We start from the raw sequence: 132,706 nt of genomic DNA, 5'->3' as shown, positions 1-132,706 counted from the left end.
GATGAATTATTAAATTCTATGTTGGCACAAAAATCGGGTGGCTATCCGTTTATGCAATCACGGCCTTATTTGAATACTGAAACTCGAACCCTTTGGTCTGAAGGATACAGTGATCCCTACAGTTGACTGGAGGCCAAAAAGTTGACAACCGGCTAAGCAGGACTCATGTGTGCACAGGGTTTTGCTACTATTCGGGGAGCATTTTTTTTGTTTGTTTGTGGAGCCAGCAAAAGGTCGGTTGTAAGAAGGAACAAAAAGGAACTACACAATCAAAGGTGTGTTTTGTTTTGTTGATACAACTCAAGTGGGTTAGCACTTCGGAAAGTCTCAAACGGGATGAAACTTGGGACATAGAACTTGGCAATCTATTTATCTACGTGCTTGGAATGTGTTTGTTAGGGCGATTGAAAACACTTCGATTTCGGGCTATTCCATGCTGTAACAATACTGAGCTAAGTTCATCTCAAGTACAGCGAAAGTTTAAACGCTGTATTGGGAGATTGGTCCGGTGCCAAACCTTGCTAGCAAACCAATGGATGTTTCAACAATCTGCGCACACACCCACACACAGAGAACATGTGCTTAGAAGTCTGAACAGGAATAGTTTCCTGAGAGCATATGTTCAAACTATCTGCTGAGATGATGAAAGGAACTCGAAGACGCCTCACTTGAATTGAATCATCTCTAAGTGATTGCAAACTCTAAACATAGGGCATCGAAATTTCTATATTCATCAAGACGAACAACTTCATTCAGTAAAAACCATTCAAGCGAAGAGGTTGTGTTTCGATTGTACTGGCTCGTGAGTTAACGGCTGCTACCGAGACAATTCTAAGCTTCAGGTAGTTAAACTGCCCATAGCAAACGCAATATTCGGGGCGTTTCCCGACTGGAAAGCTAGCAACGAAGGCCATCCCGTTCATACGCACAGAGGTGTAGAGACACAGAGGTGCGAGAGCATAGAAGTGACGAGTCACAGAGGTGCCATCGCATAAAGGTGCGAAGACGAAGGGGTGCAAAGGCACAGAGGTGCTAAAGCAACCCAGTGCTGATCTACCAGGTACCAGAATTTGTACGCTGCGTAGGATCAAAAGAGACGGCATATATCGCGAGGTGCTACACTGCAAGCATCGCATTTGATCGCCACCAAGAGCAAAAGCACTGTACCTGGGGTCAGGTACAGCAAGTGCAGTGGTGTTCACAACGACGGCAGAGCAACTGAGATAGCAGTAAACGACAGAAGACTGCCAATTGGAAACAGCAAAAGACTGCCAATTGGAAATCGTTGGAAGAGCTTCACGTCGTTCTTCACGATAAAGGAACAGAGACATCAGCTACAAGGTAGATTTAATTTAATTTATTTTTTATTTCTTATATCTGAAATTTTACTAAACATAAGTTTTTATTTTGGTATTATTAATTTACAAAAAAAATTTAATGTAATGGATGATCTCATGGAAGATCATCCGAATCCGATTCCGGATACTAGTAAAAGTTTAAATACTCCGAGGGCTAAACATTATCCACAGGGTACCACTGGGCCATGGATAGTCTATCTTCGAAAAAAAGAAAAGATTTTAAACTTGATGCAAATTACAAAGGATTTGACATCACATTTCTCTGAAGTTAAAGAAATCTGTAAGGTTAATAGAGATAAAATTCGAGTTGTAGTTAACGACTTGAAACAGGCAAACGATATTGTAACCTGTAAATTATTTGCTATTGAATATCGAGTTTACATTCCATCGAAGGAGGTAGAAATTGACGGTGTTGTGACTGAAGCAAGTCTGACAGCAGATGATTTACTTAAAAATGGAGTTGGCCGTTTTAAAAACTCCATGCTTGAGGGAGTTAAGATACTCGAGTGCAAACAATTGTACTCAGCATCTATTGTCGATGGAAAAAAGTCTTATCGTCCCTCAGATTCGTTTCGCGTAACATTTGCCGGATCTGCATTGCCTAGCCATGTCTATATCGATAAAATTCGTCTTCCTGTTCGGCTTTTCGTACCGCATGTTATGAATTGCACGAACTGTAAAAAATTCGGACATACAGCTACTTACTGTAGTAATAAGTCCAAATGTATCAAATGTCAAGGGCCTCATAAGGATAATCTTTGCGATAAAGATGTTGAAAAATGTGTTTATTGTGGGGAAAGCCCTCATGATGATCTTTCAGTGTGCGCTGCATTTAAGCTGCGTAAAGACAAAATGAAGCTTTCTTTAAAAGCACGGTCTAAGCGCACATATGCAGAAATGCTCAAAACGGTCATACATGTCTCCCCTTTGGAAACCGAAAACGGTTTTTCAAATCTTGCGGAGCCAGAGGAATCTGACTCTGACGGAAATAGTGAAGATACCTCGTTTGTCACTCCTCAAGGGTCTGTTAAGAGGAGATTAACAAACCACAAAATACCAAAAAAGACACCTAAAATTATACCTTCAAAAAAAGATCCCCGTGTTAAAGCTAAAAAGCCAAATTTAAAACCAAAAACTGTGCCTCCTGGTTTGTCAAATTCACAAACCAATCCAGGAACTAGCTCAAGAAAAGACAATAATCCAGTGGGCTCCATTTCACATTCACCAACAGGATTACTGAAATTTTCGGAAATTGTAGAATGGATTTTCGCTGCATTCAATATTTCTGAACCTCTAAAGACCATCATAACAGCATTCCTTCCAATAGCTAGAACTTTTTTGAAACAGTTATCAGCTCAATGGCCAGCTCTTTCAGGTTTTGTATCATTTGATGGATAATTTATCATCCGCCGCAAATGATTCAATCACTGTCCTGCAGTGGAATTGTCGAAGCATCATGCCAAAACTTGATTCATTTAAAGTTTTGTTGCATAGTCAAAAATGTGATGTATTTGCTTTGTGCGAAACATGGCTTACATCAAACATAGCCTTAAATTTTAATGACTTTAACATTATACGTCTCGACAGAGACTCCCCGTATGGTGGAGTGCTTTTAGGAATTAAGAAATGTTATTCCTTTTATAGATTAAACATTCCTTCGACTTCTAGTATAGAAGTTGTTGCTTGTCAAATAAACATTAAAGGAAAGGACATTTGCATTGCTTCGGTATATATTCCTCCAAGAGCTCAAGTTGGACAACGACAGCTTAATGAAATTGTCGAAGCCCTTCCTGCTCCACGTTTGATTTTAGGAGATTTCAATTCGCACGGAATGATGTGGGGTTCCGTTTACAATGATAGCAGATCATCTCTAATATATAATAATTGCGACAATTTTAGCATGACGGTACTAAATATGGGTAGCATGACACGGATCCCAAGACCTCCTGCACGTCCAAGTGCATTAGATTTATCTCTTTGTTCGACTTCAATTCGACTAGATTGCACCTGGAAAGTATTTCCTGATTTACATGGTAGCGATCATTTACCAATCATCATCTCAATTAGCAGTAACAAAGGCATTGCTAATTCAGTTAATATTCCATATGATTTGACAAAAAATATTGACTGGATTAAATACCAAAGTAATATTTCAAGTGTCTTAACTTCAATGGAAGAGCTTCCCCCACTTGAAGAATATGACTTCCTCGTTTGTTCGATTCTGGAGGCCGCAGAACAAGCCCAAACCAAACGATTTCTTGGTCCATCGTCTAACAGAAGACCTCCAAATCCTTGGTGGGACAAAGAGTGCTCAGATGCTAAACACGCGAAACAAAATGCTTTCAAGACGTTTTTAAAACGAGGAGGAGGAACTCCTCAGAATTTTGAAAAATTCTTGGTTTTAGAAACCAAGTACAAGAACATACTTCGGGTTAAGAAATGCAGCTATTGGAGACATTTTGTGGAAGGTTTGTCAAGAGAAACCTCAATGAGCACTCTTTGGAATACGGCCAGACGAATGAGGAATCGTAACGTAGGAAATGAGAGTGAGAAGTACTCGAATCGATGGATATTTGATTTTGCGAGGAAAGTTTGTCCAGATTCCGTTCCTACGCATAGCATTGTTAGGGAGTCTTCTTCAAATGATGATTCCATTGATAGCCCCTTTTCAATGATGGAATTTTCCATAGCACTCATGTCTTGTAACAATAACGCTCCTGGATTGGACAGAATTAAATTCAACTTGGTGAAGAATCTGCCCGACCTCGCAAAAAGACGTTTGTTGGAATTGTTCAACAAGTTTCTTGAGCAAAATATTGTTCCACCTGACTGGAGACAAGTGAAAGTTATCGCCATTCAAAAGCCGGGGAAACCAGCTTCCAATCACAACTCATATAGACCCATTGCGATGTTGTCCTGCATCAGAAAATTGTTCGAAAAAATTATTCTACGACGTCTCGACACTTGGGTCGAGACGAACGGTTTGTTGTCAGATACTCAGTTTGGCTTCCGTAGAAATAAAGGGACGAATGATTGCCTTGCATTACTTTCGTCTGACATCCAAATTGCCTTCGCTCAAAAGCAACAAATGGCATCTGTATTTTTAGACATTAAAGGAGCATTTGATTCAGTTTCCATTGATGTTCTTTCAGACAAGCTCCACCAACATGGACTCCCAGCGGTTATAAATAATTATTTGCACAACCTTTTGTCAGAGAAACGCATGCATTTTTCACATGGCGATTTGGCAACAATCAGAATTAGCTACATGGGTCTCCCGCAAGGCTCATGCCTCAGTCCGCTCCTCTATAATTTTTACGTGAATGACATTGACAGCTGTCTAGTAACCCCATGTACACTAAGACAATTGGCAGATGATGGCGTGGTTTCAGTTACTGGATCCAAAGCTATTGATCTGCAAAAACCATTGCAAGATACCTTAGATAAATTGTCCGTTTGGGCTGTTCATCTTGGTATCGAATTCTCTGCGGAGAAAACAGAGCTGGTCGTCTTTTCAAAAAAGCATGATCCCGCGCAACTTCAGCTTCATATGATGGGAAGAATAATCGAACAGGTTTTGACTTTCAAATACCTCGGGGTGTGGTTTGATTCCAAATGCACGTGGGGAGAACACATTAGGTATCTGATAACGAAATGCCAACAAAGAGTAAATTTTCTTCGAACAATAACAGGGTCTTGGTGGGGTGCTCATCCGCAAGATCTAATAAAATTGTATCAGACAACGATACTTTCAGTGATGGAATATGGATGCGTTTGTTTTCGTTCCGCTGCAAATTCTCATATTATCAAACTTGAGCGAATTCAGTACCGTTGTTTGCGAATTGCTTTAGGCTGCATGCATTCGACACATACAATGAGTCTTGAAGTTCTGGCGGGAGTTCTTCCATTAAAAGATCGATTTTGGGAGCTTTCATCACGCCTGCTAATAAGATGTGATGTGCTGAATCCCATGGTAATTAATAATTTCGAACGACTAGTCGAGCTTCGATCTCAAACAAAATTCATGACAGTATATTTTAACCATATGTCACAGGAAATCAACCCTTCAAGATATATTCCTATCCGTGTCAGCCTCCTAAATGTACCTGACTCAACTTTATTTTTCGACACATCCATGCAGCGCGAAGTGCGTGGAATCCCGGACCACCTACGCTCTATGGAAATCCCAAAAATATTTTCAAGTAAGTTCAGGCATATTAACTCTGAGAAAATGTTTTACACGGACGGATCGCGAATGGAAGAAGCGACAGGGTTTGGTATGTTCAACAATAATGTTTCGGCCTCATTCAAGCTTCAAGAACCTGCATCTGTTTATATAGCAGAGTTAGCAGCAGTTCATTATAGCTTGAATGTAATCGTCACATTATCTCCAAACCATTATTTCCTCTTCACAGATAGTCTGAGTGCAATTGAAGCCATTCGCTCAAACGCTGCTGGCAAAAATGAACCGTTTTTCTTGGGTAAAATAAAACAGTGTCTGAACGACATATTGAATAATAATTATCTAATCACAATAGTTTGGGTTCCGGCTCATTGCTCCATTCCAGGCAATGAAAGAGCCGATATTTTAGCCAAACGTGGTGCTATTGAGGGTGAAATTTATGAGAGACCGATTGCTTTCAACGAATTCTATAGCGCGTCTCGCCAAAGAACACTTGCCAGCTGGCAAGCTTCTTGGGATAAAGATGATCTGGGTCGGTGGATGCACTCAATTATTCCTAAAATATCGACAAAGGCATGGTTCAGGGGACTGGATGTGAGTAGAGATTTCATTCGTGTGATGTCCAGACTCATGTCCAATCACTACACGTTAGATGCACATCTCCTTCGAATTGGACTTTCCGAGACTAATCATTGTGCTTGCGGCGAAGGTTACCGCGATATTGACCATGTTGTTTGGACATGCGTGGAGTTTCGTGATGTCAGATCTCAACTAATAAATTCCTTGCGTACCCAAGGTAGACTATCCAATGTCCCAGTTCGCGACATTCTTGCTTGTCGTGACCTTCCATACATGAAACTTCTTTATCATTTCATTAAATCCATTGGAGTTCCAATTTAAATTTTATTTTATGTTAAACTGTTTTCTCTTCCATGAGTTCAACCAATAGCCAACTATAGGATATTGAATATAAGTGGTGAACTGATACAAACAATCCTGAAATAGTTATAAGATCATGTACAAAATAAATGTATTTTATTTAATGTAATTAAAATAGCAACTCGCTTGATAAAAACAGTGTTTAGATTAACTAATGAGTACCAACATACTAATATGATATTCGAAATGTATTAGGTTTAAACTACTATGTATTGTGGATGCCACGGCGAAGAAAAACTTATGTATATTGCCTATGAAATAAACGTATTTATGAAAAAAAAAAGACGAACAACTTTTCAATCGTCAAAAAAAAATTATACTACCATGTAGGTCATTTATTGCTAGTAGAAAAAATATAACGTTCACATACATATAGTAAAACTCAATGTTCAAGGTGACGAAAAATTATACCGAGAAAGCACGGTTCGGTAATCGTATCAACGAGAATCTTAGTAATCCTAAATTCAGTCACTGCCTATTATTGCCGAAAGTGGCAACAAAAATATTACTGTTAGCTCAGCGAAAGTGCCCTATACCTTTGAATAAGCAGATATCTTGAAGTATATATAAAAAGTAGATAGGGTACTTATTTTTAAAATTTTAAAGAGATCGATGAATCTTCCTCGCCGTTATACAAATGTTCGTTACATATCTGGGGTACTGTTAAAAAAATGAAAATATTGTCTTTCATTATACACGAATATTATGTAAGTAAACGTGAAGATTAAGAAGTTATTATCGTGGTCATTTCAAAAGTCTGTAGATTTGGACGAAAGTCTACGAAAAGCTCAATTTTCAAAAGCCAGCAGCTTTGCAGACAAATCTGCAAACCTGGCATCTCTGTTCGTGATGAAAACAAAGATATTTCAAAATGGCGAATTAGCATTTGTGATCGTGAATCAGAAAAGCTAATTTCAGTTCATTTAGGGGTTAGTCGAATTTTGTGCTAGGGCACAGAACCGTTTTTATTATTTTTATGTTTCGTCTTTGGCTCATCAGTGCAGAGCAGTTCAAATTGAACTGCTTAGTGCTAAACTCGACAGTCTAATTTGAACCGCTAAACTAAATTGAATTGTAAACGTAAAAATAATAATTTCAGTTGTTTTTAAAAGAAGGGCGAAACTAGCATTGAAAGCAAATGTAGAAAAAAAATTGATAAATGAGATTCACCCTTCCTTTCTAGCAATTGAATTATCGCTCGGATTGTTGACATGGAGCACGGAGGGCAAAACTTACGAAAACACGCCCTTTTATAGTTCTTTGTATTACTAAGATTACCATTCTTGTAGAATCAGAATTTCAAGGCAAAATTGTGCGATTTTGAAGCATTCAGTCGTAGGAAAGCCAAGCACGATTTGTTTACTTTTGTGAAAGTTATTTGAAAAACAACTGATTTATTCTCTGACAAGCTCAGCAAATATTTATGTCACACTTCGGCAAAGAGCAGGGCTTGTAAATTGAAGTAACGAATATTATTGTCGGATGAAATTCACAGCGCAACCCAAGCAAGCAGAGATGCTTCGTTCGTTCATTAATTCATGAATATGTGCGCTAGCTGATAACTACGAGGTTAGCATTTGAAGAGTGGTTCTAATATTGAAGATGAGAAAACTAGATTCATAACTTTTAGTTTGGATGAATATTAATTTAAAGAACATTGCTTTTAATGTTTCTAGGGTATACACACCGCGCAAAGTGCCAAGAAACAAATTGATCGTTTTGAAAATGGGCTCAAATGCAAAATCTATGCTATACAATATTTAAAATATTTTTGAAATGTGATCAAATTTGGTCTTGGAATGCAAATATTATGTGCAAAAATGATTTCTGTGAACCTATACTGAAAAAAAACGTTAACATTGCCTGTATGACCTTGTTTCGCATCTTGTAGCACGCAGTGAAACAAAGTTCTTCATTATCGTGTACTACTAACGAGCGTGAATATATTGCTTAGTTCATCTGGTAACTGCGACTAAGAGCACAGGCAATTTTAAAAACAAGGGAGCTGTCAATACAAGAAACAAAAAAAATGAGATTACAAACAATTTATCTTAAGATGTGCAATTAACTAGTGTGGAATCCCAGTGGAACTAAATTACCTTTTAAAATAAATCCGTTGAATAACTTAATGAAGCTTTAGTTTCAATACGTTAAATACTTATTTGTAATAATTTCTCAACGGACTGTTTCTTTAAACTTGACTTCACTAAGATTCATCAATTGTTAACAAAAGTAATTCCAAATTGAAATTTATTTAGAAGAACAATGAGAAGTAATGAGCCAAATTGACTACTCGAAATTAAAAACATCAATCGAAAACCTATTTCGGAAAATTAATTTAAAAGATTGCCAATCATAATCCCAAAAATGTTCAAACGAATAAACATTCAGGCACCTTATTAAATTTGCTTGTATGCCCATTTGTCGTGCGTAACGAAGGACGACATTCTCAAGTTGTGCGAAACGAACATGACATTTGCCTAGGCCAAACAAAGATTCGTCCGCTCTGTCCGACTTCCATATTGATGCTTCCCATTCTGGCACCGCATGCACACGACATCCAGTATCGCCGTGTTTCTAATCACAAATGTAATCGAAATCGTGTTTCCCACTTGAACCTGTCAATAAAATAGATGATCACGCAAGCGTAAATATGTACAAACAACGGTTCAGAAATTTGGCATCATCAGAGTTCCGGCGCAGAATTTGTGCCATCACCAGCGAAGGCCAGCCCAGCAGACGCGGCACGGCACAGCTCAGCACAGTGTCAGTGTATCCGAAATTTCACCGATCCGAAAAATTACCACCGGTCACCGGTGTCGGACCGAAGGATACCATGTTTCTGTCCGTTTGGTTGTTTAGTCCAATGATGCCACGGCAGGATATTCGACGTACGGCGGGCAAGGATCCGTGCGAGTGAGCAAGGCGAGTTTTATGCAACATTGTATGTAGTTACTTTACCACAGATAAAATTATGTTCCTCACGAGGTACTCGAGAAGTTGCAGTAGCAACAACAAGCGGTTTTCCAACGTCAACGATGGCGATGATGATAATGATGATGGGAAGAAGCAGGGAACAAAATTGGCAAGAATACTGCGCGTTTCTTGCGATCCGTTGAACAACCCCTCCCCGCAAGCGTATGAGCACATTTCACTTATATTGAGAAGCAGGAGCAAATTTCCATTATTATTAGTTAAATCATGTGTATAAATGTCATGTCCCTATAAATGCATTGCTTAAGTTCTGTTGCAGGTGTCCTTTCTATCGCTTGGCGAAAGAAGGATGCTTATAGCGACCTACCACTACCCCGTGTTGCAGCCTTCCGTTACGAATAAGGGGGAAGGTGGCATTCGCTATTCGCCTATATCTCGTTTGAAACACATGTAGCTATTTTGTACCGGATATCTGAAGGGAAAGCGGACCGTGTGTGTGTGCATTGGTGAGGTTCGTTATTGTTTCCTAGTAGAGTGGTGGTGTTCAGCTGGGTGAGTTTGTAAGTTTGATGCAATAAAAAATTGTTCCTGGGAAATGATATTCCGGGGACGCATTCTATAGTGTGTGGCCTTGATGAGAGATACGGGGAAATACTAGGGTTTTCAAGGGAAATTGTTCTTTGTACACCGTCGTTCACATCACAGAGGGGTAGGTTGGGTTGAAATGTATTCTTACTGGGGATTATCTCACACACTGCTGCAAACATTCAAACTGATAGACACATAAATCGCAAACAATTCCAATGGCATCAAATGTATTGTTATACGTTTTTCATAACTCATTCTGTCACCAATCCACGAAAAAGAAAAGGGTGATTTTATTTCGATTACCTTATTTTCGTATGTTTTTGGAAATAATATAAAAATCATTGAAAAAATCCATCGAAAATTCCCTTGTTATTTTAAAAGTCCCCTTTTGATTGAACTTCCTATAGACTTGAAACTTATCCTCGAACTCGACATTGTACATGCATGTACAAGCACATGCTCTTTTTCGAAATACGTTAAAGTAATATTCCGATTTTTGCCGAAGTTTGGCATAATATATTGCCGAATTTGTCAATAAACAACTAATAACAAATCCAATTGCCGATATTTCGAACAGTTTGTTAACTTTTACCGAAATTCGGCGATACACTTGTGATCTAATGTTAACTGTCAATTGTGCATTGCACCACGTCGATGTTACTCGAGGTGCTGGAAAATATGTAAGTTGAATGAAGGTAAATGATTTCGATATCTCCCAAACATTAGATTCAGTGATTATTTCATACAATAACAAATAAAAATTCTTTCTACAAACTAAGATTTAATTCCTTTGTTCGGTAATATTTTTGACGAGAAATTTCGGTAATCTATTGAAATGACCGATATTTCGGTACATGAGTTTTCTTTTACAATAATTATGCAAATTCATACGGTAGATCTGAATAGTCGCCGAGTGCGGTAATAACCATACTGTCCTTATGGTAAAATTATCTTCCAATAACCGAACTTCTGTGAAAACTGATTGTTATGAAACTAACTTTCAAACAGTTCTTAGTAAGTGTCTTTTTATTAACCAAACGAAAAAAATCTTGAAAAGTTCATCGAATGGATTGAGGTACAGGTGCAAAAGTTTTTAAAACATTGGAACCACTAAAAGTTTTTTGTTTACTTATAGGCAGAAAATAATTTTGTATCACTTGTCCATTTGCTGCCTACACAAATCGTTCGAGGGTAATTTCTGGTGGAGTCGACGGATTGTGCAGTGTTTTGGAAGGCGTTTATAATTCCGATCAGCCGGAACATTTGATTTGATTTTTTTGTGGAATAAAAGCCACAACAGGTTGGAATTTCCTTCATTCGTTTTTGTGAATTTGTGTTGTTTTTTTGAAATCCGAAAATCCAGAATTTTAACCAAAGGAAAACAAACAAACAAAAAATTACCGAACAATCAGTTAGATCCAATTGATTTACAGTTTACGGTAGTTGTTTGACAGTTCAGCAATTACCGAACGATCGGTAATCAATTTAATTACCGAACTGATTACCGAAGGTTCAGCTGTTGAAAATTCGGTGAAAAATTACCGAATTCTGCGAAATTTTCTAAGTGTGTACGCTTGATTACTGATGACTCGGCTATTCATAATTCAATCCTTGATGCTTCCACAGAGCTAACAGTAAATTTTTTTGCAAACAAGTTCGGCAATAACTGGCAATTACCAAATTTAGAATTGCAGAGATTCTCAGTAATTATAGGGGAAGGTGTTCAGTTGCCGGCACCCCACCGTAACTTTTGACAGGAAGCAGATAGCGTCAATCCGACAAATGTCATGTGTGTGTGTGTGTGTAATAGCAGCACGTTATTTTTGTGCCGAATTGCGAAGCAAACAGTCAATTGTACTTTTTGCTGCGTTCAAAATAACTTTTAATTACGTGAATATCAACACAAAAGTTTTTTCTAACTTTTTTTAGAGTATCATGAATTGAAGAGCATCAATCGGAAAGGTGAGTGGATTGAATATTTATGAGGTGAAATAGATCTTTTTCGTGATTTAATACCCGATGCTATCAAAATTTTCGCAACCAAAGATTTTTTTTTTTAATTTTCAAAATGTCTACCAATTTCGGTTACCGGGACCCCAGGTTACCGCCACCCCATTTTTTTCGACAAATCGTGAAAAATTGTCAGTGATATGCAGGCTGCTGTCGAGACAAACATCTAGCATAATGTGCACTAAGTTAGAAGTTATGAGCTAAAAAGAAAAGGGTGCCGGTAACCGAACACTCCCCCTTACATTTTGCCGAGACGATTACCAAACACTCGACTGGGACAATTTTTCGTCGAGATTCAGCAAAGTATGCAGTTTGATTTTCAAACTTCATGGAATTTCAAAAAAAACTGGTTAACTTTATTTAATTCAAAAGCGTCAAAGAATTTGCTTTGGTGTAGCAACCAAAAACTTTTTTTGCGGTACTTCACATCAAGAATACACTAATAAAACACTGACTAACGCTTTTATTTGTGTGTTATCCGACCTCGCTGCAACTCGTTTGGACCTAACTAAGGCAAATAAGCCAGAGACTCGTATGAAAGTGGGTGAAGTGTACATAAATTTCAAGTTTGATTCATTCTATAAAATCCTCCTAAAACCGCTGGTCCGAAACTCGAAACCAAACATTCCATTACCAGCAAAATGATGGGACTCCGTCGTAAAAGAACTCAAATACATTCAATATTTGGTCTTGGTACCACCACAAATACAGTTTAATTTTTCATCGGTATGTCACTAACAGTTTAGAAAGAGATTGGTGAGCAAAATAGCAGAAATGGAAATTTTCGATATATTGAAAGACATTATTCATTTGGGGAAAATTGTTTGCCAATTCGACTACTTTGAATGTGATGAAACACAAATCAGAAAGCAACCTCCCAATCGTGCTGAGCTTTGCACATGTTGAGCTTTGCACGGCCGGATAGCAAAGTCTTGGTATTACAATCCGTTTATGAAATTTGATCATCAAAATCATTTGAATAACAATCCTTCGGTGAAAATTGACCATTCTGTACAAAAGACGTGGTGCAATAATCATACCGAAAAAATGTCACAGACATAACTAGAGGACATGAATAGGAATTTTTCACGCTTCCGAATATAGATAAAAAATTACAACAATGTTATTGTAGTTTAACATACAGTGAAGAGGGAAACTACGCATAATCATTTGGGATTATTTTGATGGTTCTTAAAAACCGATTTGCGGAGTTTATCCGATGTTTACAACTTTTTGCCACCAGTCATCTGCACCAGAATCAAAATTCTGGCCAAAGATTCAGTAACTGAAACTGAATTCAAAAACTAAAATCGAAGTATGGAACAGGCTCAAAATTCAGTTGCAAAACTCTGTTTCGGAATCCAGATCAAGAACTCAGTTTTAGAATTATTAAACTGATATCATTTTCAGAATCCACACGGAGAACCCGCAGATCACAAAATTACAATATTGCAATTGTTGTTTCACGCCCTGGTTGTTTCAACTAAAATGTTGTTGATTTAACTAACATATCTGTTGATTTTGACATAACCATTCAGGTAACCGAAATTGTTGTATTCAAATGCTGTCACTTGGCGGAGAACGAAGACAGCAAAAGGCAAAACAAAAAACCTCTTCACTTCACCAGAAGCGTTTCATATTGAAAATTTTCAATGGTAAATGAACGTCATTTATGTTAGTTACGTAGTGGTAGTTTTATGAAAGTGAAAGTATGCAGAAGAATATAATAGTTAATTGTAAAACAAGTTTTCCATGTGTTAAATAGATATTTCTACAGTATAAATGTTTTAATTTCATCTGAGATCTATTCTAGGACAGTTCATGTCAATGTTATTAAAACCACTTAACGCTTAAAAATTTGCTGCTAAAGTGAAGTGGTACTATTTGTATTTTCTTGAAAGTGTATCTGTAGCAATAGGTTTACCAGCGAGCCATTCTGCAAGTGAAGGAAAAATTTCCTAATTTCCTGTTACCATTGTTCTGGTGAGTTCCCTTTTGAGAATTGTAATCTTTTGGTTCATTTCCATATCCTTTGTGAGTTCAGTGATAAAGATATAAGCAGTTAATTAGGTGAATTTGCGTTGTTCTAGCAGTGAACGATAAGCTGCCCCCGAAGAGGCCAACAGTAAAAAATATTTATTGCAATTGGCGTTTTAAGTTCAAACAACTGAATAATTGGTTGAAACAACTGAGACATTTTTTTGCTTTCATGCATACAAGTAACTTTGCTGGGATTGTGTCTTTGCTCAATTGCACGAGTGACATCTCATTGAAACGTTTCATTGTTCGCTCAGGGTGTTTGGCATTGCTCAACTGAAACGTTTCATCACTTGTTGGGTGTCGTTGCTAAGCTGCCAGCACGATAAATCAAAAATGACAGATTAGTTAAAACAACAGTCGATTAGTTGTACCAAATTTTAACCAATAAAAATCAGAAAAACAACCAATTTTTTAGTTGTTTTGCGATCGCTGGCTTTTCCGTGCAGAAACTCTACCACGCAGAAGGTTTATTTTTGCTGCACTTGGTGGAAGATTCTGAACACGAGTCCAGCCCCGTCTTTCGCATCAGAAGAAATGATCGATTTTTGACTATGATTTACTGAACATTGAACATCGGGACTGATACGGGTCTGACAGTTCTTTGGAATCGATATATGGTCCATAATACATATCTGCGTCATCAACGTCCAACGTCTGAGTAAGAGGGAGGAATGAGATTTTCTCTTTGGTGGTATCAATACCAGAGCTAATAAAAGTCTTTTTCATTAACTTAAAATAAACGTAAATGACGAGCAATAAATGTCACTCTCAGCTCCGATACTAAAATGTTATATAAATTCACATCTTTTCCCATGAACAAATTTCAAGTGCGACATAAAATATAAAAAAGCTTCTTATGCGTTTCATCACATTCAGTGTAGCGATTTTATTCAAATTCGATAGTAACACAATCCTAGCTCATAAATATTAGTTCCGGTACATTACTCAATCTCGGTGTAAACACCATTACACAATGGTACAAAGGTGTTTGGCAGAGCTGACCGGACTGAATGACTATTTCTTCATGATATTTACCTTCTATATAGAATGTATCGGCAGCGCTTGGATCTGTTCTCTGATAGATCCTTCGTTGTTCTTTCATTGTGTTCAAAATTAAAAACCTACACGGAAAGACCGAAATTAGCATTTTGGCGAAAAAATTAGTTGATTTTCTGATTTTAGTTAGTTATTTTTTGAGACAACTAAAAAAATCTTACTTTTGCTAATTTAGATTTTTTAATTCTAATTCTCTTAATAATAATAAAATATTTGTTGAAATGGCTATTTTTTTTAGTTGAATTCACCAACTAAACGTGCTGTCATTTCTTAGCTAAGGCACGCTTCATATCCATTCAACTAATTTTTTAGTTGAATTAGAGAAATAAAACGTTGTTTTCAACCAACATAAATGGTTGAATTGGTTTCTGCAATTAGCAGCTATATGGCGCTATATGGCACCGTAATGACTACTAGCCACTAGATGGCACACTACTACCGAAAAAAATTTCAGTCGCGGTTATCTTTTCTATATTTGCAGGTATAAATACGATGTTGTATTGGAGAAAAAGACATAAGCAAAACATAAACTTATTTTTGAAAATTTTACTTCTAAATCGCTGTTTTCTTCATTCGACTTCGCGAAATCGACTCTCTCACTGAAAACTTTGAGCACTCGGAAAACAAAAACCGAATACAAGTAGTACACCGGAAGGCGTAGCCCGGAATGAGAAGATACAAAAAAACATCATTTGACGTGTACAATTAGAGTGCAACATTCGAAACTCACTTCACTGTTTCGCGTAAAAACATTATTACCCACAATCGCTTCAACTGCGCACAAATTCTGAATAAATACACTTTCCACTAACAGTTTACGTCATTTTTACATATCGGTTTAGAAATTTATATAGGGATATATCGTAACACATGCGAAAAACATCTAAACAATTTGCGAGCAGTTTCAACAAGACTGTCCCTTTTAGCTTTTTAATGGATTGTTTTGCTTTGACACTGCTGTCCTTCAGTAATGACGGTGATAGATAAATAGAATCAAAGTTTCTGATTATAATAACGAAATTAGTATGCAATGAGAATTTCGTGTTGGATTGAAATATTGCTGGTTTGTGTCCAGAATATTCGCCAACTAAACACATTCTCTAAAAATAAGAGTTTTTTTCAGCACAGTAAATTCTAAATTTTAACTAATTTTATAGTTATTTTGGAAATTTTGTTGTTGAAATCAACTAATTCAAAAGCAGTAATACGAATTAGGCGCAGAGCTAATTTCGGTCGTTCCGTGTATGAATTTAGAATTAAACAGCGAACAAAAACACCCATTTCTGCCGAGTGAGTAAGTGCCCATAAAGTAGCATCATTTTGGCTCCATCGTTTTTTTTAAGAGGAGGTAATCATCATAATTTCGATTGAACCTAAATGCCAGCGGCCAATTCGAAAATCATAAAAGTTAGCTGTTTTAGACCTTTTTCCCTTCCACCGTAAGCACAATAGCCGCGCGCGCTCCATTCAACCTGAATGACAAAAACCGCTCGTTGTATCAACCACTCGCTCCGTACTTGAAAAGGACGGATGCACAGCCAAAGTAAGGAGGTTTATCCTTTGCAGCGATTCGAAAGCTATGAGAGTCGTTGGCTCTATCTAGATCTTCGCCCGGGCTGGGTAATGTTTCGCGTAACATCGAATGAGAAATTAAGGATCATATGAGATTACGCTTCCCAGATATTCAAAACTAGTCCGAGAACACACCAGAAACCCTACATGTTCAACATGTTTCAGGCGGTTTTATCACACTGTGTAAGAGGGAAACGACGGAAGATGACAGTTTTACACGGCTAAGTGACAATAAAGAACCGGGGATAAAATTCTTACTCCTCCGTCATTTTACCCTCGGAGCAGAAACACCTTTTGGTATGCAACCGGAATAACGGGATTATGACACAGAAGAGGCACGCCACGTAATCAGGGTGGGTGGGTTTGGTTCGGGTTTGCGTCGTGTTTACCGAGGCGTGATATAACACGGGTGGACGCCATCGAATGGACGTTTATTATGCGAAAATACGATTATTATTAATCGGGGATGAAGATCTCCTGCCAGGAGCCTGTATATCCGGCAAGCAATCGCTCCCTTTCTGTACCGTATTGTGCATTGCAATCATTACGTTCAGCAACTATGATGTCGATATTGATACTAACCGTTCGAGTATGCCTATATGTGTGGCCACAGGATGGAACAATGAGATTCCGAAGCAAGTCGCATTCTTTGATCATTTACATAAACAGCCTGCGGAGAGACTGTGATAGAGATTGCAATTTTCCTCGAATAAAGCAGCACCGACAATTTGGCTACAGGCAGTGAATAATTGAAATCCTGATTGGTTGGTTATATTTAGAGTTTCTTCAACCACCGAGGAAAACAAACGACTCATGACTGCTAGATTTGGGCTTCAATTTTCGAAAGTTGCACGTCACTTTACTTAACTATGAATCATCGTCGTCTTCCTTTACACAAAACTGTACGTACCTAACTTTGGGCTACAATCCCCTCACAAAAGTTTCTGATGAAAAATTAAACAAGTTAGTTACTGTCAAAGCCGAACCATGAAAACATTCACTTAAAGATCCCAGCTAACTACCTCCAGCGCACGTTTTCGTCCTAAATTCTAAATCCGATGGGGAGTAGACGAAGGCGAAGCTTTCCACCCTATCCCGAAAAAAGACAATTCGATTACGTTGATCCGCATCAAGCTTCCGCAGTGAGCGAAAAAAGGAGCAAACCGCTCGTTAAAACGGCGTCCCTCGGAAAATCCGAACCTGAGCAAGGTTAGCCCAAACGTAATTCAGACAAAATTGCCCCAACAGCTCCCCACGGATGATGGCTGAGTAGAACCCATTCCTCTCCGGCAAAGCACGTCGTCTACCTCTGATTACAGCCACACCTCGCACAGTACGGACCAAGTGAAGAAGAAAAAAAGTGGAATCTAAGTGAAATGGAAAACGGTGAGTTATGTGACAATACGCAACCTGAAAACATTTCTAGCAATTCTAGATTTTCTTCGGGCACAACAGCAAAATTTTCCCGTCAGTAACACGCACATCAGCTCGGTATGAGCTTGGTCTTCCAATTGGAGGTCCATTCCCTGTGGGAGGTTCAACCACGGCTATGCTACTAGCATAAAAAATCAATCGTTCGGAAAAATTTAATTTTCCTATCGGACGAATGTTTGCAATATCTTTCTCTTGGTTGCCGTTGTAACAAGGGCACAATGAAATCGACAGCAAACCAGCTGGGAATGAAAGAATAATGCCCTTTTTCTGGTAGGCACGGTCAAAAGATGTGGTCCGTTACCGTCAATGTCTCATTTGCCATTGTCGGAGTTGAAGCTTGGCATGTCAAAGCAATTTCTGTTATTGCGGGGGTCACCGTTTATTGTGGTGGTCAGAGAGATGATACGGTGGATACGAGTCTATATGGTTTGTATATTGACATGCGGTGCGGCAGCGGCGAAAAAAAACGCATGTATGGCAGGAAGATGCAAAGGTTTTTTTTTCTTTCTTACGATGTTAGTGGGGAAAAGTAATTTCTCATCATTATATATTTTCGGCTCTTCAGCAGTGGCCATTGTTAAGAGTTGCTCGTACAGTAGGATTCGAGAGGCTCAGTCAGTATTTTCACCATGACAAAGCAGTTAGATTTCCGCAGCTTTTGTTGGCAGCTATTGAAAGCGGCTGATTGAAATAAAGTGCTTGCGCCTAGCCGGGCTTTAGCTGCCTCATTCGATGGTTTCCAAGCGATTTGTTGAGCCTTAAGCGAACGAAGCACTGACTCATATAATTGATTGTTGAAGCAAGTGGCGGATGTGGAGCGGATCAAATTTTCGACATTAAATCCTCGATATTAAATCTGGCCCATAGAAAACCGCACTACAGTCGACGACATCAATAAAAACCGGCTTATGAAGCGACAAAAAAAATCTGTTTTCCAACATGGTGGCAAAAACATGTTGAGTTGATAATCATTCGGATTATCCGTGCAAATTACGATTTCCGTGTTTTGCAACTTCGAGAGCTGCATTTCCGAGGTGTTTTGAGTGTAGCATTCTTAACGGGATGTAAAAGAAAAATTCCAGCTCGGGAATGAAATTGGGTGTACGGAATCAAATGGCTGCAACTTTTTACTCACGAATGACTTTTACTCATTATGAATGACGAGACGTAGGTAGAAGCCGACTTCCGACAGCTTCCGTGACTCCTGTTTTTCGCTGCTCATTATAAGATTGATGTCCCGCAAGACGAGCAAAAGATATCGAGGTTTGCCAAAAATAAATACATGATTTGGATAGTACTTTGCGCATATGAAAAGCGGAGCACTCCATATGTGACAACCGAGATGATCGACGGGTAGGCATGCACAAAGGAATGTCTCCAGAAGCGTTTATATTCACTTCTAAAGTCACACAATTTTCTGGCTGGATTTAGCTTTGAGCCATTGCTCGAAAGATGTTTTGGAGTGGCCAGTAAGGTGCCGAAGGACTTCAATCCACTCTCGAACGTACCGAAACTACGGCCAATGTAGAAGTACTGGTCTATCATGAGCTTCGGAAACATCTTAAGGAAGTAGAATCGAAAGAAGATATGAAGAAAAATTAATTTCCACGCAAAAAAAATGTTGATCCAAACATTGTACAAGATCTTATGAATAGTGTTAAAAGACAGGTTCGTGCATGATGATATGGTATTGAAATTAAATGAAACGAACATGGAGAAAGTTAAATCATATCTTTGATTTGATTTAATTAAGGTTTGGAAACGATCGGTTGAATAGGAGAATTTTACCGTATATTTTCTTGTGATGCAATTTAATTCCGTACATCCTTAATCCTTCATTACCAGTAACAACAAAAGCTAGTTAAGTATCAGATGCACAAATATCGTGAATGAAAGGAATCCATTTCCGCCAAAATGCACTTATGCAAACGTTTTTTCCAGTCCTCAAAGTTTGTCGAATAGTACTCCTTCGGTATGACAATCTGCATCTTCTTCGATTAGGCTCTTATCATTTCAATCGCCTCGAAACGGGTTCCTCGAGTGGCCTTTTTAGTTTGGAGAATTGCCAGAAGTTATACGGAGCCAAATCAGGCGAGGGTTGTGGTTTGGAAACGATATTTGCTTAATTTATGGAGAAAAACTCACGTAAAATCATTGCAGTGTGAGACAGCGCAATAAAGCGAGAACCAGTCGTTGTTGGCACTTAATCCTGATCTCTTGAGGCGTATAACTCCACTCAAAGGAAGTAAAACGCCTAAATAATAATCCTTATTGATAGTTTCGCCGGGCGGAAGGAATTTATAGTGCACCAAACCGCAATAATCAAAGAGTATAGTCAACATGACCTTGATCTTGGATTGTCTTTGGCGAAAGTTTTTCGGTCTTGCATCAACTTTAGCCTAGTATTCACTCATTGATCGATTGTTTCCGGATCGTTGACACAAATACAAGCTTTAACACCCGCAATACACTCAAGTTTTTTAAGCGGAGGATACGTAACGCATAAACAAGTCGCATAACTTCAAAAATCCGTTTTAAAAACCGCATAAGTTTGAAAATGCGCATAAAAAACACGTATCTTCAAAAATTCGCATAAAAACGGTATAACATTGAAAAGTTCCAGTACTTTAAAAAATCGCATAAAACACCGTAAAAAAACGCATTAAAAGAAACTTGAGTGTAGTGCATTTCAACAAAAATAAAACCGCATAACTGTAGAAATATGGTTAAAAACGCATACATTTGCCAATTCACATGAAAAATCCACTTAATTCACACAAAAAACCGCATTACTTTGAAAGTGTGCATAAAAAAACTGTTTTAATCCACCTAGTGTTGTGATGATGCCTTTCTCATGTTACACATACTCTTATAAATATTACTATATTATTTTTCGAAAATCTATTCGTTGAATCTTGCATAAAAACAAAAAAGATTGTTAGTGCACAAAGCAAATTTAGAAGAATTTCTCCTGATTTCTTCATCGTCGGTCAAAATTATGGTTGGAAATTTTGAACACACATTTCGCCCTGTAAATCCGAAACCGGTTGAAATTCAATAGCAGTATATAAAGCCAGAACTTTGAACTTTCGGTCCATTCCATTCGGTCATAATTGTAAAAACGAAATGAGCTCCGTTTAAAAGTTTTGAACTGGTGCTGCCGAAACCCGCACATATTGCACATATCACCCCGTAACTCTGGAACCGGAAGTCAGATCCGAATAAAATATAAAAGCGTTCTATAGGAAAGTATGACCTTTCATATGAATCTTAGATTGTGAAAATCGGTTTAACCATCTCCGAAAATATGAGTGCATATTTTGTTACCATCTTTCGCAGATATCACTCTGTACTTCCGCAACCGGAAGCCCGACAAGATAAAATTCAATAGCGCTTTATGGGACCATATGACCTTTCAAATGAATCAAATCGGTTAAATCAACTTTGAATGAAAATCGGTTCAACCCACTTTGACTAATCGCATAAAACCGTATAAAAAGAAACATTAAAATAGAGTTTAGTGTGATGCGTTCCGGCACAAATAAAACCGCATAACTCTAAAATTCTCATAAAAAACATAACTTTGCAAAATCACAAATGCATAAAAACCGCATAATTTTGAAAATTCGCATAAGAAGTGTCTCTTATTTTGTAACTGTGATGTCCGTCAGTTGATGTGAATGGTCTACCGAGACACTGTTGGTTTTCAATCCTCTTGTCTGCCTTCTTTGAACATACCCCTGTATCAATCAAATATTATTGGTTTTGACAGGACTTGGTTCCCTTAAGGCTTCTAACATACAGCACTGGCAATGTTTCCGCAGATGTTATTTCTGATTAAATAAAAAAACAAAACTCAATCGCACTTCTTTGTAGAACAGCTTCAGACGGCGTAAAAATCGAAAAAATCACTTCTAAAGTCTCACAAGAACAAACATATTTTAAACAGTAATAACCTTTTTGACCAAAAAAATTGACCCATCCTGAGTATTTTTCGAACACAAATTATTAGTATTATTATCATTTATTTCACATCAGTTTTCTTTACACAGTAGCAAAATGTGTTCCCTTCTGAAATTCAAATCAACGTCCTACATATGAGCGTTTGCTTGCTAGCTTGTGACAGCAAGCTTGAAGGTGTCCAAACGTTCCCATGTAACCGTATCTTGTGTGGCCGATATGGTTTGATTAACGCAATTCCAACGATCCGTCAAATGAACATTCGATTCGTATTCGCTTGCCATTTCTAGACTGGCATAAATCTTACATTCTGAAAACCCGAACTCAAATCACAACCCAGTAACATCAATCATTCTGTCAATTTCCATCCACCAGCAGAACAAATCACATTTTCACATAATTCACATGCGATTACCAGTAAGAAATACGAGCGGGAAAAAAACTGAAAATACAGTAACGATATGGAAATATTGCAGGGTACACGAACACGTGTTAAGAAAGATTCCAGCAAGAAAAGGAAAAAAAATAACCATCAACTTATACCCTCATCTCTCATCAACGGTGGCCCAACAGCACGTCACCGGAAACACATGTCTTCCTATACTAAGTATTCTTTACGTTCCAATAGGAATTGTATCGTACACAATAACAACGTGAGTTACCACACTCTTTTTCTTCTTTTGCTTCTGTTGAGCTTTTCAAACAGCTATCAATCGAAGGATAAATCATTCCTTCGTCTGTACAAGTTTGTGTTTTTTTTTTCAACGAAAAATTCTATATAGCCTAAGCACATCCCCTAAACATCCTCTGACTCATGCTCGCTACAGATTCCTCTTACCGCTACTTCCGATGCTTACGCCACTGATACTGCCCCTACCGCCTGCACCACCAATTCCGACGCCGACGCCGCCGCCGCCGCTGCCGCTAACACCACCATCAGCCAGGTGGTGATGCTGATGCTGGTGCAGATGATGGTGCAGGTGATGGTGATGGTGATGATGCAGCAGCGGTATGCTGCTCGCACTGATGGCCGCACTGGACGAGGTGGACGTTGCGGTCCCCGTTTCGGTTAGACTGTACACGGCCATCTCGGCACCACCGCTGCTGCCACTGCTGCTACCACCTATACTGGCACCGCCACCACCACCGATTCCGTGCCCAACGCCACTACCGGTGGTGGTCGCGATTATAGATGTTGATGATGTGGTTTGTAAGGTAGTAACAGTAGCTTGCTGCGGCTGCTGATTTGCTGAACGTAATAAATTGATTTGATTATTATTATTAGCGCGATATGTCAAAGCGTGATTATTAGTGGCATTTACATTGTTATTGAGCCGCTCCTGTACGGCCAACCGATGGTGGGTGGCAGTTTCGTAGCCCACTCCGAGAGTTCCACCGGGGCCCCCGGCTGGGGCCAGATTGTTGAACGTAGTTGTAACCAAATTGTTATTGTTGTGATGATTGTGGTGACCGGGACGCATCAGGTGACCACTATCGGCAGTCATCAATCCGGCCGAGCTGTTGTACTGCTGCTGCTGCTGATGCTGGTGGATGTTGACGTCCAGATGGTCGGTAGCGCCACCAGCACCCAAATGGTGATGCTGGTTCGAACCGATAAGACCGTGGTGCTGCAGATGATTTGGCAAATGCAAATCGGCCGCAGTATTATTGGCCGGCTGGTGATGACGCCGACCGTTGCGGACTTTGGAGAACACTCCGTTGAACAATTTCAGTACAAACAGTGCTATCACGACTATAACGACGCAGATTGCTATGCTGATGTAGATTAATATTTTGATATCGTCGTCGATTATGGATAGCAGCGAAAGTTGCGTTTCGTCAATAGCGTCTATCAGTAGCGCAAAGTTAGTCAAATGGTTGCACATACACACCGTGTGGGTGGTGTTGGTGTACTCTACGTAGCAGCCATCTTCGGACCATGCGTGGTCAATGTAGTTCCAAAACACACACGCCGGGTTGGACACATTTTTTGTCCGTAAATGTTTCAAAATCATGCGTATAGGTTGTGACAGTTGAATATGGCGTCCTTTGCCGAGACTGGCGGAAATCACTTTACTGTTTAGCAGTCGCTGCCGGGGCGTAGACGAAACATCACTCTTGCCGGCACCAGCCGTAGCGTCATCCTGTTCCAGCTTGTTCTGATCTACCCGTGGCTGCTGAATGTTGCTAAACTGTGGTCTCAGTATCTGCTCCAGCCGATCGAAGGCAACAAACACTATCCGCACCAGTCCACCTTCACTGTTCTCGATCAGTGCAGCCTTGGGCAGCTCAATCAAATCATCGCTGACATGCCATCGTTCCTGGCTAGAGTCGGGAAAAACTTCGTTCTTAACGAAGTTGCGCGTCTCGAGAACCCGTATCGATAGGAGGATGTTTTTCACTTTCTGAACCACGTGCCGCTCCCGTAGAATGGTGTCGGCTAGCAGGAAGGCATTGTCTTCCAAGCCCGTTAGCAGTGACGTTGCCACACGCATTTGATCTTCCACACTTAAATCCAGCCAGCTGGCGTGTTGAGATTGATCCAACAGATTGCTTCCTGTTTTTACCACACTATTCAACAACTCGTACACTAGTGATTCCCGCTGTCGCTGGTCGGGAATTGTTTCGATATCGAAATGCATCTTCTGAGACATCGTCTGAATGATCTTGGTGGCGACTAGCATATCTCCGCCGTACAACGTTTTACTACTCGTCACCTGCGACAGATCGTTCGCTATCGAGATCAGCGACGAATCCTGCTGGTTGACTCGAATCTCTAGGTTATTGAGCCACAGCGATCGACACTGTGTCAGATCCGGCTGATATGAGTACCACGTCGCCACAGCACCATCCGCACCATTCCTACCGCTAAGATTGCTATTAAAACTAATATCACTTTTGTTATTATCATCTAGAAATGATTGTTGCTGTTGCTGCTCATGCTGCAAATGCAAACGCTGCTCGGGCGTCAGTGATCCTATTGCTACGCATCGCCACTTGGCAATACCAGTGGCCCCACCAGGGCAGGGCTGAACGTTGGCCTCCCCAACACGTGTAACATTCCAAAACAAGTTGCGTGCCGTCGTCGGACCGCACGCATGACTCACATCAAGCACATTGTTCACAGCATTGTTGCTATCGCTGGTACCACTTATGCTATTACTATTACTATTGCTACCACTATTACTATTACCACTACTGCTGCTGCTGCTGCTGGATGAGTCGTGATTATCATTCTTCTTACTGCTAGTGCTTCCACCTACTGAAACATTGCTTTCACCGTAGCTCTTGCTACCGTCACCACTATCTCTATCTCTATTAGCATTGGATAATACTGCCGTTTGCGTCGGAAAATAGTCCTCGTCATCACCAAAGTCTTCATCGTCTTCCGGAGCACCATCACTTTTATCAACGGCATTCTTCGACTGCTTCTTGATGCCACTGCCACCGGCTGCATCACTAATCTGCTTGATGATCGCCAGATCGTCGTTCACACTTTTGTTGTCAAATCCTTTGTTGCGAAATGATGGCGGCGATTGCTGGTTCACTATCAGTGTCTGCTGCTTGTACGGTGTCGTTGGTTTCACCTTGGCCGTCGTCGCTGAGCTGGTCGTTGCCACCGAGGTCATCCCGAAGCCTGCCAGCGGATCGGAGAAATTCAGTTTACTGAGCACCGGGTTTCGAACGGTGGACGTACTCCAGACGATCGGCTGCGACGTCTTCAACCACGGTGGACTTGGTCGATTGGTGGTCGTAGACGATTGAGCCGCCGAAACGCACTGATAGTGCGCTTCTAGATACTTGTGCGTACCCGGGCAGGGATCTCCGAACATGTTGGTTGAAGCGAGCACCGAACAGTTCTGCTTCTGGGCACATTTCGAATGCAGAACCCGCAGACTTTTCGGGGACATACAGTTCACACTCCAATCCACGTTGCCATGGTCGTTACAGATCGTGATTGAAAACCGCCCGTAGTTAGCCCGAATCAGATTGATCAAGTCCCCATTTTCGCACTCGATCATGAGCGTTTTACCCTCGCATGCGTACGCCGTTTCGTATTTGGGGGCAATGGCGAAATTGAGCGACGGGAGCGTCATTAACAGTAACGCCACACTGCTCCAAACGCTCCAGTGGAAACAGCTGGCTGCCGGTGCCCGAAACCTTCGTCTTCTTCTGCTACGATTGCTATTGCTATTACTTCTATTTGTAGTGCTGCTTGCCATCCTATCAAATACTGACTTTAGTTGCAGTGGCCGAATCATTGCTATCTGGCTGTTCGCGAAGATTCTTTCCACTTGTGCTGGTCTAGTTCTACCACCGTTTGTGGATGCATATCATGCCCACTCGGTGCTAATCCGATTCGGGATAGTTAAGTGCTGCCGTTTGGTTGACTGGTGCTTCTGCTGCTGGGTTTGCTTTTGACTGTGGAAATGCTGCTGCTGCTGCTGCTGTTCTTGATGCATACTTTTCCGGTGATTGCAAATTATCTGTTGAGGAAGGGAGAGAGAAAACAAGAAAAAGAACTTGTTAATCACGACAAACGTGAGGACAGGAGCTTAGTCTAAATTGAATTTATCGGAGAGAGGAGACAGACCGACAGACATTCGCTGCATTTCTCATTTCATTCGGACAGGAAGTCGACTGCGGTTACTAATTGACGGAACGTCTACCGAAACCAATTGGTCAACGAAATTGCGGTTGGACTTTGTTTTTGCTGACTTGTTTATGACTGTAATTGGTGTGATGACAAATCGTTTCATTATTTGTTTAAATCGAGAAGAGTGCTCTTCATATATAATCATTTGGTTCACGTTACATATAATCAGTAAACAGTCTGTCATTTGCGTTCATACAATGTAAACAAATGGTTTTAAATTGACACAAAGTTGTTGCTCAAGTCGAGTTCAGAATTTGAACGAGTGCTTAGGATGAACCGTAAAGTTGTGCTAGCACTTCAATTTGAAATGTTGTGGTTGAAAAAAAGAAATTGAAGACAGGACACCTGTAAAATTCTCATATAAATTAACTATATGGTAATATTAGTATGATAAAAAAATGGAAATGCGTTTGAAATCGTGCGCATGTTGATTGTCAATCGAAATTGAAATCCAAAAAAAAAAAAGAAATATCAACAAGCGGAATTCAACAAACACGCGATTCTTTGAGTTCCATATATAAAGATCCTTTACTTCTGGGAGAGAGATCACTATAAGCAAATGTATTGCTAATTTGAATAAATTACTTCAGTTGCATGATTTTAAATTAAAGTCGTATTAAAGTGAAGCGATGGTTTTTATTCAAAATTTAAAGAAAATATACTAAACAGAGGAAACGGAGTAGTATTAAATCACAGTGAAACTGACTAATGAATCGAGTATAAAAGTGTCGTGTGTTCGAATCAGTTCGTCGAGATCGCAAAATGTCTTTGCGTTTGTATACTTTATTAAGAGACATTAAAAAAATAAGAATTTCTCAAAACTGGCTAGTAAAATCTTCAAATTTTGCAGATCTTGTTAGTTGATGGCCAAACAATCTAATTTTGAACAAACATCTAAAATGGAATTTACTTCGATATCTCAGAGACAGTAAGTCTGCCTTTCACAAAAAAAAAAGATCTTATGATCTCGTATCAATGCCTCCCAACCTTTTTATAACGTGGATCTCTTTGGAACCATAAAAATATTTTTCGCGGACCCTCCTGTTTTAAATAACTTTGCTGCACAGGAACTATAGAAAATTACATAGTATCAGTGGAAAATGACGCACAATTTTGAAAAAAAACTGTTTTAATTCACCTAGTGGTGTTATGCTTTCTTTCTTATATTATTCATTTTCTCCTATATATTACAGCAGAAATTCCTCGAAACACAATTAAAAAAAAAACGCTTCTTAATCTACCTGGTGGTGTGCCTTTCTCTTCTTCAAAACAGTCTCATGAAAATATTTTGTATCCTTTTATTAAATTATTTCTGACACTCATTTTTGACACCAATTGATTCAGATTAAATCGAGTAGTTCACATAAAGCATGCTTCAGTGTTTATGTCACACAGTCGGCATCACTTTTCCATCCAAGCGCTTCCAATTTGTGTTGCCTAATTGTATGAGAAGAGTGATGCTAATCTAAGGAACTTCTTCTAGTCCACTTAGTCGAATTTTCATAGATCTTGAAAAATCATCATAGGGGTGGGTACATGAAATTTTTGATTTATTGTCGTCTTGAAAAAATCGGCTTTCTGGGACTTTCCTTCCCAGAAAGTCGACTCAAACAAAATTTTTATTTGAAATGACACTAAATCTCGACGTTCCATGCAATTCTAAGAGGTTTGGCATCCAAAATCAATTTCGGAAATCTCATGTACTCCCCCTATGGTGATTTTTCAAGATCGAACATTTTCAAACCTTAACCACCGGGTAGCACCTCTTATCCGATTTAGTTCAAATTGGAATCGGTTTAGCCAGCTCCGAGAAACTTGTGCGGTAAAAAAAACAACGCATTTTGTCGGTTACGTCACTTATACCATCATATCTCCCGAACCAGAAGTCGCAATAATTTAATCTTCGAACTTGATCAACGGTTCACTACTAGCTTTCAAACGAGCCTAAGCTTGTTGTAATCGGGTAAGCCATCTCTGAAAAAATTGCGCGTTAAAAAAATCGTTAAAAGGGGCACATGCGTACGCACACACACAGACATTTTCCGATTTCGTCGAGCTGAGTCGATTGGTACATAACACTATGGGTCTGCATAATACTACAACATTGATCTACAAAATATTACGCAATTCATAGTCATAGAGACGATTTGATTTTGAAAAAAAATGCACACACACACACACACACACACACACACACACACACACACACACACACACACACACACACACACACACACACACACACACACACACACACACACACACACACACACACACACACACACACACACATCAAAGCATAGCAGTTCAAATTGACGGTTATGTACCCAAAACACAAAATCAGGCAAATACATTCGCCCCTTTCGATTGTTCGCTACATCCGCGCAAAACAAATAGTTTACCATACCGAAGGCGTGTGCAAAGTCTCGCACAAATCGGAGCATGTCGATCCTGATTTTGCCATATTGCCTTAAGACCATTGCACAGCGGTCAGAAACGGAACTCTAGCGAATTGATTTTTTGACAATAAAATTATTCGAATTACTCAACAAACAATCTGCTTTCGGCTGTGCTTTTCTGTGCATCATTTTTAGAAAAAGTAATGCATAAGACACTTGTAGGGCTCATTTGAAATAATCATTTTCAAAAGGTGACATGTAAAACGGGCTCATCTCGTAATAAATTTCGTATATTCGTAAAGCGGTAGTGCTTAAAAGTTTAAGCACCTCAATAAATAAATTAGCAATAATTAGTTTGACAACTTTCTAGTAGAATTGTTCTCAAAAAAGTGATTTTTCAAGAGCCACCCTACTGTTTAAACGAAAAAAATTATATAACGCGATAAAATGAAGAATGTCTTCTCCAGCAAAGCTGTTTAACATACAATTTTCTACAACTTTACATTAAAGTGCAATCATTTTAAAATTAAATTCAGAAATTGCAATGATTGAGTGAAAACATATATTGAAGATGCCAAATGAATGAGAAACTCGCAGGAAATATGATTTCATGGAAAAAAGATATACCCAGAGTCAGGACTCGAACCTGCGTTCTTAGGCAAACCTTGCATACGCGTTTAAAATTTCCGCCACCCTAAAATATGATACACATATTTCTATAATAGCATCTGAGCTGGTAAAGCGTACATCGAACAAACGATCTAAATCCTAGCCGCCTCACGACCGGTACCCTTATATCCAAACATCTAGTGTTTGTAGTCTGATGAACAGAGAAGATGTTTGGATATAAGGGTACCGGTCGTGAAGCGGCTGGGATTTAGATCATTTGTTCGATGTACGCTCTACCAAGTCAGATGCTATTTTAGAAATGTGTCTATCATAGCTCAGGGTGGCGGAAATGGTAAACGCGAATACACGTTTGCATAAGAACGCAGGTTCGAGTCCTGCCTCTAAGCGATTTTTTTCCAAAAAATCGTCTTTTCTGTGAGTTTCTCATTCATTTGGCATCTTCAATATATGTTTCCACTCAATCATTGCAAAACTGATCTTAGTTACGACGACTACGTCAAACCAACTAAAAATCAATAAATCTTTAAATTCAGAAAGCGCCATTTGATCACAAAAAAAATTTTGTCTCACTCCACCTACAAAAAAATTATATTCAATATAAACAATGCTTTCGTCTCCCTAATTTCCAGTTTCGGTCTACTATGCATTGTGAAGTGCGTCATCGTGAGTGGTATATTTGTTAAACGGCAATCACATAGCTTATTTTTTTAAGGTTGCTTCAAACATTTCAGGCTGGAATATGCTACGCCTTTATATGCTCTATCACACGATTATGACGAAAATATCGTATTCTGTGCAATGTATCCACTTACATTTTCTTTTTTTTACAATTTTGTGTAGAAATTTATGCTACGTGCAGTAGTGAATGATTTCTCTTAGTTCAATTACGTAAATTAACAATCAGTTGATTCGTAAATAGCAACATCTAGAGCAACCTAATGTTCTTCGCGAATGCGGTAATTAATTTCTATTTCGTGAGCCGCATTCATCATAGTTGACTGATATAATGAATAAAACATTCAACCTATTGTACAACAGGCCACGCTCTAACGATTGTAGAAAGTAGGAAATGTTGTTTGAAAATACAAAGAAAGGCAGAGAACCGTCGCTTTTTTTTTGACAACATTTTTCGACTTCGTTTTTCTCATTGCTATATTGATAAATACCAACAGAAACAGCAATTGTATGCAAAAAATAATTCAAGTGCAGTATATGTTAAAGTTGTAGAACGAGCTCTTCAACCAATTCAACGTCTTCAGAACAGGACTTAGTGACAGCCGAGCTGAAGGTAGAACTTCTAATTCTCTTGATTACGTTGCTGTGCGGTAAAATTATATTTTCGATAGAATATTCGATGGGAACCAAATTGCACTGTCAGCACACTTCTTCCCATTCAAGTGACTTTCGCTGCCAATATCCATTCAAGACTCGTTGAATTCACTGGTAATTGAATAACAGCTCCTAGTCATTTGGGTTTTGGTTCGCTACACTTGAATCGCTAACAACTCTGCCATTGTCATTGCCTCAGCGGTCCAAATGAATAAGCATGAGCATCAACGAGAATAGATAATCATTCCCGCCGGAATGTTAAACAAATGGCGGTGGTGGCACTTATTTGTGTTTTGGATTATCAACAACAATTCTCGTCTTTTCAAACTGCATTGAACCGAGAGCAGAAGAGTTAAAAAGCTTTGGTTGTGAGATGACGCAATAAATTTCGATTTATTCTATGATTAACCTGACAAATACAGAGACTTGTTTATCACTAATCTATTATCTTGAACAAATTATTCATAAGAAACTAAATTACCAGTGATGGGAACAAGTTACAGTTTCAGATGGACAATACTTTGAATTTATAATAAATCCTCGAATATTGGAAAATATAGCTGTTAACCTACTGTAGAAGTAATTGTATATACCTTATGATAAAAAAAGAACCGGAATTTTCATTTTAAAATTCCCGCGCTTGTCCAATCGGTAAACTTTTATTCTCTCAACGTTGGCAACACTATACACATTCTGTCAAATTTTGACGCATATCGTACGATTAGTTTTTGTTTGGCGTCTATACAAAGAAGTTGAAAAATTTTCGTGTGGCGATTTTTATAATGGATGAAAATTTAGAACAACGTGCGTGCATCAAATTTTGTGTTGCAAATGGATTTAAGTGTTCTGAAACGTTGAAAATGTTAGAAAAGGCCTTTGGTGAATCGTGTCTAGGAAAAACACAGGCATACGAGTGGTATAAACGCTTCAAAGGTGGCGCTTCGAAGGAGAGCCGAAACCGAAAAAAGAACGCCAAAGTCGGTAAAAAATCAAAGTTATGCTGACTGTTTTTTTTTCGATATTCGTGGTGTGGTGCACTATGAATTCCTTTCGGACGGTCAAACGGTTAATAAGAAATATTGTTTGGCCGTTATGCGTCGTTTGCGTGAGGCCATTCGCAAAAAAAGGCCAGACTTATGAAAGGAAAACTTATGGATTTTACACCACGATAATGCGCCGGCTCACACAGCGTTGGTTGTGTCGCAGTTTTTGGCCAAAAACTCAACCAATATCATCAACCAAGCACCGTACTCTCCAGATATGGCCCCGTGTGACTTTTTCCTCTTCCCCAGACTCAAATTGCTATTGCGGGGAACGCGTTTTGAGACCATAGAGACCATAAAAGAGAATTCGCTGCGTGAACTAAAGGCCATACCTTCGGCGGCCTATAAAACTTGTATGGAAAATTGGATCAAGCGTTGGCATGCATGTATTGCTACTTTAAAGGCGATAATAAAGAAATTTATTAGAAATTGAAATTTTGCGTTTTTAATAAAATTCTGGTTCTTTTTTTATCATAAGGTAGAGATGGTTAGAGATGGTCGGGTTTTGGGTATTTGTCGGGTTCGGGCTAAAAAATTTGGTTGAATTTCTGGTATTCGAACCCGAATACCTGAGTTTTTTTTCTGGTTCGGGTCGGGTACGGGTAGATTTTTATTTTTTATTGGGTACGGATCGGGTTAGGGTTTGGAGTAAAATATTCTCGGGTACGGGTAGGGTATGATTAAAAGTTTTTAAATTTCGATCGGGTACGGCTCGAGTTCGGGTTAAGAAAATGCTTACCCGACCATCACTAATGCATGTATATATCAATGTATGAGCACGTGAATGAAACAAAAATACGCAAGTCAAAAAATTATAGATAACCTGTAAGTAACGGCAAACGGGTCTGAAATAAAGCTTAGGTTACAAGGTTGTCTACTTAATCTTCAGATACAATACATAAAGAAGTAGGTACCCAGCGATTGACATACTGGAAAATGACTTATGGATTAAAAAGCCAAAATGAGAACTGGACTCGAACCCGCAATTTTCTCCAATATTATGAAATCGTTTTACCATTCGAACTACCCTAGACGTGATTAAACACAATTTTGAAGGCAATTAGATTAAACAGGAGTGTAAAATAAAGATTTTGCTGATATCTTTTTGACAACACTGTTTTTGACAGATCACGTGTGAATCGTGTCATTGTCAAACTTGTTCAGTTTGGTCTATAATTTTATCATGAATGGGCGCTGGCAAAGTTGGAGGAAGATCCAGATTTTTATCGAAAAATTGTGTTCAGTGACGAAGCTAATTTCTGGTTGAATGGTTAGGTCAACAAGCAAAATTGCGCATCTGGAGTGAAGATCAACCAGAAGCATTGCGAGAGCTACCAATGCATCCCAACAAAATGTCACTGTTTGGCGTGGATTATGGGCTGGTGGCATTATTGAGGGGCAGTTTGTTCGCGGTTCGTCTCGTCATTCATTGCGCATCGGTGGTATTGTTGTTGATTTCGTTGCTAGTTGCTGTAGATGCGTCTTGTTGTACAATGTTTGCAGTTGCTGGGTGGTTGGATGGTAAGTTGTTAACTGCAGCTGGTGTACTTTGTTCTATAAGGGGTACGTTGGATGGTTTCGTTGAAGAGGATGCTTCACTGTTGTTGGTGACTGTCACAGGTATGCTTGGGGTTGGTGTGAAGGAAGCACCGTTGTCCTTTGGTGTAGTTGTTTCCTTGTCCAGTTTATCACATGGCTTACCGTAGTGAACAGCTTTTTGGCAATATTGACATGTGGCCATCTGATTGTCATAGGTAACAAGTGATTTGCACGGGATCTTGACCGAATGTCACATAAGAAGGTATAGGCCTCCTCAAGCGCATGCGTAACAAACGAACGCCATTTAGAATACCGGGGAAAAAAGGCGGGTGGGTAATGTCAGAGACATAACTGGATGTCGTGAATACGAAAACAACTGACAATCAATTAGTTGATCAATTGTATGAATTATGCAAGCATTCCCCTTTTCCACATATAGGCTTCACTTGATCTCGATTACTGTGAATTTCACACAGCGAAAAGTGCAAAAATCTAACCAAACTGTTCTAGATTTACACTAAACTGAGGATATTTCCTTTCGATTTGCGAACAACAAATCCTAATAGTTCTTCAGAAAACTTTTGGAGCCATTAGCCATTGCTCTCCACCGTTGCTTTTTCATCCATGCAAATGACTGGCAGCTGTGACGTAATCGCTTTTGTCGGAAGCGAAACTAGCTTTGCGAACGGCACAAAATACATCTCCTCGCAGTGGCGATAGAATCCAAACTGATTCAATTTTTGTTAGGAGCTTTCTTTTACGTGATTTCGTTTGTAGCTTTTTCATTAATGGGCGGTCCTAACGGCTATAAAAATAGTCGCATACAGAATTTTAATGTCGATTATTTTATTTTAGATTTGCATAATTTATTGAAAGAAACTATCAATATGCTGTAGGGATTCGTTTCTAGCATTCAGAAGGACCAAATTGAGGAACTCACTACGATATTCATTACTTTTCGGAACATTTTTCTCGAAAGATTTGTTGTACAGCAGCAGATATTTTGTTCTCTTCCTCAGAACGCGTTCTGATTGGCTGGTGTTGACATGGGTCAAATGAGACAGGTTTTTCAATAGTGTACTATTGAAATACTTCAATGCTTTTGCTATACACGTTTAAGTTGAAAAATTTCGATTCTATTGGTCGTTAGATTATATAAATCTATTCACAGATCACTGAGCTATGAGCTTTAAAAATACGAGAAAAGCAAACGCGCCTTATGAATTATCCTCTTTGATACTCGTTTATACCAAACATTTCAGAAAAGTTTAATTTTGAACTATTTGAGAGAGATTATGTCACACAACTGAAAATTTTATCATAAAATTGTGATCATATTTCCGATGGCAAGTAGAAAAAATTATGTTGATTCGTTAGATACAACAAGAGATATTCACGATCAAAAACTTATCACTCTCTCAGAGGGTAAATTTTGAAAAGGCACCCCATAGTAAAGTAAGTCGTATTCACGACAAAGTTCTTCTACTATTCTTTTTCGATAGAGAGAATCTCTCCGTATTGGGACATAGTTTTGCGAATATAAGGATCGATGAAGCTTGAGGGAAGATCATGCACACGCACTTCTATAGCACTATCTTCCATATATACTAGAATGTTGTACTTGATATTTTCATGCTCCACATAGTGCACATTATTATTGTCTTTAGCGAATTGAATTGCATCCAACTCTTCATGGAACTGGATATAAACCACATTATTTGTCTTATTGCATTGAAGTAAATGCACACGTTTAATATCAAGATGCATTTGCTCCTTAAGCAAACCTTCAAGTTCTCGTATTGAAGGTCGAATTTTGCACTGTCTGAAGTCAACAACAATTGTATTCTTTCGTGTCGACGGTAGCTTTTGTTCGTTTGATTCACTCATTTCGGGGTCGTTCTATTGTTCACTACACAATACTGTACTTGGTTTCTTCTGTCCCGAACGTAAGCGGTTTTGTTTTATCGACTGACTTGGATGAGATGTGAATGCGAACTGAATAAATTATATTGATCGATTCCAATAAAGATTTAATCAAATCAATCTTAAATTTCCAAATTATGTTTCAGAATTTATTTCTAGAATTCAGAACCTGCTTGGTGAAATTACATCCGGAACTTGAATTCTAAAAAACACTAAATTTTGGAACTTAATTTAGTTCCTTTATTCAGGTTCGGAATTCAAGTTCAAAAATCAATTTCATAATTCTAGAACTAAACTCATGAACTGAATTTTCTATCTGGATTCTCAACCAGAATTTTGCAACTGGATTCGTAGCCGATTCCATAGTTCTTGAAATCAGTTGCCTGTTTTTAGTTCTTGAATTTAGTTTTAGTCGTGGTCCAGAATATTGAAATGGTTTAAATAAATAAATGATGGCAAAATGTACTCAACAGTTTTAATTATCGGATAAATTCCGCAAATCGGTTCTTTCCAGAACTTACAAAAACATTCCTAAAGGATTATGCGAACTTTTCCTGTACTGAATATTTAAATAAACACAAAAATACAAATATTACATTGTTTGTTGAAATTATTTGCGTTTCGCATTCAACTCATCAGTGAATTAGCAGATTATGTTAAACTGCTAATGCCACCTGGCCGCCAACAGTTAGTAGTCATTTGGGGGTTTGGTACCTCTTGGGTACTGGTTCGTGCACTTTACATGACTAATTTGATTTATTTACGTTTCGCATTTGATTCCGATTCTCTGCGATTTCGATTCTCTGCGTGGGACTGATATGCAGGTATGGGCAATAATTGTCAATAAAACGCTCTTAATTTGCACATATGAAAAAATGTTTTAATCTACCGTTCTCATATCAATCATACAATCACATATAAAATTGTGGTTTTCTTTTAAACAATTTCCTTCAATTCTGGAAAGAATAACCGGAATCGCTTTGTTTACCCATCTACAGATAATGACTACCAATTGGAGTAATTTTGATGTCGATTAAATTTTTTTTACGTTTTTTGTTTCGCCCCTTTATGTGATGGTAATATATTTCAAAACACTTTACACTTTATCGGAAGTCGGATGCGTATGAAATTCAGGAATCCCATATGGGATCACAAGACCTTTCATTTGAATCTAAGTTCGTGAAAATCGGTCAAACCTTCGTTGAGAAAAGTGAGTGAGATCCATTTGGGAAAATTTGACCACTATTTCCAGTGCCGCAAGAATCGGAAACCGGGAACCAGGATAACCGAAATCAGTTTGTTTGACCGTCTACTGATAATGACTATCGAAAGGAGTAGTTTTGAGACCAGTTTAGAATTTTTGTTACGCCCTTTTAAGTGACGGTAAATTAACAAACTTTTTCTCTTTAATTCCGAAGCCGGAAGTAGGATTTAGGTGAATTTAAGAATTTGGATAACCCCTAAATGACCAAACCTGCATCGGCCAGAAATAGTCGAAAACACGTTTTCGTTCGGCACGTCAGAAAAGACATTGCACTTCGTTGCAAAACAAAAAGTGTTCTGTAAGTTGCAGAAACTTTACGTCTGCTGAGCGGTTCAAATTGAACTGCCGCGTTTAGCACTAAGCAATTCAATTTGAACTGCTCTGCACTGATGAATCAAAGACGAAACGTAAAAATAATAAAACCGGTTATGTGCCCTAGCACAAAATTTGGCTAACCCCTAAATGAAAATGAAATGAAGTTTATTAAAGGACCATAAGATCATTCATTCGAATCTAAGTTACTAGAAATCCGACACGCAATTTCTGAAAAAATTAACACGCATATTTTCATTTTTTTGTTTTTGCAACTTTTTACCTCACTCCGGAACCGGTAGCCGGATCTAAAAAATATTCAGGGATTTGGTATGGGACTACAGAACCTTTCATTTGAATTTAAGATATTTGATATATAACAATCAGCCCTACGGGTCTCGGTTCAAAAGCCGGTTTTCACAGTGATTGTATAACCTTTCTATATGGAAAAGACAAAAATATAGCTTTATCGCACCATACACAGCGTTAACATGCCATGCGCTGTTTCATTGAGGATCCCATGAGCTGTTGTCTCGCCACATCTACATGACAATTCTAAGAAGGAGCATAGTTCTGTCGATCGAAGAAGATATCATATATAATGATTTTAAGAGCATCAATTTCGAAAACTCGAGTTCTCGTTAGTCGAGTTATAAGTGAATCCACGATGTACTGCGGTTCACAAATCATAAGTAACACATGGGCTGAAAAGTCCCGAGCCTAACAAAGAGAACACGACTTTTTTGGTTCAAAATTAACTTTATTCATCAACGTAATCTTCATCAAGAGCAACGCAATCATTGCAGCGCCACTCTAACATTTCAACACCACTTTTGTAGAACGATCTTTTGCCTCAAAATAGGCATCGATAGCGATAACTTCTTCATTCGTGCGAAATTTCTTACCGGCGAGCATTTTTTCACGTCTGCGAACAGCCAGTAGTCGCTGGGAGTCAAATCTGGCGAATACGGTGGATGTGGGAACAATTCGAAGTTCAATTCATGTAGTTTTGCTATTGTTTTGATTGACTTATGACATGGTGAAGGGAAGTGATGATATGAATCCATGTTTCATCCATTGTCACATATCGATGCAAAAATTCCGATTTGTTGCGTTTAAACATGACTAAACACTTTAGAATAACTTTGCTCGTATATGTAACCAGGAAATTTATCCAAAACATAAATTTAATGGCATGTCTAAATATCTCGACAAAGCTTACTTCGAAAAGTATTCTAGTGTTTAGTTGATTAATTTGCATACGAACCTGGAAATTTTGCTTCGTTTTCGAATTGTTTTAGCAATAGCTTCATTTTTAAGAAGATTGCAAAAAAACGACTTTTTTTACCTAACAAGGCTGATGTACTGAAGAGTAGAAACCGAATTGATCATCGCTATTTATTAGAATTAGGATGCAATCCGTGCACCATTTTCGAACGAAGATTTCTAACAACTTCTTGATAGTGGAGATCTCAATACGTATAAGCTAATATCTGGAATGCATTGATTTATATTGATAAAAAAAGGAATCCTAGACTAGATGTTTTCTTTAATTAATGGTATTTATCGTATATCGATAAAACATTTGAAATGGTCCACTTTCACCTGGCACTACGACGTAGCATCGTCAGTTATACTACTACTGACCTATCACTCGCTCTGCTGAAATTGTCAAACAGGGAAAACACAATATCGAATGCCGAAACATGACGCCCGGGAGTAGGGAAAAAGACGGAAGCACATTCAAAAGCTTGTCCCAAGATTGGATCGATCCGTAACATACCACACCATACCGATGTGTCAGAGAGAAGTGATGTTGTTCTTGTACAGCTGGTGGTGTGGTAGTGATGTGAGTTGTACGAACGATAAAAGCAAATCCGAGAAAATACCAGGATACCAGATAACTTGTGCTATTCCAGAAGGTAATTGATAGTAAAAATTGCTGTTCAATATCAGCTTAAACCATTCAGATCTTAATTAATCTCCTAATTGGCCCTTGGCAGTAGCAACCAATCCAATCGGAACTACATACGTATACCTACGGAATAGCAGTGTTTGGGGAGATGTTTGCGTGCTACACGTAATACCATGCACGGAACAAACAAAATCCAATTCAGTCTGGCCTCAAAATAAGTGTCTGACTATCTTGTTTCGACATATGCTGCATGCGGTATGCTGCTTTTGTAGACCTACATTACCTATTCTGTGTCAATTTGCAAATATTTAGGAAGCATTAAGTATCATTACCGAACTTCACCGAGCTGTTTGTGCCGACGACCACAGAAACACGTCTTTCAGGCACCACGCCATTGTGGTGGCTGTCTCTTTTGTTCGATTCCCATTCAACTCGGCTAAATGTTATAATCCACTCCGGCAAAGAAAAGAAATCATCACATCACACACACGGTTGGGAATGGCAAAGGCCGTCGTGCACTCCACTCATGTTGACTGACTGGCTGGTGGTACAACTATAGAGAAACGAGACGAGTCCCTTGAGGATAGGAAAGCGCAACTCAAACTTTGGCAAAGCACTTACATGCATACAGCAGGTAATAGCCAGTAACGGGAAAAGTGGGGCAAGAGTGCTTTTTTTGGGAGTTTAGTTTATGTTTATCGTTCGAAATTATTAGGCTTATTAATTACGTGTAGAAGGAGCGAAGTGTTATTATTATTTGAGCATTATTTAGGATGTCCCGGTTTTACTAATCAAAAGAAAAAGGGGAGCTGTTTGTTGATTAGCTTACTTCCAGGGGAACGAAATTGCAACATAGTTTGGAAAGATTGGAAATCGACGTTTTAACCGAAGCTCGTAAGGCAGAACTTTCGCATTGAAAGGGTTTTTCTAATTGACAGGGTGACAAGTTAATTGCCGGTTTTTTCCCTGATTTTTCCCGGTTTGCGTTAGAAAAATTCCCGGTTTTTAGAATAAGCCCAAATTGTTTCTGATTAGATTTTTTTCTAATATTCCTTTAATTCAAGCTACAAACAGATATCCCATGTCAAAAAAGAACATTATAATAGGTCCACTAGTTGAGGATTGAGATATTTTTCGGGTATCTCGATGTATAAATTGTTTGGATTGGATTTTGGAACTAAATTTTTGAAACGAATTCTGAATTTGAATCGGAGTTATGAAACTAAAATTCAGTTCTAAAATGGATTCCAGATTTGGTTCAGGATTTAGTTCCGCAGGTCAACAGTCTGGATCCAAAAGTTGAATTCAGGAACTAGATTCTGAAAATTTTTTAACTAAATTCCGAATCTGGATTTTAGAACTTTAGAAAAAAAAAACCGAATCTGGAATTTAGAACTTTTAGAAAATGTAATCCTGGACCGAAATTCTGTAACTAAAATTCAGCTGCATATCAGAAGGTTCAGAAAATCCAGAGGTCAGTGCTAGGGTTTTAGTTCAAAATTAAATATGAGCATGAACTTAGCGAGGCACCTCTCGCCGATGATAACGCAAATAGGTGAATAATTTGTTGTTTATTTGTTGCTAATTAGTTACGATAATTTTGAATTTGTTGCTCAGTTTTTTTTGAGTACTTCGTCAAGTTCATATGAAGTTAGCGAAGCCCCTCTTTCAAATATGCTTTAAAACAAATCGTAGCCCAGTGAATAGTTTGTTGCTAATTAGTTACGATAATTTTGAATTTGTTGCTCAATTTTTTTTTAGTACTTCGCTAAGTTCATATGAAGTTCGCTCTTTCAAATATGCTTCAAAACAAATCGTAGCCCAGAGAATAATTTTTTATTGATTTGTTGCTACTTAGTTACAGTAATTTTGAATTTGTTGCTCAATTATTTTTTTAGTTTTTTGTGTACTTCGCTAAGTTCATATGAAGTTAGCGAAGTCTTTCTTTCAAATATGCTTCAAAACAGATCGAAGCCCAGTTAATAATTTGTTGCTTATTAGTTACGGTAATTTTGAATTTGTTGCTCAATTTTTGTTTTTATTTTCTTGAGTACGTCGCTAACTTCATATGAACTTAGCGAAGTTATCAAACAAATGAAAACTAAATTGAGCAACAAATTCGAAATTATCGTAACTAATTAGCAACAAATCGGCAATAAACTATTCACTGAGCTTATTTGAATTTAGCGAAGTACTCAAAACAAAAACAAAAATTGAGCAACAAATTCAGAATTATCGTAACTAATTAGCAACAAAAAGCAACAAATTATTAACTGGGCTTCGATCTGTTTTGAAGCATATTTGAAAGGGGGCCTTCGCTAACTTCATATGAACTTAGTGAAATATTCAAAAAATAAAAAAAAATTGAGCAACAAATTCGAATTTATCGTCACTAATTAGCAACAAATTATTCACTGGGCTTCGTTCTGTTTTGAAACATATTTGAAAAGGGGCCTTCGCTAACTTCATATGAACTTAGTGAAGTATTAAAAAAAAATTAAAATTTGAGCAACAAATTCAAAATTACTGTAACAAATAAGCAACAAATTGTTCACCTATTTACGTTATCATCGGCGAAAGGTGTTTCGCTAAGCTCATGTTCATAAATTAAGTGCCGAATTCCAATCATTACCTTAAAGTTGGGTATAAATAAATGATATGAAAAAATAATAAAAAGAATTCTGGCCTCCAATTCAGTTTCAAAATTCACAGGTTCAGTGATCAGTTCAGTTCAGGTTCAGAACTCAGTCCCAGAATCTAGCATCAAAATTGAGTTTCAGAATTCAGTTCTAGCTTTAAGCTCCAAAATTCGGTTCAATAATTCCAGATTCCGAACTCACATTCATTAATCTCAAAATAACTGAACCATCCGATTTATTCGTATTCACGCTATCCGGTTATGTCTCTTCCATTACACACCCGCCTTTTTCTGAATAGGATTCTAAAAGCTAAGCATCTCTCGTACAATAACTAGAATAATGTCCAGAAGGAATTAGTTCTTCATAATGGCTTCTGGCCAGTTTCATTTCCAAATAGCCCAACTAGTTTATCTTTTATGAGAAATCCTTCTACAATTGAATTTCAATTTAACATTTGTAGTGCACTAATTACTCGAACTAACTTTGATTCAGATAATCTACCAATACATTCAATACAAGGATTTCAAAAAGAGCAATGATTTATTCAACTAGTTCTATATGCTACCACCAATGGGCTAGGATACAGATCTCATACCGAAAGAAATATAACACCTGTAATTGTTTTGGGCAATATCGATACAGAAACATATTATTTTAATCATTACATGATTGAAGTCAGGAATCTATCAGTTCCAAAAGTTCAAACTTAATTTAATTCTCCTATCATCGCCAATCTTCAACTTTGGCTTCGTAGACGTCAATACCAACATTCTAGTGATCCTATCATGAAATTCATAGTCGAGGACCTTCAACCGAAAATTAAATATAGATTTACTGAACAAATCAATCCATATTCTAAACCTCTCTAAAGTTCTATACTAGTCCTCAGGAAGCATTTTCAGTTTTCGAAGAAAAAAATCGAACGCTCCCTGCCAACGGTGGATAAGGTCAAAGTCGATAACTTTTTTTTTCAATTTTGTGAGTCCTATGGAAATCTCACACAAGTATGAGCATAACACAAGTGTTTGTCTCGAGGTGACAATATTGAGACAAATTATTATGATACTAGAGCTTAAAACTTAAAAAAATCTTAAGACTCTTAAGAATTGGTAATAATATAACCAGTGTTGGTGATTGCCGAAAATTTGACAGAAGCTGCTATATTGCTATCTATATTGTATACAACATTTTCAATCCGGTAGAAGATGCTATAAGAACTCGAGTCTCTCAATACATGAACCGCGAGAGAATTTTTCTACATTTCTTCGCTCCACTTCATACTCTGAGTATTTCACGGCCCATGAAAAAATATACAGTCTGATAATGATCGTTGCTGTGTGGAATTTGCCAAGAGAGAATCGCAAGTTGACAATTATCGCAGAAAATCGAATCGATGGTTCATCTTGATGTTTCTCATACTAGGTTGCAATATTTCAAAACCCTTGTGTGGAGCATTCACATACATTTTCATAGACACAACTTATACAAAGGTTATATGCACATAGTTAGAATAAGCGGCAATAGTGAAATGATTCTATCGCAATTATCAACTGCCTGTATAGAATCGGATCGCGAAACGAGAATAAGCGACCGTTTGTTGCTTCAGAGAGGATCTCCACAGCGGCGTGCTAACCTTTGATTCTCAGAAATGTCATCGAGAGAAATTCACTCTCGCACTGGTGTCTATTCTATGTTAAATGAGCCATGTCGGGTGTTTGTTGTTGCGATGTTTTCCATTTCTCTTTGATGGCACTGATTGAATCGTGTGAAGAGTGAAGATTGAACGTTCTTTGATACGATAAAAGCCATCCTTGAATATAACTATAAATTTACCCGATGTTACTATGAAACTATCCTAACAAATTTTTTTATTATGAGCTTTCATTGTGCTGCTTGATTTAAAACTGCTGTTAAACCCTTAAAAATCGTTGGACGAGACATGGAGTGTTGGCCGAATTTCCAATAGAACTCGTAACACATTTACTGCTACTACTAGCTCAAACACAGAGTGTTGCCTACTACTTTTCACCTGTTGAATAAAAAAATCAGGATACTGAAAATTGTTACATATATTTGAACTATATATATCAGTTCGTTTGATTCAAATTTAAACACCCCCGGGTTATAATGGGTTAAGTTCTGCAAACGTTGGTAAATTGTTTTAACTGTAATTTCATCATTTTTCATATCACACTAATCAAAGGGTGTAGCCGGGTTTGCATATAAAAACTGCCCCCAAACAGAAATAAAATTTATGTAAACAGTATTTCATGTGAAAACAAATGTTCAAAATTTTCGATTTTTTTTTTATTTGCATTTATAATTTTGGTACCACTCTAGATTTTACATCAAAAATAAATCATTTATGAGTACATTACGCTGTATTTTATTCAGATTATTTGAAAATGTGGATGGGTGTAATATCCGATTTTAAAAAAAATCTTTCGAAAAACCATGCGTCTCCATCAAATTTTCATCCGATGAAGACGCATGATATTTAGTTCCAAAATCATATATCACATGCTCTTGGAACTTATACCATGTGTTTCCATCTGCAACTTCCTAAAATTATTTACACACGCCCATACGTCTGTCTCGATTTAGCTAGTCATGATGTAGGGAAACAGTTAGTTTGAACGAATTAGTGAGCATGTTGCCAGCGGACGATTGTATTTCATAAGGAACGACCAGTGAGGGAGACATGCATCAGAACTAATGAATTGGCAAATATTTAGTTTTTAATATACTGAACTGATAAGTAATTTTTCTAACAATTGTTGTATTCAAATCAAAGTACACAGTAGTACACAGTGTCCCGGGTTAACGGTTCAAAACATAGGGCACTCGCCTTCCAAGCCAGTTGTTGTATGTTCGAGCCCCAACCTGGATGGATTCTTAGTGTCAGTACTACAATCCTAGTACTAGCCAGAATCGGCTGCGAAGTCTGTTGTAACAAAAAGGTCAAATTCCACAAAAGGAATGTAATGTCAAGACTTTGATTTACACGGTAGTTAACTTTAGAAATATATTTTCGCTATACACTGAAGTCTCGTTTTATGCGAGTTTACGTACCGCATAAAAAATCGCATAACTCTGAAAATTCGCATAAAAACCGCAGAAGGGAGACCGCATAACTTTGAAAAATCGCATAAAAAACCGCATAACTCTGAAACTTCGCATAAAAAAAGTCGCATAAAAAACCGCATAAAAAAAGACCGCATAAGAAAAGACCTCAGTGTATTTAGTGAAAGCTCTGAAGAATATTGAAAATATAATTCTTTTGCAGGCATAGCAAAAATGTGAGATTAAAATTGACTGCAGTGTATTTGTAGTCGATTCGATTTGAAAACAATAAATGTAAAATATTAAATATATTATTTAATTAATTTAAAGTTTTGATTTATGAACTGATATGAGTTTATTTGGTCCTAGACTATCATGATCTGCAAACTAGAGAAATTTATTAGCCAATTTAAATAATTCTCTACTTATCACATGGTTACTTATGAAAAAATACTCTTTAAATTGACATTTTTACTCTAAGTATGCCTATGTCAGGAACCGGAAGTTAGATCTGAATAAAAACCAGAATATTCTTATAGCATCTGAAGACCTTTCAGTTGAAAATGGTGTAAATCGTTCGAGCCAAATTTTGAGAAAGGTAAGTGACATTATTTTAGCCCTTTATTTTCAAAACTGGAAATCGGACCCGGATGAAATTCAGGAAGCTTGAATGAAACCGTAAGCTTCCATCTGATTTTAGGTTTGTGAAAATCAATCGAAATTGAGTGACGATATTTGCCACACACACACGCCGGCATTTGGCAAATATTCTTGATATAAACATTTTTACGCTCATCACCCCGTATCTCGGAAACCAGAAGTTTGATGTGAATATAAATCAGATTTGTTTATGACATCTTAAGACATTTCAATCTAATCTAAGATAGTGGAAATCGGTTCACTAATTATCAAAAAAGTGAGTGACAACCGAAAGTCGGGTCCAGATGAAACTCAGGAACATTGTTTGGGTTCTAATATTTTTTTTATTAGGGACCTTTTCACCTGCTGATGAATAGCTATTTATAATCGACTTCACTTAATGTTGTAATCCTAGATAATTTTAAAAAGACCAGTTATAAATTGACATTATGTCAATTTATAACTGGTCTTTTTAAAATTATCTAGGACTTCGAGAATGCACAAGTTACGCAGACGAAAATAATATCGTACATTGTGTAGAACACAATAACAAGCACAATTATAATTGATATGTAACTATGAAATACAACATCCGCGATATTCTATAAAACATCTAATATACTGTTATTCGTGATCGTGTAGAATGCAAAACGAGGAAGGTCTTACCATGCAAAGAAAGTCTTAGACAAGCTTCTTCTTGTCTGTGACAAAATCTAAACGCCTCTAAACACGTATATCTCTGGAAATACTTTATCAACACGTGAAATATTTCGCAAACTGCTGATTGTATTTCTGTTCATTGGGTAAAATCTTTTTGCCTTTCTCATATAGAGAGGTTATGCAATCACTGTGAAACCCGACTTTTGAACCAAGGCCCGGAGGTCCGAGTGTCATATACCGTTCGACTCAGTTCGTCGAGTACGCAATATGTCTGTGTGTATGTACGTATGTGTGTATGTAACGTTTTTTTGCACTAACTTTTCTCGGATATGGCTGAACCGATTTTCACATTTAGACTCAAATGAAAGTTCTTGTGGTCCCATACGAAATTCCTGAATTTCATCCGGATCCGGAAATATAGGGTAAAATGTGTTAAAAATTTTATACCACCACTGAAAAGAGTGAAAAACCGTAAAAAATATTCTAAATCGACCTCAAATCTTCTCCAATTGATAGTTTTTTCCAGTACACGGTCAAACAAACCGATTTCAGTTATTCTTTCAAGAAGCGAAGAAAATTATTTTGAAGAATACCACAGTACTATATATGATAGTATGATTGATATGAGAAAGGCATCATTACACCACTAGGTTGATTAAAACAGTTTTTTTTAGATACTACAAGCTTTTAGATCGAAAATAGCATCGAAAGAAAAGTAACTGCGAAAAGCAATTGTGTGCGATCACAGAGAGAATTCGTATCTGCCAGTAAGAAAACTTGCAAAAAAATGCTTGGGTTTCCTGCAAGCATTGTCCATAACGTACTTAAATCCTCCGATAAACGACAACAGCCAGGCATGATGAAAGCACAACAAAAACAGATCTCATGAATCAACAGAAGGACGCGAAGGAGAAACAAATATTGCAAAAGAGTCCAAATCTTTCGGTACGTACTGCGGTTAGAAAATTAAAAAAAAACTCCAACTTCCGGGCATGCTTTCAAGCACCGGTAAGGTGCGAAGTCATTCAAAGGGAAAACTGTACCAAACTGTAATGACTCGGACTCGCAAGTTGTATCACGAACATTTGACGAAGCTCGCCTACGTGAAAATGGACGACGAAACTTATGTGCTGGAAAATTTAAAACAGCTTACCGGAATGTCTTTTTATACTCTACCCTGCCAGGACGAAGAAAAAGGCCAACTTTTTCAAAAAATATTTGATTTGGCATACAATATGCAGCTGAGGTTGAGCAAGCTAAACCTTTATCACTACCGGATCAGTAAACAAGGAGATATACCTATGCAACAATGACGCTCCCTCGCTATTATGGCCTGATTTGGCATCTTGTCACTACGTCAAAGATGGTTTGGAATAGTAGAAGGCAAATGGAGCTTATGTTGCACCTATTAAGGCAAGTCCGCCTAATTTCTCGGACTTGAGACCTATCGAGCGGTGTTGGACTCTCGTCAAGAGATAACTCTCTCAATACAAACTTGAAATCTTGAATACAATTCAAATTTTGAACAAAAGCAGCTAAATCGGTTGCAGGGAAAACAGATCCTAATGACTGGAGTAAAATAAAATGTTCATAATTTCTTCATGCAGCCTAATTAAGTAAGTTTTAACATGACTAATAATAATACACAATTAAACGAATAAAAAATGCATCTTGGATTGAATTAACAGCAAATTTGTTTTATTCCAAACCTAATCTGTCTAGGCTTTGTCGCGAACAAGCCTTAGCATTAAAATGCTGAGATTTCGTTGGATGCAGGCCCTACTTACAAAAAACCTTGGTAACATACGAAAACCAGGAAGTAACTTGCCAAACTAGCATCTGAGCCTGTCCCCAACATTTTTGAGGAAACTTTAAACAAAAAAGTACGATATGCCAGTAACAGATCCAAACAAAGCTGTGACTATTCCGAACTCCAAAAGACTCAAGGCTAAGACAAAAATCGGACAACTCAAATAAAATGTTATATTAAATCTCCCACATTTAACAACACTCTTAGCTGAACTTTCAAGCATAAATTTTATGATTATGTCCAGTTTACCTTTGTAGAATTTGAAATTCAAAATTCGACAATAGATTGTTTTGTATCAAGTCTGAATCACATTTCAAACAATATCCCGTGTTATTCAACTATTCATAATTGTACTGATTTTTGCACATTTCTAATAGCCTTCTCTTACTTCGTCACGTCACTACTGCTGACGCGGTCCCGCATTTCTGCTAGACGTTGCGTTGCGTCTTTTCGGTGTCAAACGTTGATTGAGTTAAAGTGTAATCGGGATGAATAATATATTCGGACGCCGCCGGCAACCAACGAGGCGGGAGAGCTCCTCGGCATGGCAAGCGCAAACAGACAATTAAGCCTAGCTATTGAATAAGTGAAGGATTAACTTTTGGCGGACGTGAGAAAATGGAATCGGAATTGCAGAGTGATTCGTGTAACAGCAGATTCAATGGTCTGCCGGATCCGACAGTAAAGTGCACAGAATAATAGGTGCTGCGAAGTTTGAAGAGAAGCCAATTTTGAGGTTAGACATTGGTTCTTTTGTTTGCCGGTGTTTGTAGGAAGGAGGGGAGACAAGTTTCTGTTTTGCTTCTAAACAGTGATGTGAATTTGAATGTGAAGATTGATTAAAATGACTCGAACATAATTTCGGTTAAAATTGATCAGCACTGCTAATATTAAAAAAAAAACCTGTCAGCTCACTCACAGATACATTTCTCAATATGCAATATAGCTATCCGGTGATTCGTTTCGTATACCATAGGTAACATCATATAAAAGCAATTAAAAGCGATCTACACCCACCTCCGTTTGTTGCTGTCAGAAACTTTCCTGCCGGATGGCGTTAAATATTTAAAAAATCTCCAAACAAAGTGCTTCGCTTCGTCTCGATGCTAATTTATAACACTCTAAGTGAAAATCAATAATTCTACTTTAAAATTCATCCTGAAATGGTCGAAGCAAAGTTCCTACGTTGCTCTTCCCCGCCCCACCCTTCGTACCGTGAATGACGAAGCTGAGGTGTGAAACAGTCGAAGCATGTCCATTTTTCATAAGATTTACTCCGGAACGCCCACAGCCTGGCACCAAAACCCTATATACATAAAACCGGGAACGTCCCAGCGAAGGATGGGATGGGAGAGCAATCGGACCAGAATTTCAGCAATCAAACTTTACGGATGAACTGGAAAAGTGACAGAATACCGGTATTAGTTTGCATATATCGACTCCTGTTTCGGGCGTTTTTTTTTGCTCCTTTTCCTATACGGCCTTTTGAACTACGATGATCGAGCGGATAGCGGATTCACATTTGAAAACGATATAAATATTGATTACAGAGGAGTAGTGCATATTGAAAGGTGACACCACAACCGGAATTGGATTTTGTGTGTTTTTTTTTTCTTTCTACAATTCATGTCATTCGTCGTGCCATCCGTCGGCATTCAACTACATTGCGGATTGCACATAATCGGGGTCAATTGGTTGTGTGCTTCGTGTTCTATAGCACATCACCAATTGATGGGTTGGCAATCGTCAGCTTCGATGCAATCCGGGTATATATATTTTAATCGAGTACATGTCGTCCCGGTGACTAGTGATGCAGAAGCTCGTTATGAAGCTTTGATGTTCGAGTCAATTATAATCTGAATGCAAGAAATCATTGCTAGCTCGAGATTGATGTGACCTGAGAGAAAATATAAAGTCGCAAGCATTGAGATTATTTATAGCAGCTATACGAGGGGACGAAATCGACAGCTTTTCTAGGAATTTTTATGTTTCTTTATTTAGTAGGTCAAACTTTTTGTGCATTTATTTTTGTTACAGATTCGTTGGGATGCAACGACAATCTTGGTGAATTGCATCATCATGTTTCTGTTTCTGAGTAGTCAATTTAAGCTTCATAAAAAGCTGTGAATTCAATACTATTTCAACTAATATCGAGTATCTCTATCATCGACCTACTTAACAAAAGGACGAAGACTCATCAATCTTCTCATCAGCTGAAGACTCTCAATCTTCTCATCAGCTGAGGATTTCAATAGATATGTTAGTATAAGGTCTGGTATTCGATCTACGGAAGGGATGATGTAATGGAGTTAGATATTTATTCATTCTTCAAGTTAAGCGGTATTCACACTACACCGTGACATATCCGGAACGGGACTGGACCGGATCCCGTCCGAGTTTCGCTTCAAAGCACGGTCAAAGCATGCGTTGACTCAAATGCCCTTATTCTGCGAGTCGAGAGAGTTGAGATAAATCGAGTTACCCGTCAGTCATTTTCAAAATTTCTGCTTTAAAAAGGTGAATGATGTACGGAAAAGGATTTAATTGTTTTTTGTAGGCAGAAAAACCGAAATTGTTAATCTTTTTAGTTGCTCTCAAAATATGCGCTCGATCGGAATCGTTTGCCTAAATCGGCTAAATCAAGTCAAATAACATATTTGACTGGATATTCTGAGAGGAGGAGTATTAACTATTCCCATTTTGTTATGAATAAAAAACGGCTACCAATTCAATTTTGTTTTATTTGCAATGTCCCAACAAAATAGAATGTAATATGTATTGCCATTGAATTTTATTGATAAGCTTTGTAGTTATACCTGACTATCCTTGTTCGCCTATTTGTGATAGTCAAGTTTGGTATATTTTTGCCTTTCTCATACAGAATGGCTATGTAATCACTTTGAAAACCGACTCAGAAATCTTGAAGTTTCAAAGTCGATATCAGTAGGTCTAGTACGAAAAGATATTTTTAAGAAAAAGATTTATGGTATAACGGATTTGATTTAAAAAAAGATTTTGGGTTCTATATCGGAAATAAAAAAAATGATTAACTTTTTATATTCAAAAATAGAATAAAATTAAAAAAAATTGTTTGAACCTATCAACTAAAATGTGTGTTAAATTCACACTTCTACTTTATATCACATGCAGATGCTTGAGAAGGAAAACTGAGAACAAAATTGCAGGGAATTAACAATTTATACCATGATAATTGTTAATTTTAGTGGGAAGTAAATTCAATGAATCTTATTTTGAATTTTTAAATACACTGCATAATTATTGTCAATTGTAATTTATGTTTTTAATGATGAAACACCTAAAGTTCTAATTGGTCATTCAATAACAAGTCATGTTACTCATCGCCAACTGTTTTATGTGAACTTTATATGGCGTAATAACGTACGGAATAACTTAGTAACTGGTCAAAATGATGCGGTTACAGGTTTAAAATTTTTGCCATTCTCACATATTTAAGGGATATACAATCAATGTGAAAATGGGCCTTTCAACCGAATTCCATATACCACCATTCGATTCAGCTCGAAGATCTGAGCAAATGTCTGTGTGTGTGACAAATATTGTCACTCAATTTGCTCTAAGTCACAATAGTGAGATTTGGACACACACATCAAAACGACGCAGAGAAGCCAAACTAGGCGTACTTTGATATTGATATATTAAGATTAAAAAGTACTTTTTTACTTTGTCTTTCAAAACGGAACATAGATCCGGATGCGTTACAATAGCAGGCTATATTGAACCATGAGACTTTTCATTATATTCAATTTTTTTGTGGAAATCAATTCAAAAGTATTCATGCAAAATGAGTCCTAATGTGATTTTATTAAACATTTGACCTTGTGAATCAAAAACCATTTTGATCAATTTAACAGTACACTATGTTACAACACGATCTTATCATTTTATTCATAAATAATTTTGGAATACTTTTCTATGATTATCAATATCAAGACCATTAGTATTATTTCGTCTAACCGAATGATGTTCGACTGTGCCCTATATCATTCATAAGTTCGTTCACCTTAAATAATACCTGCATTTAACTTATCGAATTTGCTACTTTTGGCGGTTACAACTCCACAGTTTTTTTTGCGTGTTGCTAAACATCTGAAATCATGAGACGAACACAAACTATAAGCCATCTCAAAGTTCGTTATACAATTTTTGGTTGGAGTTTTCTTGACATTCAAAAAGAAATCTTGTTAACGAATCAATGAAAATATCTTAAACGAACTGCCAGCCAGCCTCTTTCGGGGAGTCACTGCTAATCGGAATGTAGTGTCATGGTTTTTAAGATACGGATGAATTTTGCCCAACCGCGATTTTAAACAGGCTTCTGACATTCGGAAATATTCCTTGATCTCGTCATTCACAAGCTAGTGGTGAATTCACCCTCAACTGCTCTTTTTCGCCAAAGTTCGTGCACTCAAATCATCTTTCTTTTATTTTTTATTTTTAAACTGCTAATTATCTTCGTCATTCAATTTGCAATTACGGCCAATTATTCGTTGAAAAATTGTGCCATTTTCGTGAGGAGCAGTAAAACATCAAACGCAACGATTGTTGTTACTAATAGCAACGGCAGTGACACGGAAAGTGCACGGTATGATGAGAATATTTTACAAATTAATCCCGGTCCCGTTCCGAATTCGTTACGGCCTAGTGTGAATAGCGCTTTACTCAAGTACTCGGTTTCAATTATAACACATGGACTGAAAAGTCCCGGACCTAGTACATAGATGGCGCTAGTTTTATTGCAGTCACCTTTTCAACCTTTAAAAGACAGCAGTTAAAATTTCATGATATTCATTAGTTTGTGAGTTATTGTGCTAAGAAGTGACGCTACTTTTGTTATTTTCAGAAAAATGGATCAAAAACAATTTCGTGTTTTAATTTTACATTGCTTCTTGATGGGAAAAAATACCGTTCAAGCGTAGCAATGACTTGAAAAGTGTTATGGAGACTCCGTTCCATCAGAAACAACTATTAAACGTTGATTTGCTGACTTCAAACGTGGTCGTAGAGACACCGATGATGCAGAACGCTTTGGTGGGCTACGTGAAAGGCAGCGACTAACTCATCCCGCTACATCCGTTCCCAATGGAACATTTTTTTTCTTCGGATTCGACGAAGCGCAAGGCTCATGCATAGATTGGTATGACGTGGACTAGCCGTCGTTGAAATTCGTTCGCGACAATCTCGCTTTGTCGTACAAGTGCACTGAAAGAAAGTGAAATGAGCGAAGATCATCAACAAAACACGCACATAAAGGACATACTCTCAGAGGATTCAATCATTTCAATTTTTCACTCTCATTGAACTCTCTCTCAGTGTGCCTGTGGAACGACGCGAGATTCAACAGTTTCACTTTTTCTGTACCATTTAATTCCACTATTTCACTGTCACGTTATTACACTTTCACAAAGTCACTCTACTTTAATGAAGCATAACAAACGTTACAATACAGATACGCGTATTTCGGAATGTTACTTACATCCTTCTTCAGTGTATCGCGAGATTGTCGAGTACGAATTTTAATGACGGCTAGCCCACGTCATACCAATACATGCGCGAGCCTTGTACTTTCGGTCCGTCCGTCCCTGGTCCCGTCGTAATAACAATAGGAATTGTTTCTATTTCTTCGCGTTTTGCCTTCGGCTCATCAGTGCTTAAAGCAGTTCAAATTGAACTGCCATCTCGCGCCTAGTAGTTCAATTTAAACCGAAAGCTTCAGGGTGGCAAGTGAAATAGTGATTTCAATTTCCCGGTTTTTTCCCGGTTTTCCCGGTGCGCGAGACTAAAAAGTACCGGTTTTTTTAACATGTCCAAAAAAACATCGAGAGTTGAGAAATAAGTATTTTTCGGGTATCTCCTTGGAACTACGATTAAAACTCTCATCCACAGTTTGTCCAAACGTTCATCTTCTGAACTTAACAGTACCATCCAGCCCAATGTATTCCATCTTTTTTTTTTCTTTTACTTCGCCAGTAACTTCGAAGTAACAATAGGATTAAAACAAGAAACATATCTATCCAAAGGTGATCAGTCTCGCATTTCACGAAGGAATGAAGCTTCCAAATTCTTGCATTTTTTTCGCAAAATCAACACAATTTATTTCAACTTCTTGCTTTTTCCAATAATGCTTTTAAGTGCAGCTTTCACATAATATTCGACGATTATTGGTGATGTTTTGTAATTTCCAGAAATATCATCAGTTATTTGAAAGCCTAATGATAAAAATTCAATTTAAAGTCTTACAATTAAAATAAAATGATTATTTTTCGCGTTTCCCGGCGAACGACCAAAATTAGGTTAAAGCCGGGTATAAATAAACGATATAAAAAAAAAAATTATTTTTCGAACTATTCAATCTTTTTCAAGATTACCACTGAATCAGTCTTTCAAAGGCTATCTGGAAAATCAGTCCTTCTTAAAACTTATACCAGTTAGGAGTGTATTCTAGAAATGGGCAACTTGATAGTTGTACCGAAAGAATTAGTTATATTAAACCGTTCTTTCGCTTTTCGGAAACTTTGTATGTTTTTTTCTAAAATAATATGAGAGCTGTAAATTATATTTTGTAGTAAACAGATTCAACAATAATAAAGTCTTTTTGCATGTGTTCTACCAATAATCATTCTCTTTTGTATACATTTTCAAAGTTCGCGAGCTTCTACCAGATTCCACAAACCAGCAAACGTTTCGAAAGACTATTCTATTGAGAGGAATATAGAGAAATCATTCTTCAATAAAGAACTCCAGTTCACTCAATCTTCGAGGAAAACTAGTTCTTTCGGACCGTACGCGGACTGACCTTCTCTAGTGTATTCCAATACTTTTTTAGCCTGGTATAGTATAAGGTTAAAAATTAAAAATCAATGAACTAAAGCACAACACTCCTCCCGCAAACCCGATTCCTTCTACCAACTAGTGGCGTCTCTTGACAAAATTTACGGGTTGTGCACTGCTTATAGGGTATGATATCAGAACCGTTTCGACGTTGCAACTGAGACAGCAATTTATTTTTAACTGCCATAAGCATAAGCCACTGAAGCCTCTCCTGAATGTGTGCATACAATTTTTCACAGAGCCTATTTGACTACTTGTGCAGTGCACGAGGTGCACATGAGGACGAGAGGCCATTTCTAACAACATATACGATATTGTCACTTTGGAAAAACAACAACAATCTATGCCTCTAGTGACTGAGATGATCTAAATTTAATTCTCCTATCATCGACACTGAACAAGCTCTTACGAACTCTGAAAAATCGATTTCAGCTGTCAAAGAAGGAAATCAAATACTCCTTGCAAACGGTGGATAAAATGAAAATCGACTGCTTTGTCGATTTTGTGAACCCTATTGAAATCAATACCAAGATTACTAAACAAGTATTGTCAAATTTTGACATTACTGACACAAATTTTGGTAAAATTAGGGAAATAATTGGTTGACAACTAAAAACACGGCCCCTAAGAATTCTTATAAAATTTATCAAACATGTTACCTGATGTTATTTTTTCCATTATGCATACTTATTCTGAAATTTGAAGAAACACTAGAAAAGGTCCTAAATGTAAATGACAGTTCCTCTTTCTTTACTCTTTTTTTCGATTATTCCGGTCCTTCAGGCAATCCTTGTATCTTACACTTTGAATAGAATAACGACTAAAACTATCAACTTTCGACTGCTGTTAAAATATGTTGAGAAATACAGGAATACGCCGTAATAATTGAAAGAGAAAATAAACAAAGAGAAACTGTCATTTGCACTTGGAATCTTTTCCAATACTTGTCGGGATTTAATGGAAATCCAGCAGAAGCATCCAAATCATTCTTATTTTGCATTATGAGCTTTGATTATGCTGTTATTGATGACAACTAAGAAAGCTCTTATTGATTTAAAATTGCTGAGGTGTTGGCCCCATTTTCAATGGATTGTACACCATTGAACCATTGAATTTTCAAAACTTGTACTGAATTTCTAGTTCAAACACAAAATGGCCTTCATCTTTTCATTTGTTGTATCAGGAAAATCATGATGCTGAAAATCGTTACTAAAATTAGGAATAGTAAATTTTTTCCCGGATTTGCACTAAAACTCCCGACTTTTTCCCGGTTATTCTCGGTTTTCCCGGACTTTTTCTCGGTTTTCCCGGTCACTTGCCACCCTGAGCTTAGCACTGATGAGCCGAAGAAATAGAAACAAAATATGTAAAAAACTCCTAAATGTTCAATAGGAATTGGCTTTAGTGTAGTGTCCGTGTATCGACATAAAGGTTATGACATGTAATTTTTCGAGAAAATAAGTGAAATGTGAAATCATCATAGCTCCAACACAAAGTGGCTTGCGGAAATTCTTTGACGTGGACCAGAAGTCACGAAAAGCGAAGTGCAATCTGTGTGGCAAGAAATATTCGTATACTAGTGGCACAACAAATTTATGGAAAAGTTCATTTTATTACGAAATGATTGCTGTGCAAGTATCAATTGATACTTACATGTATCGATACTTTATTGCCTTTTGATACCTTGTATCGATACCTAAAATTTTGGTATCCCGATACCCACTAAACCGACAGCCAGAATCTATTTACACTTTCAAATATTGAATTTTAAAAACCAACTTTTCAACCGAGCCCGAATATCTTTTATCAATCGATTCAGCTCGACAAACTGTGCAAATGTATGTATGTGTGACAAATATTGTCACTTAATTTTCTCGGAGATGGCTAATCCGATTTTCTCAAACTTAGATTCAAATGAAAGGTGTTATGGTTTCATACAAAGTTCCTGAATTTAATTTCGATCTGACTTCCGGTTCCGAAATTACTGGGTCAGTAGCTTCTTTCGAAGATGACTCAACCTGTTTTTACCACCTTAGATTCAACTGAGAGGTCTACAGATACTTTAAGAATATTCCATAGATCTGAGTATCTAACTTCCGGTTCCGGGGATGGGGTGCTTAAAGTAAAAATGTCAATATTTTAAGAGTATTTTTTCATAAGTAACAATGTGATGAGTAGCGAATTCTTTAAATTGGCTAATAAATTTCTCTAGTTTGCAGATCAAGATAGTCTAGGGACAAATAAACTCATATAAAATTTCCATAAAATAAAACTCAAATTTACAGGTCCAATAGTCCATTAAAAATATCCAAATCTGACTTCCGGACCTAACATTACAAGTTGATAAATTTTGAAAATTTAAAACCGTCATAAAAAACCGTTAAAAATCTTCTAAGTTAGGCTCAAAACTGTTCCAATTTGTAGGTCATGTTAGTTTATGGCCATACGAACTGTTTTTGGTAATACTGAAGCCTTGATTTATTTGAAACCGCCATTTAAAAATTCTTTAGCTCGGACTTAAAACTTTCAGTTTGTAGGTCTCATTTTCTGATAATTTTTAATTTGATCCGAATTTCACTATACCGGTATCCAGTTTCCGGAATTTCCGAAAATAGTTATTAAAATCTGGAGTTAGTATCTGTCAAACTTGCTCTTCTGCAGGCATAAAACCTCCTGATCTTTTGCATAGATTACAATCATCCAAATAATACTTTTCCTTAAATCTAGTGCTTCTATAGTAACGAAATCTAATGAGACAATAACATGAGGAACGATTTCTCGATAACATTACATGATAAATGAAAACCAAAAGAATTGAACCATTTGCTAAAAATGCAGCATCTGCTAGTAATGGACTTGTTTTATCCATAATTAGTTCTAGCATAGGGAATCCGAAGAAAAAATAGGAGGCAAGATTTCGACGTCGAATGTCTAATTGTAACAATTGCAATAGTACGATAGTTTCATACATTTGATCGAAAAATTTGGATCGTTGAGATACAATAAAAATATAAACGGCGCAAGGTGACTTCCTCGAGGAACTCCAGAGGTGACAGCAAATGGTGAGGTTGTACAGTCTAATATTTCCAGTATCATTTCACGACTAGTTAGATATGATCGAAGCCAATTAAAAAATTATCCGTTAAATCCCAATCTACTTAACTTGGAGATCGTTATGTGAAGATTGATTTTGTCGTACGCAGCAAAGAAATCGGTGAACACTGAGGTCTTTTTTTACGTGTTTTTTTATCTGTCTATATAATATAGAATCTACTTGTTGTCGTGCTTGTAAAGAACGTATGATGAAGGAAGTGTAGGTTACTAAATTTGTGGAAATTGAACGCTTTGGCATGAATCCATGCTGAATCTCAGATATGAAGTCAGAGCAATTATGTGTTATAAAATCCAGAACTATAATTTCAAACAACTTCGGTACAGCGCACAAAGCAGCAATTTCAGCAACTTTTGTAAACTAGAAACACGTATGATTTCTTCCATATTTTCGAAGAGCATAAAGTCGAGGTTTGGCCACTGAAGAAACTATTTGCTAGAACCGGCTCCTCGTAAATTTTGGTTTTATAAAGGTGAAAATTCATCAACTCGGCCAACTCGACCAATTGCTGAAACGTTCGCCCATCTTCAATTATTTGAGGTTTCATAGAAATGACTTTTTTAACAAATGTTCCACAAATGTAAAACAATGTTTCTTGAAATTCGCGCGAAATCCGTGCTATCATATCAAAGTTTGAACAGAAACTCGGCACAGGTGCTTTTAACATTTCAGAGGTGGTAATAAGGATATTTTTACTTTTCTTGACGATATCAGATATTTATTGTAGCAAGTGTCCCTAAAATGAGATGTTTATTGTAAAATTTATTTTATTTGTCGACAAACGAGGAGGCCGGAAAATTTAGACTAGAAGAAGAGGGTCTTGAAAATCATTTTTCATTTCATAGATACTTTCTACACTACACTACTCAGAGAGCAGAAAGCTGTAATAAACTCACTAACAAAAGGGGAGTTCAATGTAAAATTTATTCGACAAGAAACGATGCTTCTTGACTAATACAGATACTACTTTCACCTCAAAATAGATTATAAGATTATTCTGAGAGAGAACTACTTTAAAAGCAAACATTATCAGATGGAAAATAAATAATTAGTCTTGAGCTTTCACATGAAAATAATGATGTCATAAGAATTTTCATAAGAGGAGGGAGTAGCAAGTGTTTATAACCACGGAAGCCTCATGTATTATTGATCGGATGTGACGAGGAACGTTAATTCAAGTACGTTACGAGCATATACACTTTTTTGGAACTCAGATGTTACTAAAAAGGTATTTATGAAGAGAAAGGTGTTTTAAATGTTCCTAGCAAAATGAGTCGAACATAAAGCTGACCCGATTGGACGAGATCGAATTTGTAGAATTTTTTTGTGGCCTTGCCTTCCCGAAACACTTCCGAGCAACACCGGCTAATTCAGCCAGTATCCTATATAGAGCAATTCCAGGAATGAGTAGACGAAAAAATGACAAAATCAGAATCGACCTTCTCCGATTTGGATGAAACTTTGCACATGGTTTCAGTATGGCAAATCATAAGTTTTGAACCGATGGAGAGGTCAATCCAACTTGCCTTTTTTAAATCGTTGTAACTCGGAAATCGTTAATTGTACAAAAATGGCGTTCAGGAAGAAGTTGTAGGGAATTAAATTTAAAAAATCAGGGTTTTAATTTTTTTTGATCATTTTTATTTTAAAGCTGTTATTAAAACCTACAGATTGATGGCTATCCCATCCGTGCCTTTTGAAAAATGAAGAAGTTACAGCTAAAACAGTTTACGGATGCATGCAAATGATAAAGTTCTTCTCGTTTTAACAATTCGGAAACCGTTAATCGTACAAAAATGAAGTCCAGGAAAAAGTTGTAGGGAATCAATAGGGCACTCTAAAAAAATGTACACTGAAAAAAAATATGATCCGTTTGAAATTTATTATGGAGAATCAGAAGAGCTTAAACATTTAGGTTTCATTGCAATTTCAGAAGAGCCCCTACAACTTCTTCCTGGACGCCATTTTTGTACGATGAACGGTTTCCGAATTAGGGGCTATCCATAAAAGACGTCACGCCGCAAGGAAGAAGGGGTGTTTCATAAAACGTGACCTTTTGTGACAGGGGGAAGGGGGAAGGGTTGTTGGAATCTGACGTCCAATATTTTAAATGAGCGCATTTTTGAAATACCTATTTCCAGAAAAAATCTCCACAATAAACGTTTAGATTCTATAGGAAAACGTGTATTTGTTGATGTAAAAGCTTCTTCTTGTAAATTCGGAAATGAATGATGCAGGAAATTATTTCTGTTGTGATCAGCAAAAGTGCACGGAGGAGCGAGTAAATTAGCGAAATTAATAAATTTTGCCTAATATGAGTATAAAAGAAAAAGATACCTTCAACTTAAGATATGCACTGACAATTTTTTCAGTAATTTGATTTTCTAACATTGATAATAGTATATCATATAAATTGTACTCTATTTGAAAAAGGGCGGGAGATCAACGATTTCAAACGTATCATGTCATGTCTTATCTTGATCATATGTGATTTTCCTCCACCAACATCAATGCTTATCGAATCATCCAATGATTGAACTTACATAAATCAAGAATCATTTTAGCTCAAAATCACTACCCATTGTGTGACGGAAGATCAGTACCGATATTGATCGATGTGATTTAAAATTCACTGATCAACTGATCATGAAAAGATTCTCCGACAGTGATCTCGTTTTGATGAAGTTTTGGTCTTTATTTTCTCAGCCCTGTATGCTTCACTAAGGAAATATTATTCTTTACCTAAAACAATAATATATCTGTGTACCCCTATGAGGAATAAAACAGATGATTTAAATGTTTCATCAATTCGAACCAAATACTTTTGTTAATTTATATAATTGATATTAATAAAATAATTCCGATGATTTTGTAGTTTTAGGGATATTTTTTAATGTAATGACAGCATGTAATAAATCGATTTTTCCCTCATATTTGTATGGTTTGTCATACATATTGAGAATGTATTGAGATGAATTTTATTTATTTTGAATTCGTGACATGTTACATAGGGGTGGTGGGGGGTATTTGCTTCTGTGACAATTTGTGACAAAGGGGGGATGGGGAGTCAAAAATCATCAAAAAAAAGCGTGACGTCTTTTATGGACAGCCCCTTACAACGAGAAGAACTTGATCATTTGCATGCACCCGTAAACTGTTTTAGCTGTAACTTCTTCATTTTTCAAAAGGCATGGATGGGATAGGCATCAATCTGTAGGTTTTAATAACAGCTTTAAAATAAAAATTATCAAAAAAATTAAAACCCTGATTTTTTTTATTTAATTTTTTCGGATTATTTTGTAATTATTGAGTAAAAAATCAATTTTTTTTTTCATTGTATATTTTTTTAGAGTACCCAATCGATTCCCTACAACTTCTTCTTGAACGCCATTTTTGCACAATTAACGGTTTCCGAGTTACAACGATTTGAAAAAGGCAATTTTTGTGAAATGCAAAAATACATACGCCTTTTTAAAAAATCAATCGTGAGTCGGATTGACCTCTCCATCGGTTCAAAACTTATGGTTTGCCATACTGAAGCCATGTGCAAAGTTCCATCCAAATCGGAGAAGGTCAAGTCTGCTAAGCATTTCTGGAAATGCTCTATAATATTTATCATGTACTCAAAGCAACTGTTCCAACTTTTTTTGTACGTTGCACAGTGGTTCAAAAGCGTAATTTCACGCTCTTAATTGATAACTCATTAAAAACGTGGTTTTCGAGGTACAGTATCTTCAGCAAAGTTGCTCAGAATGATAGACGCCATCTTTTGGCAATTTTTTTAATGTGATTAATCCCCCTAAAAGTGAGATAAAAATTTCATTTCAGCTCAGGGCCAACATAGGGGCTAAGTTACTTCGACAAAGTAGTGCAGAAAGTTATTTCAAACAAGTTTGCTGAAGGTACTATTCCCGTAACTTGAGTGTAATTCAGGATTTAATGTGTTTTCTGAAAAGGGTGTCCTACACCAGTTTTTGTTCAAAAACACATATATTTTCAATTTATATGAGTTTTTCATGTTCTACAAAGTTTTTTATCATTAAAAACTACACAATTTTCTCAAACATACTATGCTGCTATCATTTCAGTTTAATGAAATAGAGCCATTTTTCATGTTTTTTGAATAAAATTCTAACTTGGCTATCATCAAAAGGCGCAGTAATGTGCAGATGAGACTACTTACATATTAAACTACTTCAAAAGAGCTTTCATACCGTGGTTCAGTTACTCGTCCTCGATCGTCTGCAGACGAGATAAGTTTTTTTACAAATATCCTTGTCCTTGACATTTGCAATTATTAGATTCATTGTATTTCAGATCAGATTTCAGTATATATTCATTACTATGGTACTTGCCACAAAATATGATTTTTTTTGTGCACATTGAAGTCTTTAAATTGGATGGTTTAGTAACTGTTTTGTCACGACTTTTAAAAACGCCATCATCAAATCGAATTACGTTATGTCATCTTCTGGTAGAAAAAAAGTATTATCAAAACTAATTTTTTAATTATATGTATTTATTTTATGATAGCTGATAATGTTCTTAACCAGCTAAAAGACTCTTAGCATCGTTCGACAGATTCTTCTTGGACTGTTTTGGCCATTCACGAATATTTGTGAACAAAGGATCCAATGAAACTAATTACCAATTCATGGGATCCCGATTCGTAAGTGATCTGGATTGCTCGCGTGTATAATACTCCCGACATCTGTATAAAAGAAATTCCTAATCATTATGAACAGTACGATATGGCAAGCGTTTATCGATCTCCACTTTAATTGATGAATAGAGGATCCGCAGTTTTATATCCGCAGAGCTTTTCTATAGAAAAAACGTGTTTAATCCACCTAGCAGTGAGATGATACCTATTTTTATCAATCCGCATGTGTTTTTTGCATGAATATTCTTCGGTGTTTAAGTTTTCATGACATTATTTTAATGACCCTCGTTTTAAGCGACAATTTGAGATTTTAATCACTCATTACTCTGTAATGTCGAAACTGCAAATCGGATCGAATTTGAATCTAGAAGTGTGATAATCGATTAAACATGCCATGATATGTAAGTTCCACTCTAGAGTTTACGGTAATTTAAGGTACTTCCAGAGCCGGTATTCAGGAACCAGCATAACCCAAACCGATTCGTATGGCCATATGACGAATAAATTACAACAGTTTTGAGTTCAACTTTGAAGCTTTTCGGGATTGTCATCTTCTATATCGGTTTGAATTTTAAAAATTCATCATCATGTAATTCGAGAACCGGAAGTCATAATTGGATAAAATGATTAATTTTTGTATATAAGTTTGTTTTAATTAAAATTTTTGTTTCTGAAATTTGATTAGGCTTTTTTTGAGAAAACGATTGAGCTTTGAGAAACGATTTTATACTGGAACCGGAATTCTAAAAGCGGTATGGCCGAAGTCAGCTAAATTCACCTGAGTAGCTGTACACTTTACATTTGTTTCAAAACATTTGAAAATCAGTTAAGACATCTTTGAGGGATCATAGCACGAATTAAATTTTTAGGTGCCTTCTGATCGACAACTGAATACCACTAAAACTGAAAAAAGTTAATTTTTTTATCGACTATCCAAATCTGCTAACCCGATAAACCTGATTAAATTATGTGGAATAGACATTTTTATACAATCCCCGAAACCGGAAGTTTGATCTGACTGAAAAGCAAGATGTTTTATAGAACTTTGAAACTTTTCATTTGAATCTTAGATGATTCTTAGATTTCATTTGCATCTTAGATCGGTTCAGCCATCTTCAAGAAAAATGAGTTACACAATTTTGATTTCGTTTCACATATCATCCTGTAGTTCCGAAACCAGAGGTCGGAACCAAACATAATGCAGGAACTTTGTTTGGGAGCATACGACTTTTCGTATGAATCTGAATTTGTAGAAAAGAAATTTTCCGAGAAAATTTATTGAAGTTATTTGTCACACACGCATTTGCTGATCTCGACGAACTGATTCGAATGGTATATGGATGTTATGTTGTTCCAGCATTTATTGCTGTAAGTAGTTTAAAACAAAATAATTAAAAATAATTCTGCCATCATCTGGTTTATATATATGTCATATTCGAACGATTATGTTGCCAAAAACGAGCCGTGCCAAAATCGGTCCGAGGCTAAATGTCATGAAAAAGAATGCTGTACACAATCCTTTTGGTTCTTAGAAACAATTGTATGTAACAGTATAAAAAATCGTGTTTTCCGTTGCTCCCAAGCATTTCTTTGTCATACAGCGCTCAAAACTCCTACTGCTGGAATAGGGGGAAAAGTCGCTTACAGAAAAATTTCGATATCTCCGTTAAAAATGGACGGATTTTAACAATCTATGGCTTGTTGGATAGGTATTACCGTGCGGAATCTAAGTCTGAAAACATATTCTGTTTTCAAGGTCAATTGTGACAGATACTGTCAAAAAACTGAAAATTTTGACATAAAACTTTGTATAACTCAAAAAGTAAACATCCGATCTCAAAACCATTCAATAGCGTTTTGGGTGACGGGGAGACCTTTCATTTGCGACTAGTTTGATGAAAATCGGTCCAGCCATCTCTGAGATCTCGACCTCTTAGTTGACAACACACATACGGACACACACATACACACACACACACACACACACACACACAGACATTTGCTCAGTTCGTCGAGCTGAATCGATTGGTATATGTCATTCGGCCCTCCGGGCTTCGGAAAAATTTTCGAAAGTTTGAGCGAATTCTATACCTATTTTTTATATATATAAAAATAGGTAAAAACGTAATTCGACATGATAATTGCCTTTTTTCAAAGTCGTGGCTCCTTATCTCACTTTTAAAAAACGTCGGACAGTTACTTTCCAAAAACGTCTGTAATTATTACTAAACTTTTCGATTTGTAGTCTTCGATGTCCATAAAAACCTTTGATTGTGAGAGTTTCCATGGTAACGAATATATACTGAAATCTTAATAATATATACTGAAATGTTAAGAACAAGGATATTTGAAAAGAATATATCTCTCCTGCAGACGATCGCAGACGAGTAATTCAACCACTGTATGAAAGCTCTTTTGAAGTAGTTTAATATGTAAGTAGTCTCATCTGCACCTTTCTGCGCCTTTTGATGATAGGCAAGTTGGAATTTTGTAAAAAAAACATTCTAGAACATCAAAAACTCATATAAATTGAAAATATATGTCTTTATGTACAAAAACTGGTGTAGAACACGCTTTTCAGAAAATACATTATATCCTAAATTACACTCAAGTTACGGGAATAGTACTTTCAGCAAACTTGTTTGAAATAACTTTCTGCACTACTTTGTCGAAGTAACTTAGCCCCTATGTTGGCCCTGAGCTGAAATGAAATTTTTATCTCACTTTCAGGGGGATTAATCACATAAATAAAATTTGTCAAAAGATGGCGTCTATCATTCTGAGCAACTTTGCTGAAGATACTGTACCTCAAAAACCACGATCCTATGAGTTATCAATTAAGAGCGTGAAATTGCGCTTTTGAACCACTGTGCGTTGGTCTGGTAATGATCACTAACTTTTGGGTAAGCGAGGTTAGTAGAATATATTCTCAATAGATGCTAGATAGACGCTTATAGCCGGGTACTAATAAACGACAATAATAATAATAATTAATAGAAGTTCTTAACTGATTTCAAACACTGACTAATTACTAACAAATGAAGTTGGAAACATTTATCTATATTGAAAAGTTTAATGACGTGACAATGAAAAGTCGAGCTCAATGACATTATTATGGTAGTATTGTGAAAACGATTTATTTGGTTTGAAATTATGTAACCAATTTAACAATTAGAGAAGACTGAAGCTGCTTATAAAGATGCAAAAAATAATACAGCTTGAAGTAGGTAAGCAACCAATTACTGACCAACCAAATCGGCTTTAAAACATTAATAATATTGTGCATGCCTACTTCAAACTTTTATTGTCCGCAAACTGCTCGGCAGATAATTTATCTTCAACGTTAGATTTCGAACTATTTTATTGAAGAGAAGACAGCCAAATCTGCTCTGCTGGTGCCCGGCAGGACCCACATATTATGCTAATTTTTAGTTCTAAAATTTCTAATTTGAAGCCACAATTCACACAGCAGTAAATACGACAAGCTCCAATAATCCTTTCGATTGTGGCCGGAGGATGATTACATTAGGCTCGCAACCGGGAGTTAGAATAGGAACGGGCGGATTAATTCCATAAAATTAATATTCACTACAATTAGAGAATGCGAATGCTAGGAAACAGGCACCCCACACTTGGTGCTTATCCATCGACTGCCTCAAAGCGCCTTGCTTACTTGCTCAGCTTCTGAGCAACACACAACTACGAAGGCTAGTACAAGTTTTTACGACAGGTTTTACGGTTCATTCCATCACACACAAACAACAAAACGGCTTATGAATGAGTAAGCGCAACAGAAAACGACGGGCGAAGGCATTCGGGGTGCCTTTTCTCGGACTCGGAGGCACAATCTCAAATCTCGATAGGAATGAGTGGATGGAGTGCCACACTCCACTTTGTATAGTGTGTAGTTGTAGGTATTATGGATGAAGTGGAGTACAAAAGCCGAGCCCCGATGGCCGTGGCACGCCAGGCCAGGCAAGCCGTCAGCTATTTTCAGGCAAACCAGTCAGCCATCCAATGAGTAACCAACCGAAGGAAGGTACGGAGAAAAAAAAATGCTAAAGAGATCCATTAGAGTGTCCATTAGAGTGTGCGCCTCCTTATGCTGGACAGCAAGGCGGTTTCAAGACGACAACGACTACCAAGACTTTACACACTCAAACATTCTTTCTGGAATTCCATTCCCACTGCTATACACGTCCAGCAAGCAAACGAGTACCTGTGTCATGTAGATTGGAGGCGTGCAGTCACTGGCCAGCTCGGAGGGTAAACAAATTGTCTTTTCTGGTTGTAAAATTCAAATTCAATTTGCCCGGCTCTCAATGTGATTAATCTAGTGCCATAGAGTGGCACTCGGTGCAATGCCATGGTTTTCCCGATGGACAAGAAAATAAATCAACAAACAAAAGTCCGATTTATGTATATAGCGAGTCAAAATTGAACACGCGAGGATCTTGGAAAGGATCCCACGAACTGGCAAATAGGAAGACCACTTCCACCGACCGAATTGATATTTCTGTACGTGCTTCAATTACACTCGTTCTCGGCTGCAGATGACGCTGGACAGACTGCATTGCCGAACAGCAGCAACATTGGCTTGATTTGCTAAGCAAACAAAGTATCCTCGTATGAAGCCAATCGAGTCATTATTTTAATGGAACATATATTTGAGTAGTGCAGAATTTTGTTGTTAGCAGAGAGTTATGATTCACGCCAGAAATAGTTGAATAGTTGAAAATTGCGATAAAGTTCAACTTTATCCTGTTAAGAAAACCAGCTTTCGAAGTTCAGTTATTACAAAACAATCGGAGCTTCTTGTTCAAGATGGAAAAGTCGCATTAGTAACGTGTTTAAACGAAATTCACACTAGTTCCTTAAGTAAGGCTGAACCAGTTTACGACTTATTAAACTTCACTCCAGGTTAGTTCTCATCCAGCAATGACAGAATATTGAGTACGATTACAAATGCAATTGCTATTCAAACTGGTATCACCATGTGTGTAGGTGCCTAGCTTATCCCAGACTTTATTGTTTTGCAACGATTTACAGTAAAACAAAACTGATACCATGTTCGATACAAATATCTTGATTCTGCGATTGAGATACTTGTAAGCTTAATCGGATTCCATCGACACAATTACTATAAAGAGCTAATGTTTTTCCGGCCCCCTTTCTTCATCGACCAGCCCCGCTGAAATGCAACATTTGCATCAAATAAATTTATAATGTACGCAAAGACAAACAAACTCATGTTAGGGAGCGCGAAAGCGTAGTGATATACTTAGAAGTTCATCCGGCCGTACACAGTGCACATGTACGGTTTGTATTGCGTTCGTTCACCTCAAATGACATAGATAATTTCTAGGATTGAAGAATGTTCAACAACAACTATAATACACAATTGAAAGACATTTCACTAGAACATGACGGTTTAGTTGTTTACAGTATTATTCATTTATATTCAGTCCTTCTTGTCTGAATTCCTTCACTGTGATTGAGTTTTGGAACCAGTTTTTTGAAAACCAGCCTTTCTTCCTTATAGTTGATAAACATTTTTTTTTCATTACATTGAATTTAATTTTTACCCGAACAGTCTGGATTTAGTTTCTAGAATCCAACTGCCAACCAAATTGTTAGGAGGCGAACATAAAAAATAAAAGAGTCCGTCTATCCTTCTATTAGTGTTGTTTCGATTTAAGCCTGTTTTAATACACTTAGTGGGGTAATGATGTCTCTCTCATATAACTCATGTTTTCATAAATATTACTAAGTAATTACAAGGTCTCCAAGAAAAACCTTTTTTAATCCACCTAGTGGAGTAATGATGCCTTTCTCATAATATTTATATTTTCAAAAATATCACTAGAAGAATGAAATAAAAAACTTTCTTTGGTTATGAACTAACATAACCTTTTCAATTTGTAAACAGTAATGTCAAGTTAATAAGATTTTTTCTTTATTTTCCATCGTCGCACTAAATGATCAAACACACTTTACCCTATGAGACTATAGGAACTTTTATTTGAACCTGTGTGTGGAAATCGATCAAATCGTCTCTGAGAAGATCGAGTGAGTCTCGTTGTAGACTTTTTGACCACTATATCCGGTACTTCTGGAACCGGGAACTTGGAACCAGAATAGCCGAAGTCGGTTCGTTTAGTAAGTAACTAATATAGCCTACAAATTGAATCAGTTTTTAGCCAAATCTAGAAGAGATTTTCCCTTTCTTGAAGTGTCGCTTTAAATGACAGTGTGCAAACTTAAACGCACTTTACCCTATGAAAGCATGATGAAACTCAACAGCAACCTATGGGACTCAGCTCGATGAACTGTGTCGAATAATATACAGGGTTGTTACGACAAAATTTCAAAATCAAAACGCGCGAAAGCCGCACGAAGTCAAAAACTAATACGCGCTAAATCCGCGCGAAAGTGAAAACTGAAACGCACGATGTTCGAGTGAAGCGTTAGACAACCATTTTTATGCTGGTGATAATTTCCGCAGAACTTGAAAATTCACTGAAATATAATTTAAAAACCTGCATAAGTTTATCATCTGAACGCAATAAATAAGTCCGCATACAACACGTCACTTCAAGAAATCCCATGAAAATAATTGAATTTTTATTCTATAGCTTTTTCGATGCTTAGTTAATTAATAAAAAATAAAAATGCTTACAATTGTGATATTGGAAGAAGTTAAACAGATTTCAGCGAAGACATTTTATTTTGGCTTCAACATCTTGTTCGGTCAGCATTTCCTTCTTGGTAAGAAGAATTTTAAGGTAGATCACATCAGGATGATCTGATTTACTCTTTTTACTTTCAGTTTCAATTATAATAGAGCCTTCTCCTGTTGTCAGATTTTACTCTGAATGTGTTTCTTTTCCTCATCACCTTTTGCTCTTTTATTTGGATCAGGGAGAAGCCCACTGGAATTAGTATCTGTCAAACTTATTCTTCAGCAGGCATAAAACCTCCTCATCTTTTGCATTAATAGATTAAAATCATCCAAATGATACATTTCCTTAAATCTAGTGCTTCTATAGTAACTAAATCTAATGAGACAGCTACATAAGAAACGATTTCTTGAAAACATTACGTGATAAATGAAAGTCTAAAGAATTGAAACATTTGTTAAATATACGGCACATGCTAGCAATGGGCTCGTTATATCCATAATTAGGTCTAACATAGGAAATCCGAAGAAAAAGATAGGATCGAAGATTACGACATCGAATGACAAATTGTAACAATTGCAATTACTCGGTGCAATCGATCTGCGACTGAAGTAGGTCTGCCACAAAACTTCCTTACAAACATCTCGATGGACAAATAATAAATCGAGACCAATCAGTTTGCAGCGATCATGGTAACTCGGTAAGTTTAAAGGATATCTCCTCGAATCGCTTCAATGCGTTGGGTATCGTTTTGGTAATAAGGTGACCAGATAACCGCAGCATAATCCAGTTGAGTGAACTAAAGCGCAATACGGAGCTTACAAGCAATGTACATCAGAGATTTTTTTAGTAACGCGAATAATGAATCGTTTAGAGGTTAAGAACATAGTAAACTCTATGTGCTCTTTAAAATTTAACTTTGATTCCAGAAGAGCACCCAGGTCCTTGACAAACGATGCTGGTTCGAGAACAGTTTGTGAAATATTATAGTCGGACTTGAATACAGACTTTTTGTTACTAAAAGAGATGACGGAGCATTTAAAACCATTTTGAAATATGAAATATGAAAGTCATTGGAAAACGATAGTTTCATACACTTGATCGAAAAATTTAGATCGTTAAGATACAATAAAATTAATAACTGTCCAAGGTGACTTCCTTGAGGAACTCCAGAGGTAACAGCAAATGGTGAGGTTGTACAGGCTCCTATTTTCAATATCATTCTATGACCAGTTGAATATGATCGAAGCCAATTCAAAAATAATCCGTTTAATCCCAGTCTACTTAACTTGGAGATCGTTTGTGATGATTGATTTTGTCGAACGAAACAGCAAAATCGGTGTATATAGAATATACTTGTAGTCGTGCTTGTAAAGAACGTATGATGAAGGAAGTGTAGGTTACTAAATTTGGGGAAGATGAAGGCTTTGGCATAGATCCATACTGAGTCTCAGATATGTAGTCAGAGCAACTATGTGTTATACAATACAGAACTATAATTTCAAACAGCTTCGATACAGCGCACAAAGCATCAATTCCACGGTAGTTGGATACTATGTCCTTGTTCACATAAGATTTCTTCCATATTTCAGGAAAAATTCCAGAAAGCAAAGAACAATTGACAATGTTGGATAGTGGAACCAACAAACTATTAGAACACTTTCTTATCATCACGGATGGAATCCCAAAACTTCTTCTTTTTTTTATTGTCAGACTTCGCTTCGTAAGCATGTCGTGCAAATTGTGCTTCAAAAAGGCGATTTTTATCACACTCAAAATTTGTGACCATATTATTGTAGAATAGCATTTCATTTATTACGTTCTTTGCATTATTGAATGTGTTTTCACTGAGACGATATCTTTCATCAGACATCAATATCCTTGAGTGCGAAAATCTTTCGATTTCTGCATTGGAATGGGAAAATGCTATCACATATATCGAAAAGTTTTTGTAATGCCTGATAACAGCTCTGTTGAAATAGCAATTTTTCTCACTCGAGATCGAAGAGAATAAAATCTAAATTTTGTCCACTGAACATTTTCTAGGTGAAAATTCATTAATTCGGCCACCTCGACCAAATGCTGAAACGTTCGCCTATCTTCAAAAATTTACAAAGCTTCAAAAATTTTCAAAGAACTTTTTTTATTCAAACAAATGATTCACTAATGTGGAATGATGTTTTTTGAAACTCGAGCGAAATCCGCGCCATAGCATCAAAATCTTAGCAGAAAACGCGCTAAATCCGCGAAATTCGCGCGACCGTAACAACCCTGAATATAGGACACTTAAACCTTTAGGCCAAATTCCACAGTTCAATTTTTTAAGTGATTGCATAAACTTTGTATATGAGAAAGGCAATAAGTGTACTTTTATATAAAAGCATCGTTATCATGATTTTGAAATAACACTAACAAGTAGGTACAGATTGAATAAAAGATTTAGTAATTTACATTTATTTCACCTGAAAAATATAGATTTAAATGAGGCAACCCTGCACGCTATACGAAATTGAACAAAGCACGCTGCGAACGGAGCAAAGCCGCACGTACCGACGCGTGCCAGTTTCACATCATCATTTTGAATGACAATTTGAATGTTTTGACACTCATCGTCCTATAATTTCGGAACCGCAAGTCGGATCTGGATGAAATTACACAATGTATTTTTAAGACAATGAGAGCTTTAATTCGAATAATGATTCTTGAAAATCGGCTTAACCGTTGCTGAGATATCGAAGTGAGTTCCGTTTTTGGAGATTTTCTTACTATTTTCGGTGCTTTCGCATGTGGAAACCGGGTACTAGTAGTCCCAAAGTAGTTTTATATATTCACTAACTAACAAGATCTGCAAACTAGAAGAATTTATCAGTAAGTTCTATGAAAATGTTCACCTCGTTTTGCCATCACTTCTGAAAAAATACTCATGAAATTTCAAATTTTTACTAATCGCACGCAATACCGGAACCGGATTTCGGATCAGAGTCAACTTTTCGGAGACTTTTGAAAGAATTTTAAGACCTGTAATTTGCTTCTTAGTTTGTGAAAATCGATTAAGAAATTTCCCAGAAAAGAGAGTGCGCATTTTTCTATAAATTAACACATATTTCCTTGTAATTCTGGAACAATGTATTTTTAAGACAATGAGGAATCGAACCCCGGAAATCGGGTACAAATGAAACTCAGGAACTTTGTATGGGACCATAAGACCTTTCATTTGAATCTAAGTTTGTGGAAATCAGTTCAACCGGCTCTAAGAAAATTGAGTGACATTTTGCACAATTTCTAAATGGAATTTAATTTGCAACCAGTTTGCATAAAATTATGCGTTAAAAACGGTTTCAATGGTGCGACAACATTGCAAATGTTAGAAGATCGTTACGGCAACGATACGCCGAAGAAAACTGTCGTTTATCAGTGGTGTGAACGTTTCAGAAGTGGCCGTGAATCTGTGAATGATGATGAGAGAAGCGGTAGACCATCGACATCGAAATCCTACGAAAACATAAACAAAATCAAAGAATGGATTACGGTAGACCGCAAATTGACTATTGAAGAGATGACAGAGGAGTTGGACATTGCTTTTGGATCTGTTCCAGACATTTTGGTTAATGAAAAGGACCACATTTGAGGGCCAACAACTCGTGGATCTTGCACCACGCTGTTGTTCTGGTACCGGAAGTCGCACCCGAACAAAAGTCAATAGCAGTCAATGAGACCAAAAAATCTGTTTTAATCCACCTAGTGGTGTAATGATGCCTTTCTCATATATATAATACTGTGGTATTCGATTCAAGTGTCAAGTGTCTCTTCGATTTTTGAAAGAAACCATCCTTCAGAAAACGAAGTGAGTTCACTATGATATGTACTTCCAGCACCGGAACCCGAGAACCGGTATAATCGAAGTCCAACAAAATGACGTACAAACTCTACTAGTTTTTATTCAAATTTTGAAGTTTTTACACGATTTTTCCGTCGTACTCTAAACGACGGTTAAATTTTTTGTTGAATCCGAAAATCTGCAGTAATTTTTGGTAGGACCATAAAACCTTTCATTTGACCCTAATATTGAGAATATCGGTTCTAAAATCTCTAAGAAAAGTGAGTAAGATCCATTTTTGAGCATATGGCTATTATCTCCCGTCGTCAATCGAAAACCGGGTCCCATGATAACCGGAATCAGTTTGTTTAGTTGCCTACTGATAATGACTGAGGGGTAGTTGGGTTGTTTTGGAACCACTTTATAAAATTTTTTGCGTTCTTTGTTTCGCAGGTTTATGTGACAGTGTACAATATTGAACACACTTTACCCTATAACTCCTGAATCGAAGTCCTGAACCGGAAGTCGGATCCGCATGAAACTCAGGAATTCCGTATAAAATCGTAAGACCTTTCATTTGAATCTAAGTTTGTGAAAATCGGTCGAACCATAGCTGAGAAAAATGAGTGAGATCCATTTTGTAATGTATGATAACAATTTGCGGTGCTTCTGGAACCGGAGACCGGGAGTCAGGATAGTCGGAATCGATATGTGTAGTTGCCTACTGATAATGGCTATCGATTTGGGTAGTTTTGGTACAAGTTAAGAAACAATTTTACGTTTTTTTGTTTCGCAAGGTTAAGTGACGAAACACACTTTGCCCTATAACTCCGGAACCGGAAGTCGGAAATTCAGGAATTCCGTATGGCACCACGAGACCTTTCTAAGTTTGTCAAAATTAGTTCCAGCCATCTCCGTGAAAATCTTGTGAGATTTTTTGTCACATACACACACAAACATTGCTCAGTTCGATAAGCCCTCCGAGCCAATTTTTACTAGTCGATTTTTCAAGTAATCGTACACCTTTCTATATGAGAAAGGTAAAAACATATTTTTTTTCTAGCGTTCATCCGGTAAAGACGTTCGAGAAATTTTGTATCTCTTTTCGGCTTGTGTAGCTTGGATAAATAAGAATTAGTGGCAACATTTCAAGATGAAGAGATTTTCAGACCTTGTAAAAAGATTTGCAATTTCTTTTACGGTAATAAAAATATTTTTTTTCCTTTTCATACAGAACGGTTATGTAATCACTTGAAGAATCGACTAGGAAAAATTTACCCCGAGACTAGTCAAAATTGACCATTCGACCCAGTTCGTCGAGTTAAGCAATGTATCTGTGTATGTGCATGTCAAATAATCTCACTAGGTTTTCTCAGAGATGCTTCGACCGATTTTCACAAACTTAGGTTCAAATGAAAGGTGTTGTTGTTTCATACGAAATTCCTGAATTTCATTTGGTTACGACTTACGGTTCCGGAATTACATGGTGAAGAGCATTAAAAACTTTAAACAATCACATAAAGTGGTGAAGCAAAAACCATAAAAAATCATATACTTGATGCAGAACTGTTACAATCGGAAGACGTTGTTAGTAAACGACCAATCAAACCTATTTCGGCTATCCTTGTTCCTGGTTTCCAGTTCCGGTAGCACCGAAAAAAGTTGTCATAACAGTTCGGCTGAAAAGTTCGTATCGTTTAATAGAAACACACATTTTTTGCCAAAATTCGTTTTTATTATTCAACATAATTGCCATCAGAGGCAATACAGCGATTATAGCGATCTTCCAACTTTTCGATACTATTTTTGTAGTACGATTTGTCCTTTGCCTCAAAATAAGCCTCAGTTTCAGCGATTACCTCTTCATTGCTTCTAAATTTTTTACCAGCGAGCATTCTCTTGAGGTCTGAGAACAGGAAAAAGTCACTGGGGGCCAAATCTGGAGAATACGGTGGATGAGGGAGCAATTCGAAGCCCAATTCGTTCAATTTCAGCATGGTTTTATCGACTTGTGACACGGTGCATTGTCTTGATTGTGAGCTCACGCGGCACCCAATTTGCACAAAGCTTTCTCATATCCAAATATTCGTGAATAATATGTCCAACACGTTCCTTTGATATCTTTAGGGTGTCAGCTATCTCGATCAACTTCACTTTACGGTCATTGAAAATCATTTTGTGGATTTTTTTCACGTCTTCATCGGTAACAGCCTCTTTTGGACGTCCACTGCGTTCATCGTCTTCGGTGCTCATATGACCAGTACGAAATTTGGCAAACCACTTACGAATTGTTGCTTTGCCCGGTGCAGAGTCTGGATAACACTCATTAAGCCATTTTTTGGTATCGGCGGCACTTTTTTTCATCAAAAAGTAGTGTTTCATCAACACACGAAATTCCTTTTTTTCCATTTTTTTCACAATAACAAAAGTAGCTTCACTCAAAATGCAATATCTCACAAACTAATAATCAGACAACTGTCAAATTTATGCACGTATCTTTTGAAGGTTGGTACTAACTGAAAATGGTATGGATTTAATTTTAGTGGCGCCCTCTCATAGAAACGATACGAACTTTTCAGCCGATCTGTTATATTCCAAAATGAAACTCACTCATTTTTCTTAGCGATGGATTGGCCGACGGATATTTGAAAATGTCAACGAAAGTCTACGACGGAGAGAATTAAAAAGTACCACATTTTGGTCTACGTGGTTTATGAACGGTCCCTTAGAGTTTCATAAAATTATGTAGATTTCACAGAAATCAAAGAAGAGATGAGATCCCCTTACCCGAAGTAGACAAACGTAGACTTTGCTTGGAACGGATTCTACGTGGTTTATGAAGCTAATGAGCGGTATTAGCAGAACGAGTTGGATTTCCAATCGAACAAAAAAAATGCAGCACTCCCGAGAAATCGCTGCGAACCGGGCAGTCAGTCGCGAGGCGCACTCCGGCGTACAATTACCCGTGAAAGGCAATGGGGAAGGTTATGCATTCATACACACCAAGTCAACGACACGGCAAAAGCAACAAGCCGCACTATCTTCACAAAGTACGGGTAGGATTTTGCAGCCAGGTATGCATGTGTTCGTATGAGAGATGCAAGTAGAAAACGTTTCAGCAAGGAAAGCCTTAGTCGTTTGTGGAGACCTTTGAATGTCTCTTGCCTCACACTTTTGTGGTTACGGCTGCTGCTGCTGCTCCTGCTGGTGGTAAAGTGCTGATGCTGATGCAAGCACTTTTGTTACTCTTTCAACTGACTAAGAATGCAAAGGTATGAGTGAGCAGAGTGAGCAGTGTTCCTAGAAGCAAAAGCAGATATAACAAAAACAACAACAACAAAATCAACCCTGCCACAAGCTACAGTTGCGCGACTTCCATCATCAATGGAAAAGATCTGTGATCATTCAAATTCAGCAGTTCCGATTAAAAGGCACATTCACATAGCATGTCATGCAAAATAGAAATCTGGAGCCGAGGCTGTGGCGGTAACCGAGGCAACGCAGGGATATCACGACTAACGATGATTGTATGCGGTGCAAACCGAACGTTGGCCGACTTCTCGAGAAGGTTTTGATCGAGCTAATCAGTTTGAGTTGCTAGTGCAATGTTTGATTAGTCGGAATCGTTGTGGTTTGATTAACATGGGTTTATGTGCAGATTGATGCAAACTACGGTAAATAATACTAGGTTGGGCACGGCACGGCACAGGCACAGGCACACAAACACACACACACACACTGCTAGTTGCAGTTGCAAGATGCAAGATGCACATGACCTTTTCGGTTTCGCATATTCCCAGACAATTCGAATACGGTATCATAGATTAAATGTCAAACATTGCATCGGATGGTGATCTCAACAATTTCAATGATTGGTCGGGTGTGTAAAACTCTGCAAGATGTTTCTTTGTCTTGCTTTCGTTATGTAACTGATCTAAAATTCATGACTGATGAAAAATCAAAACTGTGGTTTGAGTAGGATTATTATACATTTACATTCGATTTACTTAGGATTTAAGTTGAACCACAAGTGGTAAGAGTCAACTAACTTCAGAAATTTCATAAGAGCCTTAGAAAGTTTTAAGAAAAGTTTAGAATATATTCCAATTTGTTAAATCAATTTTCATTTGGAAAAATAGCGAATCTGTGTTCAAGTTCCTTTTTGTAAATCACTAACTATGGATTTCATAGTCGGATTACGAGAACGTTCATACTTGTGTCGAAGAGCATTCTACAAACTAATGAGCAGTCGATAATAGGAGCATTGAATTTAGTTTGTGTTCTTGGGACTGATAGATTCCTAGTTTCAAATGAGTAATAGTTACAAAACTCTATTGCTATATCGATTCTAGCAGAAAGGGCAGGGATCCACTAGAAGATTGATAGTACCTATCATGTTTCTCCGAACAGTACCAGCTTAGATGCCGTGTGGAATCCAGCGGAAAAAAACTATACCAAGAATAGATACACTGGCTTCCTGCTTCCATGTCGTAAAAGACGACAATTGCAGGAGTTCCTTTTTCCTTTCAGTTATCAGATATTTTCAATATTTCACTTCTGATTACTCTATTTTACTAAATTATCTATTCATTCAACTTAATCAATCAAACCGTCTAGCTTCGGAAAAAAGTTTTATTTGGAATGTTTTCTTCTTCCATGTTATTGATTGTCTTTCACGATTATAAATTGAATAATAAAAATCAACTATTGCGAAGATCCGTTAATAATACACCAATATAAAAAATAACAATTTTTCGCGGTAAATAAAAAAGTGGGAATAATAATCAACCAAGACGCGCGTGACATCTGCTGTTTGGTGATTTAAAATGATTTGATATAATTTATAGAATATGTCACTACAATGAATCAACTATTTTGTCTAAATCCTATTCACTCCTTAATTTAGTAGGAGGTAGATCCATATAGAAAAAAATTAAAGAAGTTTTTATTCGTTACGCGATAGTATTTAAATTTAAATTCCTTCAGTTTCCACGAATAAGAACTGTGAATCAAGACTTCCCGTGACTTTAGTATTGGATATTGTTGAAATGTTCACTTGGGAAGTCTGTGAGTTTAGTGGTGTGCATCCGAGCATCTTGAAACCGGAACATAATAAGTCGCGCGCGAATACTACCATTACTGAATTTTATACTAACAAATATCCTTCTCCCGTGACACTTGTGGAGTGCGCAGCAGTATATATGACCTTTAGTAACAACAAGTGTTGGACTAACATCCCTTCCCATTCCTTAGACTATCTTCGTTCGGGTCTGCCGACGATAGTGATTCCCGCGAAACTTAGTATGTTCCGGATTCAAGATGCTCGGATCCACCACAAAACTCATGGGCTTCCCGAGTGAACGTTTCCACAATGTCCGATATTGAAGTCCTGGAAAGTCTCGATCCTCAGTTCTGTTTTGTGGAAACTGAAGGAAAACTTTAAACGCTATCGCGGAGCGAACAAAAACGTTCCATAAATTTTCGACTTGAAAATTTATTGCTACAGTATAAACGAGTGAATAGGATTTAGACAAAAGACAAAGTTCTAGTGACATATTGAAAACGAGTATTAAGTATTCTAAGGATTATATTAAACCATTTTAAATTATCAAAGAAAAGTAAAAAAAATCACGCGAATCTTAACTGTTTATTGTTATTAGAAGGGTATTACTATGCGAAAATTGACGAAGCGGTTTGGAATTCATCATGCCAGTGTTAAAACCATCATCAATAAGTTTGGGGAACACTATTCATTGGATGAGTTACCAGGAAGAAGCAGAAATCCCGGTTCTTTAAACCCGAAACTGGATCAGAAAGTGGTATCTCTAATCATGATGAACAAATCAATGTCAATATGTGATTTGGAAAAAAAAAAGCAGGAACGAGTGTCGGAATGATCCAGCGTATCAAGAGGCGAAATCACCTGAAGACCTACAAGAAGCAGGAAATCTCGAAACAAAGTGTAGAACAGAAAAAAAACGAGCAGCAACAAGGGCCCGGAAATTGTATTCGCGTGGACTCAAAAACCCTTCCAGGTCCACAATACTTTACTGTCGTTATTGGGGAAGATGTGAGCAATGCGGCCAGGTCGATTGAAGTGGAGAAATTCGATCGAAAGGTACTGGTATGGCAAGCAATATGTTCCTGGGGTTTGAAGTAAACCATTTTTTACACTACCGGAACTATAAATGCAGAAATCTGAGTGTCTCCAGAATAGATGGCTACCTTTATATAAGAAGCATAGTATACCTCCACTGTTTTGGCCGGATTTAGCTTCGGCTCACTATGCCAAAACCACTCTCAATTGGCTTGCGGAAAAGGGTATAAATTTCGTTGAGAAAAATATTAATCCACTAAATTGCCCTCAGCTTAGACCCATCGAACGTTACTGGGCATTCATAAAGAGGATCTTCAAGAAGACTGGTAAGGCAGTTGGGAACATGCAGGAGTTAAAAAAATTGGGCTCGAGCATCCAAAAAATGCGATGCACCGCTTGTCCGGAACTTGATGAAAAGCGTTCGATCAAAAGTTCGAAAATTCGTGAAGGAATAACTTAAATTTCATCCGGTTTTCATTATGCTCAAATTTAACCTCGTACAATATAGGATCAATTTTTAGTTTGAATAAAATATCGTTTTTTATCATAACTTGAAAAAAAAATTTGTGGATAGCTTATTTTCGATACTTCTTATGAAATCCATAGTTGAGCAAAATCAAAAGAAAATTAAACATTCTACGGTTCTTTCCAGCTCTCAAAGAAGGAAATTAAAATTTGTGAATCCTGTTGAAATCAATATCTCACACAAATATGAGCAAAACACAAGTATTGTTTCAAAGTGACCTCACTGAAACAAATTAAGATGAAATAAGGGCAATCATTAGCAAAGCTAAAGAAAAGCTCTGATATTATCTGATTGATTTAAAACTTTTTTTTTTTGTGAGTAGTCACAGTGGCAGCAGTCCCTTGCTTCGGTTCTACACTGGACCCTTGATAAGATTTGCTTCTATGAGCTTCTATTTTAAATCAACACACAGACGTTCCTGGGCTATGGTGCCCACTTAGTCACTGTTTTTTTGTGCTGATTCAAACAGATTGTATAAAATTGTCTTTATAATGTGTGGTTGTGTTTTATAGTTTGTATTTTTTTACATACTTATCTATTCATTTTTTTACATACTTATTTATTCGTTTCTTTTTTATATTTTTGGTATTCTGCATCATTCTTCTTCTTTTCTTCTTTCTTCTTTTCCAAGTTTAAGAGCTTCTCTTAGTTCGATTTTCCAGTTTTCTCAGTGTGAATAAATTTCATATGGAATAGAAATGTTGAGTTAGTAATTATTTACACATGCAATTTACACATACATATACATCTACATATGAACGCAAACATACTCACACACATACATACATACATGTACTCCACAAGCAAACATCGTAACATTGAGCTACTGTTTCTATTCTAATAGATTCTGACTAGGGTTAATGTACCAATAGTCATCTCATTAGTAGTGTCACCATGTTATTTTAGCGATTACTCGACTTTTAATTAATGCATTGGCCTTTACTACCATTCTTGCATACACTTCACTCACATATCATCTCACCCATCAGGTCTCACATGAAAACGACACAACCTCACAAAATGGATTTGAACATCGTTTGACAGCTATCAGTGGTTTGCTCATATGTTCATTCTGTATTATTTTATTCTATTCTGCAATATTCTATCTCATTCCACAGTATTCCATGGTACACAAACCACCAATAAACGTCAAAGATGGATGCTTTTACCGTTCGTTTGATGTCATCGTGTGAAACCCAATTGGGATACGTTCACTCCATTTAATTTCCACTTCACACAGGTAATAAAGGTCGGTAGTATGAAAATGGAACATAAAACAGAGCTTAGTTAAGCCCTACCGGCCTCTCCAAACCCCACATGTTTGGAGCGTAATGCAATCAACATCAATCAATTCAATAATTAAGCTAAAGCTGTAACATATATCTATATTGAATTCTAACTGTAATTGATTGTATCTGATGATGTTTGCAATACCGTCAAGCCCACCAACCACGGGAGGGATTATCTGATTGATTTAAAACTGCAGTTATACCCCTAAAAGTAGTTGGACGAGACTTGAGGTGTTGGCCCAATTTCCAGTGGATTGTTCAACATAGAACCTGTATGGGAAAATAAGTTGTTTCGATACTTTTGTTGAACTTCTCGCTCAAACGCAAAATTGGGTGTTGCCTCCCACTTTTCACTTGTTGATTAAAACTAAACTATGATGCTGAAAATTGTTACTCATATTCGAGCTAGTCATATTTTTCCCAACAAAATTCCCGACTTTTTCCCGGTCACCTACCATCCCGTATTTACCGCGAAAAATGGTTAGTTGGTTATACTAGTTGATCTGGGCAGCCGGCTATCGAGAAAAAAAATTAATTTGTAAACTTTCGATTTGAAGTGAAATACGTAACCTCTTCGAACGGCTATCAGGAGTTAGGTGATCAAACAAACAAATATTTCCCAAATGTTTATTCAATATACCGATTTATGTAATATTAGAGAATCTCTGCGATAGTTTGAACATGAATTTAGAGAAGCGGTTCTTGCCGATGATAACGCAAATAGGCGAAATAATTTGTTGCTAATAAGGTACGGTAACTTTGAATTTATTGCTCAATTTTATTAAAGTTTTATTTTTGAATACTTTGCTAAGTTCATATGAAGTTAACGAAGCCCCTCTCCCAAATATGCTTCAAAACAAATCGAGGATTATTTGTTGCTAATTTGTTACGGTAATTATTGACGGTAATTTCGAATTTATTGTCCATTTTTTTGAATGCCACGCTAAGTTCATATGAAGTTAATGGAGCCCCCCTCACAAATAAGCTTGAAAACAAATCGAGACCCAATGGATAATTTTTTACTATGTAGTTACGGTAATTTCAATTTGGTTGCTCAATTTTGTTGAATTTTTTTTGATTACTTCGTAACCTACATATGAACTTATCGAAGTACTCAAAAATAAAAAATAAATTCAGCAAAAAATAATAACTATCGTAATTAATTAGTAACAAATTATTCACCTATTTGCGTAATCATCGATAAGAGGTGTCTCGCTAAGTTCATGTCCATCGTGATAATTGATTTTCAATGTTCAATTTATATTATGGCAAGAGAAGTAATAGCACAAAAGAGAAAAAATACCAAATGAAGCTTTTCTCAGAAGATATGTTGATATATCCGTATACACTAAGGTCTATCTAAGGGATAGTAGGTTGTCTGTAAGAAAACTATTATGAGAGCTAATTTATAGTTTGAAAGTTAATTAAAATCAATCACTCAACAATTCACGAGATCATTGACTGTCGTTCCATAAACTGATTAATCAGTTTTCAGATCTTCAATCCCTGTCGTAAATTACACGACAACATCTTTTCCACTCAGTTGTGGCGTATGATGTCAGTATCGTCATTGATATCATCGAAAATTTCGTAACGTTGGAGAAATAGTCGGATTTATTAATTAATCTCTTCAACTCTTCGTCATATCGAGCAGCACAGTATTTTATACCCATTTGAATGATATAATTCTAGTAGTATTATGATTTACGCCGATGGAATGAGTTGCTTCAGCATGACACATTGTAATACCTTTTCTAATTTGATCCTTATTCATCTCTATGAATTCTTCCCCTTTAATTCTGTCGCTACATGCATAGATCTTCATCCAATACCCATGTCTTCCTACTCAGTTTAGTAATAAGATCGTTAGTGTTTACTACACATTCTGCACTGTTTACTGCACCTTCGGAATTGAAAAGAACTTATTCTCCAGCTTTATTTTAAGTGAAAGTGTTTATGGGTGGTATTATCAGCACTTCTTTAGTCGAACGTTCTAAATTGTACGTATTATCGTTCTTTTGAAAACCGAATTCATCAAACAGAAGGCATGAGCCATTTAGATTAATTGGCTTATCGTACAACATGTTTCCTGAGTGCTCTAATTTTAATTTGTCATCCAACGTGTTTTATCAAGTATGACTAGATCTTCTCCTAAAATCAGTTACATTTTATCAAAAACAAAACAAACAAATAATCACATCTACGGTTTTTGGGAATTATTACGTCAAATTTTCAACGCGGTTTTTTTGCACGGTTTCAGCAATTAACACGGTTTTATTTTACACGGATTTTTTTAACACGGTACGTAACCCTGGTGTAAAAAGAGACCTTAGTGTATATCCGTTTAAAACTAATTTTGTCGTTAACTTATGGGAAAATATTTTTGAAAATATAAAATGTTTGTTGAATTAGGAAATAATTAAGTAAAATAGAGCAACCAGATGTAAAACATTGAAACCTTCTGATAATAACTGAAATAATAAAGAAACTCCAGCAATTGTCGCCTCTTACGACGTGAAAGCAGGAACCCAGTGGATCTATTCTTGGAAAAAATTTTCCCGCCGGATAATATGTACTATTAATCTTCTAGTGGACCTTCTGATAATAACTGAAATAATAAAGAAACTCCAGCAATTGTCGCCTCTTACGACGTGAAAGCAGGAACCCAGTGGATCTATTCTTGGATAATTTTTTCCCGCCGGATAATATGTACTATTAATCTTTTAGTGGACCCCAGTCCCTCAAAGGAGTATTTTGCAAACCTTTCGAAAAAAAAATTTCGGGAGGGATTTAAAAGTTGGAAAACAACAGAGATAAATTCTACTATGTGTTTGGTCATATCAAAACAAATATCGGGACTTAAAATGATCCCAGGTTTTCGGGTAGTTCCAGAAGGATTGTGCTCGCCGTTATTCTAAATGACGAACATTCGAAGCAATCTTCTAATGCCGACGACACCAATTAGGATATGGTAACAAGGATGACGATGAATATACGAATGTATGAATGAAACATTTATCATGCACATGTCACCAATATAACACTCATCCGCAATTCCTATAGCTACTAGAGAACGTCCCTTACTCGGCAGGCAGAAGTTGGCGAAGTTAAACTCTCGAGCATAAAGAATATTCATATTTCATATCTCGTTCAATATGTTCTTGATCAATATTGGTTACAGCCAATTATAAAGTTTCCTAGTCTGCCATCACAAACAAAGTAAACCCGATTCCAAAAGCAATAAACTTGTGCAATGCATGGGGATACGGTTTTCAATCAATGCCTGAAATTGAATCCATCTGACAAACCAATCAAGCACCGAGAACAAACAACCTCGTCAATTTCATTTCGCGGATCAGGCCCCGGCACTGTCTCACCTTTCCGTTCTCGAGAAATCTATCATATGTATTCATAATCAAACAAATTAAAAAGTTTGTACGTAAAATTTGTCGGTAGTCTTTGTTGTTCATCAGCGTCACCACCGTTGCTCTCCCGTGCTTTTCGAAAAAGCCCTGGAAACGTTTCGCTTCCCCCAGTCGCACCGTCGTCGTCGTCGTCGTGTATGTACGTGGTTGTCCTGGCGGCGGTTGGAATGGATACCTGGAAATACGTAGCCATACATACACGACTTTTTCCCCAACGACCTATTCGCTTTCGCCTGGCGGACAACACCAACGGCAACAACGAAAAAAATATAAAAAAATACAGCGAATGTCGGCACCAAAGGCAAATTCAAAATAAGCGACTATACACCATACACGCGGTACACGAAAAAGAGAAGGGATGAGTGACCTAAATTTACGAGAAAACTGAAATACCTGTTCCGATCGTTGAATCTCCATCGTTGCCACCGCTGCTGCTGTTGGTACTGGTACTAAAACCGATGGCGGTCCACAACAAGAATTAGAGAGCGCCAACAGAATGGCGAACTGCGTTCGCTCATCAATCACAACAACACGGCGAAATCCATTCCGAAGGATTACATAATTTCGAACCGAACGTTGTTCTTAGTTCTGCTGCCTCTGATTTTGGTTGATTTGACTCGATAGAAGCAACGTTGTGCAACACCAGCACAAAACCAAATCCTGCACCGTGAAATCTTCGCGAAACGAGCAATCAAGTCAGGCACAACACCGCACGGTAACAGCGACAACACCACCAACAACAACAACAACAAAAATCTACTTTCTTTCGGGTTTACTTCTCATCACCATATATTAGTATAGGTAACGCTAGTAGTACTATCATTTTCCCTTCTTCTACTTGTGCTTTTATTTTTCATTCACTTTTCAATCCACAGAGCAGGGACTACTTTCATCGCTGAATCTCGACCAAGCGGCGACGAATTGTGAGTGTCACATTCACATATAGAAACTTGCTAAACTGGCCATCCGCCGGGGTACCTTTGTTCCGGATACCGAAATCGAACCGACCGCACGCGGGTTTGGTACTATCTCTCTAAATGAATCCCACTTTATGCCCCTCGAGGGAAATATAACATCCTTTCACACTTCAGCAATCTGTCTTGCTCTTTGTGTCACGGCTGGCTAAACGACGCTAATTTTCTCGGTCCAATACCGTCGTGGTGACACGAAGAAGCCAACAACCGTCCATCACCGGGACTATTTTCTCTTTCACCGTAGTTGCCAGTGGAAAACCCGCTTTGCGTTTTCCAAGAATTTTTTAGCACCTTTTATGTGTTAATCCATCACTTTACGCTCTTCTCCACTGTTACCAACGATGCTGCTGCTGCTGCTACTGCTGTTCACTCACGTTCACTCTCCGGTGGCCCGAGCCCGAACACTGGTTGGTGTGTTAGTTCCACTGCTGCCTGCGCCAGTGTTGGTAATGGTGAATCGGTTGTTCGAGACCACTCACAGCATCGCGCAGAATGGCAGCCAAAGGGCAAACCCGACTTTCGGAACACTGGATGGATGATGGCACGGCATGCACTGGGTACCGACCGACCGAACGAACGAACGTCGGTGGCCGCTTCTCGGATGATACACGGAGACGACGGTGGACCTAACGGGAATCTCACTCACTTTTTGTTGTTGTTTTTATTTTTGCGCTCCGCTTCACTGCGGGACCAGCAGGGCCTGGAAGAAACGGAACGAACAGAAAGAACACGATTCGGTATTAGTGTCTTGCAAAATCTCGCTGTAGGTATGCGATTCGCGACCGGATCGGATCGGATCGCACGCTGTTTGGCTGGCAGCATGAAACCATTCGGGCTCGACAAAATTATGTATATTTATATCATGCATATGCGGTTCATTTCTACTGCTTACTGACTGACTGACTACTTTTAGCCAATTTCTGATAATAAATTTTATATTAAACACTATTCAAATACCGCTACCTGTTGACAGAAGAAACGCGACTACGATATAATTATTTTTGTAGCTCTATCTGGGCCAAGTACCGAACTCCCAAACTCGAGCATATTTACCGAATACAAAATCGCACTATTTTACGGTTATAATTTTGTTTGGGTCATCAAAAGTATCATATTACAGGGAGATTTACAGTTCTAGGAGTTGTTTTAATCCACCTAGTGATGTAATTATGTTTTTTTACTTATATTTCCGGTTCATTTTTCGCCAAAAATCGATTTTAATAATTAATGTATTGTCTTTCAAAAGCAATACAATCATTCCAACGTTTCTCTAACTTCTCGATGCCGTGTTTTTGGAAAGATTTGTCTTTTGCCTTAAAATTCAGCGATTGCTTCTTCATTTGAGTTGAATATACAAATAGCCAGTAGTCCCTGGGGGCCAGATCTGGACTAAATGGTGGGTGTGGAAGCAATTCGAAGTATAAATCGTTCGACGTTGCCCTCGACTTGTGAATCAGTGCAATGTCAGGGTGAAACAGTAATTTTTAAATAATAACAGTAAATTTTAATAATTAATCTAACAAATGAGCATGAACTTAGCGAGGCACCTCTCGTCGATGATAACGCAAATAGGTGAATAATTTGTTGCTTATTTGTTGCTAATTAGTTACGATAATTTTGAATTTGTTGCTCAATTTATTTTTTATTTTTTTTAGTACTTAGCTAAGTTCATATGAAGTTAGCGAAGCCCCTTTCCAAATATGCTTCAAAACAGATCGAAGCCCAGTGAATAATTTATTGCTAATTAGTTACGATAATTTCTAATTTGTTGCTCGATTAAGTTTTTATTTGTTTGAGAACTTTGCTAAGTTCATATGAAGTTAGCGGCGTGCTCAAGAAAATAAAAACAAAAATTGAGCAAAAAATTCAAAATAACCGTAACTAATAAGCATATAAACTTAGTGAATTACTCAAAAAAATAAAAAAATAATTGAGTAACAAATTCAGTACTATCGTAACTAATAAGCAACAAATTATTCACTGGGCTTCGATCTGTTTTTAAGCATATTTGAAAGGGGGTCTTCGCTAATTTCATATGAACTTTGCGAAGTACCTAAAAAATGAAATAAATTGAGCAACAAATTCGAAAATATCGTAACTAATTAGCAACAAATTATTCACCTATTCACGTTATCATCGGCGAGAGGTGCCTCGCTAAGTTCATGTTCATGATCAGAATAGACAAATAGGCAGCTGATTGCTCATGAAAATCTTAAGATCTGTTTTCACTGAAGTTCTTGGATGACTGTGAACGTTTCTGGATCAGATCAAAATAGACAAGTAGGCAGTATGAAAACCAAACAATAAATAGATATTAGCCGTTGTTGCTCTTGCTGTTGCCCAGTGTAGTCTCTAAGGACAATATTCCAAGTATTTCTTGGGTCTTGGAATATCTCTAATTCACCTCTTTGCGTTATCATCGTCGAGAGGTGCCTCGCTAAGTTCATGTTCATATCTAAAAACGCTATGTAGTATTCATTATTGATTGTTTTTTGTTCTCAAGATAACCAATAAAGATTACACCATTTGCATCCCGAAATACATCCGACAAACCTTCTCAGCTAACTGTTGTGTTTTTGGACGCTTCGGACGCTGTTCACCGACTGCAGCTCACTCAGATGATGAAAGTTTTGATTCCGGAATGGATCCTTGTTTCATCCATTGAAATATATCGATGCAAAAAATGTGTTTTATTACATGTAAACATGGTCAAAGACTGCTCTGATACATCAACACGTTGTTATTTTTGGTCGACTGTGAGTAAACGCGGAACCCACTTTGAAATGAGCTTTCTCATGGTCAAATGTTCATGCATAATTGTAAAGACAATACCTTCAAATATCTTTACGGCTTCAATTTACGGTAAGATATAAGCAAGGTGAGGATTTTTCATGGATGTCCGGTGTCCGGGAGTAACCACCTTATTTAGACCATCATCGGTGGTTGTAAGTTCAACAAACCAATAACAAATGGTTCTTTTCAATGATCTGAATAGCACTTTAGCATTCATTGCTGAACTTGTACATTTTTTTCATCAAGAAGCAATGATAAATTAATACACAAAATTGTTTTGATAATGACAAACGTAGCTTCACTTTAATGGCTATATCTCTTTTTTCTGACTAATCGAGATGTCATGAAATTTCACACATAGCCTTTTGAAAGTTAACACATGGGCTGAAAAGTCCCGTGCCTAACACATAGATGGCGCTAGTTTTATTGCAGTCACCCTTTTTTCAGGTAATACTAACCTTTAAAAGACAGCTGTTAAAATTTTATGATTTTCTATTCGTTAGTTTGTGAGTTATTGCGCTGAGAGGGACGCTACTTTCGTTATTTTCAGAACTATGGATCAAAACCAATTACGTGTTTTAATTTTACACTGTTTCTTGATGGGATAAAATACTGTTCAAGCAAAGCAATGGCTTGAAAAGTGTTATAGAGACTCCGCTCCATCAGATACAACAATAAAACGTTGGCTTGCTGACCTCAAACGTGGTCGTAGAGACACCGATGATGCAGAGCGCGATGGACGTCCAACTGAGGCGGTAACACCAGAAAACATAAAAAAAATCCACAAAATCATTTTGAATGATCGAAAAGTGAAGTTGCGTGAATGAGCTGGCATCGTAAAGATATCAAAAGAACGCGTGAGTTTTCTATTGCATGAGCATTTGACTATGCGAAAGCTCTGTTCAAAGTGGGTCACTGTTGATCACTGTGGACCAAAAGCGAGAACGTGTTGGTGAATCTGAGCAGTGCTTGGCCGGCCATGCCGGGGGGGAATTTTTGTGTCGATATGTGACAATGGATGAAACATGGATTCACCACTTCACTCCGGAATCATAACGATCGTCATCTGAGTGGACAGCAACTGGTGAACCTCGTCCAAGGCGCCCGAAAGCACAACGATCGGCTGGAAAGGTTATGGCCTCGGTATTTTGACATGTGTGTGGTGTAATATTTATCGACTATCTTGAGAAAGGAAATACCAATAACAGTGATTATTATATAGCGTTATTGGACCGTTTGAAGGCTGAAAATGCAAAGAAACGACCGCATATGGCAAAGAAAAATTTGTTGTTTTTTATCAAGACAACGCACCGTGTCACAAGTCAATCAAAACAATGGCAAATCTACATGAATTAAACTTCGAACTGTACCCACATTCACCGTATTCGCCAGATTTGGCTCCCAGTGACTACTGGCTGTTCGCAAACCTGAAAAAATGCTCGCCGGTAAGAAATTTTGCACGAATGAAGAGGTTATCGCTGAAACTGAGCCCCTATTTTGAGGCAAAAGATAAATCGGTCTACAAAAGTGGTTTTAAAATGTTATTGCAGCGCTGGAATGATTGCGTTCCTCTTGATGGAGATTACGTTGATGAATAAAGTTAATTTTGAACCAAGCAAAATCGTGTGTTCATAGTTACTAACCAGACCTGTATGTTGATTCAGTTTCAAAAAATTTTGATGTGGAACACATCTTTATTTTCTATATAGGGGTGCAAATTAGAAACTCAAGGAAAAATACACGTAGAAATGTGGTCAGGTTTTAGACACTTACAGCTCAGTATATTTTGTATCAATTATTAATATTATTTCATTGTTTGATTGGAAATATTTCTAAGATTCGATTTGAATGTATCAAGCCATGTATTTTCAATTATAAATGATTGAAATTTTGATTAGTAGCGAGCATTGTCCTATTTTGTCTGCTAAAAATCCCTGGCATACCGGAGATTTTCCCTGCCATAGACGACGGTTTTTAAGAGGTAAGCGATATATCAAAGGGAAAGCATCACTCTGGTTGGTCAATCGATGCAAAAGCGAAGCTGTTGGAAGCACGCGAATCCATAAACAGAGACAAAATTATAGCTAACATTTCAGTCCTACGCGTAGCATGCTAGAGGTAGGTTGTTGCTAGACAGCAAGACAAAAAGTGCCATAAAACGATTTGAAGCTTTAATTGGTATCCTCTGATCTTGAGAAGAAGTTTATCGCTTCAACCGAAATCACAGAATGGTAGGGAAGCTTAACGCTATAAAAATCACTGCTTGCATACAAAACTTGAACACAAGCTTGACGAAGAGAAGCTTTAATATCAAAATCCGTATCGCAAGTATGTAAAAAGATATAATACATTTGGGATATTGGTGTAATTTCGTCGGCTATAAAACAAACAATTTTCGGTGTTGGTTCCTAATCAAGATAAATCTAGACAGATTATCGTGCAATTTGAATCGTCGTTGTTAGCGAAGGCTTGAAATTAATTTAACTCTGCCCTATAATTCCGGAACAGGAAGTCGGATTCGTTTCTATTTTCATAGCATCCAATGGTCCTTCGATTTTATTTTGAGTTTAGATGAGGCAAGACGAATATATTGGAACAGTTTCCAACACTGTTTTGCAGAGCTTTTAAAAATTTTCATCGTGCCACTGAAGACAGTTTGATATGTTTAACCCCCTATAATCCCGGATTCGATCTTTTTTTTTAGTCTAAGTTTGTGAAAATCGATCAGCTCTTACTGAGAAATTAAGATGAGTCTCGTTTTCATCAAGTTTTTGACCATTATTTCCTGTATGCTGGAGTCATTTTACACACGGGGAATACGTACCGTACAAAACAAAAACCGCACAAAAAAAAACTTCGCAGCTTCGGTAATTCGCGTAAAAAACCACTAAACTATTGGTTTGTTATCAAATGTCCTTAAAAATTGATGAAACATCGAGTGTTATCTCGACAAAAAATTGATTGAAATTTTTTTGAGATATCCGAAATCGGATTTTTTTTCTATGCCAAATGTCTCAGAAATGCATTAAACGTCGAGATCTGGTGTGATCTCGGATTTTTTTTAAATCGAAAATTTTCTGGGGACGGGTATAGCGTTAGTCGATGCCTTTCATGCAGCCCACCTAAGTTCGATTCCCAACCACGATATTAGAGTCAGGACGTTTTTCTGGTCAGAAGTGGTGAATGACCTTAAGGTTAAAACCTCTATACTCGAAACAAAGAAAGAAAACAAATTTTCTAAGCGTCAGAGATTTGACTTCGTGCATTTCTAATACAAAACAAACAAAAATCGCATGAAGCAATCGCGTAACTTCGGAATCCACGTAAAATGAACCAAAACACAGATCAACCGTAACTTCAAAATCCGTGTAAAAAAAGCCAAATAAAACGCTAAAAAAGGCCCCAGTGTACTGCCAGAACTGGAATCCGGGGACAAATAAGACTAACATATTTTAATCATTTATATCACAGTTGCGCCGAGTTTTTTCGTACTCTGTATCATCACCAAAATGGCGGTTTGAATTTGTATAAATTACTAGCGGACCCCTGCACACTTCGTAGCGCAATAATATTAGATTAGAAATATCAAAACTACTTATCAATTTTAAAGAAAATCAAAACTACTTATCAGTTTTAATGATTATTGAAGAAAAATATCATTATAATGCTCTATGATAGTGGCCTCAACCTTTTTATATCGCGGACAACAGGACAAAATATATAAAACCGATGGTTTGCCAAAACGCAAACAGGCAGCGTACAATGTACCATCCGAAAAAAAAATTTTAATTCACGCTACAGACTCATAACGATTATTGACGGTAATAGAAAAGTTAAACGGATTAGAAAATGACGTTCAAATTGAAATGGCATAGCAGTGGGCATCATTGGAATGCGTGGAATGAGAACTTTTTTTTCTTCTAATTTGCCATTCAAAATTGTTGTCTCGAAAACATTTCCGATTACCTTTTGAACTTTTAACATTTTTCTGTACTTGTTCCTCTATTGTCTGCACTTTATTTTGTACTTTGTGTGCTTGTTTCTGTAATGTGTGTGCTTGTTCCTGTACTTTCTGTGCTTGTTTCAAAATTTGTTCCTGTACTTTCTGAACCTGCTCCAGTATTTTCTGTATTTGGTGCTGAAACTTCTGTACTTATATCTGTACCATCTGAACATTCTGTACCTTTTTCTGCACTCAATTGTGCCAGTACTTCCTATACTTGTTTCCCTCATTTCTGTGGTTTTGTACTTTCTGCACTTGTTCCTGTACCTTCTTTATTTTTTCCTGAGCTTATCTTCTGTACTTGTTCCTTTTATTTCTGTACCTGTAGCTGTCCCTGTGAAGTTCTCACAGCTCAAAAATTATCTTTGGATGGAAATTATTTCGAATACTCTTAAATTAGAATAATCGAACGACCTTCATGATTCCCCGAGATTAGTGAAATAGAATGGTACACTTCGCATTTTGATGCAGTTTTTTTCCTACTCTTAAAAGTCCCAAATGATTGAAGCAAAATGCAACCAAAATCAGTTTGACGGTTTATGAGCAAGAGAGTGAATCATTCGAATAGGTAAAACATGTCGATGAGTTCCCAAATCTCGGTTCAATCGATGTAATTTAAAAACAGAAGGTAAACGGGATGGTTCGAGTACATTGGACGAAACTGTTCATAGTTACTCAAATGCAAATAATTTGAAATTTCGGAATACTCTGGGTTGATATAATTCGAATTGCATTTGGGCCAATTGAAGACGTTTGGACTCAAATAAATAACCGAGCTTGCAATTTGAAGCAATTGACGAAATTTGGAGGTCGTTTCGAGAAAAATTTACACAAGATTTCGTTTAAAGAATCCGGGAAATTCTTATGAAAAATTTAAGCCGAAAAAAACAAAAAAGTAGATTTTTTTATTTGCTATGTCTTTTTGACAGCGCTTACGGTCCATCTCGCTAGTAGTTCAAACTTGCCATCATGCACAAAAAATGTCATGTAAGACGTTTCATTTTTGTGAAAGCTAAGAACACAATTATTGCAATCATTACTGTGCATCTTATGATGGGTCATGCATATTCGTTTTCTATTAGATGTATGCAAATTTTATTGCATTGATATATTTTAAGACTAACAGCGTCAAAAGCATTTCAACGGCTACTACAGCGTTGAGACTAGTAATAATACTATATCGACTTTCGTCATTTTCCATCACAACAACGATAGTCCACTCGGTGCCATTCGAGTATCACTTGTTTCGATTGAGACAGAAAGCTCACCAAATCCCGCTTCATCTGGAAAATTTACATTAAAAAGTTTCAACCTTTTGCCTTTTTCTTGTAGAAAGGGTAAGCAATCATTGTGAAAACCGATTCTTTAGCCGAACGTCACACACTACTCGACTCAGCTCGATGAACGTGTCTGTATGTGTTTATATAACAAAAATGTGAACTCGATTTTCTCAAAGATTACTGGATCGATTTTCACAAACTTAGATTCAAACTAAAGGTTTCTTGGTCCCTTTGATTGCTATTGAATTTTACACGGATGGAACTTCCGGTTTGAGAGTAACGGGGTAAAATGTGCAAACGAAACAGGAAGAAAAAGTGCAGAGATCGCTCAGCCGATTTTCTTCAACCTAGATTCAAATTAAAGACCTTGTAGTCATATAGCGTGCAATTAAATTCCATTTAGGTCCGACTTTCGTTTCCGGAGATATGAGGTAAGATGTGCGAAATCAACTAAAAAATATTCGCGACTTTCTCAACGACCGCTCATCTAATTTTCACAAGCTTAGGTTCAAATGAAAGGTCTTACAACCCCATATACTACATCCGGTTCCGAAATTACAAGCTGTTAGTATAAAATTTCCATTTTCAGAAGCGTGTTTTTATACATGAGATGGGAAAATCAAGCCATTACATTCGAATAGTCATATAATTCTTCAATTATGCAGATTTTTCAAGAACCCTTTAGTAATATTCATGAAAACATGAGTTATATGAGAAAGGAATTATAACACCACTAGGAGGATTAAAAGTGTTTTTTTACAACCCAATCGTATTTCGGTAAACAGTTTTGACTTTCTTCTGTTCAACTTCTCAAATCAACCTTGTTCTTTGTAAGTTATGAAATTCTTAAAAAAAAATATCCAAGAGTTTTGCGAATATTACTTTGTATCGAAATCACTTAAGAGCATAAGAGCATAATGTAGCGCATTTCATATTCATACATTTTATACATACAATTGATATAAACGAAATGCAATGTTTTTTTTTGAAAATTATCTAGAATTGACAAATCAAATTCAGTTTTAAGCCGTAGTTATATTAGGTATACCGATCAGTAGAATCCGTTTTCGAAACATGAGGAATATATAGTTTAACAAGTATTGTTATTAATACTAACCTTATCACAGCCTTAACGTGTGCAACTCTTAAAAAAAAATATCCACTTAGTTCGAACTCCACTTCACCGGTTCTAGCTATTCTTTCGGAACTATTCACCGTAGCAATATTCTTGGCCTATTCTCTTGGGTTCACTCATATCTATATATATTTTCAAGCCATGGCAACACTTCCGACTGGAGATACGAGAAAAGAAACTATGCTGTGTACTGGTTACTCACACGCTCATTCATGCTGGGGACTCGTGACGACACAAACACTGCAGCATAAAACGAGATCTCGCGAGAGCAATATTATGTGCCGAACAGAGGGTGCACACTCTTCACACTACCGGGAGAGCATAGGCAATCGAACACACGGCACACACAAAAAAAAATTAAGGTGATGTGGTGAGCGACTTTTGCTTCTTATTCTTTTTCGCCCCTTCTCCGCAATAAAACGACAACGGCGACGACGACCACGAAGACTTGAATGGTTTTCAATGGTCGCGACCAAACAAAGGGCTCACTTTTCCGATGCAATTTATTACACTTAATGAGCACGAATTTGCTAAATTCCTATCATAACTGACCGATCGTGATCGTCTGCACTAATTTGTGATAGATCTGGCACCGGAAGTTTCACTAAACGATGATAGAATTCGACTTTAAACTGGTACCACAGCGGAACACCAGAAAACGCGACCAACAGCTCTGGCTAGTGGCTGGTTTTAGTTCGTTCGTACCGTTGCTGCTGCTGCTTCACTCATCTCATTGCTACCTTGGGTCAAGATCAGTATATTGTAAAGGTGGTTGACACCGGAAAACCAATATCTCGTTATTATTATTAGCGATAGTTTAGAGGCTAACGATATCGGAAAATAGTATGTAAAATTAGATTACTATCAAAATTATGTATTTCGTCGTTTTGCTAATTTCATTGACAATGAAAACAGTGCAAAAATTATTGAACTTTTATATGACTGTTACCCATCCGATGAAATTGTATTGATGACTACTCGTATCCACATATTGCACTCACTCTCTTCATATTTCAGTAATCCAGTGAGTGTTAAAAGTGATGCCATCGTAACTTTGAAATAAATTGGCTCATATTATAAATATGAGCCAAAAAACTAACCCGAGGTAAAATGTATGAAACTCATTGAGCACAAAATATTTTCTGATATTAGCTTCCGACAATGAAATCAATTTTATTTTCGTTTCAGAAGCACAAAAACCAAGGAGTCATTAAAAATACGCCTTTCACTGTCAGCAGTGTTCAGTATTAATCTATTTCGAGTGCAGAGCTGTTTAGTAATTAATAATAGAGGTGCATTTCATTTTCGGACAGTATGCCTATATAGCCACCATATTCAAAGCATTGCCAGTAGATGCGAGTAGACTAACAGTAGATCCGAATTTATTAATCAGATAGATTTCATATTATGATTGTTACCCACTCGTACGCGGTTGTCAGATTTTTCCCCAGATAAAGCAATAGCATTGCTTTCTCACTATCATAATTCCACTACATAATTCATCCTCTATCAAAATACCTAGATTTTAATGTCATTTACCTCGTCTCAAGACTCGTTTTTTGTATGAATATGCAGGATTGCAAAGCCTTGGTATTACATTCCTATAATGGAGTTTGACCTTCTGTTTAAACAGACTTCGTAGCCGATTCAGAATGTCCAAAACCATTGCATGACTGGTGCTACGATTCTACTGTCACTACGAATCCTTCCAGGTCGGGGCTCGAATATACGACAACTGGTTTGTAAAACCAGTGCCCTATGCATTGAACCGCCAACCCGGGACACGCAGGATTGACGAATATCAAATAAAGTCGAATAGGAAGAGAAGGGTACGTCTTACTCATTTCAAACCTTTATGGGGAAACTTCATGTATCTCGACTCCACTCCTTCATCCAGCCATTTAATGAAGTATATTATAATATAATATAATATAATATAATATAATATAATATAATATAATATAATATATTATAATATAATATAATATATGTTACGTATACCCCTCGTTTGTCATTCCGATTGACACACGATTAAAAACAGAGAAAGACAGAGTATTTAAGCGGGAAGCAGTTTGAAACGCCAGATGAATCCGCTCTGTATTTCAGTTGAAATAAATCGATGTTAACTATTATGAACCGTGTTTATATTAAAATACAACATGGTGTCAGAAGTCGGCGCGAGTTGTGTATAGTTTTGTTCCGGCGTCATTATCACCTATATCGCGGAAAAAACAGTGTTACAAACTCGCATCAGTGATTAGTATTCGGCGCGATAGCAGCCATTTTATTCTCAAGTGATATTAAGGAAAAAACGGTGTATCCTCATAGAAATGGATCCCAATCAGTTCAAAATGTTTTTAGAACATCAGACACACATATTTCAACAACTCATGCAAACCGTTAATGCATCTACAACGGCATCGACATTAACCATCCAACAGCGTCAACAATCCGAGCAGCAGCGATCTTGCGCAGCGAACGTTCCGGTACCACAACCATCGCCACTAGCTTTAGATGGCGATATGGAAGTAAATTACGACTTCTTTGTCAGAAGTTGGAACGACTACTCTAAAGCGATTGGAATGGACCAATGGCCACCAAGCGATAACGCTAAAAAAGTCAGCTTCTTACTAACTGTTATCGGTGAACCTGCGAGGAAAAAATATTTCAATTTTGAGCTTACAGAAGAGGAATCAGTGAGCATAGAATCCGTGTTACGTGCAATCAAATCAAAAGTGGTAACAAAACGCAACATAATCATCGATCGGTTGGATTTTTTTTCGACCTTACAAGCTTCTCGAGAATCAATTGATGAATTTTCCTCTCGTCTCAAGGGATTAGCGAAAGTCTCGAAGCTTGGGGCTTTAGAATCAGAACTCTTAACTTACAAAATTGTCACAGCAAATCGATGGCAACATCTAAGGACAAAAATGTTAACGATCACAGATATAACGTTGGATAAAGCAATAGATCTGTGTCGAGCTGAAGAAATCACGGAGAAGAGGTCCCAGGAATTAACGTACATCGTTCCTGAATCGGAAGTACATAAAGTCAACAAGAGCAGTTCTCGCTTTAAACAGTGGAAGTCATCTCGATGCAAGTTTTGCGGAGATGTACATGAATTCTCCAAAGGAGCATGTCCCGCTCTCGGAAAACGTTGTCATCGGTGTAACGGAAAAAAACATTTCGAGAAAGTGTGTCGAGCAACGGAAAAGTCCAAAAATAACAGATCTCGACGTGTAAGAGAGGTGAAGGATGATAATTCTGAGGAAGAATGTTCAAGAAACGAAGAATCTTCGGATGAAAGTGAACAGGAATACGAAATCAGCAAAATTTTCGACAATACTGACAAAAGAGGTGGAGTTGCGGCTGAGCTGGACTTTAAATTCAAAAATTCGTGGAAATCTGTGCTCTGTGACCAAGATACGGGAGCTAATACTAGTCTTATTGGTTTCAATCATTGGGCAGAACTTACGGAAGAACGCAGTCCATCCTTACAACCGTCGTCAGTTCGACTACAAAGTTTCGGAGGTAATCCGATTAAAGTTCTGGGACAGGTAAAAGTAAAGTGTCGACGATCAAATCGAAAATATCGATTGATTTTGCAAGTCGTTGACGTTAACCATCGTCCGCTGCTATCAGCTAAAGCATCACGAGAACTCGGATTCATTAAGTTTTGTGAAACAGTGAAGCTGGAAGCAGAGGAATCTACAAATTCGTCTGAAAAATTACTTCACGTGTATCGATTAAAGGCGCAACAAAGCATCGATGAATACCAAGAGCTTTTCGAAGGATATGGAAAGTTACCTGGAACAGTGACCCTCGAAATTAATGACAGTTGCACACCGTCAATCCAATCACCTCGGCGCGTACCGATAGCAATGCGTAACGAGCTCAAAAAAGAGCTTAACTATCTGGAAGAAAATGGTATAATCGTTAAAGAGACAAACCACAGTGATTGGGTCAGCAATCTGGTCCTGGTTAAGCGACCTACCGGTATACGAATTTGTCTGGATCCAGTATCACTAAATAAAGCACTACTCAGACCGAATTTACAATTCGCTACATTGGACGAAATCCTTCCAGAACTCGGCAAGGCTCGTGTATTTTCCACAATGGACACAAAAAAAGGATTTTGGCACGTAGTTCTAGACATGGAAAGTAGCAAACTGACAACGTTCTGGACACCGTTCGGCAGATATCGGTGGACTCGCTTACCTTTCGGAATCGCATTGGCTCCAGAAATATTCCAAGTAAAACTACAGGAGGTGATCCAAGATCTAAAAGGCGTTGAGTGCATTGCGGACGATTTACTTATTTTCGGAATAGGCGATACGCTCGAAGAAGCCTTAAAAAATCACAATCAATGTTTACAGTTTCTTCTTCTCCGGCTTAAAGAAAACAATGTTAAACTTAATCGCTCGAAATTGAATCTTTGTCAGACGTCTGTTAGATTCTATGGCCATATTCTAACAACCCAAGGACTACGACCAGATGAAACAAAATTGGCGACCATAAAAAACTATCCGACCCCTACCAACAAAAAAGAAGTTCATAGGTTTGTGGGCATGGTTAACTATCTGAGCAGATACATTCGTGATCTGAGCGTTAATCTCACGTGCCTCCGCAAACTTATCGTCGAAACTACACCTTGGCAATGGACACCCACCGAACAGAAAGAATTCGAGTTGATAAAGAACGTAGTATCTAATATAGACACGCTACAGTATTATGACGTAACGAAGCCGTTGACCATCGAATGCGACGCAAGCTGCTTCGGTTTAGGAGCTGCTGTATTTCAAGGTGACGGGGTTATAGGTTACGCCTCACGAACTTTGACCCCAACAGAAAGAAATTACGCTCAAATAGAGAAGGAACTGTTAGCAATAGTTTTTGCTTGTACCAGATTTGATCAAATAATTGTCGGTAATCCAAAAACAATTATTAAATCGGACCATAAGCCATTGATAAACTTGTTCAGCAAACCACTTCTTTCAACCCCGAAGCGTTTCCAGCACATGCTGTTGAAATTACGATATAACTTAACAATTGAATTCGTTGCCGGGAAGAACAATGTGGTAGCAGACGCCCTTTCTCGTGCTCCAGTTAATTACCAGGAAAGTTCGGATACGTATGAGAAATTTAATGTGTACTGTGTACTAGATGAAGTAGCTCAAATGAAACTCAAAACATTTCTTAGCATCTCAGATGCGAGGCTTACTGAAATTTCGGAACACACGGAACAAGATCCAACAATGCAGATTATCATACAGTTTACACAACAAGGCTGGCCTAAATCAATCGATCAGGTGCCTGACAGTGCAAAAATCTTTTTTAACTATCGACACGAATTATCAACGCAAGACGGTTTAGTGTTTCGCAATGACCGTATAGTGATTCCACACGTCTTAATAAGAAAGCTTATAGATAGTTGCCACGCAAGCCATAACGGAATAGAAGCCACATTGAAATTAGCACGCGCCAATCTGTTCTGGCCCGGGATGAGTTCCCAAGTGAAAGATGTCGTGAACCAGTGTGCAGTATGCGCTAAATTTGCAGCATCGCAATCAAATCCACCAATGTTGACCCATCAAATTCCTGTATATCCATTCCAGATGGTATCGTTGGACGTATTTCTCGCAGACTACAAAGGAATGAAACAAAAATTTTTGGTAACAGTGGATCACTATTCCGATTATTTTGAGGTAAACCTTTTAAAAGACCTAACTCCTGAGTCCGTCATCACTGCCTGTAAAGAAAATTTCGCACGACACGGCATTCCTCAGCTTGTGCTCTCTGACAACGGGACAAATTTCATTAATCGTAAGATGATTCAATTTGCCTCCGAATGGTGCTTTAAACAGGTAACGTCTTCGCCGCATCATCAGCAAGCAAACAGAAAATCGGAGGCCGCTGTAAAAATTGCAAAACGGCTTATGAAGAAGGCTGAGGAAAGTGGGTCCGAATTCTGGTATGCGTTACTACACTGGCGTAACATCCCGAACAAAATTGGTTCGAGTCCGGTGGCACGCCTTTTCTCACGGTCGACCAGGTGTGGAGTACCAACTAGCGCCGAACGTCTACTTCCAAGGGTGGTCGAAGATGTCCCATATTCTATAGAAAAACAACGTAAACGAAATAAGAACCACTACGATAGAAAAGTTCGCTACTTACCAGACCTTCAAGTTGGTTCACCAGTTTATGTGCAACTAGATCCTGCAACATCCAAAATATGGACTCCAGGTGTTATCGCTACCCGCTTCAATGAACGCTCATACTTGGTAGACGTTGAAGGAAGTAAATATCGTCGAAGTCTTGAACATGTGAAACAGCGCAACGATTTATCACCGCAACCGCAAAATCTCTCAACATGTGAATCCAAAGGAAACGAATCTTATGTGGAATCAAATCAAAACAAAAATGATGACAAAGCAGATCCATCAGTTAGTTGTCAAAAGACTTCAACGGAATCGCCGATTACTAGGATGGATTCGGAAAACTGGTCGAATGGTCATTCTCCACCAGATTCGAAATTGAACGAACGCCCAAAAAGAGAAATACGGTTACCAGCACGATTTTCCGAATATCAGCTTTAATTTTGTTTTATTGTGGGGAAGATGTTACGTTATGTACTAACCCCTCGTTTGTCATTCCGATTGACACACGATTGAAAAAAGAGAAAGACAGAGTATTTAAGCGGGAAGCAGTTTAAAACGCCAGATGAATCCGCTCTGTATTTCAGTTGAAATAAATCGATGTTAACTATTATAAACCGTGTTTATATTAAAATACAACAATATAATATAATATAATATAATATAATATAATATAATAGTATATAATATAGAAAAATATGTTATAACATAATATAAAATATTCCTAGCTCTCTCGGAGAACTTCGCCCCTCACAAATTTCATATCAGGATTCAAATTATTTCTTCCAATCGTCAATTTAAACCAAAACAAATCTCCAAATTCATTACATCACAACGCATAATGCCATAAAACTTGTTGAAATAACCGATGGATTCGCAGCTAATGTCCAAATCATCAAACGGTATGCACACAGATAACAGATATACAGGCTCACATATAAACTGTGTGTAAAATTTCCTCAATCAGCGTGGCGAACACTTGCAGATGTCACCACGATCGACACGAGGTGCCACCACTATTTGGGTGCCGCTTTCACACGAGACACAACTTTGGATGCAACATTCACTTCTCGCTAGATTTTTGTTTTGCCTTTGGTTAAAATGACAAGTTTGTTTTTGTTTTATTCCGATCGAATTCTCGTGTGATTTATGCGACATGGAAATAAAATTGTCTTTAACACTTAGGGAAATCGTGTGATAAGTGTTAAAATTGTTGTGGTTGGAATATTTCTACAACAGGCAGGAGGATTTTGTTATCGTTCCGGAACGTAGTGGAACGTTTTGAAAGATCGCAGCGAACAGTCGAGTAGGTGGCAATAGTGTTTTCAACGTATAGCAAATTTGAAATTTACACAGAATTTTGAAAAATTTTGTTCGAGCCTGTATATCTGTTATCTGTGTTTTAACCAAAGGCAAAACAAAAATCCAACTAGAAGTGAATGTTGCACCTAAAGTTGTGTCTCGTGTGAAAGCGGCACCCGAATAGTGGTGGCACCTCGTGTCGATCGTGGTGACATCTGCAAGCGTTCGCCACGCTGATTGAGCAAATTTTACACACAGTTTATATGTGAGCCTGTATATCTGTTATCTGTGCTTTCGTGAAGCATTGTCATCTACATACAATTGGCTTGAAGCCGAAATTTTTGGTTCTAGTTCGCTGTCAAATGCTGTGTTTAAGCAGTGTTCACATCTTTCTTCATGCGGTTGCACCAACATAAGGACATGATTTCGATGGAATATAATCAAACTATAACAAACCACTTTTTTTCCTATTCAAAAAGAGGTCAAATTACTTGTTTTGCAGAGAATACTAGACAAGAGTTATATTTATATTGGGTTTGAAGAAATTAATTTTTGGTCATTTAGGGGTTAGCCCAATTTTGTGCTAGGGCACATAACCGTTTTTATTATTTTTACGTTTCGTCTTTGACTCATCAGTGCAGAGCCCCTAAATCACCATACTTGCATCGGGCAGAAATAGTCGAAAACACGTTTTCGTTCGGCACGTCAGAAAAGACATTGCACTCCGTTGCTAAACAAAAAGTGTTCTGTAAGTAGCAAAAACTTTACGTCTGCTTAGCGGTTCAAATTGAATTGCCGAGTTTAGCACTAAGCAGTTCAATTTGAACTGCTCTGCACTGATGAGTCAAAGACGAAACGTAAAAATAATAAAAACGGTTATGTGCCCTAGCACAAAATTTGGCTAACCCCTAAATGACCATACCTGCATCGGCCAGAAATAGTCGAAAACACGTTTTCGTTCGGCACGTCAGAAAAGACATTGCACTCCGTTGCAAAACAAAAAGTGTTCTGTAAGTAGCAGAAACTTTACGTCTGCTTAGCGGTTCAAATTGAACTGCCGAGTTTAGTACTAAGCAGTTCAATTTGAACTGCTCTAACCCCTATATGATTCAATTTACAAACGAAAACATCGACAGACAAAAATAAAAGTGTTAGTTCCAAGTATAGTTTTTGACAGATTTTTTTCATTGCTCCATTTTTCTCTAAATATAAATCCTGGTTTGACTTTAATCGCATTTCTCTCAGTTGTCTATTTTGGAATATGGAACAATCGGGTGTAGAACGGCAGTAATCCTGTTGATCAAATGATGCGCTTTTACAACGAAAACTGTCAAAAAATCGATTTTTATCCAGGAAACAATTAAAATTAACAACAATTTTAAGAAAATCGAGACCAAATCATAAGAAAAACAATGAACAGTTGATAAGAAACCATTGTAACTTTTTTTTTTGTCTATAGTCTACATTTGTTTGATAAATAAATTCGATCACTGGTTAGTAAATGCCGATAAGGGAAGCGGATGAATTGAGTTTACCACCACCCACTCAAATCCCTAAGTAGAAAAATTTAAAATCTAATTCATTCGAATCCAAACAAAAGAGCTTTTAATATATTTAACATTTCATTTTATTACATATTACCCAACGTACATACAACGAAAACGAATCAAGCGACAGCATTCCGCTACTGGGGATTTTCTATTGCCGTAGCCTCACTGGTTTCACTTTCTTCCGAGCGTGCATCGATCTGCACTATCATATCGGCTCCACTGTCAAAGCTAACCTTCTTTTCAATTTGTGGTTTCGATCCGGTGGTTGCTCCTCCGCCAGTGCTACTCATCGAAGAGGAGCTAATCTTTCTCTGAACATTTCCACCGGACTCCACTGATCTCGGCCCGATTTCGCTGATTCCACTCAAATTCACGCTGGACAGTAACACCGACACTTGCTCCGCTGACGGACAGCTCACAACGGTTAGGTCGTCGTTACTGTAAGAGTTGGTTGTTAACAACTGTTCCAATTTGACAAATGAGCCAATGATGTTGTTCTGTAACAGATAACGGTTTCAAACTGTTTCAAAATGTGTTGTTCAAAATATGTTATTTTACCCGTATAGGTCGGAAAAGAATGAATTCGGTGTCTTTGTTGGCAAGATAGAGTTGCATCGATCGCTGTAGTCCACCTAATTTGGTTTTGATATTTCGAACACTTTCTTGGATGATAGAACTAATTTGCTGTGGAGCGGCAAATGGAGCCATCCGCAGTGCCATACCCTGCGGTTTTGATCCAGGCGTAGCCGCTGTCACACCCTGTTTCAAGTGGTTTTGAGCTATTTCCAGAAAATTCAATATGGGACCGACTAGTTGTCGTGTGGCATCCTTAATAAACGTTTCACAAACGGTTTTCAGCTGTCGATCGACATCTTTCCGAGAGTCCAACAGTTGCTCTTTGACCTAAAAGATATTATATTTAATATAGGCAACAAAGAACTCCGTACGATGATTATCCAACCTGAGGTGTTCCATCCAGCAAAAACTCCAGCAGGGCGTTGTTGGACCCAAGCGAAAATAATTGTTTCCTCTTTTGCAACAATTCGAAAGCAGCCGTTTTCATCTTGCTAAAGTCTAAGCTGGTTTCCTTGACTGTGAAATCCACACGAAACGGAGCTATTTGTTCTCTCAAAATAAGCAGATGCTTTATTTCAAATAGTTCACCATCAATGCAGGATTTCTTCTGAGCAATCTGACCGGCCGCACTAGACACGCTTTGTATGCAGTAGACCAGTGCCTGTTGCGACAAACTTTGGAAGATGGCCCGGTCGATGCAACGATACAGACGCGATAGGCAGACCAGCGTTCGGCGAACCGTCGGGTACCACATACCGTGCAAATCGGCTGGCGAATTCCCGATGCCGCGGACTCGTGTCGCTTGTTCGGCCTGCTGATTGATGCTATCCACTTCCTGAGAGGCCAGCGATGCAATAGAAACAATTGAACTACGCGAATCAGCACGCCTCAAATAGTTTTCCTGCAGGGATTGTGCGATGCTTTCCATCATTTCTAGCTTTTCCGGATAGGCAAGATCACCAGCCGAGGGTCGATAGTGGAGGATGTCCGATTCAAGATAACTTTGAGCTCGAAAACCAATTCGTTCCTGAACATCCTGCAGCAGTTGGTAGACTATTTTTGCGAACGCTTCCAGAGAATCGGCTACAATTTGAATGTATTCATGCAGTGAATTTAATTTTTAGTACGAGGGAGAATTTGTTGTTTGCTACTCACGGTTGTAGTTGACGTGCTCATCTAGCATCTCTACCCGAAGGATACTGCAGATTTCAGCTAACGTTTCCAAGTGATCGATACGGATAATGAACGGTCGCAAAGTATCGTAAAGAATTGTGCATAGTCCTTCCATGTAAACTCTGTAATTAAACTTTGGATACATTATTCGAGCTTTATGAGTACCTTCTTCAAGCATTACGTTAATTGCACACTCGGGTTACTGAAAAATTGATAGAACAATCGATGTTCATCTTGGCAAACATGCACCATGAATGCACAAGCCGAGCGTACCAATGCACAGTGGTCACCTTTGTGCTTTTTACTGAGATCCCGAATCGCTTGTTCAACGCCCGAACTCATGATCTGCAAATCAAACAAATATTTTACTCAAATTAATATCTTCTCAACGGTCATAAACCGACCATCGCTCGTTGGGCCAGAAAGTGCTGATGCAATGCCGCCAGCATTTGTTCGTACTCCACGCTTCGGTCAAGCCGTTCCTCGATGATCGCCGTTATGCGCTTAACCTTCGGTGCCGACGCTTGAAATTTTCCGTAGAACAACGCAAATGCTGCCTCTACACCCTGATCGACCGTCTCTTTGGAACCCGCTCGCGGAACTAATATCTGAGCTGTGGCATTGCTCAAAATTGTGCCAACGTAATTCTTCATCATTTGAGTAGCTTTCGAAAGACAGTTACGATACTTGATGCTGTAAGCTGATGCCTCGCTGAAACCGGGATTAACGCGCATGTACTCCAGACACTCATCGATCGAATTTAGGATATCGACAAACGTGTCATTCGATACAGAAAATGTTGGATTCTGTAATCGTTGCGATATGCTCTCTGCTTGGGTGAAATATTTTAGCCGCTTGCGAATATCTTCGCCGATTTCGTTTAGTTTGGACTGATCTTGTAGCAGATTTTCGCTGGCCTGATGCAACGAAGATGTTTTCTCCGAAACAAAATTGTACTCGTTTGTGAGTTTCTGAAGAGCTTCTAAGGAAATGTCAATTTCCTCCAGTAGTTTGCCACATTCGGACGACCGTGTCTTCAATTGATTATAGTAATCTAAATAAATATCGTCAAAATGTTCCAAAATTTCGGAATCAACGGAATTATACCATGACAAAAAATCCTGCGTAGAATCTATGGCACTATCCGTGAGCTTGAATTCATCCAACGATGTGTTTGTTTCTGTATTAGCTTCGGATGTATCGGTTTTCTGAGAAATAAAAAACAAACATTTCATCTTGATATTACTTATCTAGAGAATGCTACCAACCGGATTGGCTCCTCCTCCCAGCGAATCGGCCAATTTGTTGATAAACTCGTTCTGGGTGGAGCTGAGCGGAGCTAGTGGATTATCCTTCTGTTCCCATTGGAGCAGTTTAGCCTGAATTTTACGTAGGTTAACATTTTCATTTTTCATCGAGGCTACGTCATCCATTCTAGGCGATTTCCGAAATAACCGACAAATATAAAAAAATCACAATAGAAGAAAAAGGTAATATGCAACGAAATAAACATAAACAGTTCAGAACAAATACGACACGAAACCTTTTTCGTTTGACGTTACTCCGGCGATTTGAAGACCGTTTAATCGAATCGACGTATTTAGTTATATAGCAGCCCTTACACGTGACAATATTATTGTCAATCCAAAGTATTGTCAATACCGTCAATCCAATTGACTTGGTAACTTGAGTCCGCATTTTTCGAGAAAATCAAGCGTTTGGAGCTTCAAATATTGCAAATGAACATTGAAATATTTAGAGATGAGTTCATTGCACATATTTGACAGTTTCCTCTCTGGAGAGAAAGTATTGTCGGATTGATGAGCAGTTTTGATTTTTTGACAATATTTTCGTCAATCCGATGGAGTTTCCATTACACGATCAAAAGTATTGTCAATACTCCTCGTATTGACAATAATATTGTCTCGTGTAAGGGTCGCTTATCACACGCTCTTTCTATGTTACTCTAAAGTGAGTACAATCGACGACACTATTGTCGCTGCAGCACTAATCTGCAATTCGCTGGACAGTCCAGCGCAGCGACGTTGCCGAGCGACGTCAGTTGAACTGTCATTTCCTATACATCAACTGATAGAATCATTTTACTTTATACATATTTTGTTGTCTTGTTTATGAGCCACGTGCTTCAACATAAATGAATACATTGTCTTGCCTCCACTATCGAAGCACATAACGATGGAATATTACTTTCTGAATGCGCTTGAAGTTGATAATGTACAAGGGGCAAATCACTCTAAACTTTGTCTGAACTCAAACAAGTTTTACCGGGAGTAAAAAAAGTTTAGCAGGGATCTCGCTGGATTAGAATGGGATTAGAGAAGTTTAGCCGAGATCTGGAAAAGCATTATTTTGACATAAGAAGCTGTAAACGTGGGAGCAAAGATGCCAGATATTTTCATAGGAAATCTATATTGCTTTGTATAAAAAATCTGTATTTATCTGTATTCACTAATGAAAGGAAATTTCGGAAATAAAATGATGTTTAAAGATGTTATTCCATTAGATTATTGTTATAGAATGGCAGATGCAAGGAGCATTTCTTTATATCATAAGTCCTTGCCGCACTGACAAGAACATTCAACGACGATATTTAATTGTTTTTGTTATCAACCACAATTGAATTGTAAATCCATATACTTTTTTCGTTTGAAAATGATGACTTGGAATTCGAACATGGAATTCAAACGCCCAATACGCAACGTCAAGTCAGGTCATACAACTTTTCAGTCTGACAATAAAGTTTCATGACGCCATGACTTCCTTGAACATCAGTTTACATTGGTTTCAAATTATGATATAAATGTATTTCAGTGTTCATCATTAAACAGCTGCACGAAAATTTTTTCATTTTAATATGGGCAAACAAACAAGCTCAGACGGAAAAGTTTAATTATTTCTTTCTTACTTTTTGTGGTATCTGTATAAATCTGTATTTAATTTGAGGAATCTGTATTAAATCTGTATACGCATGCAAAAATCTGTATAATACTGATAGATCTCTATAAATGGCATCTCTGCGTGGGAGCTCGAATGACAGATACACTTCAAACAAGATTAGGCAAAACTTGGTTGGATTAGTTTTAAATTACCCAAACTTATCTAGACTAGTTGGGATTAAATAAGATTAGAGAAAATTATTTTGGAATGACATGAGTTTATTAGTATGAGATTGTCTAGAGTTTAGAGTGATTTACCCCTTGATAATGTATGTTTGGGAACCAATGGGTTTGACACTGAACGTTACAAGGGAGTGATTTTTCGTACAATTATGAATGATTAATATATCGCATGACAGTCTACATACCATTGGTGCACAGTGAACTTCGCTGGAGCAGCATAATCAGGCGAGAGACGTCGCTTCCGATTTTTATCTGCATGCACAATACTTTCATTTCGAACCAAAATCGGGATATCGTACCTTTAGCGGCCCTTACACGTTCATTAAAATTGTCATTACTAAAAAGTAATGCAAAGTGAGAGATCCTAAGGATATAAAAATCGTTCAATTTTGACTTCAATGCGGTCAAATAGAACGGTTTTCAATCACTTTTGCCCTTCCTATTTAAAAGAAAGAAAAATTATTTTAACTAGGGAATCCTTCTATATAAACATTAACAAAAAAGAATTTATTTATTTTGAGTTAACCGAGGGGGACGACAGATCTGGTTTTTTCAAATAAAATACAAAAAGTCAATGAAAAGCGAAAAAAACTACATCTATCCAAACATCTAGATCGATCCGTTTGAAAGCGTTTCTAACCGTGTAAAAGAAAGTCAAAGAACATATGATCTCTTAAAAAGTTTCTGTTACTGGTCTTGACATTCACTGAGTGTCAACATTCAGCAGATTGGTAAAATGAAATTAGGGTTAAACAACATTGAAAATTTATTTTCTTAGTAGCTGGGAGCATGAAGATGGAATATATTTCAATTTATTGTAGCCCTTTGAAGGTTTACCCAAAGATATCTCTGTCTGTGATATTAAACTGGTTTTATATTTTGTTAGATGCTAAGACTTGCAATTTTTATGTTTAGAAACGTTTTTCATTAATACTGAAGCCAAAACTGAATAAAGCTGTGTTTAATATGTTATTGAAAATCTTATAGAAAGGATAACAATTCATTTTTTTTACTTTAATACATATTAACAGCAAACTACATAACGGTCTACTTCACGATTTCCCTTCTAGCATATTTTGAAGGTTCGCAGACGTTAAAAAAAATCAGACAATGGAACGTCTCTACAAGAGAAACCCTACAGTGTACGATGTAGATGAAATTCGGAATAATTTTTGATTCGAGTTGAATATAGAAACTGTGGAAAATGACGCAGATATTAAACGAGAATGGCCAACATTCCGACAGGATATGGCTGATAATCCGGAGCATACGCTCTCGGTGTGTGGGTTAGCTATGCACCAGAATATAACAAAACTGATTTTACAGGACGATAGTTCACAACTCTCCGAACTGTCTGCATCTGGCATCTTCATGTGACATTTGCAACTTTCAGGTTTCATGGCCTATTACGATACATCATATCTACATGATTATGTTTTTAACCAGCAAAAATCCAAGAAAAGACGATCGATCCATATTCAACCGTTACTATGTGTAGCAAAGAGAAGGAATGTGTGCATAATCGTATGCAGCGTGAAAAAGCCTAATCGAAGCGAAGTGCAGTTTTTTAGTGTCGTCCCCCTCGGAGTTAACAAAACTCAAATTTTGAAAAAAGTATTAATTCTTTATTTTGAGTAAAATATACTCAGCTTCGTTCCTCACTCAACAATGAGTAGATAGGTGGTAACTCAAGTTCAGAGTACACTCAGAAAAATATTACGGTAACAGTTACTACGACGACACGACCTGCCACTCGTCTATTAAAACTGTATCGCAAATCTGACTACCCCTCAGTAACTCGAAATGTCAAAACGAAATTGCTTGAAAATTTGTTTAAACTGGCAACTCGATTTGATAAATTATTGATTTCAAATAACAGATACCTCATTCAGTAAAAACCATTCAAGCGAAGAGGTTGTGTTTCGATTGTACTGGCTCGTGAGTTAACGGCTGCTACCGAGACAATTCTAAGCTTCAGGTAGTTAAACTGCCCATAGCAAACGCAATATTCGGGGCGTTTCCCGACTGGAAAGCTAGCAACGAAGGCCATCCCGTTCATACGCACAGAGGTGTAGAGACACAGAGGTGCGAGAGCATAGAAGTGACGAGTCACAGAGGTGCCATCGCATAAAGGTGCGAAGACGAAGGGGTGCAAAGGCACAGAGGTGCTAAAGCAACCCAGTGCTGATCTACCAGGTACCAGAATTTGTACGCTGCGTAGGATCAAAAGAGACGGCATATATCGCGAGGTGCTACACTGCAAGCATCGCATTTGATCGCCACCAAGAGCAAAAGCACTGTACCTGGGGTCAGGTACAGCAAGTGCAGTGGTGTTCACAACGACGGCAGAGCAACTGAGATAGCAGTAAACGACAGAAGACTGCCAATTGGAAACAGCAAAAGACTGCCAATTGGAAATCGTTGGAAGAGCTTCACGTCGTTCTTCACGATAAAGGAACAGAGACATCAGCTACAAGGTAGATTTAATTTAATTTATTTTTTATTTCTTATATCTGAAATTTTACTAAACATAAGTTTTTATTTTGGTATTATTAATTTACAAAAAAAATTTAATGTAATGGATGATCTCATGGAAGATCATCCGAATCCGATTCCGGATACTAGTAAAAGTTTAAATACTCCGAGGGCTAAACATTATCCACAGGGTACCACTGGGCCATGGATAGTCTATCTTCGAAAAAAAGAAAAGATTTTAAACTTGATGCAAATTACAAAGGATTTGACATCACATTTCTCTGAAGTTAAAGAAATCTGTAAGGTTAATAGAGATAAAATTCGAGTTGTAGTTAACGACTTGAAACAGGCAAACGATATTGTAACCTGTAAATTATTTGCTATTGAATATCGAGTTTACATTCCATCGAAGGAGGTAGAAATTGACGGTGTTGTGACTGAAGCAAGTCTGACAGCAGATGATTTACTTAAAAATGGAGTTGGCCGTTTTAAAAACTCCATGCTTGAGGGAGTTAAGATACTCGAGTGCAAACAATTGTACTCAGCATCTATTGTCGATGGAAAAAAGTCTTATCGTCCCTCAGATTCGTTTCGCGTAACATTTGCCGGATCTGCATTGCCTAGCCATGTCTATATCGATAAAATTCGTCTTCCTGTTCGGCTTTTCGTACCGCATGTTATGAATTGCACGAACTGTAAAAAATTCGGACATACAGCTACTTACTGTAGTAATAAGTCCAAATGTATCAAATGTCAAGGGCCTCATAAGGATAATCTTTGCGATAAAGATGTTGAAAAATGTGTTTATTGTGGGGAAAGCCCTCATGATGATCTTTCAGTGTGCGCTGCATTTAAGCTGCGTAAAGACAAAATGAAGCTTTCTTTAAAAGCACGGTCTAAGCGCACATATGCAGAAATGCTCAAAACGGTCATACATGTCTCCCCTTTGGAAACCGAAAACGGTTTTTCAAATCTTGCGGAGCCAGAGGAATCTGACTCTGACGGAAATAGTGAAGATACCTCGTTTGTCACTCCTCAAGGGTCTGTTAAGAGGAGATTAACAAACCACAAAATACCAAAAAAGACACCTAAAATTATACCTTCAAAAAAAGATCCCCGTGTTAAAGCTAAAAAGCCAAATTTAAAACCAAAAACTGTGCCTCCTGGTTTGTCAAATTCACAAACCAATCCAGGAACTAGCTCAAGAAAAGACAATAATCCAGTGGGCTCCATTTCACATTCACCAACAGGATTACTGAAATTTTCGGAAATTGTAGAATGGATTTTCGCTGCATTCAATATTTCTGAACCTCTAAAGACCATCATAACAGCATTCCTTCCAATAGCTAGAACTTTTTTGAAACAGTTATCAGCTCAATGGCCAGCTCTTTCAGGTTTTGTATCATTTGATGGATAATTTATCATCCGCCGCAAATGATTCAATCACTGTCCTGCAGTGGAATTGTCGAAGCATCATGCCAAAACTTGATTCATTTAAAGTTTTGTTGCATAGTCAAAAATGTGATGTATTTGCTTTGTGCGAAACATGGCTTACATCAAACATAGCCTTAAATTTTAATGACTTTAACATTATACGCCTCGACAGAGACTCCCCGTATGGTGGAGTGCTTTTAGGAATTAAGAAATGTTATTCCTTTTATAGATTAAACATTCCTTCGACTTCTAGTATAGAAGTTGTTGCTTGTCAAATAAACATTAAAGGAAAGGACATTTGCATTGCTTCGGTATATATTCCTCCAAGAGCTCAAGTTGGACAACGACAGCTTAATGAAATTGTCGAAGCCCTTCCTGCTCCACGTTTGATTTTAGGAGATTTCAATTCGCACGGAATGATGTGGGGTTCCGTTTACAATGATAGCAGATCATCTCTAATATATAATATTTGCGACAATTTTAGCATGACGGTACTAAATATGGGTAGCATGACACGGATCCCAAGACCTCCTGCACGTCCAAGTGCATTAGATTTATCTCTTTGTTCGACTTCAATTCGACTAGATTGCACCTGGAAAGTATTTCCTGATTTACATGGTAGCGATCATTTACCAATCATCATCTCAATTAGCAGTAACAAAGGCATTGCTAATTCAGTTAATATTCCATATGATTTGACAAAAAATATTGACTGGATTAAATACCAAAGTAATATTTCAAGTGTCTTAACTTCAATGGAAGAGCTTCCCCCACTTGAAGAATATGACTTCCTCGTTTGTTCGATTCTGGAGGCCGCAGAACAAGCCCAAACCAAACGATTTCTTGGTCCATCGTCTAACAGAAGACCTCCAAATCCTTGGTGGGACAAAGAGTGCTCAGATGCTAAACACGCGAAACAAAATGCTTTCAAGACGTTTTTAAAACGAGGAGGAGGAACTCCTCAGAATTTTGAAAAATTCTTGGTTTTAGAAACCAAGTACAAGAACATACTTCGGGTTAAGAAATGCAGCTATTGGAGACATTTTGTGGAAGGTTTGTCAAGAGAAACCTCAATGAGCACTCTTTGGAATACGGCCAGACGAATGAGGAATCGTAACGTAGGAAATGAGAGTGAGGAGTACTCGAATCGATGGATATTTGATTTTGCGAGGAAAGTTTGTCCAGATTCCGTTCCTACGCATAGCATTGTTAGGGAGTCTTCTTCAAATGATGATTCCATTGATAGCCCCTTTTCAATGATGGAATTTTCCATAGCACTCATGTCTTGTAACAATAACGCTCCTGGATTGGACAGAATTAAATTCAACTTGGTGAAGAATCTGCCCGACCTCGCAAAAAGACGTTTGTTGGAATTGTTCAACAAGTTTCTTGAGCAAAATATTGTTCCACCTGACTGGAGACAAGTGAAAGTTATCGCCATTCAAAAGCCGGGGAAACCAGCTTCCAATCACAACTCATATAGACCCATTGCGATGTTGTCCTGCATCAGAAAATTGTTCGAAAAAATTATTCTACGACGTCTCGACACTTGGGTCGAGACGAACGGTTTGTTGTCAGATACTCAGTTTGGCTTCCGTAGAAATAAAGGGACGAATGATTGCCTTGCATTACTTTCGTCTGACATCCAAATTGCCTTCGCTCAAAAGCAACAAATGGCATCTGTATTTTTAGACATTAAAGGAGCATTTGATTCAGTTTCCATTGATGTTCTTTCAGACAAGCTCCACCAACATGGACTCCCAGCGGTTATAAATAATTATTTGCACAACCTTTTGTCAGAGAAACGCATGCATTTTTCACATGGCGATTTGGCAACAATCAGAATTAGCTACATGGGTCTCCCGCAAGGCTCATGCCTCAGTCCGCTCCTCTATAATTTTTACGTGAATGACATTGACAGCTGTCTAGTAACCCCATGTACACTAAGACAATTGGCAGATGATGGCGTGGTTTCAGTTACTGGATCCAAAGCTATTGATCTGCAAAAACCATTGCAAGATACCTTAGATAAATTGTCCGTTTGGGCTGTTCATCTTGGTATCGAATTCTCTGCGGAGAAAACAGAGCTGGTCGTCTTTTCAAAAAAGCATGATCCCGCGCAACTTCAGCTTCATATGATGGGAAGAATAATCGAACAGGTTTTGACTTTCAAATACCTCGGGGTGTGGTTTGATTCCAAATGCACGTGGGGAGGACACATTAGGTATCTGATAACGAAATGCCAACAAAGAGTAAATTTTCTTCGAACAATAACAGGGTCTTGGTGGGGTGCTCATCCGCAAGATCTAATAAAATTGTATCAGACAACGATACTTTCAGTGATGGAATATGGATGCGTTTGTTTTCGTTCCGCTGCAAATTCTCATATTATCAAACTTGAGCGAATTCAGTACCGTTGTTTGCGAATTGCTTTAGGCTGCATGCATTCGACACATACAATGAGTCTTGAAGTTCTGGCGGGAGTTCTTCCATTAAAAGATCGATTTTGGGAGCTTTCATCACGCCTGCTAATAAGATGTGATGTGCTGAATCCCATGGTAATTAATAATTTCGAACGACTAGTCGAGCTTCGATCTCAAACAAAATTCATGACAGTATATTTTAACCATATGTCACAGGAAATCAACCCTTCAAGATATATTCCTATCCGTGTCAGCCTCCTAAATGTACCTGACTCAACTTTATTTTTCGACACATCCATGCAGCGCGAAGTGCGTGGAATCCCGGACCACCTACGCTCTATGGAAATCCCAAAAATATTTTCAAGTAAGTTCAGGCATATTAACTCTGAGAAAATGTTTTACACGGACGGATCGCGAATGGAAGAAGCGACAGGGTTTGGTATGTTCAACAATAATGTTTCGGCCTCATTCAAGCTTCAAGAACCTGCATCTGTTTATATAGCAGAGTTAGCAGCAGTTCATTATAGCTTGAATGTAATCGTCACATTATCTCCAAACCATTATTTCCTCTTCACAGATAGTCTGAGTGCAATTGAAGCCATTCGCTCAAACGCTGCTGGCAAAAATGAACCGTTTTTCTTGGGTAAAATAAAACAGTGTCTGAACGACATATTGAATAATAATTATCTAATCACAATAGTTTGGGTTCCGGCTCATTGCTCCATTCCAGGCAATGAAAGAGCCGATATTTTAGCCAAACGTGGTGCTATTGAGGGTGAAATTTATGAGAGACCGATTGCTTTCAACGAATTCTATAGCGCGTCTCGCCAAAGAACACTTGCCAGCTGGCAAGCTTCTTGGGATAAAGATGATCTGGGTCGGTGGATGCACTCAATTATTCCTAAAATATCGACAAAGGCATGGTTCAGGGGACTGGATGTGAGTAGAGATTTCATTCGTGTGATGTCCAGACTCATGTCCAATCACTACACGTTAGATGCACATCTCCTTCGAATTGGACTTTCCGAGACTAATCATTGTGCTTGCGGCGAAGGTTACCGCGATATTGACCATGTTGTTTGGACATGCGTGGAGTTTCGTGATGTCAGATCTCAACTAATAAATTCCTTGCGTACCCAAGGTAGACTATCCAATGTCCCAGTTCGCGACATTCTTGCTTGTCGTGACCTTCCATACATGAAACTTCTTTATCATTTCATTAAATCCATTGGAGTTCCAATTTAAATTTTATTTTATGTTAAACTGTTTTCTCTTCCATGAGTTCAACCAATAGCCAACTATAGGATATTGAATATAAGTGGTGAACTGATACAAACAATCCTGAAATAGTTATAAGATCATGTACAAAATAAATGTATTTTATGTAATGTAATTTAAAATAGCAACTCGCTTGATAAAAACAGTGTTTAGATTAACTAATGAGTACCAACATACTAATATGATATTCGAAATGTATTAGGTTTAAACTACTATGTATTGTGGATGCCACGGCGAAGAAAAACTTATGTATATTGCCTATGAAATAAACGTATTTATGAAAAAAAAAAAAAAATAACAGATACCTTGGATACTGTTGTTCAAAGACATGTTTATGTAGATAAACAAAACTAACACTTAATCGATATACCAGTCGCGAATTTTACCACTGTACTTAAGAACAAGAATCGGCCCTTAAAAGTTAAGTGAAGCGCTATGCGATACCGATATGTTATATCATTTTATTTGCACCACCAGTAATTAAATGCACCGGAAATTTGATAGCATAGCAGTTACCAATCAACTACATCAGCATCTCACACCATCTCAATTAGAAAAATTCAATAATGTATTGAAACTGTTGCATAGTTTTCAAAAAATATTCAAATTATGCGACTAAGAATTTCTTCTAAGTAGATCGTATCATCAGCATTACTATTTTTTCACGCCATTAAGACAAACTTTTGTTTTATGAATTTTGCTAATCCTAGAATAGTTTTAGCAAATACAAATTATAATACGGAATACTTCGACAAATTTTCAAGGACACATTTTGCATCGTGCGGTACACTGTCAGAGTGACAATGTACTTTAACGAGTTTTCTATAAAACTAGTAACACTGAAGGGTAAGAACAAGTTCACCATAGTTACTGTTTATTGTAGTGAAAAATAAACTTGAACTATGTTGTTGTGTATGAGATATGGTGAGAATTTTAATTGTATGCATTCCTATTATTAACGTTCTGTTACTTGCAGGGTTTAACAGTTTATTTACCTATAGATCAGTTTTGGAGAGCACTTTTGGAAACACACTGAAATGTTACTTAAGAAAAACTATCATGGGAACCGACAAATGCAAAACTGATTTCCTAGCACAGATTAATCAGACGCTAGCAATGTTCTTAAAACGGGCAGAATGGTTATGTAATTCTCAAACGAATCATTGTCTCCAATAATATCCACATCCGTTTTGAAACCAATTTATAAGAATCAAATGCCTATTGATTTTTCTGCAAGTGACTATTACAATAATCTCAAAACGTACACATTTGGCATATTATCACTTTATTCACCCGTAGTTAGCAGTTCAATGGAAATCGTTCAAATGCTAGGCTGACTCACGGATTCGTCATTCCTCGCCGGCAGACCAACGGAATCGGTCTCCAAAGTGATATGGAATGTTCTCAATCCAACTGCATGTTCCACTGTCTAGTCTGTTTTGGTTGCCGCTAGCTCAACATTTGGTTGCGATCGCCATATTTAAGGCTATTCATGAAAGTGTACCGGGATATGATCGGTTGGAAATGACCGATTGATATATATGCGAATGAGGTAACGAAAATTGGTGGCTGTATTATTAAGTCACAGTCATCTTAGCAATTCGACTCCGACAGTTTACTTGGATGATCTGATTCGTGATTTCAATTCGAGAATGGGTACAAATCTTCCACATTTGAGATATGAACAAATTCTGACGCAAATTCTGAAGTTGAAGGACTTTTTAATTAAGTTCGATGCGAGGATTTGCATTGTTTGTATGTACTCTACTTTAGATACTGGCTTCATCAAGATAAACTAGTCACGGTCAAGAATGAGGAAGGATTTGAAATCACCGGTTTAATCAAGAGCATTAATGAGTACTGATATTTGCTTGTGGAAGTGGACAAACACGTGAAGCCGATTTGAATTCATCCTGATGGAAACTGTTTCGATATGATGAAAAAAGGTTGATAATTCCAAAAAACTGATCAAGTTTAGATTTGATACTGTAATCTAATATTGTAAATCATTTGTTGACGTTTTAAATTTTTTAAAATCGATTAATTTCTAGGAATACAACAACTAATATTCAAAAATAATATTTTTATTTGCAGTATAATTGCAATTATTCCATATCGGATTTTGTTTTTTGTCCACCTTGGCTTTTCAGAAATTTGCTCCTTGGCTTTTCGGAAATTGCTCAGTGTTGTGGGTGTGTTCGGAGGTGACCGATAATGAATATAACACGACCCAAACATTAAAACTGACTTTATTAATAGACGCACAGTTAGAGGTAAAAACGCGTGTTCCTTATTCTACTACATATCACATTCTGATTCTGACACATAGACCGGATGCTGGTCGGTGCATCAACTGAGTGACAGTCGGGCTGCCACCAGTGAGCCCAGCAATTACTATTGGGTTCTAGGGATGGTCACGTCTCCAACATCTCCCCTTCTAATACAGCTGATAGGGATCGAACCATTGCGGAGCTCTTCGTACACGCGAAGAGCGGCGAGGAACCTGTACAGCTGAGTCGGCTTCATTAGCAGACTGAAATTCTGATGTTGAATTTGGCGTTGTCGAAGATGACGAAGACGATGCTGACAACGAAGACTCTGATTACAATGTGGGCCTTCTCAACAAGGTATTTGGTACTGACGACTGTCTCGAACTAGAGCAGCTTGGAATGGATGCTACTGGTGTTGAGTGTGCTAATGGATCTGGTGTGCAACGGGCCGGAAGGTTCCAAGCATCGAGTAGAATGCTGAGAGGAAGTTTCGTTCTATCTGTCAATGCTGATACTCTGCGACTCTCTGAATTAGCACGATCTCGAAGCTGGTTAACGTGGGACCGAATAAGCTTACTATTATCGAGCTGAACGTTGTACATTGCACGACCTACACGTTCCAAAACTGTTCCTGAAACCCAGTGCCATTGGTTCTTGACGAATACTTTTGCATACACCGTATCCTTAACGATGAATTGTCGCTTTAAGGGATGAATCTCGCTCGATTGTTCCAATTGTACACGATCGGATGGTGGACGGAGCAGATCCAAAATAGTACGAATCGGACGACCGAACAAAACTTCTGCTGGTGATTTGCCGTCTGGAGAAGAAAAACAAGGTGTACTCCGGTAAGTTTGAAGAAATGTACTGAGAGCATCACACATTGTCGCTCTCCCCTCCTTAATCATTTTAATCGATCGTTTAAACGTATCCACGAATCGCTCGGCTTGACCGTTCGATTGAGGGTGGAACGGTGCTGTTGTAAGATGCTCGATGCCGTTGTTCGTACAGTACGATTGAAACTCTGCACTGGTGAATTGGGATCCATTATCACTCACCAGTGTCTCTGGCATTCCCAAGCGAGCGAACAGATCTCTGAGGATTTTCACTGTGGCGGCTGTAGTGATACTTCTCGTCTGCACAATTTCAGGCCATTTCGAAAAAGAGTCTACGACAACCAGGTAGTATTCCCCGTCGATCGGTCCAGCATAATCAAGGTGAACGCGCTGCCACGGTTTCGATGATTTAGGCCAAGACAACGGCGCTGACTTCGGCGGTGTTTTCGCAGCCATCGCACATTGACGGCAGGATTTGACGAAATCAACAATGTCGCTGTCGAGAGTTGGCCAATAAACATATGACCTGGCAATCGCCTTCATTCGCTGAATTCCAGGGTGGCCACGATGAAGTTGATGAAGACTACGCTTGCGATGGGGCGATGGTATAACCAGTCGATCGCCGAATAGTATGCAGCCTTGTACCGTGGTAAGAGATTCACGTCGAGCATAAAACCGTTTGAGCTCTGCATCGGTAACGGTTTTAGGCCACCCATCAAGGAGGTAACGATAAACTGCCTTGGTAATAGGATCGGACTGTGTAGACTGTTGTACGATCCTAAAACTTAAAGGAAGAACGGTTAATGCATCTTGTGTAACTGACCTTAAGTCATTTTCCAGAGAGACCGAAGCAATCACATAATCTTCCTCAGGCCTGACGTGCTGGCTGATCAGACGGAAAAGTATGTCAGCATTGCCGAATTTCGCTGTCGGAACGTGCTCGATGGTGAACTCATAAAGCAACAGCGTAAGAGCCCAACGTTGTAATCGGTTCGATGTGTAAACAGGAATCCCTTTCCTTGAACCGAATATTCTCAGCAACGGCTCGTGATCTGTCTGAAGATGAAAACGACGACCAAACAGCATTTTATGAAACTTGGTCACCGCAAAAATTATCGCAAGTCCTTCACGATCGGGCTGACTGTAGTTTTTCTCTGCCGCTGTTAATGCTCTGGAAGCGTGGTATACAACTTTGAGAGTGCCGTCCGGAAATTTGTGTGACAAAGTAGCACCAACACCAACAGACGACGCATCTGCCGACACCACTATATCAAGTGCAGGGTTGTAGTGTGTCAACAGTAGGTCAGATTTCAGCAACTCCTTAAATTTGTTGAATGCCGCCTGGCATTCTGCTGTCCACTTGAATTTCGCATCCGCTTTGAGCAGCTTATCAAGAGGATACCGCAGACAGCGCATACGAGGAACAAATTTTCCGTAGTAATTAATTGCTCCTAGGAAGGACCGAACACCAGATACATCAGTGGGTGGTGGCATTTCGTTAATGGCTTGAACTTTTGCTGGATCTGGGCGAAGACCATTGCGGTCAAGCAGATGACCTACATATTTGATTTGAGGCTGAGCGAAGATGCACTTTTCCACTCGGATGGTAAATCCAAACTCGCTGATTCTTTGAAACACTGCGCGAAGGTTTTCCCAGTGTGTCTCAGTAGTGACACCACCAACGACGACGTCATCCAAATAACCACACGTATGAGGAAGACCTGCCAGCATTGTATCGATAAGTTGCTGGAAAGCTCCCGGTGCTGTTTTGACTCCCGGTGGCAGACGATTGTACCGGTAGAGTCCACGATGGGTGTTGATGGTTAATAAATCACGACTACTTTCGTCCACCTCTACTTGCAGGAACGCATCCGACAGGTCGATTCGGCTAAATACAGTACAATTAGCCAACTTATTGAAAATCTCCTCCGGTAGCGGTAACGGGTACTGATGCGGTTGCAGTGCATTGTTGAGACCTGTAGAGTAATCTCCGCAAATGCGAATGGACCCGTTCGTTTTTCTGACAACGACGATGGGTGCTGCCCAGTCCGAAAAGTCTACCGGTGTGATGATTTTTGCTCGTTCCAGTCGGTCAAGTTCGTTGTCAACCGTGCTGTGTACTGCATAAGCCACTGGACGATTCGGACGAAAAACTGGAGTTGCATCTGGTTTCCGTTCCAATTTCACTTTTGTTTTCGTGCACAACCCTAACTCGTTTCTAAATACACTCGGGTATGCCGCTTTGAGTGACTGCAAAGTGATAGCAGGAACACTGACGTTGTTGCAGTACATGTTAATGGGTAATGAAAAGAGACCGAATGCTTCCATCAAATCGATTCCGAAAAGATAAAGCGAGTTTTCGACCACGTAAAACTGACAGTGATGTTGTTCACCGTTGAAAGAAACTAGACAGCTGAACTTAAACAAAAACTGCAATCGGTCGCCTGACGCTGTTGAGGCTAGCTCATTTACTGGTGCAGTGGGTGGTTTACCTATTTTCTCCCACAAGCGTTTCGATACGATGCTAACGTCAGACCCCGTGTCCAACTGTAGACGCACCTTCACACCGTTCAGTAAAATTTTAACAAAACGGCGTTTTTGATCGACGGTATTTATACGGAGACTTACGGTTTTTGTTTTTAACGATCCTGGGTGCTTTCTGTTTCGGCTGATCTTGAAATTTCGCTTGGCAGAGGAACAATATCCCTCGCGATGTCCGATGTTGCCGCAGTCCTTGCATCTGTGGCTCCGATGAGTGCAGTCTCGAACGAAGTGCATTCCCCCGCAGTACCAGCAGGGTGTAGAGGGTATTTGTTTGCTCTTGTCTGGTCCGGCTGACTCCACTGGTGGCTTATGTTGACGTTTTGAAAACTGCTGTTTTCGCTTGATGAAATTCACTGATGACGTTGATGCTGATGACTCGATCATTGCCGTGTCCCGTTTCAGGCACAACAATCGCTGACAATCTTCCGAAAGATGCTCTAGTGTGACGTCATCACGTTCTTCGATTTTCGCCAGCAGCCGCGTTCGTATTTCGCCGTCTCCCTCTGACTTTAGCCCGCAAACAAACATTAAGCATTTAAACTGCTCTTCGGACAGCTTGCTCAGCTCGAATTCAACACAAGTCTTGTTGATTCGACAAGCGTACGTAACATAATCGTCGGTCGGTTGTTTGGTTACCTGTAGACACCGATACCGTTTACTGATGACAGACTCAGCAGCGCCGAAAAGAATTTTCAGCTTTTCCACTGTATCGCTGAATTTGTAATCTTTTGGCGATTTCGGCAAGATGTAACTCACGTAACGTTCGTGTTCTGCTGATCCTAGTTTCCGCATGAGCAAGCGGACTTTCGCTTCATCATCCAATCGTGCGGCATCTTGCTCGAACAAATCGTCGTATCTGCCATACGATGCAGCGAAGGTTATGTTTCCGTCCGGATCGTAGCGAAACTCTTTGATGTTGTTCGCCAGCGAGTCGAGAATCATTTCAGGGTTTGGAGGGACCTGAACATTGATCGATGATATGACACTCCGGAAGAAATCTTGCTGCTGCTGCATTAGCTGTATCTGCTGCTGCTGCATGAATAGCTGCTGCTGCTGCATAAGCTGCTGAAAGAGCTGGTATGTGGTTTCTGTAGAAGATGAGCTGCTATTCGCTGATTGTTGCGATGATGGTGGACCGTTGAAAAATGGAGCTGAATGACGCAGATGATTTTGCTGCATTCCCGGGTGCTGTGGACCGCCAGGTAAGCCGGTTCCCGGTTGCTGATGCTCCGGATTGAGGTTAGATTCCGCCATGCTTCTCGTTTCCTCGTGGGTGATAAAGATTAGCTTCTGATCGCCAATTTAACTTAAATCCTCGTCGCCACTGTTGTGGGTGTGTTCGGAGGTGACCGATAATGAATATAACACGACCCAAACATTAAAACTGACTTTATTAATAGACGCACAGTTAGAGGTAAAAACGCGTGTTCCTTATTCTACTACATATCACATTCTGATTCTGACAAATAGACCGGATGCTGGTCGGTGCATCAACTGAGTGACAGTCGGGCTGCCACCAGTGAGCCCAGCAATTACTATTGGGTTCTAGGGATGGTCACGTCTCCAACACTCAGTATTATATGTTAGAATGTCTCGGCACTGTTCACCGAATCGTTATGGTAGCCATCCGTTCTTCTCATTGCAAATCACTCCCGTGAGAGGAGTTGGAATTTTTCCAACATCTGCTGAATGCGGGGAATCTTTACGTCATAATACTAATAGAAAATAATTATATTAATAAGTATCCATCGTGAGAGAAAAACTGCTGTGTCTGCCACCGTTCGGGATATAATCAATTTGTCTGGGTCACGCATAGATGAGTGACTATTGGGAAAACGCATACACAGCTTGCATTTGTTTCTCTTTTAACTTTTATTTTATCGTGTAGAGCGCTAATCCGACGACACGACCTGCCACTCGTCTATTTAAACTGTATCGAAAATTTAACTACCCCTCAGTAACTGGTAATGTCAAAACGAAGTTGCTTGAAAATCTATTGAAACTGGCAACAAAAGTAGAAAGCTGTTGATTTTAGATAACAGTTACCATAACCATGGCTACGTATGTTTTTCAATGGAACGGACTATATAAATAATCTCAAAACAAAAACAAATTGTTTCTGTGAACCAGTAGAAATGTGGATTTCTGATTCTTTCGGACCTCCTATGTACGATGATACGGAACGTGATTTCGTGAATCACGCCGATCGATGCGTCATTCTCTTTTTAAGCTACTATCAAGCGTGTACCGGTCATAGTGGCCGTATTGTGGAGGATAGTGATTGTACACGTTCTACCTTGAATAACCGTCGTGCGTAGAGATGGGCAAAACAGTTCATTTTAAAGAACCGTTCAGTGATGCAGAATTCTGTTGAAAGAACTAGTTCGTTCGTTCTTTTCATAGTTGGTTTGTTTGTTCAAAGACTGAACGAGAACTCACTTTTGTAAGCTCAAGCGAGGAAAAAAAGGTCCCTCGAAATAGAACTGAGGTTTCGTGACGAAACTTTCTTATTAGTACCGTTCTTGAAAAAAGGTTGAGCGAGCTTGAAAAACGAAAAAAAAGATCCCTCGACTTTGAACTGAGGAACTACCGTTCTCGAAAAAAGAACTATAGCTCGTTCATTCTTTCAAAAGAACTAGTTCTTTTGAACCGTTCGCGAACGAATTGCCCATCTCTAGTCGTGCGGGACCTTCCCGAAATTGGAGCGCCATTCTACCGAACGAGAATGGGGGAACCTATGTTTGAATCAGGGCGCGGGTTGGCCTAGATATATTCTAGGATTCAATCCAGACCGTCGGGAACAAATTTATTTTTTATTTTTGTATCCGTATTCTACATCATTACCGTTAGAACATTAAAAAATGCTCGATCGATAAATTGTTTATATTTCTCGATCATGAATTTGATTTTTTACGAAATCATTGCAGCTAGAACATGTTGACTGTTTAGCATTTTCATTGCGTACAATGGAAAGATGACCTTGAAGTTACTGAAATATTGAACAAAATCTGTAAAAATGTGTACCATTCGCGTATCTTTTGCGTTTTTTTAAATTGTTTGTTTATTTACTTTGGAGCTCCTTGGTAACTAGTTCGTAGCAACCTAAACAGTGTTGCTCAAGAAGATTATTTTTATCATTATCAAGGGGTCGCTATATTTGCGGTAACTGGCGGTGAATCGTTAACAGACAAATTCATTGCCAATTTTTCTTCGGAGTGCCTTGTCGTGTCGTCGGCTAATCGCTGTTTCCGTGGTTCGTATACGAATCGTACCCATGTTCCACACCAAGGCCCGTTTATGAAATAAAGTCCCATCACTGCCAAAATATATCGCAATTCTTCATCCATCGATTAGCTGGAGTATACCTTTGAATTTGTTGCAATACAGCAACGGAAAACATAAACAAATAAACTTGTTTTGCGCCGTAGCAACTAGCATAAAGCGTTGCCAGAAACGATCTTCTTCCACATTTTCAAACTATCGCAATGAAAGGGAGTAATTTGCTAGGCTTACTTGTTCAGGCTGTGAACCAAACATTGTCGGTTCGTTTGTATGGGACTTAGGAGTATTATTATTTGTATTTGGTTTTAGTATGACATCTGAATAATTCTTGGAAAATTCTCTTGAGAAGACTTGAAACGCATCTTCAATAAAGATCTTCATGGAATCAATCAAGCTTTTTACCATGATTTAGCAGAGAAATAACATAAATAATGCATTTTTTGTTACTGACTCTATGTATAAAGGATCTTTGAAAATAGCTTAAATATAATAATGGTGTTTCAAATCGACATCACAGAACGCAGCAATTTCATTATCGTTCTTTTCTCAATGATTTAAACTTTTGTGAGGGTTCTTCTAGTGTTACGAAATAATGTTTTTGGTCTTAATTGAATACATAATAGACGAAATAAACATCCTGCTCCACTTTTTTTCGAGTTCTAGAAACAATAATTTTACTTGATTATTAGCACACAAGAGAATATATCGCTTTATTTCGGACTTAATCCTTTTTTTCTTGCATTTTCGTGGCTACTGACAATGGATCGGGATACTTTTTCTATTTGTTTGTTTATTTCTATAATTGCGTTTCATTGACAAATAACGCATAGCAACCAGAACAGTGTTGCCTAAAAAGATTAATTTGATCATTATCAAGGGGTCGCTATATTTGTGGTAACTGACGGGAAATCACTCACAGACACTTTTTATTCCGATTTTTCTTCGGAGTGCCTGGTCGTGTCGTCGGTTACTATATAGAGGGCCAACTTGACCATGTGAGTATTAGGCTCTCTGACAGCTCACTTACAACCATAAATGCAAATGAGATTGGTTTGTTTTCATCAGGAAACGCATGCATTAAACACGATTCAGACGATCAATCAACTTCCGTCGACGTCCAGATTATTTTTATTAATTTTTTTAGCCGAATATTGCTCACGTATCTTACAATTAATGTTGTTGTTCCGTAATCGTTCCATGCAGGCGATAGTTGCTTGATGCTGCGTGTGAATCGCTTTTACATATTGTTTTGTTTTCATCAGGAAACGTGTAGGCCACCCATTTTTCAGTAGGGCCGCCGTTCATTTTTCACCGGGCATAGAAACCTCAATAGTGATTTTCAACCGACTTTTAAATCAGATGATTTCAACAATAGTCAAGTTCATGTTTACTATAAATGGTATCGGCTCTAGAATAGAAATATTGAACAGTATATTGTATGAATAAATAATACGATTGAGATGGTCAGCCTAACCATGACCGAATCTTTATTCACATTGTAGTTTTTGCTATAACCAGAGCCGAAGGAATTTTCGACATTTCACTTCTAGTCATTTCGAAACTAAAAGCAGCGGTTGATTCAACAATGCTGAAGATCAGCAAAACATGAGCCAACATTGTGAATAATAGACTTTACTTTGTAAACGGAATCACCCAGAGTGAATCACTTCTTACCTGTGCAGCCGTCCGTGATGCAATGAATGAATGGTCGATGATTCGATTGACCTAATGCCATCGTCCCCACTACAGTTGTCATGGCATACTATGCGTGGATTATTATAAACTCATCTGTACCCACACATCTACCCTCTTCTTAAAAAAATATATTGTCACTGCAACACTAACCTGAAATTCCCCGCATAGAACCGCGCAGCGAGAATTTTTAACGATTTCAGTTAAACCGTAATATAATGTGGTGGCTTTGGTACAAAAACCCTATAACGTGATGCCTTTTTTAATGGCCTATAAAAAAGTCAGTCAAACCTATAAAAATTGCTGGGCTGGTTACCAGTACATTCTACATAGTGGATTAGTTTTTTTTATGCCAAGTCCTAAAAAAATAAAATATAGTCCTCCCGGAATAAAAAATCTGGCAAAAGATCCGGTTTGTTAGTGTCTATCGGAATGAGAAAAATCTTAAATATATTCAGATAAATATTGAGCATAGACAGCTCTGTTCTGTTTTTGTTATTTCTTGGTTAATTTTTCAAATGATTCAATTGATTTAATATTCATTCAGTAAAAACCATTCAAGCGAAGAGGTTGTGTTTCGATTGTACTGGCTCGTGAGTTAACGGCTGCTACCGAGACAATTCTAAGCTTCAGGTAGTTAAACTGCCCATAGCAAACGCAATATTCGGGGCGTTTCCCGACTGGAAAGCTAGCAACGAAGGCCATCCCGTTCATACGCACAGAGGTGTAGAGACACAGAGGTGCGAGAGCATAGAAGTGACGAGTCACAGAGGTGCCATCGCATAAAGGTGCGAAGACGAAGGGGTGCAAAGGCACAGAGGTGCTAAAGCAACCCAGTGCTGATCTACCAGGTACCAGAATTTGTACGCTGCGTAGGATCAAAAGAGACGGCATATATCGCGAGGTGCTACACTGCAAGCATCGCATTTGATCGCCACCAAGAGCAAAAGCACTGTACCTGGGGTCAGGTACAGCAAGTGCAGTGGTGTTCACAACGACGGCAGAGCAACTGAGATAGCAGTAAACGACAGAAGACTGCCAATTGGAAACAGCAAAAGACTGCTAATTGGAAATCGTTGGAAGAGCTTCACGTCGTTCTTCACGATAAAGGAACAGAGACATCAGCTACAAGGTAGATTTAATTTAATTTATTTTTTATTTCTTATATCTGAAATTTTACTAAACATAAGTTTTTATTTTGGTATTATTAATTTACAAAAAAAATTTAATGTAATGGATGATCTCATGGAAGATCATCCGAATCCGATTCCGGATACTAGTAAAAGTTTAAATACTCCGAGGGCTAAACATTATCCACAGGGTACCACTGGGCCATGGATAGTCTATCTTCGAAAAAAAGAAAAGATTTTAAACTTGATGCAAATTACAAAGGATTTGACATCACATTTCTCTGAAGTTAAAGAAATCTGTAAGGTTAATAGAGATAAAATTCGAGTTGTAGTTAACGACTTGAAACAGGCAAACGATATTGTAACCTGTAAATTATTTGCTATTGAATATCGAGTTTACATTCCATCGAAGGAGGTAGAAATTGACGGTGTTGTGACTGAAGCAAGTCTGACAGCAGATGATTTACTTAAAAATGGAGTTGGCCGTTTTAAAAACTCCATGCTTGAGGGAGTTAAGATACTCGAGTGCAAACAATTGTACTCAGCATCTATTGTCGATGGAAAAAAGTCTTATCGTCCCTCAGATTCGTTTCGCGTAACATTTGCCGGATCTGCATTGCCTAGCCATGTCTATATCGATAAAATTCGTCTTCCTGTTCGGCTTTTCGTACCGCATGTTATGAATTGCACGAACTGTAAAAAATTCGGACATACAGCTACTTACTGTAGTAATAAGTCCAAATGTATCAAATGTCAAGGGCCTCATAAGGATAATCTTTGCGATAAAGATGTTGAAAAATGTGTTTATTGTGGGGAAAGCCCTCATGATGATCTTTCAGTGTGCGCTGCATTTAAGCTGCGTAAAGACAAAATGAAGCTTTCTTTAAAAGCACGGTCTAAGCGCACATATGCAGAAATGCTCAAAACGGTCATACATGTCTCCCCTTTGGAAACCGAAAACGGTTTTTCAAATCTTGCGGAGCCAGAGGAATCTGACTCTGACGGAAATAGTGAAGATACCTCGTTTGTCACTCCTCAAGGGTCTGTTAAGAGGAGATTAACAAACCACAAAATACCAAAAAAGACACCTAAAATTATACCTTCAAAAAAAGATCCCCGTGTTAAAGCTAAAAAGCCAAATTTAAAACCAAAAACTGTGCCTCCTGGTTTGTCAAATTCACAAACCAATCCAGGAACTAGCTCAAGAAAAGACAATAATCCAGTGGGCTCCATTTCACATTCACCAACAGGATTACTGAAATTTTCGGAAATTGTAGAATGGATTTTCGCTGCATTCAATATTTCTGAACCTCTAAAGACCATCATAACAGCATTCCTTCCAATAGCTAGAACTTTTTTGAAACAGTTATCAGCTCAATGGCCAGCTCTTACAGGTTTTGTATCATTTGATGGATAATTTATCATCCGCCGCAAATGATTCAATCACTGTCCTGCAGTGGAATTGTCGAAGCATCATGCCAAAACTTGATTCATTTAAAGTTTTGTTGCATAGTCAAAAATGTGATGTATTTGCTTTGTGCGAAACATGGCTTACATCAAACATAGCCTTAAATTTTAATGACTTTAACATTATACGTCTCGACAGAGACTCCCCGTATGGTGGAGTGCTTTTAGGAATTAAGAAATGTTATTCCTTTTATAGATTAAACATTCCTTCGACTTCTAGTATAGAAGTTGTTGCTTGTCAAATAAACATTAAAGGAAAGGACATTTGCATTGCTTCGGTATATATTCCTCCAAGAGCTCAAGTTGGACAACGACAGCTTAATGAAATTGTCGAAGCCCTTCCTGCTCCACGTTTGATTTTAGGAGATTTCAATTCGCACGGAATGATGTGGGGTTCCGTTTACAATGATAGCAGATCATCTCTAATATATAATATTTGCGACAATTTTAGCATGACGGTACTAAATATGGGTAGCATGACACGGATCCCAAGACCTCCTGCACGTCCAAGTGCATTAGATTTATCTCTTTGTTCGACTTCAATTCGACTAGATTGCACCTGGAAAGTATTTCCTGATTTACATGGTAGCGATCATTTACCAATCATCATCTCAATTAGCAGTAACAAAGGCATTGCTAATTCAGTTAATATTCCATATGATTTGACAAAAAATATTGACTGGATTAAATACCAAAGTAATATTTCAAGTGTCTTAACTTCAATGGAAGAGCTTCCCCCACTTGAAGAATATGACTTCCTCGTTTGTTCGATTCTGGAGGCCGCAGAACAAGCCCAAACCAAACGATTTCTTGGTCCATCGTCTAACAGAAGACCTCCAAATCCTTGGTGGGACAAAGAGTGCTCAGATGCTAAACACGCGAAACAAAATGCTTTCAAGACGTTTTTAAAACGAGGAGGAGGAACTCCTCAGAATTTTGAAAAATTCTTGGTTTTAGAAACCAAGTACAAGAACATACTTCGGGTTAAGAAATGCAGCTATTGGAGACATTTTGTGGAAGGTTTGTCAAGAGAAACCTCAATGAGCACTCTTTGGAATACGGCCAGACGAATGAGGAATCGTAACGTAGGAAATGAGAGTGAGGAGTACTCGAATCGATGGATATTTGATTTTGCGAGGAAAGTTTGTCCAGATTCCGTTCCTACGCATAGCATTGTTAGGGAGTCTTCTTCAAATGATGATTCCATTGATAGCCCCTTTTCAATGATGGAATTTTCCATAGCACTCATGTCTTGTAACAATAACGCTCCTGGATTGGACAGAATTAAATTCAACTTGGTGAAGAATCTGCCCGACCTCGCAAAAAGACGTTTGTTGGAATTGTTCAACAAGTTTCTTGAGCAAAATATTGTTCCACCTGACTGGAGACAAGTGAAAGTTATCGCCATTCAAAAGCCGGGGAAACCAGCTTCCAATCACAACTCATATAGACCCATTGCGATGTTGTCCTGCATCAGAAAATTGTTCGAAAAAATTATTCTACGACGTCTCGACACTTGGGTCGAGACGAACGGTTTGTTGTCAGATACTCAGTTTGGCTTCCGTAGAAATAAAGGGACGAATGATTGCCTTGCATTACTTTCGTCTGACATCCAAATTGCCTTCGCTCAAAAGCAACAAATGGCATCTGTATTTTTAGACATTAAAGGAGCATTTGATTCAGTTTCCATTGATGTTCTTTCAGACAAGCTCCACCAACATGGACTCCCAGCGGTTATAAATAATTATTTGCACAACCTTTTGTCAGAGAAACGCATGCATTTTTCACATGGCGATTTGGCAACAATCAGAATTAGCTACATGGGTCTCCCGCAAGGCTCATGCCTCAGTCCGCTCCTCTATAATTTTTACGTGAATGACATTGACAGCTGTCTAGTAACCCCATGTACACTAAGACAATTGGCAGATGATGGCGTGGTTTCAGTTACTGGATCCAAAGCTATTGATCTGCAAAAACCATTGCAAGATACCTTAGATAAATTGTCCGTTTGGGCTGTTCATCTTGGTATCGAATTCTCTGCGGAGAAAACAGAGCTGGTCGTCTTTTCAAAAAAGCATGATCCCGCGCAACTTCAGCTTCATATGATGGGAAGAATAATCGAACAGGTTTTGACTTTCAAATACCTCGGGGTGTGGTTTGATTCCAAATGCACGTGGGGAGGACACATTAGGTATCTGATAACGAAATGCCAACAAAGAGTAAATTTTCTTCGAACAATAACAGGGTCTTGGTGGGGTGCTCATCCGCAAGATCTAATAAAATTGTATCAGACAACGATACTTTCAGTGATGGAATATGGATGCGTTTGTTTTCGTTCCGCTGCAAATTCTCATATTATCAAACTTGAGCGAATTCAGTACCGTTGTTTGCGAATTGCTTTAGGCTGCATGCATTCGACACATACAATGAGTCTTGAAGTTCTGGCGGGAGTTCTTCCATTAAAAGATCGATTTTGGGAGCTTTCATCACGCCTGCTAATAAGATGTGATGTGCTGAATCCCATGGTAATTAATAATTTCGAACGACTAGTCGAGCTTCGATCTCAAACAAAATTCATGACAGTATATTTTAACCATATGTCACAGGAAATCAACCCTTCAAGATATATTCCTATCCGTGTCAGCCTCCTAAATGTACCTGACTCAACTTTATTTTTCGACACATCCATGCAGCGCGAAGTGCGTGGAATCCCGGACCACCTACGCTCTATGGAAATCCCAAAAATATTTTCAAGTAAGTTCAGGCATATTAACTCTGAGAAAATGTTTTACACGGACGGATCGCGAATGGAAGAAGCGACAGGGTTTGGTATGTTCAACAATAATGTTTCGGCCTCATTCAAGCTTCAAGAACCTGCATCTGTTTATATAGCAGAGTTAGCAGCAGTTCATTATAGCTTGAATGTAATCGTCACATTATCTCCAAACCATTATTTCCTCTTCACAGATAGTCTGAGTGCAATTGAAGCCATTCGCTCAAACGCTGCTGGCAAAAATGAACCGTTTTTCTTGGGTAAAATAAAACAGTGTCTGAACGACATATTGAATAATAATTATCTAATCACAATAGTTTGGGTTCCGGCTCATTGCTCCATTCCAGGCAATGAAAGAGCCGATATTTTAGCCAAACGTGGTGCTATTGAGGGTGAAATTTATGAGAGACCGATTGCTTTCAACGAATTCTATAGCGCGTCTCGCCAAAGAACACTTGCCAGCTGGCAAGCTTCTTGGGATAAAGATGATCTGGGTCGGTGGATGCACTCAATTATTCCTAAAATATCGACAAAGGCATGGTTCAGGGGACTGGATGTGAGTAGAGATTTCATTCGTGTGATGTCCAGACTCATGTCCAATCACTACACGTTAGATGCACATCTCCTTCGAATTGGACTTTCCGAG

At 38.0% G+C, this 132,706-nt stretch overlaps 4 protein-coding genes and 2 long non-coding RNA genes across 6 annotated transcripts; 2 read left to right on the top strand and 4 right to left on the bottom strand.

The window, feature by feature from the left end:
* Positions 1-15,933: 15,933 nt before the first annotated feature.
* LOC131432511 (latrophilin Cirl) lies at positions 15,934-95,237 on the bottom strand. Its single transcript, XM_058598839.1, has 4 exons — positions 94,543-95,237; positions 84,769-86,049; positions 23,397-26,561; positions 15,934-23,323 (listed from the first exon to the last, which is right to left on the bottom strand). The coding sequence occupies exons 3-4, from the start codon at positions 26,334-26,336 to the stop codon at positions 23,261-23,263; spliced, it is 3,003 nt and encodes a 1,000-aa protein (XP_058454822.1). The 5' UTR covers positions 26,337-26,561; positions 84,769-86,049; positions 94,543-95,237; the 3' UTR covers positions 15,934-23,260.
* Positions 95,238-96,890: 1,653 nt separating this feature from the next.
* Positions 96,891-99,429, top strand: LOC131428737 (uncharacterized protein K02A2.6-like). Its single transcript, XM_058592782.1, has 2 exons — positions 96,891-99,353; positions 99,409-99,429. Exons 1-2 carry the CDS (start codon positions 96,891-96,893, stop codon positions 99,427-99,429), a joined length of 2,484 nt encoding a protein of 827 aa, XP_058448765.1.
* A 311-nt stretch (positions 99,430-99,740) lies between these two features.
* Positions 99,741-101,149, bottom strand: LOC131429752 (uncharacterized). The gene is made up of 3 exons (XR_009229451.1): positions 100,735-101,149; positions 100,272-100,674; positions 99,741-100,204 (listed from the first exon to the last, which is right to left on the bottom strand). It is a non-coding gene; the product is annotated as an uncharacterized LOC131429752 (long non-coding RNA).
* A 2,471-nt stretch (positions 101,150-103,620) lies between these two features.
* Positions 103,621-107,251, bottom strand: LOC131427493 (conserved oligomeric Golgi complex subunit 3). The gene is made up of 8 exons (XM_058590729.1): positions 106,860-107,251; positions 106,585-106,750; positions 105,721-106,524; positions 105,498-105,661; positions 105,299-105,438; positions 104,529-105,226; positions 104,126-104,470; positions 103,621-104,064 (listed from the first exon to the last, which is right to left on the bottom strand). The coding sequence occupies exons 1-8, from the start codon at positions 107,012-107,014 to the stop codon at positions 103,702-103,704; spliced, it is 2,835 nt and encodes a 944-aa protein (XP_058446712.1). The 5' UTR covers positions 107,015-107,251; the 3' UTR covers positions 103,621-103,701.
* Positions 107,252-116,790: 9,539 nt separating this feature from the next.
* Positions 116,791-118,076, top strand: LOC131427494 (uncharacterized). Its single transcript, XR_009229277.1, has 3 exons — positions 116,791-116,990; positions 117,043-117,302; positions 117,366-118,076. It is a non-coding gene; the product is annotated as an uncharacterized LOC131427494 (long non-coding RNA).
* Positions 118,077-118,214: 138 nt separating this feature from the next.
* LOC131427492 (uncharacterized protein K02A2.6-like) lies at positions 118,215-122,623 on the bottom strand. Its single transcript, XM_058590728.1, has one exon. The coding sequence runs from the start codon at positions 122,506-122,508 to the stop codon at positions 118,669-118,671; it is 3,840 nt and encodes a 1,279-aa protein (XP_058446711.1). The 5' UTR covers positions 122,509-122,623; the 3' UTR covers positions 118,215-118,668.
* Between the last annotated feature and the right edge of the window lie 10,083 nt (positions 122,624-132,706).

Source organism: Malaya genurostris, chromosome 2 (genome assembly GCF_030247185.1).
Source record: "Malaya genurostris strain Urasoe2022 chromosome 2, Malgen_1.1, whole genome shotgun sequence".
Taxonomy (NCBI): domain Eukaryota; kingdom Metazoa; phylum Arthropoda; class Insecta; order Diptera; family Culicidae; genus Malaya; species Malaya genurostris.
The sequence above is the reverse complement of the archived record's forward strand: the minus strand, read 5'-3'. Positions and strand labels throughout refer to the sequence as shown.

What these genes read in the sequence shown, in the direction of transcription:
- LOC131427493 (XM_058590729.1), bottom strand. Translation starts at nt 107,014, where the DNA reads ATGCGGACTCAAGTTACCAAGTCAATTGGATTGACGGTATTGACAATA. An exon ending in TTCTGGCCCAACGAGCGATG is followed by an intron (nt 105,662 to 105,720) that starts GTCGGTTTATGA and finishes TTTGATTTGCAG; the next exon opens with ATCATGAGTTCGGGCGTTGA. An exon ending in AACCCGAGTGTGCAATTAAC is followed by an intron (nt 105,439 to 105,497) that starts GTAATGCTTGAA and finishes GTTTAATTACAG; the next exon opens with AGTTTACATGGAAGGACTAT.
- LOC131432511 (XM_058598839.1), bottom strand. Translation starts at nt 26,336, where the DNA reads ATGATTCGGCCACTGCAACTAAAGTCAGTATTTGATAGGATGGCAAGC. An exon ending in AGGAGCGGCTCAATAACAAT is followed by an intron (nt 23,324 to 23,396) that starts GTAAATGCCACT and finishes TATTACGTTCAG; the next exon opens with CAAATCAGCAGCCGCAGCAA.
- LOC131428737 (XM_058592782.1), top strand. Translation starts at nt 96,891, where the DNA reads ATGGATCCCAATCAGTTCAAAATGTTTTTAGAACATCAGACACACATA. An exon ending in GCTTCGGTTTAGGAGCTGCT is followed by an intron (nt 99,354 to 99,408) that starts GTATTTCAAGGT and finishes TGACCCCAACAG; the next exon opens with AAAGAAATTACGCTCAAATA.
- LOC131427492 (XM_058590728.1), bottom strand. Translation starts at nt 122,508, where the DNA reads ATGCGGAAACTAGGATCAGCAGAACACGAACGTTACGTGAGTTACATC.